This window comes from Impatiens glandulifera, chromosome 1 (assembly GCF_907164915.1).
Source record: "Impatiens glandulifera chromosome 1, dImpGla2.1, whole genome shotgun sequence".
NCBI lineage: Eukaryota > Viridiplantae > Streptophyta > Magnoliopsida > Ericales > Balsaminaceae > Impatiens > Impatiens glandulifera.
In genome coordinates, this window is record NC_061862.1 from 53,501,383 (window position 1) to 53,645,561 (window position 144,179).

Consider the following 144,179-nt stretch of genomic DNA (forward strand, 5'->3'; position numbering starts at 1 on the left):
GTGTTGGTGGTTGTTGCCATAGAAACTCAACCCACAAAGGTTGCAAAAACTCCCCACCCCTACTTAGAACACAACCTAAAAGGAAGTTAAAGCTTAAAAATCGGGCGGCGGTTCGAGTTGAAGCACCACTCGAAGTGGTGGAGGTTGTTGCCGTAGAAACTCAACCCATAGAGGTTGCAAAAGAAGCACCACTCTTGTTTAGAACTCAGCCTAAAATAGAGTTAAATATTAAGAATTGGGTGACGGTTCAAGTAGAAACACCACCCAAAGTGGTGGAGACTTTTGACATATAAACTCAACTCGTAGAGGTTGTAGTAGCCAAAGAAGATCCAACAATAACACAACCTAATAGGATTAAAAAAACTGGCACGGCTCTTTGCTCTGCGTACATGGCATAAACTATGAAAAAATTTCCAATGTGCCCAAATTAATTAATATGATAAAATCACCGTGGAGTTAATTTTTGCAGATTTAGACTTAAGGTAACATCTTTAGAACTCTTCATAGTCTTTATAATATTTTCTTAACTCTGATTAGGATGTGTTTGTTAGTTTCTTTAGTCTAAATCTTTAATCCTTAAGTCTATAATCTGTATACTCTATGTCGATAAATCGAGATAAACTGTAATTGCGGAAACGTACCTGGATCTTGAATGCAGAACGGTTCATTAAGCCGTTCTTCGTTATTCTCTTCTTCTTGATCTTCTCTTGATCTTGAATCTGGACCTGAATCTGAATGTGGATCTTCTTGTTCTGGATCTGGACCTGGATCGGAATGTCAGATGTGGGTGGGGTTTAAGTCTTCCAACCCTATATCGATAGCCTTCTTCTTTAGTGTTCTTGAGAGATGAACATAAACCTTATTGTTCTGATGAGAGAAACAAATAGGTAGACTATTTATATGGGTTGGGGACCTAGCCCTAATATACCCATTTATTATTCGGCCCATCAACGAAATAATAAATGGTATTTCTGTTTCTACACAAATATATCCCCACATTTATTATAGATGTCTAAATAAGCCCCACAATCTTTATACTTTAATAGATCACTTTAATTGGGCTTTAATCTTTATTATGATAACAACTAATATACAATTATTAAATAATATATGTACCCAAATATTGGAAATAATTCCAACAATCTCCCACTTGGGTCATATAATATTTCCTTCAATTGTATATTATAACCTTAAGAGCTCAAAATATTGTTATCATTTCGAAATACATCTATATCAATCTCGTCCATCAATTATATCAACATAGGATTAAAACGATTTTTGTTACATTAGTTCGTAACTAAACCCTCAATAGTCACATATGTCAATACAATCAAATAACATAGATTAAACATGGGTGTGTAGTGTAGATTAACATGTAGTGTGATCTTTAACATGTCTAATACCAACTGGTCCTCCTTTATTCCTTATAGAGATCAATCTGAATAACTTTATAATCTTGATTTCTTTAAAAACTAAATCTTTAATTTCTTTAGAAACTGATTCTTTAATGTGCACATAAATTCCAAATTTTATCTATGCAAGCATCACAATACAAACTCCCACTAAAACTGTATATCATCTAAATATGCAATATCCATATGAACAATATGTTCATGAAAGACCTCAGATAGCAAATATTTAGAGAACTGGTCTGTAATTTTAGAGTTTGTCCAAATATGCTCAATAGATAAGTAAACATTATGAATTCTTTATTTTCCAAATAGTTCGACTTAGTCGAACTCATATTACTCTTAAAGTAAAAGAACTGCAAATTATTGTCACGTAATATCTTTAGTGGTCTTTCTATATCATTCATAATTTGCAACCCCGTGACAAAATTTTGCAGTCGGATTCTTTAATTGGATGCCACAAAACACCTAATAAATTCTGCCATCAACTTGAAATAATTCGAGTGTCTACTTAACACTCTTCCAAAAATTAATTCTTTAAACTAAAATGATGTGGCACGAATTTTCGACTGTTTTAGTATCCAACAAAATTCGAATCAATGTACCAAATGATCTCTATCCGATTCGATTTCACTATATGAGTATGTAATGTTTTGTTCTTAAAATATCACATTAGTTGTTTGGTTTCTTTCTTAATGATCCAAACCAGGATCCTTCAAGTATTTGTCCAACATCATAAATATTCTTAATTTCTTGATTCATATAATCTAGAGAATACATTAGACTCTTGTTTAAGGAGTCTTATGTATATATTTATTTTCAAGGCTAATCTTGAAGTACTTATAAGACTAAATTTGTCTCTAGATCTTTTAGAATATCCAATAATTAACATCTGATAAATTCTTTAGTCTAGTTTATGTTCTTTAGACCTATAAGGCATGACCTTAACTGGACAACCCCAAAAGAATTTACTAGTTGTTTTAGTTGAATCTTTATTCCATATATAAGTTGTAATTCTTAACTCTTCCTTCCAAATGAATCAATTACATGAAGATATTTCATAAATGTTTGTTTCCAAATAAAAAAGTATCTAAAGTAGTTCTTTATTTCTTCATCTTTAATATGAATTGTCAATGCCCACGCCGATGTTTCTTTCACCATCAATTGACTTTTGACAATTAACTCAACCGTACATCAACACATTTACTTTAGTAATACTGAAGTTACCATCAAATGTGTATGAGTACTGAAGTTAAATTACTCTTAGAACAAACAAAACAAACTATAATATGTATTCTTTTATGCACCACTTTCTTTAGTAATTTTCTTATAAGTGCAATATCTGCAATTCTTACAACTTCATTTCTTTATTATGTATTAAGGTATTTGCTAAGTGAACACTATTTATGTTATTTTTGTTTCAATCTTTTATTTTTCTTACACACAATTGATGTGAGTTCATATAGAGACTATGTCTCCCTTTAGACAACTACAATTCACATCAATTAACTTAAGTGTAAATAAGAAAATCCAAATTAGATGCATGAGAATACATTATTGTAACTCTGACTTTAATGCATTACTTTTGAAACAAAATAAAACATATATTATTTATGAAATCTTTATTCTAATAATACCCTTAGAAATTTTAACCATTTTAGATATAATTCTTAAAAATACAACAAATTCTAAATATGTCTTAAAAATTATATCATATAAAATGAACTTAAGATGTTGACAAAAAAATAATCCGTATAAGCAGAAGTATTAACTTGGTTAGATAACAAAACAAATGAACAACCATACTCACAAAATTTTAATAATCACATAAATTCAAAATAATGGTACGTCTCATCATAAGATACCAAACGCAACATTAATATTTAGTCTTTGGACATTAAATATTAACTTGCAAACGGTACTCTTTTGTAGTAATCAAATATTAACAATAAGTCCTGTCAAATAATTGGTTATCTTTGGATATTCCAATTATTCACATGGCCCACCGAATAATTGTTACATATTTATTACCACATGTGCATAATGTTATTCTGACCAATTATTTATCTTCCTTTGGGCCGATTAAATAACCGCATGAAATACATACACACTACCTTCTTAATTTATAAAACATATTAACCTTCACAAGAGAGCCTACTTTGGTAGGATGTTGCTTCAATTAATTGATTTAATAAATTAATAAATTATGTACATACTTTAAGTGTGTAACTCGACCAATTATTAAACTTCCTTTTGTCCGATTAATAATCGCATAGTTACAAACACAACCGTCTTAATCTTATAAAACAAATATGTTCTATAAATTAATAATTTGTACATTATTTAAATTTGCAATCCGTCCAATTATTAATCTTCCTTTGGGCCGATTAACAACCGCATAATTACAAATTTAAGTGGGCCTAAAATTATACCAAATTTTGAATGTGTTATTAATACCGAAAATCTGAATGTTGTTTTATGTATCAAAATTGCATAAATTTCATATGTGTTACACAAAACAAATAATTGTGATTTTACTAATCACTCAATTATTTCTTAATATCAATCAACACAATATATACATAAAGACCGAAATATGTATATATATTCGAATGTGTAATATAACATGATTGATTATTCATCCAAATATAATAATAATAATAAACAATTAAATAATCAATTACACAGATTACCCAAAATTCTAAATTTATCAATTATTAGGTTAATTGATTTCCTTAATTCTTGATAAATAACTTAATTTAATTCTTAATAAATAAGTTATTGATATTTATTTATTCTTTAATTATAAATTATTATTATTAATAAAATAATAATCTCTTTATTCTTGTCTTTTCTTAATTTCTGAATATATTTATATAAATTGACTTTTTTTCTTAATTTCTGAATATATTCCATACATTAGTTAAGTCATAAATTAAAATTAAATAGATGTATTCATCCGTTTTTATACTAATTCATTAAATATATTACAAACATAATGTAATCAATATTTATAAAATATTATAAACATGATAACTATTTTTCTTTACTTAATTCTCAAATCATAACCTATATTATAGGTATATATTAAAATTCCAGAATTTCATTTTATATTTTATTTATTCTTAATTATATATAAATGTATTAATACAATAACAATTATTTCAGAAATAAATATTACTTCAATCTTTAACTAATTAAAATATTATTATTATTATTTTAATTCCTTAATTTAATTATAATAATTAATTATTATTCCAAAACTAATTCCTTAATTCCTTACATACTTATATAATTAGAATGATAATAAATTATTATTCTAAAATTCAAATTTCCTTAATTAATTCGTACTCAAAATATATATATATATATATATATATATATATATATATATATATATAACCGAAATATATATAATATATTTATTAATATCTCTTTAATTATCTAATTAATAATAAATAGATATTAATTTGACCAATTCTTTAAAAAAATAAATTCAACTTCTTTACCAGACTTAAATTCAGGTTATTAATTTGAATTATTATTTTTAAATTAATAATTAAATCCAATTCTTGAAATAAAACTTTTCCATCTTCTTTATTCTTTATGATTCTAAAACCGTTTATTCTTTATGATTTCTGAAAAATCATTTAGATGTCTAGAGTCTTTAATTCTTTACTATAACATATACATCAAAATAATTTATTGTTTATAATTCAGTAAATAAAAACATATTAGATCAAGAACATTTATAAATGTCTATTCATATTCTTTAATTAATAACAATTATATAACCTCAAATCAAATATATATATATATATATATATATATATATATATATATAATAGAATTAACTTATTCTTAATTATCTCACATTTTGTTTTATACATAATATTTAGTCTTATTTGACCCTAACTGTAAGTGAGAAACAAAAATAAAGCAAAATTAAACCTGTTCAACTTCCTTATCCTTAAAATGAACATTCAATTCAATTTATTCAATTTCCTTATTCTGAATCTGTTTATTCAATGGGAATATACATAAAATTTAATTGTTATTCATAATCTTGTTAACCAAATTCAACAATCTATCTTTATCCTTATTAAATCTCAATAAATCGACATAGAGAGGCTCTGATACCACTTGTTAGTTTCTTTAGTCTAAATCTTTAATCCTTAAGTCTATAATCTGTATACTCTATGTCGATAAATCGAGATAAACTGTAATTGCGGAAACGTACCTGGATCTTGAATGCAGAACGGTTCATTAAGCCGTTCTTCGTTATTCTCTTCTTCTTGATCTTCTCTTAATCTTGAATCTGGACTTGAATCTGAATGTGGATCTTTTTGTTCTGGATCTGAACCTGGATCGGAATGTCAGATGTGGGTGGGGTTTAAGTCTTCCAACCCTATATCGATAGCCTTCTTCTTTAGTGTTCTTGAGAGATGAACATAAATCTTATTGTTCTGATGAGAGAAACAAATAGGTAGGCTATTTATATGGGTTGGGGACCTAGCTAATATACCCATTTATTATTCGGCCCATCAACGAAATAATAAATGGTATTTCTGTTTCTACACAAATATATCCCCACATTTATTATAGATGTCTAAATAAGCCCCATAATCTTTATACTTTAATAGATCACTTTAATTGAGCTTTAATCTTTATTATGATAACAACTAATATACAATTATTAAATAATATATGTACCCAAATATTAGAAATAATTCCAACAGTGTTTTCTTCATTTGTCTTTGTAGTGAAGTTTTATTCAAGAGCGATCAAGTCACGCTAAATAGAGGACACGTGCTTTCACTGAAAAGTCAAACATATATGGAATCTGGAATAGTTGATGTCTGACCCTAATGATCAATTACCGCACAAAGAAAACTTCCATCATCTTGAGAATTTGTTTCTCTGCATCTACATATGTAAGATTTTTTTATATGATTATTATTTTTTTAATATAATGTTCATCTGCAGAGTACACATCTTTTTCGAGATTGTTTTTCCATTATAATTAAAGAAGAAATGAAATTATTTCATTTATCATCTGAAGACTTAAAGAAGGCTGATCTTGTAAGTAACCTCTCCAATATTTTAGAACATTCTCATTTTTTGGCTACCTAACCATATGATATCTTAAATAAAATGCTCATGTTTTACAAATTATGTTCCATATTTTAAAATATTCTCATTATTATGTATATTGCATCAACATAAAAAAATCCAAATAATTAACAATCTCCCATTGCCCGAAGATTTACTATGGGAGGAACAATATAAAACATCTAAAGCCTTTGTAATAATCTGAATTTCTCTATCTAAAAGTGTTTATATTTCACATTTATGTTTATATTTATTTTTGCATTGGTAAAACAGAAAAATACTTTTGTTGAATAAATAAAGAGTGTTGACTCAAGAATATTCGCGAAGCTCCTTCTCGGTTTGAAAAGTCATTCCAACATTAGGGATTTGAACATCATGATTTGAACTTCAGAATCCATGAAACTGCAGAATAAGAGAGAAATTGTATTAACAAAAAAGACTAATGAATAAAAATTACACCATTCATTCCGAACATGTCCATGCTATGAACGAAATGATCCCGAACATGACCATGCTAGGGACAATAGTCCCCCAACATTTCCATATTGGGGAAGAATAATACCAAACATGACAATTTCGTCCCAATCAGCTTTAACCCGATTTGATCATTTCCAACCAAATTTTGGAAAAAAAAACCTTCATTCCAACATAGTCAAATGAATTTTATATTAAAGTATATATTTCAATTTAAAATTTAGTGTTAAAATGAATTTCATAGTTCTGAAAATATTTTCTGAATATGTGTCTAGGTTAAAATAAAAAATAAAAAATATTATTAATGAGATGTTATTTTAAAATATAACTTAATAAGACATATATTTTAAAAGATGTTAAATTCAACTTCAGCTCATTTAAGTATATTTTAACTTACAGACTTTACATATCTTATAAGAAAATTGACTTTTGCACATAACATGCTCTATAGTATGACTAATGCGGTCTTTTAGTAATTGGTTTAATAAAGAATAGGTTAATTAAATATGTTAAAATAAGAAACAAAATAATTTCAGTCCTAAACCAGCCTTGTTTCACGTTCACTTTCCCAAACTAACCTAGTTTGTTCATTCATTCCCAAACTAACCTAGTTTACTATTCAAATTTTTTATTTATTTATTTATTTATTTATTTATTTTACATTTAAAATTTATTATATATAAAGTTTATATTTTGATATATATTTTAAAATATTATTTATATAAACTAAATTATTTATATTTTGATATATATTTTAAATTATTATTTTTATAAATTAAATTATTTATATTTTGATATATAATTTAAATATAATTATTTTTTATAAATTTGATTATTTGTATTTTAATAAATATATATATATATATATATATATATATATTTACATTTCAATTATAAATATTAAATAATTCTAATAAATAATTGTTAGATACTAATAAATTTAAAATATTTTAACCATAACAATATAATAATTAAATATTCGCGTTTTTAAATTTATCAATTATTTATTAAATATAATAAAAAGATTACCATATTTCTAAGGTTAAAATATTAATTAAAAATATTATTATATTTAATAAATAATTTATAAATTTAAAAACGTTTTAAGGAATATATAATTATTATATTATTATAGTTAAAATATTTTAAATTTATTAGTATTTATCAATTATTTATTAGAATGTTAAAGAAAATATTTATTATATATATAAATAATAATTAAAATGTAAATATATATATATATATAAATTAAAATATAAATAATTAAATTTATAAAAAATAATCAAATTTAAATTATATATCAAAATATAAATAATTAAATTTATAAAAATAATAATTTAAAATATATATCAAAATATAAATAATTTAATTTATAAAAATAATAATTTAAATTATATATCAAAATATAAATAATTTAATTTTATATATAATAAATTTTAAATGTAAAATGACTGAGTTTGAATAATAAACTAAGTTAGTTTGGGAATGAATGAATAAACTAGGTTAGTTTGGGAAAGTAAACGCAAAACAAGGTTACTTTAGGAGATCATCCCCTAAACCAAACCAATACCTAATGATTTCAAAAGAAAATATGTTTAAAATCAATTATCTAAGAGATCAGGGTAATACGATATGTAATGAGAATTTCTTAGTTTAAATGAATCCAGTTAGTTTTCTAAAATTTAAATTTTTAAGAATTTATATCATCTCACATAAATTCGTCCAAACATGTTTTTTTTGCTCAGTGTTTTTACTTGGTTTATAGTTGACAGTTAGCCCCATTTGATTTGAATGTGAAGTAAAGTCCCAAATCCTTAAAAAAGTCATTTTAATAAAGTTTTGATACATCGAATGTTAGAAATTGTGAGTTCGGTTGGATTGAGTCGACAACTTCAAATACGGATTATTTTCTGGTGGATATTTGACTCAAAATGTACCGTAAGACTTTCAGTGATCGCAGTCAACCGGTGTGTTTACTCCACAACGCTATTATTATGACGATATGAAAGATCTCTTCTGAAAAATCGGTGAAAACAGTCGGTGAACTCATTGATCTTTCTTGAGGATCTTCGAGCTCGTTAATGCTAAATTTTATGTTATGTGTTTCGGATGTATTTGGTGACAAAGTGAACAATAGTATTTTTATATATTTTGGTCGTTAGGCTTAAATAACTAAGGTTTTTAATTGAATTTAAATAGTTATAGATAGTGAGAAGAAGAAATATAATAACTAAAACTTATTTGTATAGTTAGAAACATGCAAAGTTCTTAGTGAACATTGAACTTAAATTTTTGATCTAATAGACAAAAATTTCAACTTTAGATCCCAACTGACTTAATGATCAAAAGTAGTTTAATTAGGAAGACAAAATTAACAAAAGCTTACAAATATAACAAGAACATCATCAAACAAAACATCACAGTCATAAATATATGGCACTAATATTTAAAAAGTATAGTTTTCCTAAGAAATAAGGTCCACATTAATCTAAATACCCTTGTCCTTATCAAGTTTAACATCTCTATTGAAGTACCCATCTATCAAAAGATGGTTATATTGAGCCCCACCTGATCCTCTAACAACTATAATTCAAATATTTTTTATATTCTAAGAATCTTAACATCCAATTAGATCTTAGATTTGGACTTACTCCTCTTCACCCAAAGGAGAGTGATCAAGAAATGTACTTTCAATGGTAATAACTAAGAACTTAAAACTGTGACATTGACAAACTATTTACATAATTATTGTTCTCAGTTCCATTGCAAAATAAGCCAAATTGTCAATAATTTATAAAACAACAAATTGTTAAGAAAAGGAAAAAATAAAAATTGTACTAAGTCGACTGTAAACTGACACCATGTAAATAACATTTTTCCTTCAATCAGTCATTTTTCTTTTCTCAAATTAAATAGTCTACGACATACTATTATATTAGAACCTATTTGTTTGCTGCAATATTTGGGACGATGAATTAGACTGAGAAACCAATCGATCTGAGCTCAAGGACGGCCTTATTGGAAGGTGGTTGGTATTCATGGGGTTGACAAGACCATGTGTAACAACTGTTTCTTTACGGGTATTCTGATTAGTTGTCTCGGAATTGGTTTGTTCCATAAGCAAGCGCACCTGCCCCAAAATAGTTCTATGTCAACACAATTACAACAATGATACATCATTATCAAGAACAAAAATTAATGATAATATAAGTCTTCTCACCGCATCAAGACGACTTTGGTGGGCCTCGCTTGGAGTCTGCAAGGAAATTAGGAAGTTACAAATCAATCTTCTTATTAACAAACATCTATATGGGTTGTTTTGTTATCAACATTTTGACCATGATGATGCAGAAAAATCTACAATATGTTATGATTTGTTAATAATCTGATCATGATCCAAAAACTATTCTCTAAATACACTATAATTTGGATCTTGATTTAGAAAATAATTTGTATACCAAATGAAGTAACTAAAATCACACTATGATCTGCAACATGATCCAGAAAAATCATACACTAAACGAAAAAATCACTTTCAATTCTAACTTTAGAGATTTTCTATGGAATCGTGATCGTGGGTATACAAAAAACATACTCTACCAAACGAAGCAAAAATTAACTCCTATACGAAAGGAAAAAAAAGTACCTTCCACTGGAATAGTGATTGTGACAAATATATTTATTTTTGAGAAAAATGACTTGCGTTATAATAAAAATAAGTCGCACAAAGGAAAAAAAATGGAAGAAAGCAAAACAAAGCATTGCTTCTACGAGAGTGAAATATTAGTTTTCAAATAGGCTGAACAAAAAAAAATTGAAGAAATTTTAGTATAAGGTCCTAACCAGTTTTTATTTCATTTTACTTCTTTTACCTTTTATTAAGTCTTGTACTAAAATGTACTATATCCACAAACTACTTAAGCATATGATTGCATCTCTGTGGTTCTTGGATTTAAAGTAAATAAGCTATAAATATGGAATATGCTTACATGAGTTGTCTTAGATTTCTTCTCTTCACTTGAATAACCAGGAATATTCAAGTTCCAGTTTTTTTCTGCAAAAGATTACAATGAGTTAGATGAAGGGATATATATGTTAAGCAAACCCAGCAGGGGAATATAATCAGAGGAAAGAAGAATCATTTTGCTGTTTCCAGAATCGAAAAAATAAGCAAAATGTTTTGGGTAAATTGAATACAGGGGATATACTAAATAGTAGTTTGAACAGTCTTAGATTTATGATAAACTGCACTCACTGACAGTTAGAGAAGTAGTATTTCAAAAAAATAATAGAATCATCAAAGAAAATAAAAGGCGGGCAACAATCAATTTTCATGGATACAGATAAGAAGAAACAGATCAAATTGAAGATAAATGACATATATATGATTTTTAATGATTGTTTGGAAAGAATCGAACGTTCTAGTAATCTTCTAGACAAGTTAATAAGTAATCTTCTGAACAAATTAAGAAAACTCTAGCATATAAGAAACAAGGCTTATGGAAGAGATTAAAGTGAATCACTTTGTAGAATAGTTTTTTTCAATCAAAAGAAGCATAAATATCTATTGAAAAGTGTGTGAAATCTATTAAATTAGAAATGGAAGAATTACAGACCTAAATGCAACAATACATCCTTGGCCTCCAGGGTTGAGGAGTTCCGATGCTTTGCCAAATTGCAAGAAAATGTAGTTACCTGCCAATAGGTGTGATAAGATTTACCCAGTTAGAATATAATCATGTTTTGATGACTTCAAGAGGATTATGATTTTTTTTGGAAATTAAAGGAGAACTAGCATGACTTCTATATCCCTTAAACAGCATTCCATTTTTATAAGTTGAATCATATTGTTATCTTCATACTCATCATCTTATATTTTCTTACAACTTCCCCAAAACAATAATATAGTATCTTATTCTTACTACATCAATATGCACAAGAAAATGTCTAGGCCAATATCATGCGAAAGCAAGTATTAAGACAAGTTTCCTTCAACAAGAGCCCAAACACATTATAAGAATATCTAAAAAGCCAGAAAGCCTCACGGAGTCAATGAACTCATCAGCAAGCTCCAATAGATAATCTTCAAGATCAGGATCCAGCGTTGCCTGAGGATCAATCTGAATTTCCAACAAGAATTATTTATCAATTAAATAACTAACATCAATTAGTCAATAACATCATAATGCTCCAATTAAAACAAATATGGAGCATCAAACTAATTATTGCATTTTGAGGAAACTTTTATAAAAAGGAATGACAATTCAGTAAGAGGGAAAGTACTTCCTGGAGGGATTACAAAATCTCAAGCAAAAGATTACAGTTCATATTTTAAATCACATATAAAGTACAACCCACAAAGCTACCCCATTTGGAAACACTTATTGTTTAGACACGTTCTAGGTACAAAATGTTTGGAAACTAAATATAGTAAGAGAGACCTAAGAAAAAGAAATGTGTGATCACCTCTTTCTATAATATTCTTACACTGGTTATCTGGCTCAACCTTAATCAAACAATGATGAAGAATGATGTTCCTAATGACTGGAACAATGTTAAAGGATGGATGATTACGAGTACAAAGGGAAAAAACTTGTTTTCCACGCTATACAAATGTTCGTTTGCAGCTTGTGTTTATGAAATCTGGAAGGAGAGAAATGCAAAAGTTTTTTGTTCCAGACCTAGAAATGAGGAGCAGTGTGGAAGGAGATTCAAGAATGTGCAATTACTCAAAGTGGAATATGGAATAAAGTTGCCAACTCCACTAAAAAAATTGTTACTTTACATGGAATGGGGGTATCGACGCTTCAAAAATGTTGCTTAACCAGTTTTGTTGCATAAGTTTTAATTTCTCTAGTGTTTTCTTTTTCGTATTAATTGAGAAATGTAACTAGTTAGTAATTGTTTTTATTTATTTGTTCACAACCTTTCTTTCCTCGTCCTTTCCTAAAAAAAAAAACATTTTTTTGTAGAAGCTGGAATCGGATCCAGATACAAAAACAGAAACAATAAGAATTTCCAAATAATTTAGATGTTAGAAATGACCTGGGAAACCAAATCCTGAATCTTTCTCTTTCCAAGAAACTGATTACTTGCTTCATTTCCCTGACTTGAACTCCCTCCAGGAGTTGTTGCCCCAGAAGCAGTAGCATCAGGCTGGGACCCTGTCAAACTTAGAGTCTTCTGAACAGCAGGCATGGTCATCCTAGGTGACTGCTGCTGTTGTTGATTCAAAATCTGTTGCTGTGGATGCTGCTGTTGTTGTTGCTGATGGATCTGCGATTGCATCTGCTGCTGCTGTACAAGCTGGGAGAACTGCTGTGGATTCAAATTCATGGCATTTTGTTGCACTTGAGGAGATGCAGCAGAAAGTTGTTGCTGAAGAACGGCCTGTTGTTGCCTCTGCAGATTGTATGAAGGAGAGTTAGGAGCAGACATTCCTGAGAATTGTTTTAACCACTGTTGTTGTGCTAGTGAGTTTGGCATCATAGCCGATTGTCCATTCTGAGCCAATGCAGTTAGCTGGGGGGTCATAAACGATGTTCTTGAAATGCCTTGAGCTTGTAGTTTCTGAAATGTATAAAAGTGATTTTCCAAAAAAACATCATATACCCAAAAGATGAAATGAATTCAACTTCAACATAAATATATGTACTTTGAGACCAGGGTTTTTCCCTGGAGGAGGCAAACATAGTCCAAACATAAGGATCTAAGCTGCATTTATGAACAAAATTGAAAGATATTCGCTACACAGGAGGAATTAAGTGTAAGAACAAGCACACAATGTAGATTGAACAAACTTTGATAGGATTGGTAATAACTAGAACATGTTTCACATATGTGAGGTTTAGATTGAATTTATAAATAGAAACCCTAAATTATATTTTCAAATGAGCCTATCTGGTTCATTAAATTCTATCCTCACCTCTAAAGAAATCATTAAGTCGCTTTGTATTCTCGTTTCTTACTTATTTTCTAGAGTAATCCAATTCTCAACTCACCATCTACAAAAATCAACTCAACACGCTCCTATAAACCAACGAAGCCGGTAATATCAATGCGATGAAAAAAAATCAAATTAGAAAAGGTTTGATGAAAAAATTCAATGCGATGAAAAAATTTGATGACCGAAAAGGAAAATTCATTGCGATAAAAAATTTGATGATCGAAAAGGTTTCAAATTATTAAATACGAGAAGGTTTACGTAAGGAATTCAAATTTCACAGTACTGTGTGTCTAATTCTTTTGTAATAGAAGAAGATACAGTAATTCTTTCTGGAAGCAGAAGTTTGATGTTCATACCGTTCTTCAGAGAAATCCTGAGAAACCTACCAGAAAGTCATGGACTAGCTCGGCCAGACTAGGGTTTCATCAAGGAATCAAGTCGGATATGTAGGATTTATATAACAGCCAACTCTTTGTAAAAACATTTACCACTAAAGGAAAAAATGCAGTAAATTTTTAAGTCTAATGAGACAATGATCCAATATGGCATGTGTCTTCAGGGTTTTCTAAAGTCAAATCCGACGGTCAGAAAATGAGCAGAAGTGATCCATGAGTTTAGAAAGATGCCGGTAAGAATGCAACACGTGGAAAGAAGACAGTAAAAGAAATAACAATGTTAGGTGGGAGAATTACAGAGACGGGAAAAGTAATAAAAATATAAATAAATCATGTCTGTAACAAGATAAGCAATCGTAATCTTGACTGTGAACTCTCATCATTAATGCGCTAGAACTCTCATTATTAATGCGCTAGAACTCTCTATATCTTCTATCAAGATCCTCTTCATAATATACATTCATCGCATTAACTCGTCATCAATTTATTTCCCCTTATAGGTGACCTTCTATTATGGAACACTGGTGGGCAAATAATGGGTGATGAAAATGTTGCTTGACATTTTATGCAGTTCTTTGTTCTTGGAAATTTACACCATGCAAGTTATTATATTTACGAAAAATAATGGTTGACATTTATAACTGACTTCCTAATGTAAAGCACATAAGTTATTACAGGCAAAGCACTCAAAACGTAGCTTGGGGCTACAGGAGATCATAGAAAAGCATAAGGAAGAAACAGGGTGGTAAACCAACCCATCAAAATGCATAACCACCAAAATCATCTGAGCTCCCAGCCTATTTGAGCTTTCGATAACACTATACATTTCCCTAAAATTAAAAAAAAAGTGAAATTACACTAATAAATTAATACCTGATTTGCAGTGAGTGGACTTTGTTGTGATAACTGCTGTCTCATTTGACCCTGAATCCTTTGTTGAGGATAAGGTAGGGTTCCATTTGGTCTAATTTGAGAGCTCAAGTTGAGAGGATTCATCATCCCAATTGCTTGCAATTGTTGCCCAGATGAATTGCCAGGAAGGAATTGAGACCCTTGTACTAACCCAGCTTTTTGTCTCGGCTGCAACAATAAAAGTACATAACTTAATTGTATAGAAGTTCTCATGAAAACAGTATATAACGCGAAACAACTGTTAACGTTCAATTCAAAATAGCTCCTCTAACAAAACAATTCTTACCGAAGTCAGGAGTTGAGACTGCAAATTCAGCTGAGCTTGAGCTTGAGCTGCAGCTGGTCCGGATAACATGGGCAACTGACTGTTTTGTCCTACCAAACCCGATCGCCCCAAATTACCTGCATTCATTTGTTGTTGCTGGTTCTGCTGTTGTTGAATTTGCTGCTGTTGCGATAATGAATTCCCCCCAAAATTCATCTGCCCGTATATCCCAGCTTGCTGTCTCAAAGTACCCATTCCAGCAAACTGTTGTTGTTGCTGTTGCTGTTGTTGCTGTTGCTGTTGTTGCTGTTGTTGCTGTTGCTGCTGTTGCTGCTGTTGCTGCTGTTGCTGTTGTTGCTGCATCTGATTCATTCTAGACAATGAAGGTGACCTCTGAATGTTTGGCTGAATTTGGAAATTCGAGGTCGTCAACAAATTGTTTTGCTGTTGCATCTGAAATTGATGTTGCTGTTGCTGTTGTAGCAATTGCTGTGACTGCTGCTGTTGTTGGGGCTTTTGCTGATAATCCAAACCGACAGTAGATGATGTAATCAATTGTTGTTGTTGCTGTTGTTGCTGTTGTTGCTGTTGCTGGGATGGCGTTGATGGAACTTGAGGTGGGAGAGATGGCGATGAGATTTGCGGCACATCGTTCGCGGGCGATTGAGATATATTCGAACGTGATGAAACAGCGGTCATGGCCACGTTATTAGGGTTTGCTTGATTTTGAGACATGGTTTCAATCGAATTGGTGGGTTGGATAGGATTCGGCGCTGGCGATGCGTTGTTCTCCGCCATTGTTACCTTAATTAATCTTCCTAGCGCACAACAAATTGAGTAGTAAAACTAACAGATGATCATCAAGAACTCGATCGACTAGTATATCGCGGCTGGCTGATTCAGTGGTGAGTTCGATCGAGCGATCGATCGATCGGTGAGAGAATCTCCGAGTCCCCCTCACCCCACCTAAATTGTTGGGACTACGGCTACGAGAATAGATGATGAATGATCCAAGACGGGGGGTTTTTATAGATCACGGTCGGAAACATTCAACACTTGGTCAAAACATTGTTTTCATGGTTTTTAAAGTGTTTAATTATTTTTAAAATAAGAAAATAAAATTTAATAACAATTTATTATATATTTAAATGTTTCAAATATAAAATATCATCAATTAAGATTTGCTAATGTTTGATTTCATTTAATGTTTGAAACAATTAATATTTATAATTTGCATATATAAATAAACTTGACATTATGATCATTGGATCAAACGTAGAAAAAGACTTTATCAACTTTCTTTTTTTTTTTTTTTTTAATATCTTGGCCAAGCGAATTGGATTAGGTTTTCCAAGAAGCCTTTATTCATTAACATAATAAATTCCTTTTATCGATCTTAAATAGTCAAATATCTGATATCGAAAAATCACAATAAATATGAATTCTTTGTAAAAGTAATAATAATAAACTATAAATACTTGCATGGGTGTCCTTTGAGTTTAATATGTAGTGGCTCATTTGTTTGTATGGACGTATTTGTACTCTATTTCATCAAGGTAATAGTAATCGAGTTCGGAGTGTTACACACTTGATCATAGTCGGCTCACTATTATCGTCGATATATGTCTTTCAAACTCAAAAGAAATATTTGAGGTTATCGGAAAATGAGAAACAATGTATTAAACGGGAAAGATCTCTTATTATTATTAGAAGGTTGTGAATGAATATAGTATATGTTTGGTATCGACTTGATTACTTTATAATAAAAAAAACTCGCATAGGACCGCCTTACCAAAAAAAAAGGAAAAAAGATATTCGATTTATGATTAATAATCCTGTAAAGCCAAAGATGTTGCATTCAAGCTCAAACTTCCTTCATGCAAGCATGTTTTTTCTTGGATTAGTCATTAATTCTATATTTTTAATTTATTGATTTTTGTAAGAGTAAGAAATGGAGTACTAACTTGACACCCCACTTCCATTCAAAGTACTTTCAATAGGAATCGAACTCGTGATATTTTAATCTCTTAGGTCAACTATTTCTACTAGATCACCTTTGAAGGATCGGTGAGAATGAGAATTTAGAAAAAAAATTCTTTAGATGTACACTAAAGTATCATAATTTGAATCACTTCGTCTCTTTTTTATATTCTACTTTTTTTATATTCTATATATTTGCTATTTATATTATCTCCACAACAATTAGCCAAATTAGTATTTACAATTCTTAATTATGTTTAAGAATATTATTAAAAACCTTAGATATTGTGTTATATCATTACCATATTATTATAGTAATTTTTTATACATATAATTTAGTGTCTTTAGAATAGACGTGACATATCTAATAGAGGAAGAGACTCAAATTACTCAATGCAATATTTTTCTAGTTCCACTTAATTTTTAACATGGTATCAGAGCGAGTTTGTTCTTGAAGATGTTGATTCACAATATTTTGATGTCTCTGTAATTATCGAAATAGTAATGGTCGGAGAGTTTTAATATCTAATAAATTCTGCAATATTAGAGAAGGTTAATGAAATTGTAACTCGGTTGAGACACATTATTTTATGCACTTATGTTGGGCTTTATATAATATGTTTTGATATTTTCTTTCGAATATTATAGTTTCGAAAATTTATTGCAGTTGTTATTTTTTGTCATGGCTCTCTACCTCATTATTTAGTCAAGAAACAATCATCACCATGTTGGTTGTTGGAGAGTTTTGTGCCTCATTATTTAATCAAGAATCAATCATGTCGTTGGTCGTTGTCGTTGGTCGTTGCGCCGTCTCTCAACCTCACTTTTTTTTCTCAAACTCTTTTGATATTATGTCGTAGTTGTTGCGACCTCTCTTTTGTTAATTGCACAAATAAATCGACATCAACAATATCTCGCCGTCAAATTAGTGATCTTATGTTGCATCTACCTATTCAAATGTCTATTTTATTATGGACATTCTTATTTTGGATTATGTGTAACACTGAGAAGTTACTTGGCTGAAAGGAGACATCATCAATTTTTAAAATAGAGAAATGATTAAGGCATGCCACGTTAGATGTAGAGAGAAAAAATAAAAATAAACAAAATTGCTAAAAAAAAACTTTCTTGTTCGCTGCAATTCATCCCGTCCGTAGATTTCTCTTTTTCAACGCAAAAGTGTTTCTCTCAACGTGACTCTTCTTTCTAGCTCTTTTGAAACAAAACAGTACGAAATTACTCCATATTTGTACCTTCGAGTCCTGATCCAATTTCGTGAAGAGAAATAAAACTCTCATTGTCGTCGAAAATTTTTATATTCTTAAGGACAAAGCCCTAGTTTATTTTTTTTGGAAAACGGTTTAACACCATTTCATTAAAAGACCCAAAAGTGGGAGGGGTAAATAATCAAAACTAGACAAACCCTAATTTTAATTGTAAGATGACAAACAAAAGACCCAAAAGTTTCTGAATGGTGGCAGTCAAATCACATTACAAAACACAAATTATAATGAACAAAGACTACAATCTAGCTATCCCAACCTATATTGTCTCCATATCCACCTTTTGATCATATTGTCTTCTTCCACATCCCATTATTCTTGCGTTCTTCATGAAGGGAGATTGAATTGAAGCTGATGATGATGTTTGTCTACTCTTATTGTTTAATCTTCCTCTATATGAACTCGTACTAACATAATAAAATGTATTCTTCTTCAGGATTTCAGGGCTTTTGTCACTACTTTTCTCAATTTCAGTTTTACGTGTTTGAGGATCAACAACCTTGGTTTCCTCGGTATTTTTCTTCTCTATTGTATCTTTGATTTCATCTTCTGCCTCTTCATCTTCATTGTCTTTAGGTTTATCTTCTTCAGTATCCCCTATTTCATCAGTTTCGTTGATTTCTTCATTATTTAATTCTACCTTACTTTCTTCCTCTACATCATTACTTTCTTCCTTCTCTGATTCTTCCTTGATTTCTTCCTCTGTATTTTTTCCTCGCTGATTTTCTTTAACTTCCCCAATATTCTCTTTGATTCTTGATTCTTCCGTTTCATTTTTCTGCTTTTCTTCTTCTTGGGCTTTTAGGATTTTATTCTCTTCCTCAACTGCTTTTTCACATTTAGTACTAGCATGTTGAAAAGTATCACAGAAAACACACCTGTTTGGCCTCCATTCATATGAGATTTCCATGATTGTAGACTTTCCTTTCCTGTCAACTACCGTCATGTTCTTTGGCAGCGTACTTCGAGGATGCACTTCCATGCTTATTCTAGCAAAGGTAAGTTGTTCTACTCCTTCTGTAATTGGGTCCATGTATAATGGTTTTCCCAATAAACTTGTAAAGTGACTTAAAGCTTCTGCATTGTACATGTGTGTTGGGATGTTCCAAAGCTTAAACCATATCTAGGCTGTTTCTTTTGGTTTGCTTAGCAGGTTTAATTTTTCAGACCATCTCTCCAGCTTCATACAATTTGATCCAATATAAGTTTATTTTTATATTATAGTTTGTTTCTTTCATAGTATTTAAATCATTATATGAACAAGAAAATCGATAACATATATGAAAATAATGCTTTGTTTTTAATATGAACTGGTTTATAAAAATATGAGGTAACGCATTTCAAATGTACCTACTCTTCACCAAGTAACTGGAATTAGAAAGAAGATAGGAGCCATGATTTCTTATGTGACAATCTATCTTTAAAATCCTAAAACAAAACAGCAACATCATTGCTCTTCCTTCATAACTTTCTAAAATTAGTCATAGCTTGAGAATTGGTTTTTGTTAAGACTCACTCATACTACAATCTTGTTTGTAATGAATATGACATTAGTATGATATGTTATTATTATATGGATGGTTCTTTCATGCTTCGGCCTTATCATATTTTGCAACATTGCTTATAATTATGGATACAGTTTCAAAGAAAATAAGAGAACATATAATGGAGTAATGCAATACATGCGTGAGATGACATGTATTCTCTCATTTTTTTCTTTTCATGTAAGCACTAAACATTTAATCTAAAACATCATAGACTAGTGAAGTTAATATCAATCACGTCAATTATGATTCGATTTGAGATAGTTAATGTGATCAAAATCATTAATTACTAAAAAGATAGCAAATAATAGACATGACAGTAGGAAGGTAAACTAGAAAGGTGTAGATCTTGAAAATTTTAGTGCTTTAAGAAGATAAAAACTTGTCCATGTGGAGTGTTTTTAAGACGGAGAGAAGATGGGACAAGTCTGGTCATGTCGAGCCAAACTAGTAGCAACATCTTTTTGAAGGACTTGATTTAAAGAAATCTGTCTCATATAAGTCGACAATCGAATTGCTATATGGATTATTTTACAAGCATTGAAATGATAGTTTGAGCATTAAAGACAATTCATTTATAGCAGTTTTGTCTTCTGATAGGATCAGCTTAATCAATAGAGACGGGGTCTGGTGATTGATGAAGGCTTATGAAAAACTGTTTGAAAGAAATCTTGTTAGGGATTTAATTCACTTTCTATTCTACGCAAACCCTTGTAAACACTTGAAACAGAATTAAGTGCGGAAATGTTTACTTAGGTTTGAAGCTTAAGATGAAGAATGAGAGGATGCCAGAAATGAAAAGACACAGCAGTTTGTTTATGGATGTTCGGAGCAAACTCTCCTACGTCACCTTTCTTCCAACCACCGGAAGGATTCACTATGATATGATTTGAATCAAATATAGTTTGCACACACTTAGCTCACTGTTGAACAGAACACACTCTGTTCAACTTACAAGATGAAGAATATCAATTAGCTAAAGGATGTTTTTGATTCTAACTCTTTCTTGATTAACACACAGTATACTCAGGAAAGCAGCTAACAATTTCAAAGTTCAAAAGATTAATTTCCCTCTCTTGATTCAGGCTTGTTCGCTCTAAGTTCTAGATGTTCTTCCGTTGTCCTTAAGAATCTTTAAATATGAACAGGTACCAACGGTCGAATCTTCATAATGATACGTGGAACTCTTCCATTGGAACGCCTCCATAGTACACAGCAGACTCTGAATACAAGGATCGTGGCCGTACACAACATGTAGTGCGCCGAATATTCTTCAGAGATATACCTGCAAAACAAGTAGTGGGAAGGATATTCGCTTACGTGTCATTAGTTAATTGGTTGCATCTGGTTGTCGTACTGATCTTCACTAGAAAGTGGAGCAAGAGTAGCGTACAACTATAGCACGTGGGTAGGCGGGTGCTAGCTTCAAGCAATCTGTTTAAGCATAGCATTAGACGTATTTCAATTAGACGACCTTGTCTAATGAAATCAAGCGTCCCCGTCTAATAACAGAATCCATTAGACCACCTAGTCTAATGAGATTAGACTTACGTCTAATTACAATCACTTCAGACTAATCTGAAGGAGTTAGACTGCACGTCTAATTACAGTTCTACTTCAGACTAGTCTGAAGGAGTTAGACTACACGTCTAACTTTCACAATTCATTAGACTACACGTCTAACTCCATGAGTTAGACTGCATGTCTAATTACGGTTCCATTAGACTGCACGTCTAACTCCACGAGTTAGACTGCACGTCTAATTACTGATCTATTAAACTGCATGTCTAACTCCACGAGTTAGACTGCACGTCTAATTACGGATCCATTAGACTGCACGTCTAACTCCACGAGTTAGACTGCACGTCTAACTCCACGAGTTAGACTGCCGTCTAATTACGAATTCATTAGACTGCACGTCTAACTCCACGAGTTAGACTGCATGTCTAATACCATGCATCTAATACCAAATCGGTCTAACGAGCCTCATTAGAACCAAGTCTTATAAAATCTGATTTCGATACACCTGCATCAAAAACAGTTAGACGCATATATAATCCATTCATCATCAAAATTCAATAGTCAAACTATTTCAACACTTAGTCAAAATAATTTGACCCAACAATTTCCCCATTTTTGATGATGATATTAAAAACCTGCATATACGACAGCTTAAATATTTATCATATAAATAAACTCCTGTTTATCCACAGCATGCATCATTCAGAAAATTAACTTCATAAACACAAAATACCATTAACAAGTAAAGCATATATTCAAGAATGTTTACAGAGGAAACAAACAAAACATTTTCCAAAAATAGCATAATAAGTTCAAAACAAGAACAACATCAACATAAATTTTCTTCCTCTTCTTCTTCTTCCTTTATCATTTTTCTGGAAAGGATAGTCTTCAACCTAAGAAGTCTCTAAGACTGCGGTTAGAGGAGGGTTGGAGACATCTCTTTTCCTTTTCTTACACTTGAGCCTCTTCACCCTAAAAACATATTCAACAACCTTCTGGTTGTTCAGAGTTTTGGAAGGAAGATGATAACTTTTACCGGGTTCATTGAGAAGGAAGCAGAGGAAAGCGCCAAGAGGACCGTCAAATCCAAAGATAGTCTTCCGGGCGCAGATCATTCTGACAAGGTTTCTGAAGAGGAAGCTTGTCTAGTTGACGGGCACACCTTTAGTGATAGCCACCATAATCTCAAAAACTTTAGTACAATACTTGTAAGAAGATTCTTTGGAGAGAAGAGATTTTGAGATGATGTCGCTAAGAAGAGCAAATTCATCTTTCAGGAAGCTTTTCTTCCCGTGAATAATCATATGGGGAGAATCAGAGAATACTTTCATCATTGTGAACATAATTTCAGGAGGAGAGGGTGAAAACTCATGAATACCTACATTGGGAAGTTGGAAGAACATACCGAACGAACTTTCGGAGATACAAATCATCTTGTCCATACCAATCCCAGCAATAATTTTGTCCTGATAGAAACCGGCTATTTCGAAGAATTCACGAACCAACTGTTCATGATAGATATGATGAGGGGTGAGGAACTTTCGCAGCCTGAAGCTTTCAATGACTCCAACATTTTGTGCATTCTAGGAGATTTCAATGTGCATACAGATCTGAAATCCACTTGAAGAGATTTTGGAGAGAAGAAAGACATTTCGTCTATGTGAACAAGAACTAGACAATTCAAATTCTAGAGAGAGACACGGATTTTGAAGTACTCAGCCATTTGAGTAATATCACACATTAAATATTAAAACCTATAGTGTAGTTAATATGCAATGATCATATCTACCGTCAAAAATTCAGAAATCTGTTCCCAAGGGATGCAACATTTAATATTAACCATGAAAACGCACAGTTAATACTAAATGTACAGACTAAAGTTATCATAAATATTAGTAATTCTTTATGTATTGAGAGACATGTGTCTTCAATCCTTTTGAGGAATGACTGATTTGATTTTTGGCGGGAATAAGTACATGAGCAGATACATAATCAAAAGACAGTTGTCCGAATGGCTAGAAGATGAAAGGTCCAATTACACGAGTAGTTAGACGTTTATTCTCCTTTTCACATTTTCAACTTCTATTTGGAAATCCATCTATTAGACGTATACGTCTAATTATGCAGGAACACCACGTGCACCACGTGTGTCTATTTAGACGTGAGCAACCACTTGCTCATGACGTAAGAACGTCTAACATCTATTAGACGTATGCGTCTAACCACGCAGGTTAACAAACCAAGACAAATATTCCAAAGGAAGATTAAACTGCTAGAGTAGACGTACGTCTAAGTAGTTGTGTTTTTCAAACCCCTAATCTTTAGGACGTATTAAGACCTCTGTTTTTCATGTCTGTTCAGTTACGTTTTGAACAATACGTTCCCCCTCAATTTATGCACATAATCACATCAATAAAGATCAACAAGACCTAAAATGTTTCTAAAATAAGAGAACTTAGCTTCGGGCAAAGGCTTCGTGAAGATGTCTGCCATTTGTTGATCTGTGGGAACATATTCAAGACGAATCTGCTTCTGATTGACGTGTTCTCGGATAAAATGATGCCTGATTTCAATATTCTTTGTCCGAGAATGCAGAACTGGATTGTAAGTGATTGCGATAGCACTAGTGTTGTCGTAGAAAATTGGAGATTCTTCAGCCTCAATCCCATAGTCCCTGAGCTGTTGTTGAATCTACAAGAGCTGAGAGCAACAACTACCAGCTGCAAGATACTCTGCTTCTGCTGTAGACGTGGCAACTGACGTCTGCTTCTTGCTGAACCATGAGATTAAATGATCTCCAAGGAACTGACAAGTTTCACTCGTACTTTTTCTATCAATTTTGCACCCTGCATAATCTGCATCTAAGAAACTGGTCAAATTGAAACTGGAATCCTTCGGATACCATAGTCCCACATTTTGAGTTCCCTTTAAGTATTTAAGAATACGTTTAGCAGAAGTAAAGTGAGAAAGTTTAGGATTGTCCTGAAATCTGCCACAAACTCCAACGACAAACTGAATGTTTGGCCTGCTAGCAGTCACATATAGCAAGGATCCGATGAGTCCTCTATATGCTGTTACATCGACTCTTTGGCCACCTTCATCTTTATCCAGATTACTAGAGGAGCTCATTGGAGTAGCTGCAGCAGAACAGTTCTCCATTCCAAACTTCTTTAGCATTTCTTTGGTGTATTTGGCATGATTGATGAGGGTCCCTTCTTCTAACTGACGGACTTGAAGCCCAAGGAAGAATGTTAATTCTCCAATCATGCTCATTTCAAATCTGTCCTGCATCAGCTTAGAAAATTTCTCACATAGTTTGGGGTTAGTTGAACCGAAAATAATGTCATCAACATATATTTGAACAAGTAGAATATGAGAGTCTTTAGTGAATCTAAACAAGGTTTTATCCACAGTTCTAATAACAAAATCATGATCAAACAAAAATTCAGTTAAAGTGTCATACCAAGCTCTAGGAGCTTGTTTCAGACCATACAATGCTTTATCAAGCTTATAAACATGATTAGGTAACACATGATCTACAAACCCAGGGGGTTGCTCAACATATACTTCTTCACTCAATTTCCTATTTAAAAATGCACTTTTTACATCCATTTGAAAGACCTTAAAGTTCTTAAATGATGCATATGCTAGGAAGATTCTAATTGCCTCAAGTCTTGCTACAGGTGCAAAAGACTCATCAAAATCGATACCTTCCTCCTGTCTGTATCCTTGAGAACTAAACGAGCTTTGTTTCTAATGACTAAATCATCTTCACTGAACTTATTTCTAAAGACCCATCTTGTTCAAATAACTGACTTATCAGTTGGTCTAGGGATAAGATGCCACACTTTATTTCTCACAAATTGGTTTAACTTCTCTTGCATAACATTGATCCAATCTGGATCAACTACAGGTTCACCAATTTTCTTGGGTTCAATCTGAGAAATAAATGCAGAATTGGCCATTTCATTCATCAGTTGACGTCTTGTCCTTCGAGGAGAGAGGGAATTTCCGATGATCAATTTTGGTGGATGATTTCTGTTCCATCTGAAGTTGGATCTAAGGGGGTTGGTCGTCTGAACGGGTGACTCCGCGACATCTAAACTCTCAACATCTTGTTGAACAGGATTTTGTACGTCTGGTTGAACCTCAACCGGATCAGCCACTGGATCAGACAAGGCAATCCGCTTGTCCACATTTTCTTCTTCTTCACTCACAGACTCAAGACTTGTCGCTTTTAGTCTGTTAGCAAGATCAATGGGTTCAATGGATTTGCTCTCAACAGGCTCATCATAAACTACATGGAGGGATTCCTCAACTGTCTGTGTTCTTTTGTTGTATATTATGTAAGCCTTGCTTACTGACGAATATCCCAACATGAATCCCTCATCTGCTTTAACATCAAAAGCGGTCAGATAAACCTTTCTATTGTTATGAATAAAACATTTACACCCAAATATCTTAAAATAAGAAACTGTGAGAATTCTCCCATAATACAGTTCATAGGGAGTTTTATCAAAACGTTTGTTGATTATTGACCGATTTTGTGTATAGTAAGTTGTGCTTATAGCTTCTGCCCAGAACCTTTGAGGCACGTCTGATTCAGCTAGCATAGATCTCGCGACTTCCTTCAGAGTCCTCACTCTTCTCTCAGCAATGCCGTTTTGCTGTAGAGTTCTGGCGCTAGACAACTTGTGCCTAATTACAGTCTCCTCGAGATAAGATGATAGGTATCTGTTAGTGAACTTAGTTCCCTGATCACTTCTAATGCATGTAATATTCAACGATTTCTGATTCTGAATTCTTTTAAATATTTTAATCAAGTTTTCAGCAGTTTTATCATTTGATGGCAAAAATGCAACCCATGTAAATCGAGAAAAATCATCAATAACAATTAGGGCAAAATCTCATTCCTCCTAAACTTTTTACAGGAATTGGACCAAACAGATCCATATGTAACAGTTCTAGGCAACGGCTGGATTGAGATTTCCCTTTACTTTTGAACGATGATCTGCCATGTTTACCTAATTGGCAAGCAGGACATACCTTGTCCTTAGCAAACTGTAATTTAGGTAATCCCATAACTAAGTTGTTTGAACAGATGTTGTTAATGGTTTTGAAATTCAGATGATTTAACCTTTTATGCCATAACTATTTCTGGTCATTTTTGGCAATCATGCACATAGGATCAGGAGATTCTTTTTGCCAATTCATTTTGTATGAGTTTCCTACGCTACTACCTATTAACAAAGTATTTCCGTCTTGGTCTTTAACTAGACATGCATGAGTCTGAAAATCTACTGACAAACCATTATCGCATAACTGACTAATACTAATCAAGTTATAGCACAGATTGTCTACAAGTAGCACGTCATTAATGGTTAGGTTACCATGTATAATCTTACCCTTACCCATGGTCTTACCCTTCTTGTTGTCACCAAAGGTAATCTTAGGTCCAGAGCAATCTATTATATCAGTAAGAAGCCGTTTGTTTCCTATCATATGCTTGGAACATCCGTTATCAAGATACCATACAGATTCCTCCAGCCCATCGTTTATTTGTACCTACATAGATAAATATTTACAATCTTTTGGTACCCACTTTTAATTAGGTCCTCGGTCAATCAGTCCCTTAGGAATCCATATTTGAGTTATTCTGATGGATTTCCCATTTTGTGTTGTGATTAATGCGTATGTTTTTGACTTGGTAGATGACTTTCTGCTAGCCACTGATCCCTTAGCTTTTGAAGAAGACTTTCTTTTAAAACTCCTTGACTTTGAGTCAGGTTTTAGATTGCTAGACTTGTTGGCTGCTTCTAACTTATTTTTCATCCAGCTAACAGTCGGCAGAACATGAGTTATTTCATTTTTGAAAGCTACTTCTTCGTGAATAAGATCAGATTCACTATCAGTCAAACTCCCTTTAACAAATTTTATTGGCTTAAGTTTGTCATTTGCTAAGTTTGACGTTTTGTAGGACAGGTTAGGATCATTGCTGTCAAATCCTAGACCGGATCTAGATCCAGCAGGTTTTAACATCCTGATCTGATGTTTGACAGCATCTCCGGACCTTGTCCATGCACTAACAACATAGTTTAACCTCTTGTTTTCAGATGAAATAATTTGAATCTGTTCTCTGAGCATCTCATTCTCAGATGAGATCTCTGCTATGTTTTCGTCAAAAATATTTTATTCAGATTCTTTGTTAGAAGAAAGAACAGTTTATTCATATTTTACTTTCATTTCGTAAAAAGAATTAGTTAACTTTTTGTACTCAATGGCCATTTCATTGAGTGCATAAGTTAACTCTTCGTTTGTAAATTCTGGGATAGAGACATCTTTTACCTTGGATTGGTCATCTACCATCAAACATGTAACAACTTCAGTCTCTCTTTCAGCAGGAGACTCCTCTGAGTCGCTATCAGCCCATTTGTATTTGTTTTCAACACACATCAAAACTTTCTGATCCTTCTTTGCTTGAACGTTTCTACCATAGATCTGAGTAAGTTTATCCAATATCTCTTTAGCAGATGAACATGACTTGATTTCATAGAAAACGTTCATGTTGATTGACCGATACAAAATGTTCCTAGCAACATTATCCAGGTTGTTGGTCATCTTGTCTTCAGTAGTCCACTCACTTCTTGGCTTCGAAATCTTTATGGGGCCATCTGTAATGACGCTCCACATATCACAATCAAAAAACAGCCAAGTGAGCTTGCATTCTCATCATCCAATATTCACAGTTATCTCTTGACAGAATAGGAATCTCATTGATGATAGACATGATTCAGGATCTTTGAGTTTGTGAATAGAAAACCTTGATTTGATACCAATTGATAGGATCGGCTTAATCAATAGAGACGGGGGTCTGGAGATTGATGAAGGCTTATGAAAAACTGTTTGAAAGAAATCTTTTTAGGGATTTAATTCACTTTATATTCTACGCAAACCCTTGTAAACACTTGAAACAGAATCAAGTGCGAAAATGTTTACTTAGGTTTGAAGCTTAAGATGAAGAATGAAAGGATGACAAAAATGAAAAGACACAACAGTTTGTTTATGGATGTTTGGAGCAAACTCTCCTACGTCACCCTTTCTTCCAACCACCGGAAGAATTCACTATGTTATGATTTGAATCAAATATAGTTTGCACACACTTAGCTCACTGTTGAACAGAACACACTCTGTTCAACTTACAAGATGAAGAATATCACTTAGATAAAGGATGTTTTTGATTCTAACTCTTTCTTGATTAACACACAGTATACTCAGGAAAGCAACTAACGATTTCAAAGTTCAAAAGATTAATTTCCCTCTCTTGATTCAGGCTTGTTCGCTCTAAGTTCTAACTGTTCTTCCGTTGTCCTTAAGAATCTTTAAATATGAACAGGTACCAACGGTCGAATCTTCATAATGATACGTGGCACTCTTCCATTGGAACGCCTTCATAGTACACAGCAGACTCTGAATACAAGGATCGTGGCCGTACACAACAGGTAGTGCGCCGAATATTCTTCAGAGATATACCTGCAAAACAAGTAGTGGGAAGGATATTCGCTTACGTGTCATTAGTTAATTGGTTGCATCTGGCTGTCGTACTGATCTTTACTAGAATGTGGAGCAGGAGTAGCGTACAGCTATAGCACGTGGGCAGGCGGGTGCTAGCTTCAAGCAATCTGCTTAAGCATAGCATTAGACGTATTTCAATTAGACGACCTCGTCTAATAAAATCAAGCGTCCCCGTCTAATAACAGAATCCATTAGACCACCAGGTCTAATGGGATTAGACTTACGTCTAATTACAATCACTTCAGACTAATCTGAAGGAGTTAGACTGCACGTCTAACTTTCTCTTTCCATTAGACTGCACGTCTAATTACGGTTCTACTTCAGACTAGTCTGAAGGAGTTAGACTACACGTCTAACTTTCACAATTCATTAGACTATACGTCTAACTCCATGAGTTAGACTGCATGTCTAATTACGGTTCCATTAGACTACACGTCTAACTCCACGAGTTAGACTGCACGTCTAACTCCACGAGTTAGACTGCACGTCTAACTCCACGAGTTAGACTGCACGTCTAACTCCACGAGTTAGACTGCACGTCTAACTCCACGAGTTAGACTGCACGTCTAAATCCACGAGTTAGACTGCACGTCTAATTACCGATCCATTAGACTGCACGTCTAACTCCACGAGTTAGACTGCACGTCTAACTCCACGAGTTAGACTGCACGTCTAATTACGGATCCATTAGACTGCACGTCTAACTCCACGAGTTAGACTACACGTCTAACTCCACGAGTTAGACTGCACGTCTAACTCCACGAGTTAGACTACACGTCTAATTACAAATCCATTAGATTGCACGTCTAACTCCACGAGTTAGACTGCATGTCTAATACCATGCATATAATACCAAATAGGTCTAATGAGCCTCATTAAAACCAAGTCTTATAAAATCTGATTTCGATACACGTGCATAAAAAGCAGTTAGACGCATATATAATCCATTCATCATCAAAATTCCAATAGTCAAACTATTTCAACACTTAGTCAAAATAATTTGACCCAACATCTTCTCAACTTTCTCAAATACTTGATTGAAACTCCATTGTATGAACATTGTGATAGTAATTGACTTTTTTGTAATATCGCATTTGTATAATACATTTTGAGAAATGGTTTGTAAGCACTAAAAATTTACATCCCAATTTATAATATTAAAATAATTATTTTTAAATAAATAAGATCAAAATAATTAACCACATTGCCAAAAACCTTTTTAAAAGAATTAATTATATTTAATTAATGTGTTAATTAATCAAAATAATTAAGAATTAAGGGCAAAATAAAAAATTAAAATTATTTGGGATTAATGTTGTACCCATAATGTCTCAAAATAATTTTAGAAAAATTAAAGGACAAAAATAAATAATTAAGAGTGAATTTTAAAAAATGTACAAAATAAAAATGTATTTGCCATATATATTTTAAATCCTAAAAGAATTATTTATTTTAATCCTAAAAATGTACAAAATAAAAATGGTAAATATTTTCCATATATATTTTAATATTTTGTGTATTTTAAAAGATTAAAATTAAATCCAAAATGATGAAAAAAATCAATTTCAAACAAACCCTTAAGGTTTTAAAATAAAAATTAAATCTGTAATTGGGTGTAGCCGATAACAACTAAATCCAATGCAGTAGGAACCACGTCCATCGGATGAACGCTCAATTTCATCCAACGCGCTCCGCGTAGCCCATTGTAGCAGAAGGAAGCGCGTGCCGAGGAGCACTGAATCAACTAACGAGACGTCAACCCCAAAGCCAAAAACGCCCATACGCCAACGACGCTTGACAAAGTGCGGATGGAACACCAGAATAGTCACGAAACGACGTCGTTTCATCCTCCGGTCTTCTTCTTCATCGCGACGCCGCGAGGATAAGCATGAAGAGTACAAATCAATTTTGGCTTTTTGGAGCTTAGCCATTTGTTGATGGTTTTAACTAATTCAAAAGCCAGAATGATCACCCTACAATGATGATCATTCTCCCTACAACCGTAGGTCTCGTCACTAGTTACTCCAACGAGTAGACTAAAGAGCAACAAAAATACATTAAATGTATTTTGGTTGTAGGCTCCCCCAACTGACTTAAGAGTAGTATAAATACCGTCCTCAAATTATTCCGTAGACAACTAACCAAAACAACCCTCTTAAATCGAAGAAATTCAAAATCCGCTTTTAAAGCTTGAAGCTTCGGATTTTTCAAAATTTCTGTTTAAGGCTTGGAAGCTCGGATCTGTGCATCCAGAAAGCTTCCATAAAGATCACGGAGTGTTCTTCAATCCTTGGTAACGTTCCAATCATCCTTAAATTCATATTCATAGTTTGAATTTGAAATTTTATATTTCAAATTTCAGAAGCTTGTATGTTTACTATTTATGTGTTTATGATTGAATATTGATCTTAGGATCATTTAGAAACTATCTGGATATGATAGGATCGATGAATCAATCAAATAAACAAAAACACAAATTTGAATTTCAAAAAATCAAAAAAATGGGTTCGCTGTTCTTGGGTTAATTCGATCTAATCATAGCCCAGAAAGCTTCCCAACATGATTGTAATGATGTTGGGAAATCATTTGGATCATGTTTGATTCATCCCGATCATGTTTGATCAAAATCAAAATTTTCAAAATAAAATAAAAAAATTGATTTCTTGAATTGGTCAAAACGAATAGGTAGTGTTCTTGTTTTGATAACAATCAAATATATGTGTTATAAGGAAGCTATTGAACTTCTTTCATTTTAAAACAACTTTAAAATCAAAAACCCAATTTTTGATCAAAAACTGTTTTGAACAAATTGATCATCATCCAAGTTGATTCATACCTTGAAATGATGAACAATATATTCCTGAGAGATTGTGAAACTATCCAAGTTCTTAGATCAAAAAATTAGAGCTAAAAAATAAATTAAAAAAATCAGATCCTTGTGTTATTGAGAATCGAGGCTTGTGAGCCTAAGACCGAGAGATATGACAAAGAGTCCTCGGTCCAGACCGAGACAATGACCGATAAAATAATCCAGGACCGAGACATAAAGCCGGTGTTCTTGAGTTAGGACCAAGAAATATGATCGATGTTCATGAGCCAGGACTAAGAAATTCAACCGAGTATTCTCATCTAGGACCGAGACTCCTAGGAACCGCGACCGAGAATCCTAAACCTGGGACCGAGATTTCTGAGACCAAGGCCCTAGGAACTAAGCCCAAAGCTAACCCTAGACCAAGAGGTTTATATAACTCGACCGAGAAAACTAGCCCCATGCTAATCCAAGACCGATAGGTTTTTATACATAGACTAGTAAGATCAGCTAAGGACCGAGCATCCTTAGCATCTCGATCGAGAGACTCTAGTACTCAGACCGAGAGCTCCCGAGCCCAAAACGAGAGTCTCTAGATCCCGATCGATAAAATCGAACCCAATCACTAGGACTCCGGTCCTAAGGCTCGTTTGATTCCAATTTTTTCAAAATCCAAAATTATTTTTATAATTTTGGGACTTCAAATCATTTTCTAAAAATCCCGAAAAATTAGAAATGCATTTTAAATATTTTGAGATATTTCCACAAAATATTTCAACAAGGGTTTGTTTGGTGTTTATTTCTAAATCCTAATGTCTTTAAAAATGAATGATATTCTTTAGGTATTCCACCCTACTTATCATTCACAATAGGTACCATCGTTTAAATATCGATGTTTCAATATTTTAAATAACACTAAAACCTAGAAGCATGACTAGACCTAGAAGAATAATTGGTTAAAAATTCAAAACGTTGTATAACCAATTTTTAAAAGCCAACTTTATAAGTAGTGACTGTCTTTGGACGGGTACGGAGGATGAAGCGTGAAAACCCTTTCCCGACTATCACCAAACTTCAAACTAAAAACGAAACTCTAGTATAAAATACGTTTGTACACGTATACATTTTTATTGATTTTTCTAAAATCAATTGGCGACATTATCTTCAAATAAATAATCTTTTCTTAAACTAATTATGTTTAATTAATTTAGACTGGATTTCAAATCAAATCGTCATTTGATTATAACAAATCCCTAAATTATTAAAATTTGAAAATTAATTATTTTATATAATTAATTTTAAAAGCTTCCAGTTACTATCAAAATGTTTAAAAATAATATTTTATTTTATAAAGATGTCTGACATGAAAACCAAAGTTGAGCCCATCGAACTTTGAGATACCCCGGGTTCCCCCGTATTTCCATATGTCCTCCAAACATGTGCTAAGCTACGAACCAGGGATCTTCCTAGGGGTTACATCTTTTTGGCGACTCTATAAGTGACTTAAAATATTTTACTCAAAAATATAAACTTGGCTTTTAAAATGTTTGTATCACGTTTTCACACTTAATAAACTTGTCTAACAAGGTACAACACTTTAAAAGACGCATATGTTTTATCCCTATTTAAAGTTTTTATCATTTATGTGTAAATGGTACATCACCCTCTTCTTGCAAAGAAGTACTCAACTGGGATCGGTACTTCTATACTTACGTTCAAAGATTTTCAATGTGGAATGACAAACTTGTTACAAACCGAGTGATGTTGCGAAAGGAAAAACTAAGAAGCAGGGATCGACCCATCCTTTGGCGATGAGTCGTTCGATAGGACGCAGGCATTGTGAAGGTTGGGGTAAATTCCCAATGGAGTTGATATTCCCTAGTTTATGGCGGGGATTTACCCTTTCCACTATTAGTGAATGAGACTCTCTTACACATTCTACCCTTAGAATAAAAAATATGGTTACTATCACCAAGTCGTTTGTTTATCGTGCCTAGACAACCAAAAGACCTTGTCAATACAACCCTTATGTGGCTATTATATATGTATTATGTGTATACATGTGTAGTCTAAGTGAGATTTTTTAGCATGTTCCTTCCCTTCAAAACAGACGCATGTTTGTAAATGTTTCGAATTTCCAATCACAGGCGATATCCATGCTAACGGATGTCGATTGATCCCATGGGTTGAAAACTTCTATGAAAACGAGTGGAACCATGGGATTTACAGACTAACCCCCATCATGAAGTTTACAAACTTTAAGATAAACATCACCTTTATGATGCAAATGCAAAGAAGGTAGGTCCATACAAGACAAGTTTATTATATGGGAGAAAGGGCCATGTGCCCAACCATAGAAGAATTTCGAGCTATCCTTATGATGGACAACAACAATGTTATACACCTAAAACCAAGTATAGAATACATGTCTCTGAGGAAGCTCTTGCAAGAGGAATACAAATATACCAAAATAACATCCGAAACAATCCTCAAAAACAATGTCATTGACTTCTAGAAATGGACAAAAATGGAAATTAGGAATGGACAAGTCCCTCTAACTATGGGATCCTCCTTGATAACAATGATAGTCTTTCTGGCTCATTTCTTCATAGCCCCGGTAGATGATAATCCATCTTCCAAAATCCTGAAAGTAGTATACCTCATGCGTAGGGAAAACAAAGACCCCTTAGGTATCATTTTGGATGAAACTCTAATGAGTTTGAACAACTCGTTCTTAACCTCTTCTATGAGAAAAAGAGGTCCACTCTAGTTCTTTACATCTGGTTGCTTGACAAGCTTGGGCACCTACCACCAGTATGTCCTAGAGACGTATCATCTCCCTCTCTTCAATATCAAAGAATGAATAAAGCTTCGCCTAGACCACTCGTAGAAAGTGACGACGAAGTCAGGGATTTGCTCCCATGTACCCCATTAAGAGAATGACATACACGATGGACGACATACCCATGATCATGCTTATGGGTTTAGAATGGATTACGTTCTATTACACTCACAACCTCTACAAACAGTTTGGTCGTGATTTTATGTCCCTTTACATGGGAAACGTCGTCGTTATAAACATGTCAATCGATCACAAGACTCATATGAGATACCTCGAGAAATGGCACAATGCTTCTCAAATGGGTATTCTAAAAGAGAAAAAGAATTACCTCACCGTCATTCTATAAGAATACGAGAGGTCCAAGAAGGACGAAGAGGAGGAAGTTTATAGTGCAGGAATAGGCTACAATAGAACTACTAGTCTATAATCACAATTTTTTTCTCTTTTAGACTTTCTTTGTAAAATATGAACAAGAGAGTCTTATCTGTAACAAACTTTGCGAGTATGTTTATATAGAACTCTATGTTTGTTTAATCAAATCACAAAAAGAGATGATCATTATTTAAGATTCATTTATATGCATATGCATTGCATTTGTACTTTGATACATCTGCAAACCCTCACATCTTTCTCTTCACAACAGTCCACGACTTTGACAAGCCAACACGACCTCAAGAAAAAAAGATCTAAATAACGGACGTTTTGTATGCCAGTAGATGGCCGATGAACCCTCCGTACCTGAATCGGTCTCAACGACCGAGTTTAGAGAAATGAAGGGAACTCTACAACATGTAACGGAGCAACTCGCGTTGATCAAGCTTCTTTAGCTAATCAGCAAATTCCATCTACATCTCAGAAGATCCCTAATTCTCCTCGTTTTCATAGCCAGACAATTCATGTTATGTTCACTCCCATTAACCCTCGCCCCCTGGTCAAAAAGCTTAAGAAGAAGTCTCTTTATGAAAAATCCGAAAAAGATATCGACCAAACTACACGAGTACAATATGAGGAAGTAATTAACCCCTTGGTTTCACAGGAAAAACAAATTCCAACAGCTGATCAACCACCACTAACATAATATGAATGCCAAATGGCTCAAGTTCAATCAATATAGGTAAAAATGCAAGCTCAGCTAAACAAGATAGCTAAAGGAAAAAACACTAAAGAACATCATGACTGGAAAGACTCTATAAAAACTACCGAATGAGCAATTATTCTGGTAGGCGTCAAAATTCCATCTCTCTCTAAGTACATAGGAAAAAGCGATCCATCTGTCTTTTTCAAAATGTATTATTCCGCAATGACCCATTGCGACTCAGAGAACCAATTGTTCTCCATTTATTCCCTTAGTATCTTGATGATGCTTCTCTGCGCTGGTATCGCCAGCAAAAGATAGTATATCTATAGAGCATAGAAGAACTAACTGTTTTTAATGCATCTCAACCTCGAACGACCAGAAAAGAGGTTGAAGAAGATCAAACAAGGGGAAATTGAGAAATTCTTTGTGTTTATCGAATGATGGAAAGCTGTTGCCGAGGAAATCGATTCCCTTCTGAGATATTCTATTGGACTCGTCGTCAAAACTTTTCAAACAATGAAAAAATTGCTAAAACCTGGCATTAACCTTGATGATGCTACCGAGAACGAAGAAAAATAGGGAAAAGAAATCAAACCTATCGCACCTTAATTTGTTTCCCAAGAAAGGAAAATACACAAGTGCATTAGGTAACTACTGTCTGGCAGGAGCAATCACGTAAAAGGCATGCCTAAGTAAGTTTCTAATGCCCAAAGTAGATGCAATTACTCATACCAAGAGCACACCTCCATAGGCTCCTAAACCTCCTAGAGTCTTTGACGGCCTATGGATGCCTTTAAGTCAAGTGATGAAGATCCTTCAAGAAAAGGATCTCGTCAAACCACTTTCTCTAAGAATAGACAAACATTTCTTGGGAAAGTATGAGAATGCTTGTTGTGACTATCACCAAGAAAAAATCCACACTACCGACAGTTGCAGCACACTCAAACACCTGTTCCAAGACTTGATCGATCAAAACGTGATCATCAAGCCAAAAATAGCAAGAATCCGTTACTAGATCATAAGGTCAACATGCTTACCACTAATGAAGCATCTTTTGACTACAATGTGTTATTAGACCTGATCCATAAAACTGAACTAGAGAACAATATGATCGATCCCTGGCCCAAAAAGAAGTCTAAAGCCTTCTCCGGAGAGACTTATGAATGGTGGAAGTCAAACACGACTGCCTACATCTATGCCCTAATTGATATTGCAACTAAGCGTGGTGGAACAGATTTTCAACCTAGTTTCAAAACCACACTAGCCAATGTTCCATCTACCTCTCAGCTTCCTCTTGGAACTAGAAGGGAGGATGAGCCTAGATCTCTTAACCTATGAGATAATTTCCTCAATCAATTGAATAGGACAAATGCTAATATTTATATTTGGGAAATCCTTATATAATCTATCGAGCATAGAAAAAGTCATCAATGAGTTAAGAAAGGCTAACGTCTTTGTCAACACTATCCTTGAAGAGCTAGTAGGGATCATATCCGCTAGCTCGCAACATAACATGATTGGCTTCGAAGACAAGGATCTTCCCTCAGCCGAAACAAATCATGATAAAGCCCTCTACATTTCTGTACAAATGGAGGAAAAGATTGTTCCAATGGGCTTGATAGAAAATGGATCTACTCTCAAAATATATCCTTGGAGGACTCTTAAGAATATAGGTGTATCCCGAGACAAGATCATTTCATCTGACCTGTGTATCAAAGGTTTCGACAGCTCTCGTTGCGAAATAATGGGTTGTTTTAAGTGCACCATCCAAGTAGTCGGCATCCCATTCCAGATTGACTTTTGTGTCATCAAAATGAAGCCTTCCTATAACTTGATCTTAGGAAGACCATGGCTTCATCAAACCAAGATTTTAGCCTCCACCTTACACCAAAAGCTCAAGTTCATCACCAACGACCAAGTTATCACAGTCAATGGTGTGATAGACACCACAACGGTCATAGGGTCTACTCATAGTGACACCCTTGAAGTTGAACTAAGTGGGTTCGAGATATGTCCAATCCTTTCCGAAGGAAATGAATTGACTATTGGAACGACGCCATTCAAAACTTGGCTTGGATTCTCAGAAAAGTTGCTCTATCTCTAGAATCTAACTCTCTCGGTCCTCAATAAATCGACTCCCTTTCATCCATCGATACTGTGATCGATAAAAATATAACTCTTTCTCCTCTTATGTGTAAAGAGTTTTTAAATACAATACATTGTAAGAAACTCATGAATAATGATCTTGTTGGATCATCTTTACTTACATGTAATAAATCTCTCGATATAATAAACGAAGTAGATTTCGAATCTATGAGTAAAAATGATATATCCTTTTACTCTAACTTGAACTTCGAAACCAAACACTTCTTAGAAACTGAGGATGAGATTGTCTCCATCGCGGAAAAGACAATCGAAATCAATCTAAACACGGCCAATGATCCTCAAATCGTACTAATTGACCAAAGTTTAAACCCCCAAGAATGTTTGGAGATTGTTGAGTTGCTGAAAGCCAACAAAGACGACTTTGCCTAGTCATAAAAAGACATGCTAGGCATCGATTCAAATATCACATGACATCATATTCCTCTATATCCTGACGCTAAGCCTGTGAAGCAAAAGCTTAGACAGATGAAAGAGGAAGTCGTGAATAAAATCCGGGAAGAAGTCCGAAAGCAACTCGAAATTGGATTTCTCGAGGTAGTGGAATATCCTACCTGGATTGCCAATGTAGTCCCTATCTTGAAGAAAGACGGAAGATTACGTGTGTGTGTGAAGATTGTTGGGATCTGAACAAGGCCAGCCCTAAATACAATTTCCCACTACCACACATCGATATAATGGTCGATCATGCCGCCGATCATGAATTGTTATTATTCATGGACGGATTCTCAAGATACAACTAAATCCTGATCGTCCCACAAGACTGGGAAAAGACCATGTTTATAATAGAAGTATGAACCTTCTTATATAGATTCATGTCTTTCAGTCTTAAGAACACATGAGTTACCTACCAAAGGGCAGCCACTATAATCCTTCACGACATGATCCACAAAGAAGTGGAAGTATATGTTGAAGGCATGATTGTCAAATCAAATGACCGAGAAGGACATGTCTTAAACCTTAGAAAATTCTTACAACGAATCAGGAAATATCAGCTATGACTCAACCCGAACAAATACACCTTTAGAGTCACAACTGATAAAATTCTAGGCTTCTTAATCACACAAAGGGGAATCGAAGTTGATCCCTCTAAGATTGAAGCAATCACGGTTATGCCGATCCTTCAAAACGAAAGAGAGGTCCGTGGATTTTTGGGTATAATCCAATTAATTAGCCAATTCATTAATAAGTTTTCTATGACATGTGATTCGTTGTGTAAGTTGCTGAAGAAAGATCAAAAATTCGTATTTGATGAAGATTGTCAACTAGCCTTTGACATAATTAAGGATTACATAAAATCTCCTCTCAAACTCATGTCGCCTCGAGCCGATAATCCTCTTATCCTATACCTTACTGTGACAGACACAGTTATAGGAATCCTGTTGGCTTAAGAAAACGAGGATAAACTCGAAACGGATGTGTACTACATTAGTAAATGAATGATTGAGTGTGAACTTAATTACACTCCAACTAAGAAAATCTGTTGGGCCTTAGCATTGGTCACCAAAAGGTTGAGACACTACATGCAAGCCCACCCCATCAAGTTGGTATCATGACTAGACCCGATCATTTTCTTGTTCCAACAAACTCTTTTATCACCAAGATTAGACAAATGGATGATGTTATCCAAATACGACATAGTCTATACGGTACAAAAGTGTATCAAATGAAGCGTTGTTGCGGACTTCCTTGCTAACTAACCCATCATTGTTGAGTCAGAAGATGAACTCTAATTTCCCGACGATATAATTATGAGTATAACATCAGACACATGGAAATTGATGTTTGAGAGAGCTTCCGGAAAGCGAGGATACAGAATTGGGATTTTGTTAATTGACCTAAAAGGGACGTACAACCCAATATCTATAAAACTCAAATATCTCGTCACCAATAACGAGAACAAATACGATACATGCCTCTCAAGTTTCAAGTTGGCATATGAAAAAGGTGCAATCAAACTAGACATCATTGGTGACTCTAACCTGGTTATATCCCAAGTCAATGGCACGTGAGAAGTGAAAGGGGAAAATTTTAAATCCTACCACACCCACTTGACCAACCTCATGAGCATACTCGATCAAGTATTATTTTTTCACGCTCCAAGAAGCCAAAATTGCTTTGTGGATGCCCTAGCTACTTTAGCAGTCATGACTTAAATTCCCGAAGGAATCAAAGTCAAACCTTTGAAAATTCGACAAAAACAACGACCTGCTTTTGAATCGAGAGTAGTCACTTCTTGTGAGAATGTTGTTAAACCCTAGTATGATACTCTCTAAAAGTACATTGATTATGGAGAATACCTTTCTCATTTCCGAGTTAAGGAACAACGGGCATTGCGTCAGTATTCCATCAACTAGGCTTTCATTGCTAATAGGCTTTACCGTCGATCTTTTGATGGATAAAACATGATCTGCATAGATACTCCTAAATCCAAGAGGATCATGGAAGAAGTACATGTAGGGATATGTAACCCACACACGAATGGAATGGCTTTAGCCAAGAAAATACTTCGTCTAGGATATTATTGACAAAAACTCGAAAAAGAATGTGAGTTATGTAAGGAGTTTTCATTATTACCAAATCTCTGCTAATCTAAAGTATACATCGGCCTCACTCCTTTACAACATGACACCCCCTGACCCTTTTCCACATGGGGCATCGACATAATCGGGAAGATATATTCCCACGCATCAAATGGAAACGAGTTCATACTTGTTGATATAGACTACTTCACCAAATGGGTTGAAGTAGCCTCTTATAAAGTCTTGAAATCATCTCAAGTGGCAATGTTCATCCGGACTAGCACCATCGCTAGATATGGAGTTCCTCAAACCCTAATTTCAGACAATGGTCGACACTTCCAACGAAATGTGTTGTCATTGCTCGATGAATTCAAGATCAGTCACCAAAAATCATCGCCCTACAGACCCCAAACCAATGGTATGGTCAAAATGGAAAACAAAAACATGACTAGGATCATCGAGAAGATGATCAGCATGTATAAAGACTAGAACGTGAAGCTTCCATATGCCTTATGGGGATATCGTACAACTGCTCAAACTTCGACGGATGAAACTCCTTGCTCTCTAGTTTACGGTATGGACGTCATACAACCCATCGAAATCGAGATTCCAACTCTAAGAGTGCTCTTAGAGATTCACATCATAGAAGAAGACTATGTCAAATCTTGATATGACCAATTGGCGTTTAATGGAGGACTAAAGGTTAAATGCTTTGTGAAACCTAGAAACCTCAAAGAAGGTGATCTAGTTCTCAAATGAAATCGGGAACTCCTAGATCTAGGGGCAAGTTTGGACCAGAATGGAAAGGACCCTTCTTACTTAAAAAAATCCTCTCTAGATGAGTTGTTCGCCTATCTAATCTAAAAGGTGAAGAGTTCATTGCGTCAATCAATCTTGATACACTTAGAATATATTTTGTATAATATCAAGCATCATAGAACGGTTTAAAGCTCGACCTTAAAAGAAACATATCTCAACAAAATTCAATCTCAAGTTTTGTATAACTTGCAATATGGACAAAGGACTCAAGGTCCAAACAACGGAGACCTAATTCTTCTCTTGTAGAAAAATAAACCGAGAAGTTATGTAGGCCACCCGCATGTTTGTGGGCCCGGTTTCAAATATATAAATAAAACCCCCCAACCCTTTCTCAAGATAAAGAAAATCTTTTGAGAAAGGAATAAAACCTTGATCTCATCTTAGAGTCGATGTTTCAGATTTTAGGAAACAAGTAGGGGGAAATGCAAGAGCATTGCTTCCTTTCGAGTGATATTCTCAAACAAAACGAGGATTTCACAATAAACCCAATTCAAAACATATCGTTTATGAGCACTTTTTCGTTTGTAGACGGTTATCTTGAGAGCAACCCCCTATCGAAGGTTTTTGAAGAAAAAGAATTGGAATGAAACCCATAAAAGCGAGGCCTAGAACCCCAAATTGGGAAACGACACATCATCACTACTTTTATTAGGGAGGGAGAGGTTTGAAATTCATGCTTTGGTAAGAAAATCCAAAAAAATGAAATGTCAAAAAGAGAACCAAAATAAAACTCTAAAAATCTCTAAAAACATTGAAAAATGTTCTTATGTTGGTTGAGGTATTAAAATCATCATTCATACTCACTCAGACTCTAGTCTTGATTGCTACTATAAGAGTAGAATGTATCGATTTACCAGATACACCCCGGGAACCCAAAAAGAAAATTCTCAAGTGGTTGAGATATCGAAATCACCATTCGCGGCCTACCCATGATCTTAATCTTGATTGCTATGACAAAGGCATGGATGTACCGATTCTACCAGATGCACCCGCGACCCAACAAAAAATAGAAAATGGTATATGAAAACCCAAAGCAGAAAGTCGAAAGCCTCTCCCAAATATTTTTGCGATTAGTTGAACTTTCAAGAAATTTGGTTCAAGGAAAAGCAACCAAAAATATGTTGCACTCTTTTATCAAAAGGTCAAAATATTAACTGTCTTTCTCGAGGGTTATGATCATGGATAATTGTTTGTACACGAGATCAAATATATAGCCAATATCTCGAAAATAGGGAAAACATATCTTATTCTTTGTTGAAAAAAATCATCATAAATGACAAAAAAATATATTCAAACCCTATCCCCGAATACATTTTGAATCTGAAAGCGTCATGATTCCAAAGGATTAAGGTTCATTCCAATCTTGAAACAAAATAGATAAACAAGGATAAAAACTAGTGAAACAAAAAAAATATTTCTTCATCTAAAAGCATGAGTAATTTATCCATAAATAAAGCTAGAAACCTTCGACTGACAGATTTTAAATAGCTGCGAAGGACAGTTTGAAAAATAAAAGGAAACAAGAATTTTGTTGAAATATTCCCTTAAAATGCATCGAGCCAAAACCGATACTGCAAAAGCAAAATAAGCAAAATCGAGTCTCCTAAACCCTTTATGTTGATATGTACGTGAGATTGTTTGTACACAATCCCGTTTAAACCCTAATTGTAGTTAGATCTCAAAAACCTTATTTGTTGATAGGTGCGAGAAATCGTTCGTACACAATTCCTTCGATAAACCTTATTTATCGATAGGTCGAGACATCATTTGTATATGTTTCTGTCTAGAAACCCTATTTATTGATCGGTGCGAGAAATTGTTCATACACGATTCTGTCGGTAAACCCTATTTATCGATAGGTCGAAACATCATTTGTATATGGTTCTGTTAATAAACCCTATTTGTCAATAGCTCAAGACATTATTTGTACATGAGTCCGTTAGAAACTCTATTTGTCAATAGGTCGAGACATCATTTATATATGATTCCATCAAGAATCCCTATTTGTTGATAGGTAGGAGAAATCATTCATACACGATTCCGTTAGAACCCTTATCTGTTGATATGTGTGAGAAATCGTTTGTACACGATTTCGTCATAAAACCCTATTTGTTGATAGGTACAAGAAATCTTTCGTACATGATTCTGTCAAGAAGCCTTATTTGTTGATAGGTACGAGAAATCGTTCATACACGATTCCGTTAGAAACTCTATTTATTGATAGGTGCGAGAAATCATTTGTAAACGATTCCGTCCATAAACCTTATTTGTCAATAGGTCGAGACATCATTTGTATATGATTCTGTTAAAAACTATATCTGTTGATAGGTACGAGAAATCGTTTGTACATGATTCCTTCATAAGCTTTGTTTGTCAACTAGCATGGACACCATTTGTACATGATTCCAGTAGAAACCCTATATGTTGATATGTGCGAGACATTGTTCATACACGATTTCGTCAATAAACTATATTTGTTAATATATCGAGACATCGTTTATATACGATTCTGCCAACAAACCCTATCACATGATATGTACTCCCTCTCGCAACATCAATACAATCAAAAGATTATCGACCCAGCTTTATCTTTTGATAAATCTTTTAAGGCGTCGTTCGGATTCGAGTTTTTGAAATAACCCAAACTAATTATTAAAAACATTCGTACGGTACTAATTTAATATTAAAAAAATTATTTTTATTTTTCCCCCATTTACCCTTTCTCTTTCTTTCCCATTCTCCGGTACATTCATTCATTATACAGTTTTTCTTCTCTTCCTTTTCCATTCCCCAATTTTTCATCTGACGTTTCTCACTCTATGTATCATTCATTACAATTTTCTAGATTCATCTAAAGTCTCTCCCTCTTTTCATTCATTTTTAACACTATTACCTTCCATTTTCATTCAATACTCTTTACTGAAGATCTTGCTGGCTCATGACTTTTCAATAGCTTAAGGCTGCAACTGACGTCTCTCTATATTTTCATTCATTTTCATCTGCCGTATCTTCAGCTTTCGTTTTCATAAAATCTACTTAATTAATGATAAAGGTTTATAAATTACTTTACCTTGTATTGAAGGTTTTACTCACCACAATCTTTCGTCTTTCATCCTTTTCTACCATACGTTTCTAATTGAAGATTTAATCACTAATCATTTCTTCTTTCATCTGTTTCAAATTACAAACAGGTTAAAATGAAGAATTAAGGGTTTCTAAATGTTTCTTTATATGCGGTTCTTCTTGAGATAAAACCCCCTTTGATGAATGAAAACACATGATCGGGTCTGTTGGGATTTTGAAATTAAAATATTTCTTTTATGTTGAAATAAATTATATTTTGTGTACTGTTTATATTAAAATTAAATAATTCTAAAAATTTAAAAACAAAACTAATTGCTCAAATTTTACGATAGATTCATTGTATATTTTTCATTAATATATTTGTTGAATATATTTGTTGATATTCATTATTTAGATAAACTGCATTATTATTATTTTTGTTTAGGTTAAATATGAACTATTTCATTGTTTGTATTAAGATGTCACTTTGGAAACCATCAGGTGTTAAAAAATCAAACCTTGCAATGTGGGATTCATCTCCAGAAAAGGCTACATTTTTCTTAAAATATTATGTATGGAGAAAAAAAATGTTAGTTGGACAGTCATGGCCAACCAATCTAACGTACAAGGTCTTGATTAAGGTATTTTGGGATAAATATATGTTATATCATACAAAAGAGTAATTCAAGAACCACTTTCGTACTAAAAAAATCTTTGGTCTAAATTACGATGGGCTACACTCCAAACTTGCCTAAGATGGGATCCGATACGGAATATGATTGATGCGAGCGATAGTTGGTGGGATTATGTTCGGGTAATTATTTTTGGATTAAACATTTCTTGGATATGTAATTTTTTATATTTTAATATTTTTGGTATTTCTTTCTAGGAAAATAAAAAAAGTTTTGTATCAATATAAAGGAAAGACAATTCTAGACTATGCTTTGTTGGAACGTCTTTTTTATGGTGACCGTGCAAATGGTAATTATATGCGCTCTCCTTTTGAACCTCTTCCATTTACATCTATTGTCGAAGAGGGATCAGGTGACTCCGATAAGTCATTAGAAAATCAATTCATTGACCCTCAAGACGGAATTCGTGTTGAAGCAACAGAACTATTTTCATGTCTAGTGGTAAAAAAAAAGGCAATGTGTTCATCTAGGAGGAGTAATAACCAAAAAAGATCCCCAATAAAAAGACTTGAAAAAGTATTTGTACATCTCCTAGATAGGAATAAAAAAATGCAACAACAATCGTTGCCACAATATTGCCGGCCAGATTCCGATTCAATGTCCTCTCCTTCAATAATTTCACCTACTCCAATAAAAAAATGTTTAGATATTCTACTTGGACAACTATGCCTTCAACGTGGGTCTAAAACCTTCAATCACATATCTCATTTTTTTGCAGTGAATTCTAATTTTATTGAAACTTTCTTAGAGTTTAAAAATAATGAACAAAGATGGAGTTGGATCAAGCACGAGCTTAAAGTTGCAAATATTGTTCACTCAACTTACGCACAAAATCACTCAAACATTGGACTTGATGACCTGAATTTTCCACCAACTCAACATTGATTTCATAGTTCTCTCTTGTAGTTTTTGAAACTTATGACTTATTTTTGTGATATATGTTCTAATTATACTTTTGTATTTATAAACTATAATATCATTTTTATTTTTGTGATGACCTTTATTAGTGTAAAGTTAAGGTGTATGCTTATTTTATTAAATGAAGATGAGTTACTTTAAGCAGTATTTTATGTTATGTTAGAGTATGATTATTTGAAATTGATTTATAAAAAATTAATGATGATATATTAAATGACTAATAAAATTAAATAAATAAAAACTCAATTCACAAGTTATTTATTCATCAAATATATACGTATAATACATATTTTTAATACATATTTTTAATCATGTTTTTATCTTCATGATAATATTCTTTTACCCAAATAATAACATTAGTTTGCCCAATTTATTTTTTAGTACAGACATCACCTTATTTTATTAACAAATAACAAATAAGTACATACATCATTGAATCCCATGAACAAGCAACAATAAGGACATACATCATTTTATCTTATGGACCAAAAGTACATAATAATTGAGATAATATGTACATTTAAAATGTTATCCAATGTAAGTGCATACATTGTTTAATCCTATGGACCAAAAGTACATAATAATTTAGATAAGAGAAATGATTAGGTGAGGGAATTTGGTGAGGGAATTTGGTGAGGGAATGACTTGGCATAATCTTATTCGCTGAAAAAATCAAATAATTTCTCTCTTTCCTCCTACTTTTACACCTTCCAACCAATGAAGGTGATGCCAAGTCATTCCCTCACAAAATTCCCTCTCTCTATCACTCCTCTTTAGATAATATGTATATTTAAAATTTTATCCAATGGATAAACAATAACAAGTACATACATTGTTTTATCTTATGGACAAATTAAAAACAATAATTGAGTTTTTACATATAAAAAAACATAAATTCGTCTATCTTTTATAGCCATATTTTCCTCTACACAAATCATAACACATCTCTCTCTTCTTTGTTGAGTTTTTTTTTCAGGTCTTTTTTTAATTATTAGTATTTCTGAGTTGTTTTACAAAATTAGAAAAAATGAACAATTTAGATGAAATTGACACGAATACTTTATCTGATGATGATTTTGTAAAATATTTGGTCACAATTTATTTTACAACGTTTGCGGAATATTATTTACTAAATGAGCAAGTTCAACATTTACCTAAAGATCCTTCCACTCGTAGTGTTGAAATTGTACAAGTCTTAATGAATAATGATAGTTCATGTTTTCGCACTATAAAAATGAATTGTGAATTTGTTAGACGAGTGATAAATCATTGTGTAACACATTACAATTTAGTTGGTGGACGTAAAATTTCAATTGAAGAGGAAGTATTAATCACTTTAGTATTTTTGTCCATGGTGGAAGTATGGTAGCGTTGGGCATCTTTTTTTTTGTCATTCGAAGTCTACGATGTCTAAAATAGTATCAAAAGTATTAAAATCATTAATACAACTATACACAAATGAGATGCAACCCATTGATTAAACACAAGTACATGTTAAGTTCATCACAACTAACAATCAAAAATTATTTAAGGTAAGTATTTTTTTTATTTTCCACGTTTAATAATATTAGGTCCTTTGTTTTATATATTATTAATAAAAAATCATTTCATGTCTTATCTTTAATAGAATTGTATTGGTGCTATTGATGGCACTCATGTACGAGTACATCCTGAGGCAAGTGAGTCACTAATTTGGCGTGGTCGAACTGGTTATATAACTACAAACGTCATAGCGGATATGTGACCAGAATATGTTATTTACATATTTTGTCGTTGGTGTTGAGGGTTCTATGCACGATTCATCGGTCCTTAACAAAATTCAAAATAATCTAATATATGGATTTTCGTATCCAATACCAAGTATATTATTCACTTCATTGTTTTAATTTTGAAATAAAATATGCAACAAAACTTATGTATTATTTTGGTAGGTAAATATTACCTAGTTAATGTAGGCTATAAAAACATGGATGATTACATGGGACCATATCGTTGTACTCATATCACCCGCATCAATTTTCATCACAACAACAACAATCATATAATGCAAAAGAGGCGTTCAATAAACAACACTCGTCCATCAGATATGTGATTGAGAGAACTTTTGGGATTTGGAAAAACAAATGGCACATAATATTTTATTCGGGTTCTCTTCGAGGATTATTAATGCAACTGAGGATTACATAATTTTATCCGAAGAAATTCTCATTAATTTTGATAGACATCGAAATAAAGGAATATTGACGATAGAATCTCACACAGAGGACATCTCGAAGGGGGAGAGTAGTAAGCGTAAAGGTACTCCGCCTAACTGGGACTACTAATGACCATACATTGAAGACGAGGAAGATGAAAGGTATATTGAAGCAATTACCATGAATATTTTTCGAGATGAAATTACCACACAAATTTATTGTTGCATTAATGAATCTTAACATTTACTATTTTGTTTTATAATATTATTCTTGTACAATCAAAAATAAAATAAATAAATAAAGTGCTAATAATAAAATTTTGTTTGATTTTAAATTTATTTATACGAATTTATTCAATAAAATAAATAAAATTGAGATGCATTTCTTTTTTTTTCTCTGTAGTCGGGAAGTCCCATCTTAGAGATAAGGTTGTCTGTGACCAAAGAATGATAAAATAATTAATAAACTAATTATAATATTATTTTTTATTAAACTAATCAATACAGTAAAATATAAAACAAACTAGGCCTTTGTAAAAAAAATAAATGAAATGAAAAGAATATATTTTTATTAAAATATTTAGTATGTAAAATATAAATTTAAAATTAAAAGGGTATTTTAGTCTTTTGGAAATTATTTTAAGTGATATGATTAATAAGAAGTAATTGATTTGAAAATTGATTTTGTGGAGATTAAATTAAAAATCTTACAAGAACAAGGCCTAAGCCTTATCTATCCCAAGCATAAACGATCGTTTATACACAATCTTCCCCAACCGAAACCCTGTTACCCAAACAGGTAATCCATACCCTATCACTTGAATAGGTATGTTGAAACCCTGTTACCTAAACAGGTAATCCAAATTCTATTACTCAATAGGTCCTTAAATAAACCTTATAGCTCGAATAGGTCTTCTAAACCCTATTACTCGCATAGGTACTCAAACAAACCTTATTTCTTGATAGGTATCCGGTTAAACCTACTTTTCAATATGTACATATCCCAAGTCATAAAATTAGTAAGCCTTGTTTGTCAACAAGCACAGCAAGCATTCGTACATGATCCCGATCAAACTCTATCACTCGATCAGTATCTCCAATTTCCAATATGTACATACCCTGTTATTTAAACAAGTATCTCCAATTTCCATCTTTCTTGGTAAGTAGTAAGCCTTATTTATCAACAAGTACAGCGATCATTCGTACATGATCCTCATCAAACCTTATCCCTCGATAGGTAATCAAACCTTATTATTTAAACAAGTATCTCCAATTTCCATATCTCTTGGTAAGTAGTAAGCCTTGTTATTTAACAAGCACGATGATCATTTATACATGATCCATTCTAAACTTCAAACCCTATCACTCGATAGGTCCTCGAACAAAACCCATCACTCGATAAGTAACCAAATCCCATCTCTTGATTGCACACTCAAGAAAATCCAATCTCTTGATAGGTACTCAGACAGAACCCTATCATTCTAATAGGTTTCCCAAACCCTATCTCTCGATAGGTACTTAAGCCTTGTTTTTTGACAAGCACATGGATTATTTGTTTATAATCATGTTCAAATCCTATCTTCGGATGGATAATCTCCCAAGGTTACGTTCCAATTCCTATCTCATGGTAGGTACCCAATGAAGTTACTATTCTTTGATATTCTTTTGTTATTGGTTTCGTTCGAAATCCTATCTCACGATAGGTACCCCAATAATGTTATGTTTCACAAGTCTTGATACAAAAGTCTATATGTGCGTAGCACCATGATCATTCCTAACCTCACCTACGAGTCATCTTCACGGAAAGTTTATTAACTTCCGCAATAAACATGAAAAATACCATGATTATATATTTATGATCACCCCTAAGATGTTACTTGTTAGTAACCCACATGAAACGTTATTAAAACTTTTATGTTTCCTGCATATCCCTTAGCATAAATCCTTAGCCATTTATACATGGCTAAAACATGAATCATTTGTTGATGTTTATGCCAGATAGGAATTTATATTTCAAATACCTATGATTACCCTTACTTCATGGATTTTACGGATGCTTTGTCAAGTTTTGTAAAAACAGGTTTTCAAGAATCATCCTTGTCAGGATTAAGACATCAAAGAAAGGATTTCCCTAAATTAATGTTAGGAAGTACCTCGACAATTGCTACACACAGCATCAGCAAGTCACTCCAACGACAACACACTACAAGCTCCATCTTTCCTAACTCTCTCGTGATAAATTGGACTAGATAATTTAGTGTTAGATGTCAGGCTCGAATTAGTGTTTTTAAAAACCGGCTTGTTGTATTCAAACTCGATTCGAAAGGGACACTCTATAAACACTAAAAATTTACATCCCAATTTATAATAATAAAATAATTATATTGAAATATTTTTAAATAAATAAGATCAAAATAATTAACCCCATGGCCAAAAACCTATTTAAAACAATTACTTATGATTAAATAATGTGTTAATTAATCAAATTAATTAAGAGTTGAGACTAAAATAATAAATAAATTATTTGGGATAAATGTTGTACCCATAATGTCTCAAAATAATTTTAGAAAATTAAAGGACAAAAATAAATAATTAAGAGTGAATTTTTTATCCAATTCACCTAAAAGAATTATTTATTTAAATCCTAAAAATATACCAAAAAAATATATAAAATTGATAAAAATATTTTCATATTTATTTTAATATTTTGTGTATTTAAAAAGATCAAAATTAAAGCCAAAAGGGTGAAAGAAAAATCAATTTCAAACAAACCCTTAAGGTTTTAAAATAAAATTTTAATTTGTAATCAGGTAGCTAAAAACAGCTTAATTCAGTGTAGTAGGAACCGCGTTCATCGGATGGACGCTCAAATCTCATCCAACGCGCTAGAGCGCTCAACGTAGCTCGTTGTAGCAGAAGGAAACGCGTACCGAAAAGTAGGTGTGAGCATTGGGTGGATTAATCTGAAATCCAATCCAATCCGAATTCTAAATACTAAATCGGATTGGATATTTCAGATTGGATTGAGATCGGATCAGATTGGATTAGGATTATCCAAATTATTCAGACTATCTAAATAAAAATATATTTTTTTAATTTATTTTTCTTTAAATAAAATTTCATCTCAATATAATATATATTTTACTTATCATCACTTTGACAATGGTATTTATTTTTATTTTTTTATAATTATATTTTTTTTAAATTCAAATTTAATAATAATAAAAAAAATCGAATTTAAAAAAAAATGTTGACTAATTTCAAGTTGATATATATAAATATTTTTTAGTTTGGATTATCCAAACCATTTTCAATCCAATTCGTATTCGATCCGTATTAATTAGTAAAATGGTTTGGATTACGGATTGGATAAATTTAGTTTAGATTTAATACGGATCGAACAAAACGGATTGGTTTTACCCATTTGCTCACCCCTACCGAAAAGTACCGAATAAACTAACGGGACGTCAACCCTGTTAGCTGAAAATTCCCAAATGCTAACAGCATTGGACGGAACGTAGACGGAATGATAGAATAAGCACGAAACGACATTGTTTCATCCTTCGGTCTTCTTCTTCATTGCGCGCTTCATAAGCCTCGAGGATAAGAATGAAGAACACAAATCAATTTTGGCTTTTTGGAACTCATACAATTATGGATGGTTTTGACTGATTCATAAGCCATAATGATCAACCTATGATGGTGATCATTCTCCCTACAACTGTAGGCATCGTCACTACCTACTCCGGTGAGTTGACTAATGAACAGCCAAAATACATTAAATGTATTTTGGCTGATTCAAGCCACTATGCTCTTCCAACCAACTTAGGAGTAGTATAAATACCCTCCTCAAGTCATTCTGAAGACAACCAACCAACACAACCCTTTTAAATCGAAAAAATTCAAAATACGCCATTAAAGCTTGAAGCTTTCGGATTTTTCAAAATTTCTATTTAAGGCTTGGAAGCTCGGATCTCCATATCCATAAAACTTCCATAAGGATCAAGGAGTGTTCTTCAATCCTTGGTAAGGTTCATATCATCCTAAAATTCATATTCACAATTTGAATTTGAAATTTTTATATTTCAAATTTCAGAAGCTTTTATGCTTGTTGTTTATGTGTTTTTATGATTATATATTGATACTATGATCATTTAGAAACTATCTGGATAGGATAGAATCGATGAATCGATCTAATAAACAAAAACCCAAATTTGAATTTTAAAAAATCCAAAAAACAGGTTTAATGTTCTTGGGTTAATTCGATCGAATCACAGATCAGAAAGTTTCCCAACATAATTGTAATGATGTTGGGAAATCATTTGGATCATGTTTGATCCATCCCGATCATGTTTGATCAAAATCATTTTTTTCAAAATAAAATGAAATTTTTTATTTCTTGAATTGGTCAAAACGAACAGTCAGTGTTCTTGTTTTGATACCAATAAAATATATGTGTTATAAGGAAACTATTGGATAGCTCATTTCACTTCAAAATAGTTTTAAAATCAAAAACTCAATTTTTGATAAAAATTGTTTCGAACAAATTGATCATCATTTAGGTTGATTCATACCTTGAGATGATGATCAACATGTTCCTAGGAGTTTTGTGAAGCTACTCAATCTCTTAGATCAAAGAATCAAAGCTAAAAAAATGAATTTAAAAAAATCAGATCCTTTTGTTCTTGTGGACCGATGCCTGTGAGCCTACGACCGAGAATCCTCGGACCGGACCGAGACCAAGGACCAATAAAAAATAAACCAGGACTGAAATCTAAAACCAGTATTTTTGAGTTATGACCGAGACTTATGACCGATGTTCTTGAGCTATGACCGAGAGATACGACCAAGGATTCTCACCTAGGACCAATAGAATTCGAACCTATGACTGAAAGGTCTGACCTGAGGCCGAGACTCCAAAGACCTACAATCGAGAAATCTAAACCTAGGACCGAGAATCTTAGACATTGGACTGAGACTCCCGAGAACAAGGACCGAGGAGCCTAAAGCTAACCCAAAACTAAGAGGTTTATACACCTCGACCGAGAAACCTAGCCCATGCATGTCTAGGACCGATTAGTTTTTATACCTAGACCGGTAAGATCAGCTAAGGATCAAGCATCCTTAGCATCTCGACCGAGTGACTCTGGTACTCAAACTGTAAGCTCCCGAGCCTAGACCGAGGAGGGTCTTTAGACTCCGATCGACAAAAATGGACTCAAGCACTAGGACTCCAATCATAAGGCCTATTTGGGTTCACTTTTTAAAATCTAAAATTATTTTTTTAATTATGTGACTCCAAATCATTTTTTAAAAATCTCGAAAAAATAGAAAATGCATTTTAAATATTTTGGAATATTTCCAAAAAAATATTTCTTTTTTTTGGAATAAAAAATGGGACAACGGGATTGAGTATGTAACCCGCAAACAGACTTAACCATTTAACCAGACGCAGAACTTTCCGTCTGACGGGCTCGAACCTAGGAACTTAGGGTTAGTATCCACATCTTATTGCCGATAGGCTAGAAGAGGGGATTTCCACAAAAATATTTCAGCAAGGGCTTGTTTGGTATTTATTTCTAAACCTTAATGCCTTTAAAAATGATTGATATTCTTTAGGTATTACACCCTAGTTATTATCTGCAACAGGTACCAACATTTAAATATTGATGTTTCAATATTTTAAATAACGCTAAAACATAGAAACATGACTAGGTCCAAAAGAATAATTGGTTAAAAACTCAAAACGTTATACAACCAATTTTTAAAAGCCAATTTTATAAGTATAGACCGTCTTCAGACAGGTACGGAGGATGAAGCATGAAATCTCTTTCCCAAGTATCACCAAACTTTGAATCAAAAATGAAACTCTAGTATAAAATACGTTTGTACACATATACATTTTTATTGATTTTTTCTAAAATCAATTGACGACTCTATCTTCAAATAAATAGTATTTTCTTAAATTAATTGTGTTTAATTAATTTAAATCGGATTTCGAATCAAATCGTCATTTGATTATAACAAATCCCCATATTATTAAAATTTGAATAAAATTAATTATTTTTACATAATTAATTTTAAAAATTGTTAGGTACTATTAAAAATCTTTAAAAGTAATGTTTTACTTTATAAAGTTGTCTGACACGCAAACCAAGGTTGAAACCATCGAACCTCGAGTCACTCCGGTCCCCCTATATAGTTGCGTGTCCTCTTAACACGTGCTAAGCAACGGACTAGGGATCTTCCCATGGGGTTACATGGTTAAAAGTGTTATAATCATTTCAAATACGACTTTTCATTACGACTTTTCATGCTTATAAAATGAAATATATGCCGGAATTACGACTTTTAATTCTTGATAATTGAAATATATGCAGTTAATTATCATATAAAATTATTTACACCTTAATGTAAAACCATTTTATAAAGCTATAATTCGATTTACTAACGTGCTTAAAAAATAAAAGATAATAAATAAAGTTGTTAAAATCATTTAGAATACACTACAACAAAAAACACTTTTGGCAACGCTTAAAAAGGCTTCTGCCAACCCTTAAAAGCGTCGCTAAAAATATTACCGACACTTATTCTTGCGTCGCCAGAAGCAGGGTGGGCGTAAGTTATAACGACGCTTAAATAAGCGTCGGTAACATTAATTTAAGCGTTGCTAAAAGTCTATTTCATTTTTCACCATTCTTTTTATTATAATATTAATTTTTTTTTACAATTTATCTGAATATTTATAAAATTAAATTAATAATCAAAAAAAATTAATTTATACTAATTATTGACATTTTTAATTATAACAAAATTAATATAAATTTTTACAACAAAACTATCTCATAAAATACAAATTATTTGAATTCTTCTAACAACTTCTCTACATGCATCTATCTACAACTTTCTAACTGGTTTTTAGTTAAATCAGATTGCTTGAAGTTGCAGTTAAGTTCAGAAAGCTGGAAAAACAAACAAAACATAATTAATAATAAAAAAATAAAAGATCTCCACAGTTGGTACCAAACTTTGAAAGAGATAGACAAGTCTTCCCACCTTCACATCAACGACCTCTGAAACAATTTTCTTTTGACCTGCAACCACATCTGTCAAACACAAATTTCATTAAACTTTTATACAAATAACAGCAAAATAGTCATTAAGTCATTTAAGATTCGTAAAAGCATTGAACCTTTTTCAGCCATTCCATTCTGTACTTTTGCAATCACATTCTCAACTTCATCATCTGACTTAAGCATAACTGTAAGAAAAAACATATTTGGCTTGACAAATAGGAAAACTTATTGTTTGATGACAAAGAAATCATAACAGTTATGTATCAATTGATGTATCATCCTCCTTAGTTGAGGAGTCAATCAAAGAGGCAGTCAATGAGTTAATCAATTCATTCTGAAAAGGAGGAATCTGCTTTGGCTCAACAACCACCTCTAAACACATAAAGAGAAAACTATTGACCACTTCTAAATAGCAAGTAGCATTACTCGGGTATTGAGAATCCAGTGACATCCAAAGAAATAAGTTTTTGAGGTTTTATATGATTAGGGAGTTCAAGTGGGAATCAACCTGAGACCATTGGTCTCCAAGATAACACCCATTGCCACTTGAGCTTCCCTAGAGGGTTCATAAGTATTTTAAATTTGGGGAAAGAATTTTTAGAGCCAATTCAACAAAACAGTGAAAAGAATTAAAAATAACCTGATTTTTATTACTCATAGCTCCAAAAAAATGAGTTAGTGAGACTCCTCAAGACAGTTATGAAAGGCAGCAAAACAGCTGGATCTTTAGAGGCTGGCTCACCCTGCTGTTAATGAAAAACAGTTATCAAGAGAAAAATATATAATGGACTTTGTAGCTACAAGAATTGAGGTATTAAATCTTTTACCTACAGCACCTCCAATAGTAGGTCTTCACATTCACCAGGTGAAGAAGATACAAATTCAACACAGGTCTACCAATCAGAGAATAATAATTTAGTTATATTTCCTACTTTGAAATACCATATAATAATAACCTACATAAATGCAAACAATAAATTCTATGCAACAACTTTTGTCAAGACTCTGCATGTTGAATATGATATTCATGGCGCCTTTTCAAAAGAATGCTAGCCAATATTTTAACATCTTTTACATGTAAGAGTTGTCCATCCACTCCTTTGACAAAAGAAAGGATGTTTAGCTGTAAAGTGAAGGGAGAGGCGGGGGAACACAAGTTTGTTAACAAAGATCTCAATTATAAAAAAAAATAGATGCTCAAGCACAACAGTAATACAAGTGTACAACAAGCAAAAGAAATTAAGAACCTTTGACAACTTACTAGTGCAAAAGAAGGAAGGTTAGAGCAAAGCCAACAATGAAATGCATGATCTGATTCTTTTTAGATTTTTCAAACCTGAAAAGAATGGGATGTGGTTACTAAATATTGTAGTAAAGTCATGCAACTCTCTATGGTATAGGCACAAAGTACCAAAAACTATAACGGAGAGGAAAAGATCATACAATGGCCTGGAATATGTATAAGATGAACAAAAAAAGTACTATAAAATCAGTTAAAGACCTTTCTCCAATTGTTTCTGGCAGTAGAAGATTATTGCGTGAGCAGCCCAGAACAGATGTAAAAAACGAGAAAAGCACATTTCTATCAGATAGTAACAATGCTTTAAATTCAACCATTAAGCTTAGCAGTTCTCCGAGAAAGTGACTCCATTTTCCACTTTTACCTGTCATAGTTTTAACAAAGAATGATGAATTATATAAGATACTGCAGCTCGCACATCCTGAAAGAAGATAATAATATGCATAAATTTGGATAAAAAGGAAAAGATTATATTCTTGTCATTAATACAAAATCATTTAATGTACACTTGGAATGAAAATCTTCAACCAAAAAGATGTATAACCTGAATATCACTAGACAGAAGAATAAGCAGCGAACCAGAAGTTGGACAAGTAAACTTTAATCTGATTGAGAACAAAGAAACAGGAAAGAGCGAAGGCTTTCCAGTTGGACAGTTAATGGAAAACCTGTCCCAAGAAAGATGAACCATAGATAAGAAAGCAAAGTTAGTGAATACACAAAACAGAATACAGAATAAGTAGCAGCAACCCTGATACTATGTATATAAGGAATTGGACAACTGTACTCTATGTTCTGCATATACTTCTCATACAAAATACAAGGAATGTAACTTAAACTTTAGCAAATAAAGCTTTTCTAAATATTGTGTCCCAAAATTATTTTTGCTGATAAATGAAAGCACAAAAGTATTTAGTAAAGGGTAATGATAAACAAGATAGAAAAGACAATAAATACTCAAAAGCATGAACAAAATAAACAATATCAAAAATGTCAAATTAGATGGCAATAAAAAGGGATGACATTAAAACAAACCTTCTTCAGTGAAAAATCTAGATAAAAATCTGCCTTGGGAATTCTTGAATTTTGTGACTATAAAGTTTAGATGTTTATGGAAAACATGTTTTGACTTAGATGAAGAGAAAAAGACAGAAATCCTGTGAACACAGCCAACCCTGCTCATCATCCTGAAATTCCATGTTTTGCAGTGATTATTAATTGTAAATAGATGTGGGTTGTTCCAAAGATGATGAGAACAGAAAATAAATAAACAAAAAACTACAAACCTTGTAGGAACCTGATGAAACCGTAGTAAAAAATTTCTCCAGCAACCTCCAGAACAAGGCAAGCAATATCTCAGCATTGAGTTGTCTCAAATTGGCACCAATATTGACTTGAAAAGTTGCTCCAAAAATATATTGCAGTATCCATTCATAATTATTATGCTTGTCTATTAATGGAAGTGTCAGAAGTTAAAAGAATAAAAAAAATGTAATAAGAGAAATAAAAAGTATCAAGGGCTTCCAGTATCATAATTCCATCTAAAAACATGATCTAAGCTTATAACTTCTTATCGGCCCAGAAGCATTCTAAAATCCAAATAATGGAGAAACTACATTGATTGGAAGAGACAAATGATGAACTTTATCTCTGTCAAATGAAGGAACTTCATAATATAACAAAATTAAGCCAGAACTTAACACCAAAAATCAGGTATGACAGAAAGGGAAAAAAACTAATTTGTAATTGAAAGGAAACAAAATAAAAAGATACCAATCTTCTGCTCCATGGATGAATCCAATAAGACCAAGAAAAATAATGTTTTCAACAAGCCACGGCATATGTTTTGCTGGATCCAATGAGACTGTTTCTGCAAACCTTCTTAGAGTATCCTTGTTCAATTTCTGTAACAAACCGAAGAGGAATTCGTTATGAACTCATAATAAACTCTCCAGAGATTCAGATCAAATAATATTATACAATTCAACTGTAGATATCATAAAGTTTGTGCCTAATATATACAACTTCAATGGTGGATTATCAATTCTAATGCTATTAAGCTACTAACAAGCAGAGTAAGCCATAAATGTGTCAATGGAATGATTAAATTATTCACAAATAACAATAGAGTTCAATTTCCGTAATAAACAGAAGAAGAAATCGTTATGAAATCATAATAAACTATCCAGAGATTCAGATCAAACATTATCATGCTTCAATTGAACTGTAGAGATAGAGAAACCAGGAATAAACTGACCTTCCAAAGTAGTAACGTGATAAAGTGGACCGTGAAGACTGCTGATGTCAGAGCGGCCGAAACCTTCAGCTTGACCGGCGAGAGCTCGGAGAGAAGAATCGACGTTCACATAAGGCAGAGATGGAGAATCCATTTTAGATTTAGCTTCTTCCATTCTTTGATCTTGGCCTTATGCTTATCGGTTAGGGTTTTAGCATCATTAAGGATAGCTCCCGTTATCGACTCTGTAACGAACTATTAGGATAGAAAATGACAAAAGGCTTGGAATTGGGCTTTTTTATATACCTATACAGAATAATTCTTAATTTTAAAAAATAAATAAGTTAATTTTTATTCTTAAATATATATAATGTTTAATTAATTTATTTTTAGTTTATATTATTTTTTATTTTACATTAATTAAATTTAAATAATAATTAAATAAAAAAAAATTAATAATATTATAAAAAATTAAAAAATATGTCATATAAAAAATAATAATAAAATTTTATGATTAATAAATTTTAAGTCAAATTTAATTTTAAAAATATTAAAATAGTGAAATAAAATATTTTTAAAGTTTAAAAATAAAACATAACAAATATTAAAATTTAGAATAGTTAAATTGTAAGGTTATTAAAAAAGTTTGTATATAAAGAAAAAATAAAGGTGGTTGTAGAGGTATAAAGGTTGGCAAAAGTTTATTTCTTTTAATTTTTACCCACGCTTAATATGCGTTGGCATATAAGCGTCATCGAAAGTCCTTTTTTGTTGTAGTGATACTTGATTTAATATTCAAATATGATTTTAAATGCTTGAAAATTTAAATATATGCATGAAATATAACTTTTAATGTTTTTGAAATAAAATATATATACAACAAATTGTCATGTAAAACTATTTACACATTCATGTAAACCATTTACACCTTCATGTAAAACCATTTACACATATTTGTAAATCTTTTTACACAACTTCATTTAAAGATTCTAACAATTTTTTATTTGTTTATTTCATTTGTGATATATTTTATTTAAAATGCTTGTTCTAATGTTCAAATACGACTTTAAATGCTGGTAAAATGAAATATATACAATAAATACGATTTTTAATGTTTTTAAAATGAAATATATATATACAACAAATTGTCATGTAAAACTATTTATTATAATGTAAAACCATGTAAAAAAATAAAAAATGATAATAAAAGTTGTTATAATCCATGTTCTCAAATCTTCAAAACACTAAATGAATGATAAATGGTCATTTACTATTCTTCAAACAAACAAAATACATTAGAGAATTTGCAAAACCATACACAAAAGACAGCAATGCAACTTTCTTCGTCTTCATCATAATCTCCTCATCTTTATGTTTAATGAGAATCTCCCTATACGAATGCACCTTCTCCGTTGCTTTTCGTAATGGCCTAATTCCCATTAAACTGCTTCTTTTGTTTGATTCACTACCATCATTCTTTCTTCGCTTGAAACCATCAAACTTGAATCATCTTCTTGTTGGGAAAAACGTATATTTTATTCCGTACTTGATTGAAAAACTTAGGAGCAAATAAAGCACAAGTAAAAGCGGAAATAAATAACACAATGCACACACGGAATTTTTACGTGGATAACCTCCTTAAAACAAGGAGTAAAAACCACGGGACTTTACGTCCAGTTCAAGCTTCACTAAAATCAGAGTTGGGAATACAATCAAGGTATAACAACCTTTAATACCGCAAAAAGATAAAAGGGCATACCCAAAAAGATACAGCTTTTTTTGGTCCCAAACAAGTCAAATAAAAACTTAAATTAGGAAGAACCTTTAAGCCCCAGAAAGAACTCCGTTTGAATCTCCGACGTGAGTTTGATGAACCTGCGTGACTGTAGGCGAAAGTCTGCTACAAGAATTTCTCTTCCTTCCTCTCTTTTAATTTTTTTTTTGACTTCTGCTTCTTAATGACGGCTGCCGCTCTTTTTATACTAGAGCAATTAGGTTATAACATAACCCTTTAAATATTATAATACCCTTAATGAATTAAAAGTGAACTTGAACTCCATTGGGCCTTTTTCATAGTTGGGAGCCCAAATTAAACCCAACAAACTCCCCCCTCACAACTATGGGAAAGATGTTGTCAACCCGGCGGTTGAACAACAAAACTTGAACTTGTTTAGTGGTAGTGCCTTAGTCATCATATCGGCGCCATTATCGTCTGTATGAACCTTTTCTAAAATCAACAACTTTTCATCTAACGCATCCCGTATCCAATGATACCTCACATCAATATGTTTAGATCTAGAATGAAATGTTGAATTTTTCGCTAGATGAATAGCGCTTTGACTATCGCAGAGAAGCACATACCTTTCTTGCACAATATCAAGTTCAAATAATAACTTCTTAACCCAAATCAGCTCCTTACAAGCTTCCGTAGCTGCAATAAGCTCAGCCTCCGCGGTTGACAATGCAACACACTTCTGTAGTCTCGATTGCCAAGAAATAGCTCCCCCTCCAAAATTAATTAAATAACCTGAAGTGGATTTTCTTGAATCAGCATCACCTGCCATATCGGAGTCGGTATAACCAACTAAATTTGGATTCTCATTTCCAAGGCAAAGTTTCATACTTGATGTGCCTCTAAGATATCTCAATATCCATTTCACCGCTTCCCAATGTTCTTTACCCGGATTTGAAAGAAACCTGCTGACAGTACCAACAGCATAAGCTAAATCTGGTCTCGTGCTAACCATAACATACATAAGACTACCAACAGCTGAACTATAGGGAACATTCTTCATATATTCCTTCTCATCATCATTTGAAGGACTATATTCGGAGCTCAATTTAAAATGAGCCGCTAAAGGTGTGCCGACACTTTTAGCATTCTCCATATTGAATCTTTGTAACACTTTCTCAATATATTTTCTTGAGACAACCATAACATTTTCATCTTTCTGTCACGACTGATTCTAATTCCAAGAATCTGCTTTGCTTGTCCAAGATCCTTCATTGCAAAGGATTTCCCTAGGTCTTGTTTCAACATATCAATTCTCGCAGCACTTTGACCAACAATAAGCATGTCATCAACATAAAGTAACAGAATAACAAAATCATAAAGAGAGAATTTTTGCACAAACACACAATGATCGGAAGTAGTCTTTTTATATCCGTGCTGCTTCATAAATAACTCAAACTTCTTGTACCATTGTCGTGGAGCTTGATTCAATCCATACAAACTCTTATTCAACTTGCAAACACAATTCTCTTTACCCTTGACCTCAAAACCATCAGGTTGATCCATATAAATCTCTTCCTCTAAATCACCGTGAAGAAAGGCCGTCTTCACGTCCATCTGTTCAACTTCCAAATCAAGACTAGCTGCCAAACTCAATATAGTTCTGATTGAAGTCATCTTAACAACAGGAGAGAAAATTTCGTCAAAGTCAATTTCCTTTCTTTGACTAAACCCTTTGACAACCAAACGAGCTTTGTATCGTGGAGCTGAAGTATGATCATCTTGCTTCAGTCTATATACCCACCTGTTCTTCAAAGCTTTCTTTCCTTTTGGTAATTCTACCAACTCAAAAGTATGATTATCATGTAGAGATTGCATCTCATCTTTCATAGCATCAACCCATTTATGCTTGGATTCACTATCCATAGCTTCTTCATATGACTCTGGCTCTCCCCCATCGGTCACTAAAACATATTCATTAATAGAATATTTCGTAGAAGGTTGTCTATCTCTTGTTGATCTTCTAGATGGAATTGTAGATAATTCCTCCTGCTCGTTACTAATATTCTCCACTTGAACGTCATGTTCATCTTGAGAATCATCCTGTTGCAACTGATTTTCTGTTGAATTAGGTGATTCAGATAATTGAACTGGATCTGAATCTATCCAATCACCTTTTTCCTTCAACTCACTATTTTTAGCTTTATCAATGTTTTCAATAGTCTCATCTTCATAAAAGATGACATCACGACTTCTGACAAGCTTCTTTGCAACTGGATCGTATAATCTGTAACCAAATTCATCTTGGCCATAACCCAAAAAAATGCATTCTCGACTTTTTACATCCAACTTTGATCTTTCATCCTTTGGAATATGAACAGAGCACCTGCATCCAAATACTCGTAAATGATCATACGAAATATTTTTACGAGTCCATACCTTATTTGGAACTTCACCGTCCAAAGCAACTGTAGGACTCAAATTAATAACATGTACTACAGTGAGTAATGTTTCACCCCAAAACGTTTGAGACAACTTTGCTTCTGAAAGCAAACATCTGATCCTCTCAACAATTATTCTGTTCATCCTTTCTGCAAGACCATTCAACTGAGGAGTCTTTGGAGGTGTTTTCTGATGTCTGATCCCTTGTTGTCTGCAATATGCATCAAATGGACCACAATATTCACCACCATTATCACTACGAATACACTTGATCTTCTTCCCGGTCTCTCTTTCAACAAGAGCATGGAACTCTTTGAACTTGTCTAAAACCTCGTCTTTAGACTTTAAAACATATACCCAAAGCTTCCTGGAATGATCATCAATAAATGTTACAAAATAAAGAGCACCACTAATAGTTCGTACCTTTAAAGGACCACAAACGTCTGAATGCACCAGCTCTAAGACTTTTGACTTTCTTGAAGGAAGATTATGCTTGAACGATACTCTAGTTTGTTTTCCAGCAACACAATGAGAACATTTCTCCAAATCGGTCTCACTCAAACCAGAAATAGCATTTTTCTTAACCAACAGATTCAATCCCTTTTCACTAATGTGACCTATCTGTGCCATAATTTAGAAGCATCTTTACTCCGTACAACATTCACACTATCCTTGCATATCGAAGTTTGCATCAAATATAAATTAGAATATTTCTCTCCTCGAGCTATAATCAAGTTACCTTTAGAAAGTTTCCATTTTCCAGAACCAAAACTACTCGTGAAACCATCATCATCAAGTTTTCCAGTTGATATCAAATTCAGCCTAATATCTGGAGCATGTCGAACATCCTTAAGTAGTAATTTTGACCCATTACCAGAATCCAAGCAAACGTCACCAATACCAATAACCTTACTTAAGCCGTCATTACCCATCTTCAATACTCCAAAATCACCTGAAGTATAAGACGTAAAATAGTCTTTCCTTGGCGTAACATGCAAGGAAGCTCCGGTGTCAAACACCCAACTCGACTCATTACATACAAGGTTAATTGTATTATCATCGTGGACAGTTACAAGATCATTTGAAGTCGCTATTGACACGCGATCTTCACCAGCATCTTTATTTTGATTAGATCCGCTCATTTCGCGTTTCAACTTAAAGCAGTCTTTCTTAATGTGCCCCCTTTTACCGCAATAATAACATTCAGTTGACTTGTACTTGGATTTGGACTTACTTCGACTCTTATGTCTCGCATTGTCTTTTCCACCCACGTTCATCTGTCTCCCCCTATTTTCAGTAACCAACACATTTGAATTTATCGAAGACCCTTGAGATTTTCTTCTTAATTCCTCATTCATGACGCCACCTTTGGCCATCTGTAGAGTTACTGCACCATTAGCAACAGAATTACAAAGAGAAACCTTAAACGTTTCCCACGAATCGGGTAGAGTAGTCAATAACCAAAGTCCTTGAACATCATCTTCAAACTTAATTCCCATGCCTGACATCTGATCAAGAACACCTTGAAACTCATTTAAATGATCAGCCATAGAAGCACTATCATTATATCTTAAATGAATCAATTTCTGAAGCAAGAATAATTTATTACTTCCAGTCTTTGAAGCATATAAATTTTCAAGTTTATTCCATAAAGATTGTGCATTTGTCTCATGTTGGATGTGGTTGTAAACATTCTCTTCAACAAACTGACGAATAAAACCACATACCTGTTCATGCTCAAAATTCCATTCCTCGTCAGATTTGGATGCAGGTTTCTCACTACCAAAAACGGGTAAGTGTAAAGCCTTAACAAATAACAAATCCTTCATCTTTCCTTTCCAAATTTGATAATTTGAACCATTGAGCAAAATCATCCTACTTGTGTTTATCTCCATAATTCAATCAAGTCATAAACAGCTAACCAAGCTCTGATACCACTTGTTGGGAAAAACGTATATTTTATTCCCTACTTGATTGAAAAACTTAGGAGCAAATAAAGCACAAGTAAAAGCGGAAATAAATAACACAATGCACACACGGAATTTTTACGTGGAAAACCTCCTTAAAACAAGGAGTAAAAACCACGGGACTTTACGTCCAGTTCAAGCTTCACTAAAATTAGAGTTGGGAATACAATCAAGGTATAACAACCTTTAATACCGCAAAAAGATAAAAGGGCATACCCAAAAAGATACAACTTTTTTTGGTCCCAAACAAGTCAAATAAAAACTTAAATTAGGAAGAACCTTTAAGCCCTAGAAAGAACTCTGTTTGAATCTCCGACGTGAGTTTGATGAACCTGCGTGACTGTAGGCGAAAGTCTGCTACAAGAATTTCTCTTCCTTCCTCTCTTTTAATTTTTTTTTTTTGACTTCTGCTTCTTAATGACGGCTGCCGCTCTTTTTATACTAGAGCAGTTAGGTTATAACATAACCCTTTAAATATTATAATACCCTTAATGAATTAAAAGTGAACTTGAACTCCATTGGGCCTTTTTCATAATTGGGAGTCCAAATAAAACCCAACACTTCTTCTATTTCTTCATACATTGGACAGTTGTTAACCATAGTAATACATTCTTCTTCATCATCATCTTCTTTTAAATCTTCTTCCTACTCTTTGGATTTAAACCTAGCAGATGATTGTCTTTTCAAGCAACGTCTTCCAAACCATAAAAATATGTAATAAGACTGAAATCATAGATGATAAGTTTATAAGAATAAAAAAAGACAAACTTTTTGTTTTTAAGTATCTTCATAATTGTTTTAGCAAGTAAAGAACACATAGATTTAGTTATTAATGAATTTATAATCAACAAAGAAAAGAAAGAAAAACAAATGCTTGGCAAAAAAAAGACTTAAATTGGCTCCTCCCTCTTAGTGGGGGCGCCCTACTAATTTGAGGCTTTTGATTCTCTCTTTTTTTTTTCACCACATTTATTCACTACTATGGTTGTTTCCTCTTTCACAGACTTTTATGTAAAAGAAACAGAGAATTTTAATGTTTGTTCATAGTGAAAATAGCAGATTAAAGATGTCTCCATTTTACATTACCTTAGAGTTGTTGGCTCTTTAATTCTATGATGATTGTCTATTTCTTCTTCTCTTAATTATAATCAAGAAATAGATTTAACCTTAATTTCCGGATTTGTGTTTAATCACAGTATTTTTGCAAGCAATCTCGTGATCTAACGTTTTCAGCTGCCAATCAATCAAAACAAAATGTATAATTATTATTATTCATTATGAAGAAGTTGATTGTTTACTTTCTTTATTTACCTTGTCCTTCCCTAGATTAAGCTCCCACAAAATCAATTAATCAAATTTTGTTCATCATCATCAATAACTTGTCATTTTACTTAAAATGAAATTTAAGAAACAAGTGGTCGCTAACATGATATTGTTGGTCAATGTTAGGTTTCAATTCTGCATTTAGGAAAAACAGTTCACTTAAACGTATGTATTTGTACAACTAGCTCACTTAGACGTATGTACTAATAAAAGGTCATTTAAACATACGTATTATCAAAAATTGGATCATTTAGCCTCTTTTAATAAACCACAGTTAATTTTATTTTTTAATTTATATATTTTTTAATTAAATATTAATATATTTTCTCAATCCTTCTTTTTCATTAATTAAACAAGTTAAATTTATTTCATTCTTAAATTTTTATTATTTGTATAGTTTTTTTTTCAAATTTTTTTTTCAGTTTTTATTTTCATAATTCTCAAATTCTCATTTTTGAATGAAATTTAATAATTTATTTATGAATTTTATGTTTTACTGTAATATTTTTTTCTAAGAAACATTGTTTTGTCTAATATTTTTTTCTTTTGTTTGTTGTTTGAGGAATGGGTTGATATTATTATCCAATTATTAATTATTAATTAATTTATTTTTGTGTTGAAGGATTTTTATTCTTGAAAGAATAAGTAATTATTATATCCAACCATTGAGGATAAATAATTTTAAAAAAATTAATAATCAATGTTAATATAAAAAAAAAACATAAAAAAGAAGAAGAAATTTAAAGTTAAAATAATTAATGATAAATGCTGATATATATAAAATAACAATAATAGATACTCATATAGAAATAATAAAAATTTATGAAAAAGATAAAAATAGATAGTTCATTCATTAATGAAAAAGAAGTAAAGAGAAAATATATTAATATTTAATTAATAAATATATAAATAAAAAAAATAAAAAATAATTATGATTTACTAAAAGAGGTTAAATGAGTCAATTTTTTGATAGTATGTATGTTTAAATGACATTTTATTAGTACATACGTCTAGGTGAGCTAGTTGTACAAGTACATACGTCCAAGTGAGTTTTTTTTTAGTATTCAACCATTAGTGGTTCTTGCCCGATTAAATCTAGTGAAACCAGATTAAAACTTGTCGTTAACAAATATATATATATATATATATATATATATATATATATATATATATATATATATATATATATTAATTAGGAAGAAAGACATTTATATTATATAAACAAACAACTCACTAACTTTATTTCTTGACATTCTATCAAACATCTTGCGTGTTATCTATATAATTTTTTGTCTCAAAATTTGTTATGCTGATTCTCAAATGAGAGAGAAACGTAAAGTTTTAAAAGAAATACGAAATAAAACGTAAACCTTGAAAAAATAACACTAAAATGAGAATAAATATGAAACGAGAGTGATTAAAACGTATTATTTTTGCTTAACGAGAGCTTTAGTTGAGGTGTTTTGGTTGAAGAAAGGAAGAGAGCTCGCGATCAAACGGGAGACCAGAAGAAGAAGAAACAAATAAATGTGATCGAGCGTACACTAGTAAAAAATGATTTTTAAGAAAAAGTTAAATGAATATTACCGAGAGTTGAATCCAATTGTTCTCGGTAATAATATTTATTACTGAGGGCGGATGAATGATCTCGGTAATATTTCAACTATCACCGAAGGAGAAATAATGCTCTCGGCGATAAAAATATTCCCAAGAGCGGAAGAATTCTCTCAGAAATAAAAATATTCCCAAAAACGGAAGAATGCTCTCGGGAATAGTTCTTAATAGTTGTGCATATTCTACTAGTGGTAGAGAGATGATGCGAGATTAATTGAGAACTGTGAGAGTGGGGAACATTTTTCATTGAATTTGTTTTCTCTATCTCATCCGACGTGGCTTGCACGTGGCATGTCACATCAGATTCGTTGTCTTTTATTGCCCGCCAGTCGCTACCCATATCATTCCTTTTCGAAATATAGTCTTTAATCTCTAGTTGTATAATTCTTCATAATTTTTAGATTAATGGAGGAAGATAACATATATTGTAGTTATTTATTATTCCCATACTATTTCGGATTTGTTATCCAAACAATACACGATTGATGAGATAGAAAATGGATGATGATCACCTATGAAAGACATAATCCAAGTCACCACTATTATAACTATTTATCATGAAATTAAACCATGGATTATCCATTTTTATTTATGATGTGTCCGATGAGAAATCAGTGGATTTTTGAGCTAGATTATGATACTAATGAGAATATCTTAGTGGAATTCTCGACACATAATATGATATTGAATTAAAACAAATCCTCCTTGAGGGAGGTCCTAGAATTAGATATTAAAGTGTGGCCTAATTTGCATGAGATCACACCACTTTCGTATACTTTCTACCTCAATCCTTCCACATCTATCAATGTTGTTAGTTGAAGAAGTTAAATGATCTACTAAAGGGTTATATGCAAGAGGAAAACTTGTCTCGATGTCAAGAAAAGGTTATTCCAATTATATTTTATCAATGATTTAAAATATTATTTTATTTTTAAAACGACTTAACGTTATTTTATTAAAAATCTCAAAGGAAAAAAACATAAATGAGTTCATGAATTAAGTCAAAACAAACATTTACCTTAATTTTAAGTGACATAAACGACAACAATGAATAACGGGATAAAACAAGAAAACAACAACCACAACTACATGAAAATTAATCCATTTTTAAAATATTTAAACTAGTGACTTCCTCATAAGAAATGCTTCATCTTTGACAAATCAACCAATTCCTTTTGCAAATAGGAATTTGCCTCCATGTTCGAATAAATAAGTTTCCATAAAAAATTACATCCCTCCAAACTTGCTTAATATCATTGAGAACTTTATAAAAATCTCTTGCATTACACTTCATCCAAATGTGATAAACAATATTGGCAAAGAAACACTTAAAGACATTTGAAGAAAAGTCTTTACCTTTTGCCTTGATGAGAGGAACATCTTTAATATTAATCCATTCTCTTGGAAAACTAAGAAGACCCATGGATGTGGAAACTTATCCCAAAGCATAGAAGTAAATGGGCAGGCCCCAAGAATATGATTTATGGTTTCCTCATTTCCCACACATAAAAGACAACTTGAATCCGGAATATTCATGTACAAGATTTCTTTTTACCAAAAACTTAAAAAACACTGGAACACAACTACAAGATGAATTAGTGTCTAAGAATGATTTTTGAAGGCCACACCAAATGAGGCCATGGTACCGACACCCCTCTAGCACGAACAACATTCCATACTAACCTCGAGGAAAACATGCATTCACATTCAACACCCAAACTCGAGAAAGATTATTGTTTTGAACATTTATGGAATAAATGATGGTGTGAAGAGAGATGTCATTAAGTCAATATTGGGAACTCTTGGTTGTGACATATATTGTTTTAATGAGACTAAATTTGAAGGATTGGTTAAAATATTTATATAATTGTTGGTTGTGCGGGTTATAAGACTCTTTATTGTATAAGGGTGTCTTGTGCGATTCTTGTGACTTTATAAAAAAATATATATTATGATAAGTCGTATTTGTTGTTATAAAAATGTGGAATCAGCGACTTATTTTTGCATTGTCAATGGTGGTTTGTTTCTGGAGTCGTTTGTGGAGTATGACTGAGGTTCATTAATTAGGTTACTTGAGTGATTGAGTAGTTGTTGTGAAATTTGGATTGAGACGACTGATATGCATTAATACATATTTGGGTTACCATCCCGATTATTTTATTGTTAACTATAATTAGTTAAAAATAAATCATTAAACCTTCAATGATCGCAGTCGTCAAAGTGTATCATTCATAATGTTATTTTTATAACGTTTTCTAATATATGTTTCCAAAAGCTAGTGGAGTTGGTCGGGCGTTATTCATTCTTCTTAAGGATCTACGAGCTCGATGATCTTTTAGGTAATATGTTTGTATTATTTTTCATGTTTGGTGACTTTTATTTTCTCATGTCATTCTTTATAGCTGGAACGATTCTTATCGTTTTTAATATAATCAACTATTTAAATATATATATATATAGTTATTTATTTTATTTATTCATAATATTATTAAAAATATTAGATATTTTGATATATCAATATCATGTTATTATTATAGTTATTTCCTTATATGCATAATTTCATCTCATTTTATTTGATGGTTAGAATCGAATGGAAAGTTAATCGATGGTAATTCGCAAGATTTTTTGCGAAGGAGAATAGAGATGTCTCGTATATTACCTATAATAAGTGAAAGTATCAGCATAATTTTATAGAATCAGACCGAATGCTATATATGAAGAACATAAACCAAAAAAGAACAAGAAGACTTATGATATGAAATAACCTAACCTGAGTAATTCGGCAATATTTGGATTTCTACCAAAATGCCTTTATTAATGAATGGATTATTCATTCCCAACCAAATGCCTCAGTTCTCTCTTCATCCCCGACCAGTAAAATTCGAATTTGTTGGTCGGGTAAATATTACAGATAAGGGTGTCGGTTCAATTTAATTTTGGAAGGGTCATTGGTGACTTTTCTAAAAGTTGAAGGGGCAATTTGTTTCAAAAACTAGCTTGAGAGCTAAAAGTGAGCGATCGAAATAATTAGAGGACCGTTCAGTTAATTTGCCCTAATTTTTATATTTTAATTTGTAATAAAAAAAATAAGTAGTTTTAAATGTTGATATTCATTATCGGACCTATAAACAAGCTATTCAATTAATCGACTAAACATTCACATTCAAATATTCATCATATTCTTGGTTATACTTTATTGTTTGTCTTTATTGTTTTTCAAAGATGCTTGTCATAATGGCATAAGTGAAATTGTTTAAAGTGCATTCTTGGTTATCAAGTTTTTGCAGAAAGAGTTTAGTTTTCAATTTCAATGTTTTTTATTTCTTTTCATGTTTTTGTTGATATAGTTTCAAATTTGAATACTTAAAAAGTTATATATTGAATTACTTATTTATTCTTTGTCAAATATATTAAACCTTTAATTTTTAAACTGATTTTGAGATCAACTGTTTTTTTTATTCTTTGAAAAGTAATAAACATAATTAAAAATTTTATTGAAACTCTAAAATCTCAAATTTTATGATTATAAAATGAACTACTATTTTAGTTTTTAATTAACTCTTAAGCTATTCCGATTTTTTAAGATTATAAAATATTTCAATTTTACGATTTTATTTTATAATTATAATTCCTTTCAATATTATTTATTTTTTTAAATTGATTTTATATTTAATTATATATAAAAAAATAATAATAATATATATCTAATGTATTGTCTTAATATAAACTCTTACAATTTCAATAAAAAAACTGTCAATTTTATATAATTCTGATAATATGTAATTCATTAAACTATTACAACCATAAATAATTCAAGTTAAATTAATATGATTTACTAAATTAAACTATTCATATAACCAATATTTAAGTAAAGTAAAAAAATGAAGAGAAGGTATAGTTTAATTATCTAAATACTAATTTTAATCAAAGAAATTCCTTCCTCAAAGAAAATATTTATCTAAATACCAGAAATGCAAAAGGACAATTAATGTAGCATAACCTGATGCCCTAAAAGGGCATATTGTGTTATAGAGTTTTCAATTGACCATTTTGTAAAAAAAAACTAAAAAATTATATAGCTTTGCTTTAAAATCTCAAGAAAAAATGAGGGCTTAAACCCAATCAGGATGACCAGCTAAATTATTGTGAGGATTGGCTATTGTTGTGTGTTGAGGTGGTGGTGGTGGTGTTGGCTGATGGTACATACCGGGGAACTGCATGTGAGACTGTTGTGCTACAGCAGCAGCAGCCGAGCCAAACGATGAGTGTCCAGTGTGCGGCTGCAAATAAGCACCATGAACCGATTGTCCTGCCATGTTGTTGTAGTAGTAAGATTGTTGCATACACATCAGTTCCCTAGGGTTCTGAATCCACATTTCAGATCCTTCACCTTGCTGTCATTTCAAATCACAACAAAAATAAAGTTGAGATACCATATCAAGATGGAGGGGTGAAGAAACCCCCAATAAATTAAGGACTAAGTTCTGGTTTTAAATGTGATCTTATCCAAATTCACAATAAGATGAGATATTTGACCAAAAAGTGTGTTTGTAAATGGAAATTGGCTTCATTTTGACAGAAGATTATGTTTAGTGTACATCTGAAAACACATTGTTGTGTATCCAGACATGGATCCAGATGGGATCACATTTTAGAAACTAAATTTAGTCTTAGTCTGAGAAGAAATTGCAAGATGTTTTTACCTGGGGATTGGGAACATAGAGATTTAGTTCTTTATATTTCAGAAAAAGCGTTCAAACTAAGTTTTGTTTTTAAAGGTGAGCTCATCCTCATATGAGATATCTGATAAAAAAAAAATGTGCTTCTAAACGGAAATTAATGTCTTCATTTTGCAAGAAAAAATCTCGATAATATTGGCTTCATTTGAAAACACATTATTTTGTATCCAAACATGGATACAGATAGGATCACATTTTAGAAACTGAATTTAAGTCTTAAGATAGTGATCAAAGCAGAAATTGAAAGATGTTTCCCTGGGAATTGGAAACATAGAAATTTAGGTCTTTAAGGTCTTTAAATTTCAGAAATGAATACTCGCATTGACTAAGTTTTGTTTTTAAACGTGATCTCATCTAAATTCACATTCATATGAGGTGTTTTTAAATGGAAATTGGCTTCATTTTGCCATAGAAATTCTGTTTAGAAACGTATAGACCTCATTTGAAAACACATTCTTTTGTATCTAGATGTTGGATGTTGATCCAGATGGGATCACATTTTAGAAACTGAATTTAGTCTTAAAACAGTTATCAAAGCAGAAATTGCAAGGTGTACCTGGGGATTGGGAACATATTTCAGACAAGAAGACTCGTCCTGGCCTGTTGCAGTCGGATGATTAGCATAGTTCCCAAAACCCGTAATAGGGTTGGCAGCCGAAACGGGCTTAAACTGCTGAATTCCATACTTAAAAGAATCCGCACCTACATGAGAAGAACTACCTCCTGGCATCAACATATAACTGTTGCCATTTGAAGGCTGAGAAGGAGGGTATGAGGTAGGATTATTCGAAAATCCAGGAATGGTCATATGTGGTGATGAAACATAGACGGGTGAAAGAAACTGTCGGTATGGCATAAGATTCGCGTAGTGAACTTGTGGGTACATCTGAGCTAATAATGGTTGTTGCCTTACCATCAATGATGGAGTTGATGCCTAAAATTAATAAAACAAAAGAATAAGAAAATTATTAGCATTATATCATTACAATGCAAAAGAACATTACTTCTTTGAGGAACTAAGGGCTAGATAACATTCTTCCTTTCTATTTTCATGTTTAGATTAAATCATGTTTTCCATTTAAGAATGTTTCCTTGAGTTTTTTTACCAGTTAGGGTAAATTTTCATATTCATTAATAAAATTTAAGCACTTTTGGTAATACCTCCTGGTGAGGTGAGACATTGTCCTCCATTGCTGGTCTATAGTAAGGAATACCATATCCAGTGTTTGCATCATAGTATACCTGCAGGCCAGCCTCATCAAAATTTAAGATCACAAAACTGCAGATTTTTTTTTCTATGGGTGTTTCCTTTTTCTACACAATACAATAATAAATTTACTTACCGGAAAAGTTGGTAAGTTGGAAAAAGAATCTTGTGGGTTCTGTGAAATGAACCTAGATGATTCATTATCTTGTTCATGACTTAAATCATCAATATTTTTGGCTGCAGGAATGACAATGGAGGAAGGATCCTCCTCTGCTGTAGATGCTGTTGAAACGCTGATTCACAAAGATAACATGATGAAGTATCAGTTCTCTAAAAGATATTAATGAAGTTTTTCCTTTAAAAATAATATGGAACTATTTATAGCGAAAGTATCAGTAACAAGCAAGCATACCAAGGCAAGGGGTCCACCACTTCAGCAGAAGCTTCTTCTTCTTCAATTTCGACACTTTGTGAATCAGAAACGAAGGCATTGGAAAACTCTATATCTTGCCCAAAGCTTCCAAATATCAGTTGTGTATGGTTTTTGGAAACTTGGATGTGATCAGCAAAAACAACATAACTATTTTCATTTGTCTTATCTTGAAACTGATCCAGCTCCTTCTCTACAGTCTTCAAGTTATCAGTAGTAACAGATGGACTAGATTTTGATGGTGTTCCAATAATCCCAGGACCATTTGGGCTTGATTTCTGGCCTGACTTCGGCTTCCATTCCTTGATGGACTGGGGAGTAGCTGTGTATCAAAAGTCCAATCTTCATTGTGTGGAACAATACCAACATGGCCAACTAGAATTTATAAGGAGACGCCAAAAATGTGTTTCATATGCTTTGGTATTTATTCAATGCCAAAAAGGGAGTTAAAACATGAAACACAACATGTGGGATATGAGCAGTAGCGATATCCATCAAAAACCTTGTTATATTTAGCCTATTTACACAAAAGGTGGGCATGTTCAACAAAATTACGAGACATAATGTAACTGAAGTAAAAATAGAATTATGAAATACTAGTAATGGAGGTTGTAGTATGCTCTTAGCCTCTCATGTGATTTGGTGGGGTTCCTTGTGCAAACTAAGGGCTTAATTGATTGTTATTTCAAAATAGTCTGCTTTTTTGTCTTATTTGGGTCAAATGACCAAAATATCCTTAATATTTAAAACAAGACCTACCACTTGTAATGGAAACATGTAAATGAATTCTTCATGTAAGCTGAAACAATAATTTACCTTCATTTTTCAAGGTCTTGTTAGCCGAACCTCCTGATACTACAGTTTCAGGTACAGAAGTTTGACTTGAAGGATCAGTGGTGTCGGTGGATGCACTCAATGAAATGTCTTTGATTGCTGACGGTTTGCCAGAATTTTCTGAAAGCTGACTTCGAACACCTACCACACCAACATTAGAAGCTACACTGGATTCAGGGCACGGAACATGAACTGGATCAAAAGAAGATGGATATATTCCGACTTCAGAGTTGTTTGACACTTTAGTTGTTGAATCAAGGCTGGAGTCAACTGGCTTCTTCACTTCAACACGAGCTGAAGATGCCTGAACTGGACCACAGTTTTCCTTTGGCAATTCTTTTCCAGCAATGACAGTTGAACTTGTCACCTTAGGTGGTCTAGTTATTGGAGCAGCTGATGAAACTTGTGTTAGAGAAGGAAAATGTCCACCAGGCAGCTTTTGATTGTTAAAACTCCCAGCCAAGCTGCTGAAAAGCACATACAGTGAATATATAAGAGCATAACAAAGTGAATAGTGTCAAATGAAAACTAGTATCGAAAAAAAGAAACTCATTTAGGCCTAGTTTGATGAAAAGTTATTTGAAATCCAAATCTCTTATCCCATCATTAACTAAAATACTAAAACACATTTGCTTTATTTTAGTCATTTAATCTAAATAATCCATTTTTTCATCAAACAAGCTTTTCTTTTTCAAAATAAAACCAAACAAGGTCTTAATCATTTGGGGCAAACATAATTTCAGAAGAGACTAATTCAACATGACTCAATAAGAGACCAATTCAACATGACTTAATAAGAGACCAATTCAACATGACTCTATAGTTGACCAGATGATATCTTCAAGACTTTGGTATGGACATTGTTTGTATTATTACAAAGGGATTATATTGTTTCATCATAGAAGAAAACCATGGTCATAAAAAAAAATCTCGAAAAAAATGGTGAGAAAAACATTTTAATTAAATTGTGGTTTGACAAGGATAAACGTAAAAAAGAAAAAGCATACCCCTTCTCAGAAACCCGTGACCTGATATGTGCACCAGAGGCATTGGGTAAAAGGGGCTTCGGCTCTCCACTTAACTTTGGATATGCTAAACTGTCGTTCATTACCCGAAATTCTCTGTTCACACCTGAACTAGTAAGAACACAACAATTAACAAACAGAGGAAAGTTCTGTGTGGCTACTTCCAAGATACTCCCTACTGAAGAAATTGCTTCCACAAAATAATGGTAGAAGCTTACTCATTATAGAATCAAAATAACATAAATCCATAGAAACAACATATCTAGTAACTATTAAGAAAACAGAATTACCAGCCGAGGTAGTTCCAGTATAGCCGCCTCTTTGATTGTTTCGATCAGGATAAGCATTAGCCTTCATGCCAGGGCCTGCATGACCATTATGTCTACTGGCATCTACGAAATTCTTGTAAGCTCCACCTGTATTCTGAGGCAATAATCAAGAAAAACACAAAGGTTCATTCAATACAATAGAGTTATAATGTCCTGTCAACTACTGGATTGTTTAATGAAATTTTTTAAGTGTTTTCTCTAGAGGAACACTTGGAGCTTGTTTCTGAAAAAAAAAACTTATTTGGGATTATCCCCATGGACACAATTTAAAAGACATAACCACCCTAAACCCTAAACAGACTTAAGCAAAAAGAATTAAGTAGAAACTGTATAAAAGAAACTAATGAAAACAGGCTTTAGATATCTTACCTCCTTCTTTTTGTCCTTTTTTCTCTTAACCTCATGAAAAGGATCTACGAAAAGAAGAAAATAACACGATTCAGATAAATAGACACCATTGTTTGTTATGGAAGATACAAAAGGGTGCAAAGCAAGAACATAAAGGGACAGAGATAACATCGTAACAGTAATACAACAAAAACAATTATAAAAACAAGAATAAGAATATCTATTCTTTTGGTAAAATGTCTCCATTCATAAAAGATATGCATACGGATTATGGAGAATTCCTTCTCTTTCCCTTTCATTCTCGGGATATAGGCCCTTCTATTCCCACCTCACAACAAAGCTAACAGCAAAAGGGCATAGTAAAGAGTTTCCATAAGAACCTTGAAGAATCTAGGAACAGAAAGTTATTCAATCTTGTAGACATTGATTTACCAAATTGCACAGTTCAATCTAGTATATAAGATTCCCAATCAAAAGAATATTGACCCATCAAGGAAACACAAACAAAAACCTCGATAACATCGATACAAATTTAAGACTATTTCCCAATTCAATCACGTGAAAATTGGAATGAAACATTAAAACTTAAACATAAAACAATTCAAACTATGAAAAAAGTCCCAATCTTTGAAAAAGAAAGTGAAGAGAAGAGAAAGTCACCCTGGTTTAAGAGCTTCTGTGTAGTCTCATTAGGATCCATGTTACATTCTTTAAGAGCTGCATATATCTCAGCATCGGAATGATTACCCACAATTTCCTTGATAGATTGAATGGTTTTCCGAACACGAACAGAGAGAAGTTGAGCCCCCCCTTCGTTTCTCACGCCAGCAACCACCATCTCCGACCAAAAAGTAGAACAAAGATGAACAGAAAAGGACAGAGAGTATAAAATAATAAAAACCCACCAACAGTTAGACGAGAATGAAGGTGGTCAGAATCGATACAAAGCAAAGTGAAAAGCTTTTCGTTTTTCAGAGATGATAAAGCAGACCCAACACCCAACAGAAGCAGTAGCAGCAAAAGAAGAAGAACAAGAAGAAGAGCGAAAGAGAAGACTTGGAGCGAGGGTTTTGAAATGGGTTTACCCTCTTCTCTCTCTCTCTGTGTGTGTTTTCTCTTTCTCTTTCGAAGTGAGGCTGCCTCCTAAATCATATGCGATTTCTTTTCAAATTCCTTTGTAATAATAATAACGGGGGTCGCCAATTCTTCTTCTTGTAGTAGTTGACCTTTCCGTGGACTCTCTTTGTAATTTACTATTTTTTATTTTAAATAATTATTAACAAAACTCCCATGGTTAGGTTTAGGTTATTTTAATAAATTATTCCCTCATCAAATCAACTTATTTCAATTATTAACCAAAACTTTAAATATTCTTAATTTTTTTTTTAAATAAAATTATTTTTATATGTTAAAACTTAATATTTTATAATTTTAATGAGAATAAGGCATTATTTCGTTTAAATAATTTAAAGAAAAATAATAAATAACGCGGGAAAATTGAAAGAAGGAATGAGAAAGAAGATGATACATAATTGGTTGAAATAATAAAATAATTTATCTCTCCTCACACTTTTTTATAATCAATATGAAGTCATCCTCGTTCTCTTCCCTAATTTCTCTCACTTAAATTAAAATATTATTTATTTTTATTTTTTATTTTATAATTATATATTAATAATATCTAAAGAATTTTACTAAGAAAATTTTATTTACTTTAAATCATTATAAAACATAATTTTTTAAATAATTCAATACCTAGATTTAGAGGTGAGTAGAGAGTTTTTTAAATTAATATTTTATAAAAAAAAAATTAAATAATATTAATATATAATAATAAAATAATAAATAATAATTTAAAATATAATATATTTTTTAGTATTTTAAATAATGAATTGAGTTGAGTGATAAATGAAAAATTAAGTGAAATAATTTTTAACTATATGTATCTCGTGCATTAATATAATATAAAAACCGTGAAAAAAATATTACGATAAAAATATTATAGCATTTTAAATTTTATTATTAACCATTTTAAATTTATATATGAGTCAACCCACAATCCGACACAAGTATCCATTTACTCTCACATATATATCCAAATTAACTACAGCTCTCGCAATCCGGACACTTTAAAAATTAAACATCGACCTTTCCGTGGACTCTCTTTGTAATCTACTATTTTTTATTTTAAATAATTATAAACAAAACTCTCATTGTTAGGTTTAGGTTATTTTAATAAATTATTCTCTCATCAAATCAACTTATTTTAATTATTAACCAAAACTTTAAATATTCTTAATTTTTTTTAAATAAAATTATTTTTATATGTTAAAACTTAATATTTTATAATTTTAATAAGAATAAGGCATTGTTCCGTTGAAATTATTTAAATAATTTAAAGAGAAATAATAAATAACGCGGGAAATTGAAAGAGAGAATGAGAAAGAAGATGGTGCTTTATTGGTTGAAATAATAAAATAATTTATCTCTCCTCACACTTTTTTATAGTCAATATGAAGTCATCATCGATCTTTCTTATTCTCTTCCCTAGTTTCTCTCCCCTAAATTAAAATATTAAAATATTATTTATTTTTAATTTTTATTTTATAATTATATATTAATAATATCTAAATATTTTTACTAAGAAAAATTTATTTACTTAAAATCACTATAAAACATAATTTTTTAAATAATTCAATACCTAGATTTAGAAGTGAGTAGAGAGTTTTTTAAATTTATATTTTATAAAAAAAAACTTAAATAATATTAATATATAATAATAAAATAATAAATAATAATTTAAAATATAATATATAATATATTTTTAGTATTTTAAAAAATGAATTGAGTTAAGTGATAAACAAAAAATTAAGTGAAATAATTTTTAATTGTGTATCCAGTGCATTTACACAAATAATAATATAAAAAATCGTGAAAAAAATATTAAGCATCTACCTTTCTGTGACTCTCTTTGTAATCTACTGTTTTTTTATTTTAAATAATTATAAACAAAACTCTCATTGTTAGGTTTAGGTTATTTTAATAAATTATTCTCTCATCAAATCAACTTATTTCAATTATTAATCAAAATTTTAAATGTTCTTAATTTTTTTTTTAAATAAAATTATTTTTATATGTTAAAACTTAATATTTTATAATTTTAATGAGAATAAGGCATTGTTCCGTTGAAATTATTTAAATAATTTAAAGAGAAATAATAAATAACGCGGGAAATTGAAAGAGAGAATGAGAAAGCAGATGTTGCTTGATTGGTTGAAATAATAAAATAATTTATCTCTCCTCACACTTTTTTATAATCAATATGAAGTCATCATTTTTCTTTCTTATTCTCTTACCTAAATTAAAATATTAAAATATTATTTATTTTTATTTTTTATTTTATAATTATATATTAATAATATCTAATGATTTTTACTAAAAAAATTTTTTTTACTTAAAATCGCTATAAAAAATACTTTTTTAAATAATTCAATACCTAGATTTATAGGTGAGCAGAGAGTTTTTTAAATTAATATTTTATAAAAAAAACTTAAATAATAATAATATATAATAATAAAGTAATAAATAATAATTTAAAATATAATATATTTTTAATATTTTAAATAATGAATTGAGTTAAGTGATAAATGAGAAATTAAGTGATATAATTTTTAACTATATGTATTCCGTGCATTTACACAAGTAATAATATAAAAACCGTAAAAAAAATATTACGATAAAAATATTATATCATTTTAAATTTTATTATTAACCGTTTTAAATTTATGGGCGAGTCAACCCACAATCCGACCCAAGTATCCATTTACTCTCACATATATATATCCAAATTAACTACAGCTCTCGATCCGGCAATCCGGACACTTTAAAAATTAAGCATCATTATATATATATATATATATATATATATATATTAGTTAGTTAAAAATTTGACTTATATTGTTAAAATGTCCCGCGTTCATCAAATTTGGTGTTGAATTTAAAATATAAAATGTTATTAGCCTAGTTGGTTAAAAGGTTTTGCTAGGTTGCAAGTTCGACCCATATCTATGCATTTTTAATTTTATTTTTAACCGTTTGAAGTTTATGGACGGGTCAACCACAAACCGACCCAAATATCCATTTACTCTCACATATATATCCAAATTAATCACAACTCTCGACCCGGCAGAACATTTTAAAAATTAAGCATCATTATATATATATATATATTAGTTAGTTAAAAAGTTGAACTTATATTGTTAAAATGTTCCGCGTTTATCAAATTTGGTGTTGAATTTAAATTATAAAGTGTTATTAGCTTTGTTGGTTAAAGAGTTTTACTTATTTTATTAGGTTGCAAGTTCGAACCATACCTATAGCATTTTTAATTTTATTTTTAACTGTTTTATGTTTATGAGCGGGTCAATCCGACTCAAGTATCCATTACTCTCACATATATATATCCAAATTAACCACAGTTCTCGACCCGGCAATTCGGACACTTTAAAAATTAAACATCGTTCAGGCCCGGACCTGCTTTGTAATAAGTGAGGCAATTGCCTCAGGCCCAAATATTTTTGGGGCACAAAAATCTTCAAAAAAAAAATTATAATGATATGTTCATAGGCTTATTTTTAAAAAGTCCATAAATAATAATTGATAACCTATCAATGATAAGCTCTAACTTAATTTGTAACTAAAAAATAAAAATAAAAAACACTATCTTACTTGGAGAAAAGAATCGCATGATTCCCATTTATCAACAAAATCAAGGAAAAAGAAAAAAAATAAGAACAAGCATTCTGGAAAAATAAACACTTCTCCCAAACCCCAAGCCCGTCGTTGATCCTCTAGCTTGCCGGAATCGGAGCAGAAAACTCGGTCGTCTCCTTCCCCGAACTCTTGGGCCTTTTTCGCTCGTTCCAGCCTTGTTTCTCGGCACTACGCCACTGCCCACTAGAGTTCTTCCTCCGATTTCGGTGAGATTTTGGTTCGATTTACTTGAAAATTTTTTGTTGTTGAGGACTTGTCTGGTGAAATGATGGATTCACAATCTGTATCTTGCATTATTGTATAGCGGAAGTGCAACATTGTGGTTAATCATAGATTCATAGAATGATGGTTAATCTATAAATTTTTAATGCAGATTAGCATTTAGAGTTTTTTCAAACATGCCTCCTATAAGAAAATAATTGTCTGGGGCAAAAAAAAATAAAAAAATAAAAGGAAGATGCTTTAATTCAAAACCAAGTAGGAAGTCTTAATAAGTATTTCACAAGCGATCAAATAGTAGAGCAAAAAGAGAATAAAAAAAGAGCGATTAATGTGCTGAATTATTTGAAAACAATGGATGATTGTTATCCAAATTTCTATATCGCATATCGAGTTTTGGTGACTATACCAGTTACTGTTGCATCTGCGGAAAGGAGTTTTTCCAAATTGATGTTGATTAAAACTTATCTTCGATCAACTATGTCGCAAGAAAGACTAAATGAGTTAGCTATATTATCTATCGAGAAAAAAATTATTGAGAAAGTTGATTATGCAAACTTGATCAATACTTTCGCTTCAAAAAATGCGAGACAAGTAATATTTAAGTGATTATGTACTAGTTCGGAACATGAATTTTATATTTTGTTTGGATCTTCTTTGTTTTTTTAGTATTTACTTATGACATTGTTTTGATAATATTTTATTTCTAGAATTCATGTTATAAATACTATTATATTTAAATTGATAAAAAATATATGTATGAATATTAAGTTTTGAGGGCACCAAATTTTGTGCTCACCTCAGGCCTCGAAATCTCAGGTCCGACACTAGCATCGTTATATATATATATATTATTTAAATAATTACAAGTTAACCAGATCTTTAAAGTTATTTTTTAATTTAAAAAATATAAATAATTATATAATATAAATCATTATTGATTTGATTTACTAATGATGAGATTAAATCACATATCAAACAATTCCTTTAGAGTTGGTTTTCAGACATGTCCAAAACATTCAAATGCAGTTTATTATTATTATTATTAAAAAATTCTCTCATATAATAATAATTAAAGACTAACTTTTTAAAATGAGGTATATACCAATTTAATGTGTAACGTCAACTATGTGCATTTGTAGTCATCCACATCCACGTTTAATATTACAGCTTCAATTTCACAAATATAAAAACAATATATATATTATAGCTTCTAATATATAACATTAATGGTTGTCTTTCACAATATAAATATAATAAAAGAGATAAGATCATATGCTACTATTTGAGAGTATTCTCTCCGTTCCTCTGGAGAGGGGTATTATAGTAATAATTTTTTTATTACTATAAAACCCCTCCCCTTGTGAGGAGGAACTGAAGAAAAACCCTCAAATAGTAGCAGAAGATCACAGTATAATAAAAGTAGGATTTTATACATGCACACGTGGTTTATAATATTGGTTTATTATATAATGGAATTAAATATTAGGTATCGAAAATAGATAATCTAGTATGTGTCAAAAATATATTCTAACTTATTAGATTTTGTTTTTTTGTTTATAAGCAACCAAATAAGTTAAATATTTAATTTTGCAAATAAATTATAAGGTATAGATAATCAAACATACTTGGAGATTTAGGAAATAAGTCGAATATTTTAAAACAAATAATAAAGATAAATTTATTAAATTAAATGTATCACATACTAAGAACAATATATATATAATATGATACTTAATTTTTCAAAGTGTCTAGATTGTCGGGTCGAAAGCTGTGATTAATTTGCATATATATGTGAGAGTAAATAGATACTTATGTCAGATTTTGGGTTGACCCGCCCATAAACTTAAAACGATTATGTATTTTTCGAACTTGCAACTTACCAAAAACTGGTTTGCCGAGAGATAATAGGCCGATAACAATTAAAAATGATTAAAAAATATAAATCAAATATTTAATTGACTAAAGTGTGAGGTCAAAATACTAAATATTACAAAATATGAATTAAATATTTGATAGACTAAAGTGAAAGTGTAAGGTCACGAGATTAGAAGTTTATTGGAAAAAAATATGTGATGAGATATGTGAGAAAATGAGTTATTTTATCAAAGTGAATAAAATGTGAAATGAGAGTGTTTTATTTTTTATTTTAATATATTATTCGTGATTTATTAATAATTTTAAATATTAATATATATTATTATATTTTTCTTTTAATTTATTTTGTTTATGTTTTTATTCATGTGTATCTCCTCTAATTTTCTTAAATAAATTAATATATACTATCAAACGTATTTAAGGGGTCTACTTGAGGACTAATAAGCATGGGGCTTATATAACTTTCTTATTTAATTCTTTCTAATTTTTTTTATATATATATACTATTTAAATTTTAAAATGAACAAAAAAAAAATTATGTTAGCATCTATAAGCTTGAGAGAAACATGTTTCTTTTTAATCTTTTTAAGTGGTTTATGAGTATGATAATTTTATGTTTACTATAAAACAAATCATTAGCATCTTAGCTCTTGACGAATAAATTTGAGCAAATAACTTGAAAGGTGTATTAGACTCTTAGTCGAGAAAGAAATCCGACGAATCGTTGATAGTCGGTTAGTTAATATTGAAAGCTCACATGTTGTTGTTGCGCTCAAACACAACAAAAGAACTCCTATAAATATGGAGGGTACATTGATTCGATAGTTTGGAATGATAAAAGGTATGTGGAATCATGATTTTTTAGTTAGGTCGGTAATGATGAGGGATTTATTGTTCGATGAGGAACTCAATTAGGACTGGAGAACGGTTAGGTTAGAGTTAGGGTGCATCATTCTGATCCACAAAGTCAGTACCCTAAATCTATTTGTGTTGATAACGGGACACATTTATATAAATTGATGGTGTGACATGAACATCCTATTGTCGGTCTCCTTAACCGGGATCCTTTTCATCATAAAATCAGCCTGTGTCGAAGTCGCAAAATTCATTTAGGCTAATGAAAGAGTCAGTGATAACCTCATTTTACGTTGATCAGATCTATATGGCTAGCCTTGCGGATGTTGAAAGGCTAATTGTTGAGATGACAATTTTTAGTAGATTTGATATGATCGGGAGGGAGGTTAAGTAGGTTGAGGCTTGATTAAATGAGTCAACAAATTCTCGTGAGACTGATATTGAGTATTCGTATTCACACCCATCGAGTTGTGAGCATCCTTTAATATTCTTGTGAGACTGATATTGATAATCCGTCTTCACACCCATCAGGTTGTGATGCATCCCCGAATGTCGAAAAAATGGAGAGCAAGAAGGTGGTGGTGGTGTATCAAGAGTTGAGTTCATCAACTTCCCGTCTTATTTCAGATTTGTTGTCCAAGAAAGAAATGATTGAGGAGGTAAAAAATAAATTATGCTCACCTGTAGAAAATATAATCATATTATAACACTTTATCTTGAGATTAATATTCTTTAATTGTCAGTTTTCATTTATGGTGTGTTAGATGAGGAATTAGTGGTTCTAAGCCAAATTATGATATCAACGAGAATGTCCAAATAGAATCTTGATACATAATATAACAATGAATGAAAACAAATCCCCCATGGAGGAAGTCTTTGAATTAGAGACCGAAGTGTGGCCTAATGTGCATGAGATTACACCCCGTATACTTTCTACCCAAGTCATTCTTCATCGAAAAACTACAAACATTGTTAGTTAAAAAAACTAAATGATCTATCACAAGGTTATACTCAAGTATGAAAGCAAGTTTCGAGGTTGAGAAAGAGTTATTCCGACTAAATTTGATCAATGATTGAAAATATTATTGCTTAAAACATTTATAGGGTAGACGATGGTGTGAAGAGAGCTGTTATTAAGACACTTATGGGAACCCTTGGTTGTAACATATATTATTTTAGTGAGACTAAAATTCAGAAGATGGATTACTGGATCATTATATATCTATGTAATTGACGGTTGTGTGGTTGGGGGTTCTTGATTTTATATGGGCATTGAGTGGAATTCGAGTGGCATGGAATGAGAAAACATGTATGAGAAAATGTATATTAGTTATACTTAATTCACGTTCAATTAAGAAATCGGGATGATAATTTCTGATGGTTAATTTATGCGGTCTTTGGGTCGGTTTTTCATAATTTAAATAAAGTTCTTTAATAAGATGGATAATGTGGCTAGTCTTTAGGACTTACCAATTATTTTTGCGGAAGACATGAACGAAGTTAGATCCCTATCTAAAGGAAAACGGGTCAATATGCCCAATAGCCTAATATGCGAGTTCTTAAAGACAATTGAAGGCCTTAAACTTTTCGACTTGCCTTTAGAGATATAATGTTAATGGGGGTCACGTTATTTCATGTATCGAAAAATTCATAATTAATGAATCAATTTTTCAAGGGTCTAATATATTTCAAAAAGTTCTTCTATGGAGTTGTTTAGATCACCGACATATCTTGATAGAACATTAAGTGATGGTGAGAACATGTTGATCACTTAGATTCGAAAACAAATGGTTGATCAAGAAAAAACATTATACCGCGTGTGAAATTATGGTGGGTGAGTCAGACATCGGTTAATTCTCCGTCGAGTAACCTCTTTGTGAACTTAAAGAATCTTGGTAAGTTTCTCAAAAGTTGGTTCGTGAGGGATCGTGTTATATTTTGTGCTAAAATCAATAACTTATGTAATGAAATTAATGTCATTGATGGGGATGAGGAGATTCGTGAACTCTCCTTTGATGATGTTAGTTATTGCATTCACATTGTTAGTAAGTTACTTGATATGTGTAAGTAGAAAGAAATCGGGGCACGTTGGCGTAGTAGTGCTATATAGTTAAGAGTTGGGGATATAAACACCAAAATTTTCTATGCATCTTCAACTCGCAAACAATAAATAATTTGATTTCGATCGAGGGAAAAGTTTATGACAGTGAACCTAAAATCTTTACTAGTATTATCAAATTCTATAAGGATTTGTTTGAGAAGTCATTTAAGGTTATACATAAATTGAATGGTATTATTTTTTATTCAATTATTACAGTTCAAAAAAATATGTTGGGGGTTCGTTTTTTCGATTGAGGAGGTTGATGAGGTCAATTAAAGAGTGCGAAAGTGATAAAGCATAAGATGAGACAAGTTTACGGTGATGTTTTTTAAGGAGTGATCTTTCCTTAAGACTAAAATTGTAGAAGCAATTGATCATTTTTATTGCTTCTAATAATTTGAAAAGAGTTGAAACTTTATTTTGATATGTCTCATTCATAAAGTTCTAGAGATTATTGATGTGGAGAACCTTAGGCCTATCAGACTTGTTTTGTCTCTCTATAAGATTATAGCATAATGTTTGGCATAAATTGCGAAGGGTGTTAGTGACATTTATATTTAGTAACCAGATGACGTTCATCAAAGAACGTCAAATCTATGATGTCATATTAATAACCAATTAATGAATTGACTCAACTAATTCAAGAGATGACAAATATGTTTTTGTTAAAATAGACATCGAAAATATTTACGATCATGTCAATTGAGAGTTTTTGTTTATGTAATGAACATAATGAAAATGAATGCGAAATGGATTGGTTGGATTAGATTTTGCCTCTCGACGGTTAAGTTTTCTGTAATTGTTAATGGGAGTTCTTAGGGATTTTTTCGAGAGCTCCTAAGGGATTAGACAAGGTGACCAACTATCTCCTTTCTTATTAATCATTATTATGGAATCCTTCTAAAAATGATAGATTTCGTAGAAAACTTGAGACTCATCTGTGGTGTGAGTTGTGGGTAAAAAATATATCATTTTTCTACATCACATTTATTTTTCGTTGATGACACGTTTTGCATGGTTCAGGCTACATATAGTAATTTTAAAAACACGTTTGTGATATTTTATGGTTATTTGATTAATATTTCGATCTTCGAGTTAATCTTAATAAGTTTGACATTCTCCAAGTCCCGAAAGGCGCTATCTCCCTTCTCCCTCTTGAGCGGAAATCATGAGCTTTGTACATCTTCTTATTCAAAAGTAACCTATATATTGAAATGTATCTGATTCAATATCTATTCAAGCACAATAAGGTATACATACTTCATTATTGGAGAAGTAATGATAGAATATGCATGTGTGCTTTATGAAGTACAAATATAAAATCTTTAAAACAATTATAAATTAAAAAAAATTAAACAAACAATTGGTATAAGTATATTATATGAAACCATGAAGGTACTAGAGAGTTTTATAAGAAGTCAAATATCACAAGTTTAATTATCACTTAAAATATTTTAAATTAAAATAAATGTCTCGTGAAAAATAATGCTAATTTTTTATATTAAAAAATAAATAAGTATATTATATAAACTAGGAAGATTTTCGTACGGGGCACACGGATAAAAATATAAATAAAATAAATTTAAGTAAAAATTAAAATAATATGTATTCATTCAATGCTTAATTTTTTTTTTAATAAATCACGAATAATATATTAAAATAAAAAGTAGAACATTTTTCATCCACATTTTATTCACTTCGGTAAAATAACTCATCTTCTCACATATTTTTTTCCAATGAACTTCTCATCTCGTGACCTCACACTTTTGTTTTGGTCAAATAAAAAATCTCAAATATTATCAATCTCTTTTTTACCCTCACTTTAGCCTTTCAATGCTCAATCGATATCTCATCTTGTGACCTTAAAACACTCAGACTAACCAACAATCTCATTCTACATTTATTTACCAATTTAAATCGGACTTATCATCTCTTGACCTTAACTTTCACTTCGGTCAAACATACATATATCATTTTTTATTTTATTTTTAACCGTTTTATGTTTATGGGCGGATCAACCCGGGCACAATCCGACCCAAGTATTCATTTACTATATATATCCAAATTAACCACATGTTCTCGACCCGACAATCCGAAAACTTTGAAATTAAACATTATATATATATTAGGTAGTTAAAAAGTTAAACTTGTATTGTTAAAAATGTTACACGTTCATCGAATTTGGTGTGAATTTAAAATATAAAGTGTTATTACCTAATTGGTTAAATGGTTGTGCTTGTTTTGTTAAGTTGCAAGTTCAAAACATATATATAGCATTTTCAATTTTATTTTTAACCGTTTTAAGTTTATGAACGGGTCAACCCACAATCTGACCCAAGTATCCATTTACTCTCACATATATATCCAAATTAACCACAGATCTCGATCCGACAATCAAACACTTTGAAATTAGGCATTGTTATATATAGAGAGAGAAATTATGTAGTTAAAAAGTTAAATTTGTATTGTTAAGAATGTCTCACGTTCATCAAATTTGATGTTAAATTTAAAATATAAAGTTTTATTAGCCTAGTTGGTTAAATTATTATACTTGTGTTTGTTAGATTGCAAATTCAAAACATATATATAACATTTTTTATTTTATTTTTAACCGTTGTAAGTTTATGGGCGGGTCAACCCACAATCCGACTCAAGTATCCATTTATATCCAAATTAACCGAAACTCTCGACTCAACAATTCAGATACTTTGAAATTAAGCATTATTATATATATATATATAACTTTAATTGTCTCACTAACGAGTAATGTCATTAGTTTAAACTTAATTGTCAAATTTATCATAAATGTATTTTATACTTATTTAATAATACAAAATAAGACTATTATAAATATGTATTTTAGGAAGTTATGATAATTCATACAAAATTAATTACTATTAAATTGAGTTAATTTAAAAAAAAATAAATAATAAATTTAACATTAAATTATACATATTAGACTTTAACAATAATATATTAATTTATTAATAATTTATTTTCTTATGTTAAATTATCATATTTTAATTCTAAGCTACCTCCCTCTTAGGAGTCATTCTTACTTAAAAACACTTATTTAAGTTATGTATTTGAAACATGTAAACTTTTATATTGAAAAAAATAATCATATTTTATGAAACTTTATAACTGAAGTGATAAAGAGTGTTTTCTAAAACACAATAAATTTAAATTAAACTGAGTTTTTATTAATTAAAATTAATTATATTTAAATAATAATTAATACACATAAGAATCTTGCTTAATTAATATTTCTTCATTGAAAAACTAAAACAATGCCAAATTAAAAAAAGAAAGAAAGTTTGAAACAAGAATGGTGAACCCTACGATCCGAATGGGAGGATCCAGTTCTATCGGACTCATCATCCCCATTTTCCGCTCAAATAATTTTCGGTTCAAACCATCTATCTATGTATCTATCTGCTGTTGTTGTATGTAGATCCAAATTCTCTCTTTCACCTCCTTTTTATTCACTGAAAATACGCGCCTTTTGAATCAGCAGGTTTTCGGCTCAGAAGTTTCTCCCTATCTTCTTTGCAACTCCTTATCTGTTACCAGTACTAGTAGCATTTTCTTTCACATTCTCTTCCTTCTACCTCAATGGACGGAGCACAGTGCAATCCTCGAACAGTGGAAGAGGTTTTCCGGGATCTCAAAGGCCGGAGGGCCGGCCTTATTAAAGCTCTTACCACGGGTATTTCTTTTCTTCCATCCCCATTTCCTTATTTTAAGAACCCACTTCGGTTTAGGAACTGAATTTGTTGCTGGGTATATTTTGTTGTAGATGTCGAAGAGTTTTATCAGCAGTGCGACCCGGGTTAGGATTTCATCTTTACATTCCTTCTTTTGCTATTCATTTGTGGGTTACTTTTGAAATGTATTTTTCTTGCATTTCTTGTTTATTTAGAAGCTTCCCAGAGGTGAAAGATTTGAGTTTTGACCACAATCATAGTGTTTCCACGTTATTTTTCATTTTTTATGTGGCCATATATAATATGGGTTCTACTTTCTAGTTTAGTTGAGAAGTCCAGATGATTTGGTCTCTATGAGTATTACTATTTAGAGGGCTTGAACATTCTCTTTTATCTTTCTAGATTATAAGTAAGTTGTTGATAAAGGATAACCTCTCTAGTACTGATTATGAAGATGCCGCCATTTTTATCTGCTCAAACAAAATGTATCAATACCCGCTTGCATCTGATTATGAATGTGTCACCAATTCTATGAGCTATATAAGGCTTTTCTTACTTGCTTACTTGCAATCTTAAATGATAAGGCTTAGCGGAGCACTTTTTTTTCTTCGAAAAAGTACAATTTTTTCATTGATTAACGATAGGAACGAAAAAGTCAGCATCTACCGTGAGAAAACCAAACAATTACAAAAACAAAGTTATGGAACTATATGTCATAAATTAATCAAAATACATCAGGAATGAAAACCATCCTAATTCCTAAGAGGGAGAGACAAAACAAACTCAAAGCTCAACTCTCTTGGCGGCACGTGCATGATCTGAACTTCCTCCCTTTCACCGTTGTAGTTCATGCAACTGTAGAATTTGTGTTTCTCTATCGAGCTTGGATTTTGCTGATTTCACTTGTATTTTCTCTCTTCGCTCTTAACTATTTCTTCAATAACTTTCTCTGTACGGCTGATTCCTCCATGGTTCATGGTCAAGGAAATCGTCATAAATAGTTTCCCTCCCTGGTGCATGCTTATCACCCACTTGTAATATTGAAGAAAGAAATACACTAGATCTTAGGAAGACGAGCAAATATCAGTCAATCTTGATCCATCTTCTGGTAATAACACTTCTATTACTAGTAGTCTTTTAAGAGCTCAAGAAAAAGAAGGCAGAAGAACTTTCATCTCTTGAATAACCTATGTACGAATTTCTTAAAAGAAAAGAAATTAGGTTCTCTAATTTAGGAGGAAGCACTCTCTCTGTGTTATTTACTTTACAATATTATAGCCTCATTTCATTGGATTCCATTTTTTACTTTACAATATTAAAATGCTTTACAATACATTATTGGATGCACATCTGATTACCTAGGTTTTGCAGCTGTGGAGAAGATACTGGCCTATTTGGAAACACTTTTGTTTCTGTATATGTAAAAGTTTTCAAATACATAAATGTTTGGAAATGAAATTTAGTGATAGACGAACACAATATCTTTTTTGATTTCTATATTTGGAAACGTTTCTAGATACAAAATCAAAACTGTTTCCATATAGAGCCTTAAAACCTTATTATATTGAGGAGGTTTAAGCTCACTTATTTGTTCAACCTTTTGAACCTAAATACTTTTTTTTCCTTTTCAATCATGTTGTGATTTTGTTAGGACTATCATTTTTTATATCATGAGACTGTTCCAATTCTAGGTTGTTAAGATTCAAATTGAGTACTTGAATGCTACTTAAACTTAGTTGGGCACCAGCCTAAAGATTTTGTAGAAGAAATATAGATGAGAAGAGAATGACTTCAGTCTTTGTAGATGAGATCAACGAGATTCCAAACTTTTCAATTCATAAGCTACCAACCTTCTCACTTACTCTACTAAATACCATGCTACCCTTGCACTACTAATATATCCTACTACTACTGTTACATTTTTTTTCTGTTGGTGGGAATCTTTGTTTTTTAGCGGTTTCGAAAAATATATCACATGACCTAAATTTTGAGCTGATTTACTGTAAATTCTCCAGCCTGTTCTCATTCCTTTCCTTCCAGAAGACATGGTTATTTGTATGCATCTTTCTCTGAGTTTCTGTACTCTGCAATGTTCCTTTCCTGTTTTAGTATTTGGGGCATTATTATGTTAGTTCTTAGGTATTCTGACTTTTCAATTGATATATGCTTGAGGACAGACAAGGAGAATTTGTGTTTGTATGGTCTCCCAAGTGAGCAATGGGAGGTTAATCTACCTGCTGAAGAGGTCCCCCCAGAGCTTCCAGAGCCTGCTTTAGGTATCAACTTTGCTAGAGATGGGATGCAGGAGAAGGATTGGTTAGCCCTAGTTGCTGTCCACAGTGATGCTTGGTTGCTCTCTGTTGCATTCTATTTTGGAGCGAGATTTGGATTCGATAAATCAGACAGGTAATATTATAGCTATTTTTATAGCATGTGGAGAAGCATACCAATTTGTGTTTGATATTTGTATAATATGAGGTATAGATTAAAATATGTCAACATTAAGGGTATAAATTAAAATTTCTAAGAATTTTAGGGGCATATTTATGTATTTTTCTGTAGATTGCATAGAAAATTATTGAAGATGAAAGAGGACCTAACATTGGCTATATTGAGACTCAAATGTCTTGTATATATTCTAACCAGAAGAAGATACACCATACAGTCCCCATCTGGAAACACTTTTGAATATTTCATTAAATTTAGTTTCAAACGTCTAAACGTTTTTTTAATAGAGAAACAAAAATAAGAAGTGTTTCCAAATGCGGTCTAAGACAAGTCTAAAGTAAATAACAAGCTAAAGGTATTCTAGCTTATATCTAATGACGCTCCAAATTTAAATTGCATTAGATATGTTGCGTATACCGGCCATATTTGTAAGTCTCACACAAACTGCAACTGCATCTAATTTTATTTGACATAAAGTTATCATATATATGTCAAATTCAATGTGTAGTAGCTGTCACAACTCTAATCCCCACTACCAAATAGGCCAATGCATAATATGACAACTTTCATGATGCATCATGAAGTAGCAAAGGTAACATTGCGAGGGAAAAAACATAGGGCTTGTTCAAAATCCAGTTATTTGAATAACCAATGGTAGTTATTTAAATAACCTTGTTTCATATTTGGCACTTCAAATTCTCTAAAATTCTATTGATGATACTTAAATTCCACCTACTATTACACAACAATTTTATTTTAAGTTTAATAGAGCAAACAGCTAATTTCTAGATTTCCAATGTTAAGTTCTGTTCATTCACTGGCCACTCGCTCTTGAGAAATTCAAATTAAGAGATTTTTACGCTATTCATTTTCTGCACTTACAGGAAGCGCCTTTTCAATATGATAAATGATCTCCCAACTGTATTTGAAGTTGTAACTGGTACTCCAAATAAGCAACATAGGGAGAAATCTTCAATCTCGAATCCCAACAGCAACAAGTCCAAGTCGAGTTCCAAGGTGGTAAGTTTAAAATCTGTGTCTGTGTTTCTTTTTCTTTTTTTAATTTTTGGTGGCTTTACAGTCATTTATTTGAACTAATAGAAGTGTTTGGGAAGGATATGTTTAGATCCAAGATCACTAGAAAAACTAAGTAAGACCAAACTCAATGGCCAATGGCTTTATTCTAAGCACTTTTTATATTTGGCTCTGGTTTAAGAAACCGCCAATAAATTTCTGGATATAAATTCAGTTACGTTTCACATGAAAAGTATGGTTGACTGGGATACAATGGAAATTATGTATCCTTTATTACCATGAAATTTGTACAGTTTGTAGATCTGTCAAAGACAAGTTTTTTAGCCCTAACCGATCCCAATCTGACCTCACTCCGGTAAGAAGAGCAATTCTATCGTCAGCGCCTTTTTAGGCGTATCTTGATCTTAATCTGGACCTGACTAAGTTCATACACAGCCCTTATCAAATGAAATTTCATCTGGATCCAAATCCAAATGAAATAACAGGATGAAATGGTGTTCCAATGAAGCCAATCATCTTATATATGTTTTTTTTCTCATTTATTTTATAACTTGTTTTTGTTTGTTTGTTTAATAACAGAGGGTATCGGAATCCCAGGTGAAAAAACCGGAGCCAAAAGATGAGGATGAGGCAGGGGAGGAAGAGGAAGATGAAGACGAGCATGGAGAGACCTTGTGTGGAGCGTGTGGGGAGAATTATGCATCGGATGAGTTTTGGATCTGTTGCGACATTTGTGAAAAATGGTTCCATGGAAAGTGCGTGAAGATCACACCAGCTAGGGCAGAGCATATCAAGCATTACAAGTGCCCATCATGCACCAACAACAAGAGACTACGCCCTTGATGAGACTGACTCAACTGCTCGTGTGTAATCTTTATTGACTGCTAATATTATCATCATCACATTATTTTTCTTCCTACGGGGTTTTAGAATTTGCTAGGGATCTTCCCTTGATAAGCTATTGGTCTCTAGGTTAGGGATTCCAGAGTGTTGGTACTTGGTGTAGTAGTTTCTGTGTTTTCTTTTATTGTCACTTCAAACTCATTAGAAACTCTCTTCATTCTCTCACATGTTGTTTTGCTCTCTCAGGCTAGTGTTGAACTCCTTCCAAGTTCTTTGATATATTATAGAGAGAGTTCATAATGCTATTTCGTTGTTATTTTGATTTTGAGTAGCCACGAGGCTAATTTGATTCGTCACCAAAAAAAGGCTGAATTTGGTGAATGATGATGATTCATCATTACAACAACTTTATTTTCATAGTTTTCATCCTAATATGTTGGATTTCTTATGTAAGGGATCTCCATTTATTTGAATAAACTAAGTTTGTGAAGATGAGAACTGACTTTTAGAGGAATCAAGGTAGAAAGGAGTCATTCACTCATGCTTCTATTGTTTAAGAAAAAATGGAGAAATTAATGAAAAAGGGACTAATAGATTTTGATGCTTTTCTTCTGAAAATACCTGGGAGATTTTATTAATTGAAAAAAATACATGATAATGAAATGAAAGGAAAAGAAGTAGATTGTCTAGATTTGCCTTGTCCTTTCACCGAGAGGAAGAATTTCATACCTAATTAGATTTTATTTGTCTCAGCAGTATCTGCAAAGCAGCCATTGTTTGAATTTGCTTCCAGATAAGAAGTTTTTCCTTGATTGTTGCAGACAATCATCGCAGCTGTTGAAGTGAAATTGGAGAAACCCCTGTCGACAATAATGAAGATGCAGTCTTCGAAATATCTCCAGGCTGGTGAAATGATTTTTTGATGTTTGTTGGTTGGGAAACTTCTCATTGACACAAGTTTTTCCAAGTCTATTAGATATTTGCAATGGTGGTAACTGGATTTATGAATAAAGTTTCATTTATCATCTTCCAAATTGTGTATATCGTGATTGCCAGTGGGACTTTACTTGTTAATGTTTCGAAAGAGTGTGTGATCCAACTTTTAAAATCCAGTTCCGGAGAAAAGTAGACGTTTCATGACAAATCGATCAAGATCGCTTGAGCAAAAGGGTAGTGGAGGAATGTTTGTGACACTGTTTCTTGTTCTTTCGCATGAGGGGCAAGTTCTTTTATTGTTGATGAAAAATTTGTTGCAAGGGGAATGCGTTTGTGTGAGATATTTTTTTGTTGTGAATTTTAAGTTTCCAAAAGTGTTAAAAAGAGTGATTTCTTTTTCAAATATGAATTTGTATGCATTTTTTTTTGTACTCAATTTACCATTTGGTGAATCTTTCAAAATAAGTGGTCAATTCTTCTTATCCCTTTAATTTGTATGTTCGAGTTGGTGACATTTTGTCCCATTTGTAATCTCTTTGATCATAAGTTGGGATGGAATAAATGAGTTAAGGTACAATGAAAAGGGTTCCACATGACTCTTCAATATTTATTTTTGAACCACCCCCAATTTCATAACAAAAGCCTCTGATGATGTCGTTTTAATTTGAATCAAGTTTTATCAGAATGGTGAGGGACCTTTTTTTAGTTCAATTTTTGTGATATTAGTGAATGTTATGAATCTCCTATTCTTGAGTTTTAGAAATTTGTGTTGAAAATGTGTAACCTTGTGTCTGGGTTGTTTGTCATCAAAGGAAAATTCAACTTTTTCAACTAGCTTCACAATCCGACTAGTTTTGAAATCCAACTATGGAGTTGGGTTTAGGTAAATTTTTTAATTTTAATTTGTTTAACTTTTTTTTTAACAAAGAAGGAAAGATTTTGACTAGGGTCGACAATTTAGGTAAGTTTCAGGTTGGCGGGTTCGGGTTGTCAGGTTAACGGGTTCAACGATTCTAACATAAACCTGACCTGTTTAATAATTCGGGTCAAAAATCTCTAACCTAAACCTGACCTGTTTATTTGTGATTGACCTGGACCTGACATGTTTGACTCGATTTACCTAACTCAACTCGAACCAAACCCGATGTAATTAATTCATATCTCTCTATTTCAAATTAAAATGACATCAATACAAAATAAAAATAAGTTAAATCACAAATTCACTTATACAAAATTTTACAAAAGAAAATGAGTGAGTGACTAAGAAAAAATAACACAAAACTCAACAAAAAAAACTTGTAAACATGTTATCGGGTCTACTTTGGATCATGTCAGGTCGACCCGATTTTAACATGTTTATTAATCAGGTTAAACTAAGGGTGAACATTGAGTGGATTAATCCGAAATTCAATCAAATCCGAATATTAAATACTAATTCGGATTGGATTGAGATTGAATCGAATTGAGTTCGGATTGAATTAAATCGGATTGGATTAGGATTATCCAAAATTATCCAAACTATCTAAATAAAAACATATTTTTCAATTTTTTTTTAAATTAAATTTCATCTTAATATAATATATATTTTACTTATCATCACTTTGACAACAATATTTTTTTTTATTATTTTTTTTTTCAGATTCAAATTTAATAATAATAAAAAATTCGAAACTTAAAAAAAAAATTGTTGATTAATTTCAAGTTGATATATCTAAATATTTTTTAGTGGATTATCCAAACCATTTTCAATCCAATCCGTATCCGATCCGTATTAATTAGTAAAATGATTTGGATTACGGATTGGATAAATTTAGTTTGGATTTAATACGGATTGGGCAAAACGGATTGGTTTTATCCATTTGCTCACCCCTAGGTTAAACGGGTCGACCTGATTTTGACCTGAACAAAAAAAATACATGACCCTAACCTGATTTTTTCGTGTTCGGTTCAAATCGTGTTTTCGTGTCGTGTTTAAAATTGCCCTCCCTAGTTTTGACTACCGAATTTCATAAAATCAGTGGTCAAAACCCTTTGTTCGTTAAAATTTGATAATTAAATTAGTAATATTAATATCGTTTTGTATAACTAATAATAAGAAGCCTTCAAAATTGTAATATTTTAAAAAAAAATTCGAAATTCCAATTGACCCAATAAGAGTCTGTTTTATTTTAATTTGCTTAACTTTTTTAATAAACGAAGGGTTTTGACTATCGAATTTTATCGTTTGTTAAAATCTAATAGTTAAATTAGTGACATTAATCTTGTTTTTGTATAATTTAATAGTAAAAAGCCCTAAATTGTGATATTTAAAAAAAATGTTTAAAATTTTAGTTAATATAATTCAATTATTGCTAAAATTTAAACTTTTCATTATCAAATGGCAATGAGCTGTTAATAACTTAATTGTGTTATTGTGAAGACAACTTGCAATGAGTTTTACTCCCACTTTCGAAAAATTTGCCTAAATTGAATAGAGCTTGAGCAGGACGAAAGAGTGGCCGGCCGGCTAAAAATACCTCTAAAGATTCTGAGCTGAATTAACTTCATTTTGAGTAACAGAGAATGGGTAATCAAAAGTTAAAGTGGACGTCAGAGGAAGAAGAAGCACTCATAGCTGGAATCGCCAAGCATGGAACCGGCAAGTGGAAGAACATACTTAGGGACCCTGATTTCGCTCCATCTCTCACACATCGCTCCAACATTGACCTCAAGGTTTCTCCCTCCTCCTGTTTCGATTCACTCACTCCGTTTGTCACTTTCATATTGTCCTATAACTTTCTTTCTTATCACTATTGTATACATTCTTAGTTTCTTCTTCTGGGTATCTTTTTCCTGTCAATAAAATTTGATTCTTGCTTTATGGGGAGCATTAATTTACACATAGCTAGAATATATTCCTATGAGTTGGCAATTCAGAGGAGTGTGTAATGTATATACACACAGAGACAGAGAGAGAAAGCAAATTGTTTCTTAAACATTGTCCACATATCTGAAATTTCATTTGCTTAATCATTTGAGGAGCTAGTAGAAGTTCTTCTTTGCTAATAGAGGTGAACCAACTGTTGTAATTTCCTTTCATATTCTTTTGGATTGTTTAATTTGTTTCTTCATTTGATGTCTGCAAAACATGGCCTGTTACATACCCATGATGAATCTCTTCTATCATTGTTTAAATCATGTTATTACCCATTCTTCCTTTTCTTTGCTATTTTAACCTGGATTTAAATTTATCTTACTGGATATGTGGAACTTCCGATAAATAAGTTAATAATAGGATATGGATTTTTAGTATATCCTTCGAGTGTTTGTTTAGTCACCCCGCCCTAATTGAAAATCTTGCTATAGGAATAATCTTTCTAGTTTCGAGTAAATGATGTTTTTGTGATTTTATCATGATGTTAGATTCATGGAAGAGCTACATAATTGTGTTAACTTACCCGTCTATAGATCTAGGATTTGTAGAAGAATGTAGATGAGATGATAGTGGCCTAAGCCTTTAAAGGAGGTAACCATATTCAGAACTATTTCATTCGAAATTACTACTGTTACAAATTGTCCCAGTTCTGTTATAACTTGTCACGCACTTGGGTCTGCCACACAATTTTCTAACACCATAACCCTCTCTACCAATATCAGCCTAATTTTACTTCTTTACGTGCTAAACTGTTAATAAACTGGTTAATTGAGTTTGTGTGTCTTTGTACTAGTGTCAATATCGAGCATAAAATAATATGTTCATCTATTCTAATTTTCTTCTTTGGTGTTTGTGCGTAGACATGAACTGTATTTTTGAAACAGTAAAGTTTTATTAATAGAATCGTCCTTGAAGGACTTCATACAATACAGATGACAATTCAAAGAAACAAGAAAATGATGAAGTCTTGACAAAACACAGGTAACTTGAAGATTGTGAATTACAAAAGCACATCAAAATCGAAACAACAAAAATGTAACGAAGATCAAAACAGAGCTCCTCAATCACCATGAAAGCCCAAAGGAAGAATTCTTGACTTACACTAACATCCAACCGTTATTTAAGTCCATAATTAACTTCGATAGACTATTTCACAATAGGTCCATTGTATTGAAAAAAGATGGGCATATAGAGAAACTTAAGAAAAAGTTTGGTCAACACTATAATGAATAATGTTTCTTTTTTAATTGAGAGAATTTTTGGTTTATAATTTGAATGATGAGTAGATTTTTTTTATGGGAATTTGGTTATTTGGAAATAATCCTAAATAAGGCATATCAAATAAGACCTAAGTTATTTTATCTTCTCATCTCTATCTAACTGAAATACATTGGCTTGTCAAATGAGTTTTGTTTTTTTGTATCTCTAGTACAAGTGAAGTTTGTCACCCTGATTGTATTTTGGATTATTATTTTTTCTGTCTAGGACAAGTGGAGAAACATGAGCATTAATCCTTGTGCACAAGGATCTAAAGACAAAGTAAAAATCACTACAACCAAACCTATTGAACCTTCTCCAGTTCCTGACATTCAGAATCCTGCTTCTACTGTGGTTTTAGTTCCTGGCAATGACATGCCTGATGAACCCTCCAAAAGTCTGCAAGAAGCTAAAAACGCCCCAAGGTTTGACTTTTTATATTGATGGTAGTTTGAGAAGATAAAATAAAATAATGATAGAAGGGAAATTATATTTTCTATATATATATTTGATATTACATCAACACTATTTATATACATTACATTCATTGAAAGATTAAAAGAATAAATGACAACACTAATGATATATAATTGGCAGACCCTTGGTAGGTGTTGACGTTTCCTTGGGAAATGAATGAGACTTTATGTTTTTTAGTCTCCTTGGAATGTAAAAGGGCATCCTTATCTTTAATAGCCTCCATATCTTTAATACCCTCCCGCAAGCGAAACGGGGCACACACCGTGAGCTTGTCACGGAGAAAAATGAACCGAGGTGATGACAATCCTTTTGTAAATATGTCAGCAATTTAATCACGAGTTGGGACATACTGAATAAGTAAAGATTTTTGAGCCACTTTCTCCCTAACAAAGTGGAAATCAATCTCAATATGTTTTGTACGAGCGTAAAACACTGGATTTGCAGAGAGAAATGTTGCGCCGATATTATCACACCACAAAGTCGGTGGATGGATTGATGAAATTCGTAATTCACTCAAAAGAGATTGAAGCCAGCAAAATTCGGCAGTGGCATGAGCTAAGGCTCGAAATTCAGATTCAGTACTTGATCGAGCAACAACATGCTGCTTTTTGGAGTTCCACGAGACGAGGTTATTACCAAGAAAGATACAATATCTTGTAGTGGATCGACGATCATCAAGACAACCTGCCCAATCAACATCAGAATAGGCCTCAAGGGTGAGGGATGCCGATGGACGAAAGACAAGCCCATGGTGTGGAGTATGATGAAGATATCGTAATATACGTTTGACCGCAACCCAATGAGTGGATGTTGGAGCGTGCATGAATTGACAAATTGACCGCAAATGCTAATTCAAGACGAGTGAGAGTTAAATATTGTAGAGCTCCCACAATACTTCTGTATAAGAAGGGATCAGAAAGGGGATCACCATCCTATCTAGAAAGTGAAGAACCAGTAGAGACGGGAGAATTAAGTGGTTTGGAGTATTGCATGTCAGCCCTAATAAGAAGGTCCTGAATATATTGTGACTGACTCAGAAAGAGCCCATCAGATGAGCGAGAAGCTTCAACACCGAGAAAATAATGGAGTTGTCCAAGGTCCTTAAGTGGGAAGCTGTCTTGTAGGCGAGAAATGATTGTAGACAGATGTGAGGTTGAGTTTCTCGTAAAGATAATGTCATCTACATACACAAGGATATATGCAGTGATTGTAGATGTATGATAGGGATAAGGAGGAGTCAGACTTAGATTCAAAGAATCCAAGCGACAAGAGTGAGGATCGTAGCGTAGAGTACCATTCACGAGGTGCTTGTTTTAGACCATATAGGGCTTTATGGAGCTGACACACGTGATTAGGGAATTCAGGATGAACAAAACCAAGAGGTTGAGTCATATATACCTCATTGTGTAATTTTCCATAAAGAAATGCGTTGCTAACATCAAGTTGGTGAATAGGCCAATTTCGTGACACAGCAAGTGGAAGAATGATCCTTATGGTTGTTGGCTTAATAACTGGACTAAAAGTCTCAACATAATCAACACCAAGTTGTTGATGAAAGCCTTTCGCCACAAGACGAGCTTTATGACGCTCAATTGAGCCATCCGCTTTTTGTTTGAGTTTGTAAACCCATTTACAACCTACAATATTTTGTCCAGAGTTAGGAGGAACTAGAGACCATGTCTGATTCTGAATAAGAGCATTATATTCGGGGGTCATGGTTGAACGCCAAGAGGGATCTTTATTGGCAGAGGAGAAGCATGTCGGCTCAGGGGTGATGGCTGTGAAAAGGGCGGAAGAAAAAGGGAGACGAGACTTGGCACGAGTGCGCATATGATGATTGGAGCAAGCAGGGGCTTTGAGAATTGGAGTATGACGTTGATTAATGATGGATGAGGGGGTAGTAGGTGGTGAAGAATATGGAGTGGGTGATGAAACATTTGAAATAGAGGGTGAACTGCTTGGGTTAGGTGAAGGTGGAAGTGATGAAGAGGGTGAACCGCTTGGGTTAGGTGAAGGTGGAGGTGATAAAGAGGGTGAACCGCTTGGGTTAGGTGAAGGTGGAGGTGATGAAGAGGGTGATGTGGTTTCAGGTGGACTAGTGTGTTCAGGTGGACTAAGGATAGTAGATGTGATATGTAATAAAGAAGGAGGATTTGTTGTTGATGATGTATATATAGGTTGTGGGTTTTGTGGGGGAGAGGATGAGTTGTAAGGAAATGTGGTTTCATAAAAAATGACATGGCGTGAAATAAACATGCGTCCGTGGGGATGTGAAAACATCGATAGCCTTTATGTGAGAGACTATAGCCCAAAAATAAGCACTTTTGGGATCGAAAGTCAAGTTTGTGCTTGATGTAAGCTCGAATAAGAGGATAACAATGACATCCAAAAGTGCGCAAAAAGTTGTAATTGAGAGTTTGATTGAACAATACTTCATAGGGAGATCGATTACCCAAGACAGGAGTATGTAATCGATTGATAAGATAGGTACCTGTGGAGAAGGCTTCATCCCAAAAATAAAGGGGCATAGATGCATGAACAAATAGAGTAAGAGATGTTTCAGTAAGATGACGAATTTTCCGCTCGGCTACCCCATTTTGCTCGCTTGTATAAGGGCATGAGAGTCTATGATGTATACTATTAAGAGAGGTAATATGTCCAAAGGTACGATATTCGTCTCCCCCATCAGTTTGTAAAGTTTTTATCTTTTTACTAAACTGGTTTTCAACTAATGCTTTAATTTGAATAAATACTGTCAACACATCAGATTTGCGTTTGAGCGGATAGAGCCAAGTAAATCGACTATAATCATCAATAAAAATAATAAAGTACTGAAAACCATTAGAGGAAAAAATTGGAGCAGGTCTCCAAACATCTAAGTGAATAAGCTCTAAAAGTGCAGAAGAGCACGTTTTGGATGATACAAAAGGAAGTTTATGAGCTTTCCCAAATTGACAAGCATCACAATATTCAGTATGCATATTACCCAACAAAGGTAACTTAAAATGAGACATAACATAAGTAGAAGTTGCAGGAGACGGGTGACCCAATCGAGAGTGCCAAACTGATGCAGTTGATCGGGAACTAATAAATGCTTGTTTGGGTGCACTCTTTGGACTGAATAGTCGATATAATCCATTATGCAAGGTTCCTCGAAGAATTTCCTTTTTCGTGACTTGATCCTTCACAACACAAAAGGTTGGATAAAATTCAAAGAATACATTATTGTCGGCTGTAAATCGAGCCACACTAAGCAAGTTCTTCGTAATCATGGGAACATGCAAAATATTTGTAAGATGCATAGATCTGTGCGTACCAGTAAATGGCGAATGTCCAATATTAGAAATATTTAGCCCATTTTAAATAGCCTCCACATCTTTAATAATGGTTATATTTTAAAAGTGTTGTCTATTTATTGGAGACTGCTGTTTGTTTTCATTAGTTGGTCTTGTGCTTTACTTATACTAATTGCTTCTTTCTTTTCAATTGCTTCTTTCTTTTCTCTAAAGTAAGATGATTTTCTTTTGATAGGATATACCTGCTTCATTTAACAGGCATAATTCAATGATATTTGAAGCACTTTCAGCATTAAACAATCCAAATGGAGTTGATATTGGTACCATTGTAAAGTATATCGAGGTTTGATCAAAATATCTATTATCTTCATTGCATAATTTGATTTAAGTAAGATGTGTTACAATTATTGTTAAAATATCTATTTCATGGACAGTAGAATAGATTAAGAACTGGGGTACAATTATTGTAGTAATAAAAAGCTCTATGTTGTGCTCGTATCTATGAAGGAAGGCTCAAGCTGGACATGATCTCTTTGGGTAACAAGAATCAACAAGCAGATGGGAAGGATGAGGGGTAGTTAAGAAAAGAAGACTGAGAGCAAGATGCCCAAGATTCAATATAGGAAGAAAAAAGATTACATCAATAAGTCTGTCTAGTAACCCAGGGTAGCTAAAGTGGTAAGAGCATTGAACTTAAGAGATTCAGGTATCAAGTTCGATTCCACTGTACACTCTATGATTGAAGTGGAAGGTCAAGGTGGTGTGATGTTGTGCTAACCTCCGCTAGGGAAAAACCCTGGTGTCCAAAAAATACAACTAATAACTCTTATTCTAGATCCTTTCATAGACAGTTTCTCTAGGCTGGATCCCATATGTAGAGATGCATTGTTAACTCCATACACAAGGTCATGCCACTCTAAAACCGATTGTTGTAATTGAACATTGGTGACTGAAATGATGTTTGAGGAAAACCCGGAAATGCTTAATAGCCAAGTATTATAACCCATACTAGTAGTCATCGGTTACACACCATACCTGTGCAACTTAGTTTATGACAAGTATATTCTCATATGTTCTAAATGTGAAATCATTTTATGACATGATAGTCTGATGTATACATTGTTTTTACTTTTAACCACATTATCGAGAAAATTCATGGTGCAACCCTATCAATTGTAGTTTTTTAAGTTACTAGAGAAATAATAGTAAAAAAAAAGTCAGTTATTTTTAACCCATGGACTTCATATTCCACCAGCCCTTAGATCTTAAGTTATGAGCATTAGTTATTTGCTTGATTTTCTATTTGCATTGGAATGTAGTTCATTTCATCATGGAAAAGAAAAGTTGTCAGCCTTTTATTTATTTATTTATTATTAATTGTTGAGGTGTATTAGGCTGAAATGTCCTTGGTCTGGGCTTAAATTATTTGAATGAAATGACCAAAATATACTATTGGACTCAGGGACTTTCTTTTAATGGCTATTGCATGTGGCCATTACATTAAAGCTTTTGGATATAACATTAACTCTATCTTCCCTCCTATTCGGTTATTCTTATTGCAGCAAAGGCATGAGGTGCCACAAAATTTCAGGAGATTACTTAGTTCAAAATTGAGGAGACTTGCTTTGCAGGGAAAACTCGAAAAGGTGACTTAGTTTATTGATTCTACGTCTTCTTGAATTTTTTCGACTTAGTTTCTCTAAATTATGTGTTTTTCTCTTCAAATCTTTTAGAGTTGAAAAGTCACATTGTGTGAACTTAGAAAGTGTAGATTTAGCCTTAAACATCGGCCGGTGGTAGAATTGCTCTTCTGACTGGAGGTGATGTCCTACAGTAAGGGCTCAAATTATTCACCTTGAAGAGACGACAAACTCTCCTAAGAGCTCCTAAGAGCTTGTATCCTATACTTGAGATTATTTCCAAATAATCTTGTATCCCATCAAACATCACTTTTTCATTTTTATCATTCAAATCATCAACTAAAATACTATTCTTTTATTTTCTTTAAAATGTTAAATACTAAAGATATTTTAGTCATTTCATTCAAAGAATCTATAAGGTGTTAGGGTTAAGGCATAGTAGAGGGTTGAGAAGGGGTGAATATTTCTTGAAGAACGAATATGCAACGTAGTCCCTGAAGTATTAGTTAGGAGATAAATATAGTAGACAAGTTAGTTAGAAATACTATTGGTAATTTGGTATTCTTGATTAATGACTTGAATAAAAATAGACGATAGTAGGCTTGGCAAGTCTTATGAATGAAATGATATTGAATTGAAAGTTATTCTTTCATCCCTGATTCCCTCTAGTTCTACCCGTAGTTCTCTCATTTACTATTTTGAATCGTAAGATAATCTAATTAAACCAGCCTACCAGGTAGCTCAAATGCAAAGAGTCTTGCCTAAGAGAGGTCTCATGTTCAATTTCCACTTAGAACGTTCTGAATAGAGGGTCGTGCTAGTTTCCTCCAGGAAATAAACCTTGGTTGTTCAAACAAAAGAAAAATCTAATTAAACCACTTTGACCTCAAACAATAACCCAAAGATTATTCAGATAACCCAAGATCAAACAAGGCCAAAGTTCATGGTAATTAAAGGTGACATGATTTTCAGTGTATCTTATCCATCCACACCTTTATTACCAAATGTATCTAAACCAGTATTCCGAAAAATCATTGATGATTTTTCAGTAAGACTTAGGTCAGATCCACATACAACACTGTTTCCAAAAGAAAAGCTGATGTGCTATAACTGCTATATTGGATGCCCTCATACAGTTACAAACCATCTTTTTTGTGACTACTAATATAAGTTTCCTGTTTAGATGCAAAACTGCAGCTACAAGATACGAAAAGAGACATCACCAGTTAAAAAGACGACACCTCCACTGAGACAGAAAGATGTTGTTAGGCCAACAAGACCTGTGCAGAGTAGTCACGGATTTGTGACTGCAGAAGAGACTTTGGAGGAAGCTGCAGTGACGACCGCCTACATGTTATCAGAAGCAGAGAACAAGTCGTTTGTTGCAGCAGAGGCAGTTAAAGAAGCCGAAAGAGTTGCAAATTTGGCGGAAAATATGAACGCCCTACTGCAACTAGCCAAAGAAATTTATGAACAATGTAAGCATTTGAAAATAAATATTTTTGTTTTTGTGGAAGGATAAATTGTTAGATAGTTCTTTTGATGATTATTGCTGCTATACTACAGGTTCACAGGGCGAAATGGTTCTCTTGAACCATCCAGTTTCAGATCGTATGTAAAAGCACTCTTCCCAAATTAGTTTTAGTTTCAGATTATGGAGAGTTTTTCAAGTTTTACTTCAAACTCGGAACCCTTTTTTTTGCGATTGGATCTAGTTCTCGAGAAGGCAAACAACCAAAGCTTGAATGTGTTTAAACTTGTTTGTTTATATAATTATTAACATTATACATGATGTTGTATGCGGTTTGATTATTGCAAGATAGTTTGGTTTTTAGTTTCTTAAATATAAAGTTTTGCTCATTTCAGAAGCTGGGCAGATATTGTTATAATTTGTAGATTAACGAGATCAGAAATATCCAATGACCCTTTCGTTCAACTTTGGGCGTTCTTACTGAGAATCGAGTTAAAACATTTGGTATGTCGTAAAACAGAAAAAAAAATTGTGGCAATTTGTAGTTTAAGGAGTTTAGATACAATGACCCCTCCGTTCAAGTTTTGGCGTTCTTACTGGGAATTGAATCTAAGACATTTGCTTTATCCGAAAACATGAAAAATGAAATTATGGCAAACGATTTGATTGGATCTAGCATACTGAAATTTATTTTCCCCCAAAATGGCTGGAATTCTTCAATCCTCCCTCTATCTTTGCATTGCTTTTTTTGTAGGCACATCTTCCATTGGTTACCTTTTAGTATTTTCTACTCAACCAGCACTTTTCATTTTTGGCTTCTTTTCATATTTGTTTACCTTAAAACAGCTAACCTTTTTTACTTCAAGTTCAAAAGGTACTCTAATTTTTAACTTTTTTTTTCTACAATAATAAAAGAATAATTTATTTAGATAGGAAGATTAATACAGGCCAGATAGCTCCTGCAATGTTTGTTTTAATTCATGTTAGAATGTGGGATTCCCAATTTACAGTCAATGTTGTTTTGGTTGGAAGGTTTTACAGAATTGATGAGGGAATTTAAATTCATAGTCATAACCATTCACCATGAAACAAAACACACCCTTTAGTTAATTCCTTTTCTCCAACAAGAACACATCGGGCTTGTTTAATTTAGTTTAACGAGATTTAACCAAAGCAACACCCTTACGGAGTTGAAGATGGAATTAGAGCCTCGAGTTTGAAGTAGAAATGTCGATAAAATTCATTAAAAACACTTTTTTTTGTCATGCTTAGATAATAATTTAGATAGACATATTTAGAATTGTGTTTTTTTATGATTTTTTTGTGGGTCCTTGGTTTCAAAAAATATTTTCATATAAACATCTTTTTCTCAAATCATTTAATTCATCATAAATATTAAAGTTCTTACTTTTTTTTACAACATTTTAAACATAAAATACTAACAGTATTTAAATTATATTTGTACCTCTGAATAATGTTCTAACTAGGTGTACTTAACATCATATATATAAATGAATAATTTATCAATAAAAACACAACCTCAAATATAAATATAATAAACATTGTTTTCTTATATTATAATACATATCAGGCAAAGAATAAATGTGGACTTTGATTACCACCATGTGGTCCTATGGATTGATAGGAACATTTATATCCCTTATGACCACATTATTAATTACTAGTTTACAATAATAAAACATGGATTCAATTAATTTCTTTCTCAAACCCCCATTTTTAAATGTATTTTCCTAAATTGTTTTTCTTAGACAACTGTATGGTGTACAAATGTACAATTATATATCCTTAAATTTTGATGACAACGTCGGTGGTCAACTTTATTTATTGAAGCCATCAAATGAATAAACAATGTATACCTACAATATAAAAATGAATGAGATCCAATACAATCCATACGTACATGTAGGATATTCTTAATTGCAATGTTTAGTTTCTTCGAATTGAAATCGGATTGATGGCTGTGATCAAGTCGGGTCATGATATAAACACAACATCTTCACTTGAGATGATTTTTAACGCGAATCATCGATACAAGAAGTATTAAAATGAAAATAAGAAAAGAAATGAGACATAATTTGGGTGCAAATTCAATTATGTTGTCTACTCAATCATGGATATTTTCCGGCTAATGCGGTGGTTAATTTCCATCATTAGCATCCTCATCAAGTTAATGTATCAGGTGTATATATGGTTTGAAAATTTATTGAGGATTTTACTAAATTTTTAGTTTGAAACTTGGTTTTTCACAATAATAATAATAATTGGCCAAATTGTCGAGTTAGGACTTCTTAGTGGAATAAATTGAGATTTCGGACCTCTTATTTTAAAATTTACAATTTAGGACTCCTTATATACAAAACGAGGTAATGTCTCAACGGTTTCAAACACCGTTAAATTATTATTTATGTGAAATTTATAAATTTATAAATAAAAAATTTATGTCACTAATTTAACTATTTAATTTGAGTGAATTCGAGTTTTGAATTATCGATTTTTTGATATTTTATTTATGTATATGATAAATTAACGGTATTTGATACTGTTAAAATAAAATTTTGCTTGGTATAATTTTAGTAGTTTACATTTTCAAATAAAATTTTGTTTGGTATAATTTTAGTAGTTTACATTTTTTAGAATTTAACATATTTTTTTTTTAGAATTAAAGGAGAACTAACATGACACTCCAAAATCATGATCCACCGCTTAAACTCAAAACGTTTTCAGATGAAATTGAATTTATGATATTTTGGTCTCTTAAGTCACTCTTACCACTAGACTACCTTAATGGGTAATTTTTATTGTTATATTCCTTCCATTGATAATTTTTTTTTAACACTTCTCATTTTGATCTATTTTTTTTTTAAAAAAAGGTCAACTATCATTAAATATAAGAGTGAAAAAAAATTCAATAGAAGACAATTGAAGAGAGGACAAAAAGAAAACAGAACAAAAAACAAAAATAAAAGGCAAAATAAGGGGATAGCTGCCAATAAGGTCAAAAAATTTCCCATCCTGTATAAAACCTCTATTTCGAAATAGTGGCAAACACATGAACATAAACTCTTTTAATCTTTTGGTGTCATAACTCCTCTCTTGAAAGATTTTTTTTTTTTTTTTTTAAATCGTCCACCATCAAATAAGGAAAATGTACTTAAATCATTACCCAAAAAAAAAATCAAATTATAAATCAAGGAAAACATGATAATTTGACTTAAAAAAAAACATTAATAAAAGAATTAGATTTAAATGACAGAAAATTGGAGTACCACACAAAAATGGTCTAAAACCATAAGAATCCATTAATTAATTAATTAATTTAGGCTGACCAAAGCCAAGAAAAGTCTTGTTCTAGCTTTGAACTGTTTGGTATTTTGCAACAAGTTAAATTAAAACCCAACTCAGTGAGTCCTGTTATTCTCCTCCCCTGTATTCTCTCTCTAAAAAAAACATTAATTTGTAAGTAGCTTCTGCAGATTGAGAATGGAGAATTTCAGATCCAAGTCATGTAAGGATGGGGGAGGGGGTGGTGGTGGTGGTATGATGCAGATGGAAAGCCACTATGGCGGTGGAGGCGGAAGCAGAGGCATGCATGACTTGATGAGAAGCTACAGCACGTCTCATGCATCATCATCATCATCATCTGTTCCACCGTCAAAATTGGGGAAAGAATTGAAGATCAAGAAAATCAAGAACCCTAATTATGAGAAGAACAGTAATAGTAGTACTAGTACTGTTGCAGGATCCAAGAACTGGGGATTGAATGACCCAGAATTACAGAGGATGAAAAGGGTTGCTAGCTATAAGGTGTATGCATTGGAAGGAAAGATGAAAGGATCATTCAGGAAGAGTTTCAGATGGATCAAACACACCTGCAATCATGTTGTTTATGGATGGTGGTGATCATCAATTATCATCATCATCATCATTGCTGTTCGAGTCTTGTCTTTGCTCTTTAATCTTGCTCTTGCATGTGTAGATGATGATGGATGGTATAAGATCCTATTTAGGATCTCTCACTTTTACTTGTTTGTATTTGGATAATTTTACTTGTACCTTTTCAAGCTATAATTTTCTGGATCATCAAAGTGGAGAATCAAGTTTCGTTTACCTGTCTGTCTGTCTTTAGGTCTAAATGCCATTTTTTTTGTTCAAGGAACAGCTAATAGGAATGGGAATTATGGGATCATGTTTGAAAATGGGATAACCAACAATAGAGCAAAGAGATCTACAAACTGTGAATAAATCCAGACATATTACATTCGAAATTGGGATATAGCTAGACTTCATGAAAAGATCTATATGTGAAACTATATAGGATCACATTTGATGCCATTATGTAAACTCAACTTAGTTTCAAATTCAAATAATCCTAAAATGAAACCTACAATAGAATTGTTCCTCAAAGAACATTAATGTCATTGGTGGGTCTCATTTGAAATTGGCATGAATATAGATGTATCAAGTCATCAACACCTTCAATCTTCATTTATTGACACTATTATAGATGAAGTGATTTGCTGCATCATTTATAGATGATTATTTGTTTGTTCCTCTTATCAGATTTAGCCATTACTTTTACTAAAACAAAATTGGCATTTTATGGGAGTGTAAACATTGAATTGCAAACAATCACAAGACATCCACCAGCATTAACCTCCTAATGCTAAAACAACATAAAGTTTCAAATGTATTCAAGAACACTGACTACAGAATAACACCAGTGAACCATCCAGAAATCTCATAATCGAAATCACAACTTTAATTCACAACACCTAGAATGTCGTTGGGAAATTTAGTTGTAATCCACAGCATGTAATTGAATCACAACACAAATTAAACAGCGATCAATAAAGGGAAACCGATAAAAAAAGAAAAGAATTTGTGACACCACCAGAACTTCCAAGATTTTGTAGGCTGTCAAACTCTGTAAAACAATACTCCCTCTTTCCATTTGATTCGCAGGGCACAATAGAACATGATAAGAGTTTAGACTTGGCCTCAATTCTCATGGAAGATAAAATGTGTACCATCAGTTGAAGACTACTGTTTAATAATGCAGTCTCTCATCCTTGTTGAAGTGCAGGCTTTCAATCCCCTTGAGAGACGTGTCAAGATTCTTTATGCTGACTTCGTTTCTGCTGTAAGATCCAGGCTTGTTGTCTGAAGACACAACCGGCGAATTTCTTTGTGCTATACTTGTTGAGATTTTCCTCAGATTAGAGTCAAAGTCAATTCCAGGAAGGATTCCTGTATCATGACTGCTGGACACAGCTGGCCGCCTGGAAAACCCACTTGACACCATAGCATTGACACTCGATAACTGCGAAGGATAACCATCAATTAAGAAAATAAAAATAAAGCCTATTTGAAAACTAATATTTTGTGACAAGCCCATTGAAAATCACCAATGTGAGAAATATTGGAAGGTATTTTCTTTCGTTTGGTATGAAATTGATTTTAGGATCATCAATCATGTGATCCAGATTGCAATGTAATTTCTTGTTTCATTTTGATAATAAATATCATTGATGAAATGGTGTTTCCAAATGAAGCCAACACAAACCTTCACATGAAGATTCTCTTTTAATTTTACTTTTTTAATGAACAAAGAAAACTAGACATAATAATATATAGACAATGAATGAATAATACCGCTGGATCTTTGGTTGAGCTTGATTCGTTAGCAACTTGACCTTTCTGTTTAGATAAGCTTCCAGAATTTACAAGAATTCCACTGGTGTTTCGAACATTCGATGGATTTGCAGAGGACCATCCAGCTCCCCCCTTACCATCTTCACCACCTAAAAGTTAAAAATACAGCCAGCTGAGACCAGAACAAAATGAATAACCTATTTTATTACAATTAAAGTCCTAAGCTGTAAACTAAAGAAAATCTCATTTGTCAAAAAGAGGGATGCTACTTGCTTCCCATTTGCATTCCCATTAAAACTACATTAAACACAAAGATAGCTGGTAAATATACCATCATTCCAATTCTCACATAATAACCACCTCATCTATACACATTCGAATTCTCAGATTACTGTCCACACATTTGAAATAATATATTTTAATGTTTTACATATAAAAGGATCTATGAAATGAACTAAAGGAACATTTACCAGATTGCCTATCCATATTAGCAATTGCATGAGGCACTCCTGAGCTTGTACCAGCAGCCTGTTCAACAAAACAATTTATTTCCACATATTATATTATATTATGAAATTACAAACAATGGACAGAGCATTACGACTTGCAAGGAACTTTACACTACTTACGAGAGCACGAGAAGGTGGTGTAGCAAGCTGTGACTGTTGATACTTCAAAATGGTCCAATCAAACACATAATCAAACTGAAAGCCTATAAAACAAGCAGTCACGTTAGAACAATTTAAAAAAGGACATGGAACATATTTTTGAAATACTTTCTGAACTGGATTTGGGTTTGGAGCTGGGTTTGGACAAGCAAACGCTATCAAATTTATGAATATATGTGTCTAATTAAGTTATGTTTCAGAACACTATCTCATCAAAAATTCAAAATCAACATTTGAATGAGATACATAACAAAAACAAAATGTTTCCAAGGAATTTCATAGACATTTTCTCGTCCAAACACAACTCCAGGTCCAAAAAGTGTTTCTGAAAGAGGCAAACCGAGTAATGAGTAATAGTAACGAGATAGAAAGGATATAGGGAGAATAAGGGAGAAGCAGATAGACAAAGTAAGAAGGCCAATTAGTCAAACAATAATAAGAGAGAAATCAGAGTGTACAATAGTACTAAATTTAACCTAGCCTAATATGGAAACAGTTGAAGGTAATATGACCCTTTCAACAACTAACTATGAGATAATTAAGGAATCTACTAGCTGCCAATAATTAAGGAAATCTACTAACTATGAGTTATTTAAGGAATATGTTATATTCTGAGTAGTCAATGTGTGTACACATGGTGGTGGGACACTACATTTCATCTCCGTGAGAAGCCTCCTTGACTGTCTTATTGTCTGCCTTTGGGTTTTTGTCAGTTGAATTTGCCTCCATCATAGCATGAATCTGTTTTTAATTCTTCATAATGCCTTCAATCAGATAGGCTTGGTAGACCTACATTTGTGTCCCTTAAAATATTTTTCATCACCTATAACAAAGGCCTTTTCTGGTCTGGCTTGATATTCTTCCCATGTATTTGATTATTGGGTTTCAGTATTTGTTGTGGTTCCTTTTTCTTCCTTGTCATTCGCCCATGGTGGTTTAAAATTTCCCCCTTTAATCCTGCTAACAGGTTTCACAATGGATTAGACAAGCTGGTTGCGATAATTTTAGTCTTTCTGCAGGTGTCTTGCATAACTTTTTCTTATACGCAAGCTAATGTTATCGCTTGATCCAGTGTTGTGGGCTGTGTAATGTATCATGACAAGAGAACCCTCAATCCCATCAACTTCAAAATATAATCCTTTAATTTCCCGACTTGATTTACTATGTGAAACTGGACTACAACATCACAATGCCCCTTTTCTTGGAAAGTAGTCATGATAAGAAATCTGGCCAAAAATAATAAATCTTCCCATGGAATAGCTGGTGAACCACAGGTCTGCCGCTCCATCAAGATAGCAAGCCTTGTCATTGTCATCGATATGGTGGTTTTTGAAAAATCGGGTTGCTTAGTCACCCTACCTCGTGGGTTCATGCCATCGGATCGTGCAAATTCCATCTTGGGTGTTTTCGTCGTTGACCCCAAATAGCTTCTGTTGGCATTATCGGTATTGTTTTTGTGATTTGGGGGATTCGGCAAAATTCCATGGTAAATACTTGGTCTTTCTTGAGTGGCAGGGATCGGAATCTCGTTTCTCAGATTGCCCCTTGTCCCCCTTCTTGTGAGGAATACGACGTCTTTCCTTTCAGACTGGTGTTTTCATTAGAACCTTCTGCAAACTTATGTTTCAACAAGAATCCCGAGGTTTTATTCCAGTCAGCTATGTTCTTCGAGAGTTCTGAGAAATCGGATGACTGCTTTAATTGATCTTTCTCAATTGCTTTAAACCTTTGTGAATTCTCATATGTTTGCTTCTTCTGATCCTTTTCCATTGAGTCGATCCAAGATTTTTTGTATGGCATCTTCAGGCGCCATAAGGAAAGAATAGGATTTATTTGATACCAGATGTCATGAACCAAGTAACGTGTAACGAGTAATAGTGACGAGGCAGAAAGAATAAGGGAGACGAGAAGCATGAGGATCGAAGCAGACAGACTAATTAAGGTAGGCCTAATAGCCAAACAATAATAAGAGAGAATCAGACTGTACAATTGTACTAAACTTAACCCAACCTAATATGAAAACTGGTGAAGGTTATATAACCCTTTCAACGAGTATGACATGATTAAGGAATCTACTAACTACCAATAGCTAAAATTATACTAACCAACAATTAAGGAGATCTCCTAACTATGAGCTATTTGAGGAATCTTTCATATTCTAATGAGCAAAATGTGAGATGTGTATAACAAGGTGAACGGTTCATGTTGGTAAAGCAAGAGCTACTGACTTGGCTATTAAAATTTGTACAAGTCACCAAGATTTCAACTACTCAATAGTTCGTGATTCATTGCAATTTGTTTCTTACATGCATGGTTTTAATGATATAAGCAAGTCACACTTTGGCACGTTCTTTTCATTAATTTGTCTGTTCAGGAAGTTTGTTCAACCTGCTCGTCTAAATTCATGTAATACCTCTGATTCATTCTTCTGTATAATATTTGTTTGTTTTCAGGAAAAAAAATACATATAATTTGAAATTCTGTAAGGATTGCTCGAGTGATTCGTACCTTCACGGATAAAAAGGTCTCGAAAGATTCTCTTTAGATAAGCATAGTCAGGTTTATCATCAAACCTCAGAGAACGACAATAGTGGAAATATGATGCAAATTCTGTTGGATAGCCTCGACACAATGCCTGGATGAAAAGTTGACCAAGTTCTATATAAGTTAATCATGCAATGGAAAATAACGAAAGAACAGTAAATCTCTAAAAGCATAAATTTTACCTCAATTGTCGTAGATGCTTTCTTTTCACTAATCTTATCGTACTTCTGCTTCTTGTTTCCCGCTTTTAGCCCTTGCCAAGGGAGGCTACAAATATATCCATTTGTAAGTGATGAGCATGAAAATGGGAAATAAAATGAACTGAAAAAATAAAATTAAGGAAACAACATACCTTCCTTTTAAGAAATACATAAAAACAAATCCAAGAGATTCGAGATCATCCCTTCTACTTTGTTCTGTGCGGTAAAAAGAGAAAAATTGTAAAAGAGCATCACAAAGGGTAAATGACCTGCAGAAAAGAGACAAAGTAAATATATACCGATTCCACGGTGGGTATTAACACTAGCATATCTTGCTGTGCCAGTCAAATTCTTGTTTTCCCTGGAACATGAAATATCGTCAGCAACGCACCTAAAAAACAAAAAACTAACTTCTTAGGAAAAGTAAAATGGGGAGACCTGTAAGGAATGTGCTGCTGTGTATAAGAGTCTTTGTATTTCTTAGCCAAACCAAAGTCTATAGAATAAACCTGCGCAGTTCAAATATATAGACCATTGAACAAGAGAAATACAAAATAAAATATTTGAATCGAACACCAACTTCCAACAACAAAAAAAACCTGATTTGCACGTCGTCCTAAGCCCATAAGAAAATTGTCCGGCTTAATATCTCGATGAAGGAATGTTTTTGAATGAACAAACTCAACACGATTCAACTGCGTGAAAAAAATGATATCCAAGAGACAGTTGAGCTGATGGAGCCCACATAAATGCGAAAAAATAAATAAATAAAGGAAAGAAAATGTGCCATTTGATCTGCAAGCATAAGGACAGTCTTCAGTGACATTTTCCGGCTGCAAAAGTTGAACAAATCTTCAAGACTAGGCCCAAGCAAATCCATGACAAGAACATTATAGTCCCCTTCAACTCCAAACCATTTTAGATTTGGAATTCCAGCTGCAAAAATTAAAGGTAAAAAGGTACATACTGATGAGTATCACAGTAAAGAAGAAAAGAAACTTGAACTTGGAAGAATCAATAAACTCATTACTTCCTCCTTGTAGTATTTTATACAGCTTCGATTCATAAAGCAGTTGAGGATGCTTGGTCTTCACATTCTCCTGCCATTTTGATTAAGCAAAACATAAACATGGGTTATTATTATGAATGTATCTTTCTTCTTAATGAAAATTATCAAGCAACATTGTTGGGCCTTGTTTGATCTAGGGTTATTAAAAATTTGGTTATTTGGGTAGAAAGACACTATGGATTTATTTATTTTATTAAATAAAGAGTATTTTGGTTGATTACATGAATGGCTTATGATGAGTAGATTGTTGATTAGATAGTGGGTAATTTAGAATTAATCTCAAATAACCCAAGTCAAAGAAGGCCTGGCTTTCTCCCTTATTCTTTTCTACTCATTCTATCTATCTTCTCACAACCATTCTACACCAAGTCACTAACTAAGTAGACAATTAGGCAAGTTTCAGAACAAAAAGTTTTCACAAATTGATAAGTGAGCCCCAGTTCTTGTTAAGCAATAACAAGTTTGATAAGAACAGAAAAGCAAGATTAGAACACACTTACAAGCTTAATTGCAACTTTCTCATTTGTCTGGATATTAGAACCTGAAAAAAATTAAACACAAGATCATTAAAAACAGCACAATACTCAAAACTGAATGACTTTAAATCACAAACAGTAATTCAAACAACAACAAACCTATGTGGATCTCTCCAAATGAACCACTCCCGATCTTCTTTCCCAATCGAAATTTATAACCAATACGAGGCTCCATCTAAAAAGCACCCAAAATCAGCAGGAAACTGTGGCTATCATATGCATCAATTTCTCACTAACAGCACACATAAAGCAGAAAGATCGATGATTTATCTCGATCGGAGACTAAACCAATAAGGGTCTCAAAGAAAACGAATGAAGAAACCTGGGGATGAAGGGAAGATAGAGATTGCCGTAAGAAATCAAAACGAATGTATCTAAAGACGAAAGATAAAACAAAATAGATCTTTAGAGTGAAATTGTCAGTACGTATACTTTTAACGGAGAGATTTAGGTTTAAGAAGAAGAAGAATCTGGAAGCAAAATCAAGCCACCGTTTTGATTCTATCCAATCGAGCCGAAGAAGTAAAGCAAAGCAAAGCAAAGCTAAAGAACACCTAACCCACAAGGCACACTTTATAATTAACGTAGTATAATTCACGGAACAGTTTCCCAAACTAACTTTGTTTGGCGTTCACTTTCCCAAACTAACCTAGTTTACTATTCAAACTCATTTTTTTTTTAATTTTTTTTTTTATTTTTTACATTTCAAATTTATTATATATATATATAGATATATATATTTAAATTATTATTTATATAAACTAAATTATTTATATTTTGATATATATTTTAAATTATTATTTTTATAAATTTAATTATTTATATTTTGATTTATAATTTAAATTATTATTTTTATAAATTTAATTATTTATATTTTAATATAAATATTTAATGGTTCATTAACTTAAACATATTTTTAGGAAGACAACACAATAAAAATTGATAAAATTATTATTATTAAATTATATAAAAGTTGTCAAAATTATTTTAATAAAAAACAATCCAATAAATATAAATAATAATTTGAATGAAAAGTTGTCAAAATTATTTTAATAAAAGATAACCCAATAAATATAAATAATAATTTGAATAGTAAAAAAAATAAATTTATGGGGATGAAAATCATATGCCACGTGTGTATATATATATATGTAAATCTATATATATATAATAAATTTGAAATGTAAATATATATATATATATATATATATATTAAAATGTAAATAATTAAATTTATAAAAAAATAATTTAAATTATATATCAAAATATAAATAATCAAATTTATAAAAATAATAATTTAAAATATATATCAAAATATAAATAATTTAGTTTATATAAATAATAATTTAAATATATATATATATATATATATAATAAATTTGAAATATAAAAAAAAATTAAAAAATAAAAAATAAAAAATAAAAAATAAAAAATAAAAAATAAAAAACTGAGTTTAAATAGTAAACTAAGTTAGTTTGGGAATAAATGAACAAACTAGGTTAGTTTGGGAAAGTGAACGCCAAACAAGGTTAGTTTGGGAAACTGTTCATAATTCACGGGCTCGTTTGACCTTATTAATAAGGGCCTTATTATAAATCTTTTCACTTTTATTACCGGACATGCTTTTGCTTTAATTTCTCATTCATAACAAAATATTTAAGATCTTTGTTTTATGCATTGAATTATTTGATTTGTAGGTTATTTTACCCTTTATTTTAATTTTGAATATATAATAATTAGGGTTTAAAGTAAGAAGGAGAAATTATTTTTATATTTTAATAAAGTCAAGCTAGGAATTTCAAATGGAAGAAATTCATAAATCCGCCGTTAAAGATTCAAGCTTTCGAATTTTTTGAAATCTTTGACCTTATGGATTTATTAGTTTTAGATTTGTTTAGAGAGACTATTTATAACTTCCCGAAGTCGGTTGGATGGCTCAAGTGGATTGAATCAGCCAAAATTCAATTATGGTATTTTATCCCTATTGATGTAGGGAAAATAATCATCGAAGTAGGATGATCATTTTAGCTTTTGAATTAGTCGATTTGGTTGACTATCGGCTGTATTTCAAATTAGAAAATCAAAGGAGTGGACTTCATCCTTAATTATCCCTCCGGCGTCGCAAAGAGGAAGATGATCGAGGCGTGAAACGACGTCATTTCGGGCGAGAACGCAAACGTGGAGCAGTCCGTTAGCGTTTCGTCCATGTTTGAGCCATTCTGTTGCGTTCTAACTGATAGAGCTAACGCTCGGTTAGCTAATCAGGTGCAACGTAGGGGCGCATTCCCTATGTTGCAGCGAGCTACGCAGACGCATCTAGAGTGTTGAATGACAATTCAACGCTCATCTGATAATCATGGTGTTGGATGTAATTGTTTTTCACAATTTCGGCCACACATGATCACTAATTTATTTATTTCAAAGCTTAAGGGTTTGTCTGTAATTGATTTTTCTTTCACCCTTTTGACTTTAATTTTGATCTTTTTAAATACACAAAATATTAAATAGTTAATTGATTGAGAATAAATAATTGTTTATATGAAAATAAATAATTATTAATAAAGTAGTAACAAAAAATGTGAGATTAACCGAAAATTGATTATTGCAGTTGGAGAGTATATAAGGAAAATAATATAATTTACAAAATATTCGGTTGAGGAATTGATTATGGTAGGTGGAGGGTATATAAGAAAGAAATCATGATATGCAGAAAATACATTAGACAATATTAAAAAATTATCTCAAAATCAACTTCTCTTTATTTTTTTCATTCTCCCTCAATTGTATTCACCATAGCAGTTAGGGTTCTATCTCTTTCACATTAATTCTTATCTACTCTTCGTTCTTAATTATAATTCTCTTGTTCGTTACTTTAAAATATACACCTAGTTCAAGTTTAAGGTATATATCATTGATATCAGAGCAACATTTTTGGAAATATGGTGGAAACACGTATCGACATGGAGCTTAATGAAATTCGCAGCCGTAATCAAGCGCAGAACGAACGACTGATGGCTCAAGAGGCCCGATTTGAAAGGATGCAAACTATAATAGCTTCAATGAGTGATGCGATCAACCGACTAAGTTCAACAATTGGGAATAATCAAGAACCATAAAATGAAGGTCCAAACCTCCGAGGTGATAATCAGCATGATCGTAGACGAGACAAAAATGTCAAATATCGAAAAGTTCATAACGAGGAAAGGTATCAATCTCCAACTAGACTGTCGAAGATAGATTTTACAAAGTTTAATGTTGAAGAAGTGGATGATTAGATTTACGAAGTCGAGTAAATCCAATCATCCACTTATTTATCGTTAAACTTTGAAAAATCTATATTCGATAGTTTAGTTGGAGATTGATACATTTTCTTGTTATGAACTTTTTGATATCTGAAATCTTCGTATCGTCTACGTTCACGCTGATTATCACCTTGGAGGTTTGGACCTTCATTTCGTGGTTCTTGATTATTCCCAGTTGTTGAACTTAGTCGGTTAATCACATCACACATTGAAGCCATTATAACTTTCATCCTTTCAAATCGGCCTCTTGAGCCATGAGTCGTTCGTCCTGCATTTGATTACGGCTGTAAATTTCATTTAGTTCCCCGTCGATACGTGTTTCCACCAAATTTCCAAAACGTTGATATGTTACCAATGATATAACTTAAACTTGAATTATGTATATATATTAAAGTAAATGAACAAGATAATTATAATTAAAAACGAAGAGTAGATAAGAATTAATGGGGAAAAGATAAAATCCTAACTACTAAGGTGAATACAATTGGGGGAGAACGAAGAAGATGGAGAGAAGTTCATCTTGAGAGAATTCTCGAATAATATCTTATGTGTTTTATGCAGATCAGAATCTCTTCCTTATATAGCCTCCACATACCATAATCAATTCCTTAGCCGAATATTCTGTAGATTTTTTTTTTACTTATATACTCTTCAGCTGCCATAATCAATTTCCCGTCAATCTCACATTTGGCTACTACCTTATTAATAATTATTTATTTTCATATAAATAATTATTTATTCTCAATCAGTTAACTATTCCATATTTTGGCTAACTTCCTTATTAATAACGGTTACGTTTACCCCTCAACTTATTTTAGGGTTAAGAAACATAACCCTAATAATCCCTCCTAACAAAATCTTCACTTAGTTTTTGTGTACTTAAATTTTTTTTGTGATCTCTTTCTTGTTGTGGATATTTTCCTTATTTATTTATTTTAATTATTATTTATATTTATTGTGGGGTTGAATTTGTGTGGATCTTATAATGATGATGAAGAGTAATTAGTAAAATTATTTATTTATATTATTTTTTGTGTAGAGTTTGATTTTTAAATTCATTTTTACAAGTGTTACTTAGTCTTCTAAATTTGTAGACAATTGGAATGATGTATTATGGTTATATGATCTTACATCCATTCGTTTTCCTTCCCAATATCCTTAAGTTGAATTTGAGGTACCCACTTAATTATGTTGGTTTAATAAGTACTATCAGTTATAATATATTTCATAAGTTTATATTGAAATTATTTTCAATATTTGAGTTCATATATTATTTAATAATTGTATATTAGTTGATAATAAAAATTAAAGTCAATTAATTTGATTTATTAAAATATAAAGTTTATGGACTTATTTAGTATTTATAATAAATATGGGGATATATTTGTGTAGAAACAAAAATACCATTTATTATTTTGTTGATAGGTCGAATAGTAAATAGGTATATTAGGGATAGATCCCCAACCCATATAGATAGCCTACCCAAGGTTGTTAAAATCTTACGAATTTACGATTTCACGTAAGGTTAACGAGTATGATTTTAAGTAACTCTTAAATAGGTAAACTTTTACGATTTTATTAGTTTGTAAATAATTTCGATTTTACGTTTAAAAAACAAATTTATATTTAAAAATTAAAAAATAAAGTTATTATTTATTCTAATAAAATTTTTAATATAATAAATTTTTTAAGTATAATTTTTTCATAGTGTTATTTAGAGGAGTGATATGGGAGGAAATTTGAGGGAGGGAATGTGGGAGAGAATAATGTGTCACTATATCAATGGTTGGAAAAATGATAAAAGGTGAGGAAAGAGAAAAGAGAGAGAAATTTTGTTATTTTTGTTATTTACTTATTATTATTTTTTAATTAATTTTATATTTAAATATATAAAATTTTAAAATTGGCTAAGTATAAAATACCTAATTATATTTAAATAATAATAATAATATCTAACTATTATTTTTTAAAATTAAACTCTTACGATTTCAAGTAAACTCTAGATTTTACGAGTTTACAACTGTCCAACAATTTTACGTAAACTCTCGATTTTGAGAGCCTTGATCCTACCTATTATGTTTATCTCATTAGACAAAAGGTAGAGGATGTTCATCTCTCAAGAACACTCAAGGGATATTGATAGAGGGTTGGAATACTTAAACCATACCCACATCATTCATTACTGATCCAAGTCTAGATTTAGAACCGTGAGATGCAAGATCGAAGAAGATTCGAAGAACAACGTAGAACAACTTAATGAATTGTTCGTTATTAAAGATTTATGTATGTTTTCGCAATTTATGTTTGGCTCAACTTATGGACATAGAGTATTAAAAATGTAGACTTAATGAATAAAAATTTAGACTAAAGTTTCTTAGGCGTATCTAGAATTTGTTATTTTTAAGAATTATATCTAAAATGGTTAAATTTGTTAAGGATATTATTAAACTAAAAATATCATAAGAAATACACCATAATATATGATTTATTTTGTTTTAAAATTAAATGCATTAAAGTTAGAGTTGCATTAATGTATTCTCATGCATCTAATTTGGATTTTCTTATCCATACTTAAGTTAATTTGATATGGATTACAATTAAGTAAAATAGACTTAGTCTCTATATGAACTCACATCATATTGTGTGTAAGAAAATAAAAAAAATTGAAATAAAAATAACATAAATAGTGTTCACTTAGCAAATACCTTAAAAGATAATAAAGTAATGAAGTTGTAGAATTACAGATGTTGTACCTAAAAGAAAATTATTAAATAAAGTTGTGCATAAAAGAGTACATATTATAGTTTTTTGTTTGTTCTAAGAGTAATTTAACTTCGGTACTTAGACACATTTGATGGTAATTTCAGTGTTATTATCTAAAATAAGTGTGTTAATGTATGGCTTAGTTAGTTGCCAAAAACCAGTTGATGGTGAAAGAAACATTGGCGCAAACAATGACAATTCATATTAAAGATGAAGAGATAAAGAATTATTTCAGATAATCTTTATTTGGAAATAAACATTTATGAAATATCTCTATATAATTAATTTATTTGGAGAGAAGAATTATGAATTAAAACTTATATATGGAATACAGTTTCAACTAAAATAATGTCCAGTCAAGGTTAGACCTTATATGTCCAAAGAAAATATACTAGACTAAATAATTGTTAGATGTTAATTGTTGGATATTCTAAAAGATCTAGAGACAAATTTAGTCTCATAAGTATTTCAAGATTAACCTTAAATATAAAAGACTTCTTCTAATGTATGCTCAAGAATATATGCATCAAGAAATTAAGTATATTTATGATGTTGGACAAATATTTAAAGGATCCTTGTTTGGATCATTAGAAAGCAACCAAACGAGTATTACAATATTTTAAGAACAAAACATTACATACTCATATAGTGAAATCGAATCGGATATAGATCATTTGATATTTTGATTCAAATTTTGTTGGATATTAAAATAGTTGGAAATTAATGCCACATAATTTTAGTTTAATTATTAGTTGAAAGAATTAATTATTGTAAGAGTGTTAAGAAGACACTCGAATTATTTCAACATGATGACAAAATTTATTAGATGTTTTGTGGTATTCAATTAAAGAATCTAACTACAAAGTTTTGTCACGGGGTTACAAATTATTAATGATATAGAAAGACCACTAAAGATATTACATGACAATAATCTACAGTTCATTTACTTTAAGAGTAATATGAGTTCGACTAAGTCGAACTATTTGGAAAATAAAGAATTCAGAATGTTTAGTTATCAATTGAGCATATTTAGACAAACTCTAAAATTACGGATCAATTATCTAAATATTTAATATCTGAGGTCTTTCATGGACATATTGTTCATATGAATATTACATATTTAGACAATATACAGTTTTAGTGTGAGTTTATATTGTGATGCTTGTATAAATATAATTTGTAATTTTGTGCACATTAAAGAATCAATTTTTAAAGAAATTAAAAATTTAGTTTTAAAGAAATCAAGATTATAAAGTTATTCAGATTGATCTTTATAATGAATAAAAGAGAACCTGTTGGTATTAGACATGTTAATTCATACTACACACCCATGTTTAATTTATGTTATTCGATTGTATTGATATATGTGACTATTGAGGGTTTAATTATGAACTAATGTAACAAAAATCACTTTAATCTTATGTTGATATAATTGATGGACGAGATTGATATAGATGTATTTGGAAATGATAACAATATTTTAAGCTCTCTTAAGGTTATAATATACAATTGAAGAAATATATATATATATATATATATATATATATATATATATATATGACCCAAGTGGGAGATTGTTGGAATTTTTTTTCATTATTTGTGTACATATATTATTTAATAATTGTATATTAGTTGTTATCATAATAAAGATTAAAACATAATTAAAGTGATTTATTAAAGTATAAAGTTTATGAGCTTTTTCAGATATCTATAATAAATATGGGAATATATTTGTATAGAAGCAGAAATATCATTTACTATTTCGTTGATGGGACGAATAGTAAATGAGTATATTAGAGCTAGGTTCACAACCCATATAAATAGTTTACCTATTATATTTCTTTCATTAGACAAAAGATAGAGGTTGTCCATCCCTCAAGAACACTCAAGGGCTATTGATAGAGGGTTGGAAGACTTAAACCCCACCCACATCATTCATTACCGATCCAGGTCCAGATCTAGAACTGGGAGATCCAAGATCAAAGAAGATTCGAAAAACAACGTAGAACGACTTAATGAATCATTCGTTATTAAAGATTCATATATGTTTCCGTAACTTATGTTTGTCTCAATTTATCGAGATAGAGTATTAAGAATGTAGACTTAAGGAATAAAGATTTAGACTAAAGATTATAACCGTTTAAGTATAAGTATGTTTATGTATTTAAAAAGTGAGATGGTGGATAAATAATTTTAATATAAATAAAGTTATGATATAACTTGTCACAAGTTTAACAAAATAAATTTACGAATAAATGAATACAATATTTAGTTTATTCAAAAATAAAGAAATACGTACAGTTGAATGAAATAAATATTAATCTTAGGAGTAATTGGATAGAGGGTTTTCTACCTAGGAATGAGAAATGTAATTAATTATGATGTTTTGTTTTATGGTAAATTTTATTTCTAATTTTTTTGGAGTTTCATAGTTTACACCTTTATGAAATTGATATGTTTCTCTTTCTTGTTTAGATTTGCATTTCTTTTCCTTCATCTTCTCAATGTTTCTTTTATAATTTTCAATAATTTTATCAATGTCTCGTGTTCAAAATGTGTTTCTTGAATTGATTTTTTTTTTTCAAAATTAGCTTATTTTCTCTAATTATGCTATCAATCCATCCATTTTTCGTGCAATTGAAAGTGCGTGAGGGCTGGTTGTCATGCTTTTTTTCTATTGTTAGGATTTGTATATCCCAAATCCGACCTGCTTGAAACAATCCGTAAAAAATCAAGAAAGAAGAATACAAGAAGACATAGATTTATAGTGGTTCACTCAAAATTAGCTACGTCCACTTTAACCGCCACCAAATTTCACTATGAAGAAGAAGAAGGAATACAGAGTATTTTGCCTCACACTTTATCTCTCTAGAATTCTATCGAACTTATGTAAACCCTTAATAATCACATATTTATAGGGTAAATATTCAAGTAATAAACCTAAATAACTATTAGTCATGTCCAAGCCCAAAACCAAATACAAACCCAATAAACTCTAATTAACAATGTATAATTTATTATAAGTGTAGGCTACATAACTCAACAATCTCCCACTTGGATACTGACTTCATCATCTCTCGATCGGTAGCAACTTTCCATCCGATGTCTTAACGAAGAAGACCAACTGAAGTTGCACACAACTTCAGTTTCTCATTTGTCACAACTTTGTCAACATATAGTTAGATTCTCACTCCCGGGAATCTTCTCAAGAGCTAATACTCCATCTTCTAAAGCTGACCGGATGAAATGATAACGAACTTGTATATGCTTCGTTCTGACATGATAAACATGATTCTTTGCCAAATGAATGTCACTCTGACTGTCGCATTGCAACACACTTCCCTCGTAGTTTTGACCCAATTCTCAAAAAAGGTTGTAACCACATCATCTCCTTAACAGCCTCTATCACAGCAACATACTCTACCTCACAACTAGAAAGAGTAACAATCTTCTGCAATTTTGAAACCAACTGATTGCAATACCTCCTAGAGTATATGTATCCTATTATGCTCTTCCTACTATCAACATCACCATCATTGTTAGCATCAACATATCCTTCCAAACTCATATTAGACTTTCGAAAACACAAAGCGAGACCCGCACTTCCTCTTAAGTATCGTAGTATCTACTTTATTACTTCCCAATGTTGTCTACCCAGGTTGCTCATGAACCTGCTAACAACTCCCACTGCATGTGTTATGTCTGGTCTTGTGCAAACCATCGCATACATAATACAACCAATGGTAGAGGCATACAGAACAATGGCCATGTAATTTTTCTTCTCCTTTGTTGAAGGCAACTGATCTTTAGATAGTCTGAAGTGACTAGCTAAGGGGTAGTAACTGGTTTTACATCTTACAAGTTGAACCTGCTAAGAATTTTCTTCACATATTCTTCTTGTGAAAGCTTGAGAACTTCTTCATCCCTAAAAATTTTCATCCCAATGATATGTTTTGCAGCACTCAAATCCTTCATTGCAAACTTTTCAGACCACTCTTTCTTGAGCTTATTAATCTCATACAAGCTTGCTCCAACAATCAACATGTCATCAACGTAGAGTAGTAGAATAATGTACGATTTATCAAACCTCCTAATATATCAGCAATGATCAGCTTCACACCTCAGAAAATTGTTACTTTTCATGAAGTTATTGAACTTTTTGTACCATTGCCATAGAGCTTGTTTCAAACTATACAGACTTATCTGAAGCTTACACATACACGTATAATAAACTCTACAAGTGTTAATTAGAGTTTATTGGGTTTATATTTGGTTTTGGGCTTGGGTCTGACAAAGAGATATTTAAGTTTATTTCCTGAATATTTACACTATAAATATGTGATTATTAAGGGTTTACAAGGTTGAAACATAATTCTAAAGAGATAAAGTGTGAGACAAAAACTTTGTATCCCTTCTTCTTCTTTATAGTGAAATCTGGTGGTGGCTGAAGTGGACGTAACTCAATTTAAGTGAACCACTATAAATTTGTGTCTTCTTGTGTTCTTATTTCTTGTGTTTTTACAGATTGTTTCAAGCAGGTTGGATTTTGGAGATACAAATCCTAACAACTGGTATTAGAGAAGTTAGACTAGATCTGAGCATTAGAAACAATGGCAGGCGAGAACAGTATAGGACATGAGATTGGAAGATTCTATGGAACAGATTATGCCTTCTAAAGAATGCAGATTGAAGATTATCTGTACAGAAAGAAGCTTCATGTTTCTTTGAGTGAGAAACTAGAGAAGATTGATGAATCTAAATGGAAACTCCTTGATAGACAGGTTTTGGGAGTTGTATGATTGATATTACTTAAGACGGTTGCTCACAATGTAGCAAAGGAGAAGACCACTATGGGTCTGATGAAAGCTCTTTCTGATATGTATGATTAACCATCTTATAATAACAAGGTACATCTAATGAAAAAACTCGTTTACTTAAGAATGGTTGATGGTACTTATGTCACTACTGATTTGAATGAATTTAATACAATTCTGAATCAATTGTTATCTGTTGAGATTGATTTTGGGATGAAGTTAGTGCCCTGATTTTGTTAGCATCTATACCAAATAGTTGTGAACATATGAGGGCAACAATTAGTAATTCATTTGGAAATGCTAAACTGAAATTTATTGAAGTTAGAGATCGTATTCTTGCTGAAGAGGTTCGTAAAATTGATTCTGGTGAAACATTCAAATATTCTGCTCTAAATGTGGAAAACAGGGGTAGTGGTAATGATAGAAATTTCAACCGAAGTAAGAACAGATCTATATCGAGAAGTATGAGGAGTCAATCCAAGTCTGGGCGGACATTTGAGTGCATGAATTGTGGTAAACAGGGTCATTTAAAGAGGAACTACAAAGCACCGAAGAGAAACGGTGATGATAAAAATGATGTAGCCAACGTTATTACAGAATCAGTCACTGATGTGTTATTTATGTCTGTTGATAACCCGATAAATTCATGGGTTTTGGACTCGGGAGCGTCTTTCCACACCACTGCCCACAAAGAGTTAATGGAGAATTATGTGGTTGGAAACTGTGGGAAAGTTTATCTCGCAGATGGTGAGCCATTGGATATTGTTGGCATGGGGACATCAAATTGAAGATGGTAAATGGTTCTGTTTGGATGATTAATAAGGTGAGACACATTCCAGGTTTAATGCGCAATCTAATTTCTGTTACACAACTTGATGAAGAAGGTCACAATTTCAGTTGTGGAAATGGTGCGTGAAAGGTGACTAAAGGAGCAATTGTTATTGCTCGAGGTCACAAAACTGGAACGTTATACAAGACTTCAACTTACAGAGAAATAGTTGTTGCTGTAATTGATGAATCGAAGAACAGTGAGCTATGGCATTTCAGGTTGGGCCATATGAGCGAAAAAGAGATGAAAATTCTTTTGAAGAATGGACAGATTCTAGAACTAAAGTTTGTTGAACAAAAGTTATGTGAAAACTCCATTCTTAGAAAACAGAAACGGGTGAGTTTCTTAAAGATTAGGAATGAGTTTAAGAAAGAAAGGCTAGAGTTGGTACACACTGATATGTGGGGACCTGCACCTATTTTTTCTATTGACGGATCATAATACTACGTGACGTTTATAGATGATTCGACAAGAAAGGTATGAGTATATTTCATGAAGCACAAGTCTAAAGTATTTTCTATTTTAAAGAAATGGAAGGCTTTAGTTGAAAATGAAACAAATTAGAAAGTTATGTGCTTGAGATCCGACAACGGAGGTGAATATATCAATTCAGATTTCAAAGAGTATTGTGCTGTGAATGAGATCAGTATGGTGAAGACTATTCCCCGAATGCCTCAAGAGAATGGAGTAGCTGGACGAATGAATTAAACATTGAACGAACGTGCTAGGAGCATGAGATTACATGTAAGGCTACATAAAACCTTCTAGGTAGAAGCTATAAATACTACTGCCTACTTGATAAACAGGGGACCTTCTATTCCTCTTGAATTCAGAATTCCCGAAGAAGCCTAGAGCAATAAAAAGGTAAACCTTTCTTATTTGAAAGTGTTTGGTTGTTTATCATATGTTCATATTAATGAATGTGATAGGAGCAAGCTTGATCCAAAGTTTAATAAATGTTTTTCATTGGTTATAGTGATATCGAGTTTGGTTATCGTTTCTGGGATAATCAAAATTGGAAGATCATTCGTAGTAGAAATGTCATCTTCAATGAACAGGTTCTCTACAATGATTGTGTTGGGAAGACATCAAATGGTGATTCCAACTTAGAAGAGATTGGTACAATCGATTTGAGAGAATTTTCAGCTGGATATATACTGACTGTCAAAGAAGAACAATGTGTTGTTGAAGATGAAATCGTTGAGAACGTGGCTCTAGAGGTAAATCATCAAACACCGGTTATACAGTTGAGAAGATCGTCAAGAAATCGAAAACTAGTTGAGAGATGGTCTCCATCTATGAACTATATCTTGTTGACAGATAGAGGTGAACCTGAATGCTATGAGAAAGCAATACAATCTGATGAATCAGTGAGTTTGCGATAAATGATGAGATGGACTTTTTGACGTTGAATCATATTTGGGAGCTCACTAAGCTACCAAAGGGAAAGATGACAATCAGAACTATTTTGAGTTTGGTTGTGAAAGAAGACCTTCATCTTCAACAAATGGATGTCAAACCTGCTTTTCTTCATGGTGATTTAGATGAAGAGATTTATATGCGACAATCAGAAGGATTTGAAATCAAAGGAAAAGATGAGCTTGTGTGTAAGCTTTAGAAGAGTATGTATGGTTTGAAACAAACTTCAAGGCAATGGTACAAGAAGTTCGATAACTTCATGAAAAGTAATAATTTTCTGAGGTGTGAAGCTGATCATTGCTGCTATATCAAGAGGTTTGATAAATCGTACATTATTCTACTACTCTACGTTGATGACATGTTGATTGCTGGAGCAAGCTTGTATGAGATTAACAAGCTCAAGAAAGAGTTATTTGAAAAGTTTGCAATGAAGGATTTGGGTGCTACAAAACAAATCCTTGGGATGAGAAATTTTAAGGATGAAGAAGTTCTCAAGCTTTCACAAGAAGAATATGTGAAGAAAGTTCTAGCTGGCTTAACTTGTATGATGCGAAACCAGTTACTACCCCCTTATCTAGTTACTTCAGACTATCTAAAAATCAGTCGCCTTCAACATAGGTGGAGAAAAATTACATGGTCACTGTTCCGTATGTCTCTACCATTGGTTGTATTATGTATGCGATGGTTTACAGAAGACCAGACATTGTACATGTAGTGGGAGTTGTTAGCAGATTCATGAGCAACCTGGGTAGACAACATTGAGAAGCAGTAAAGTGGATACTACGATACTTAAGAAGAAGTACAAGTCTCATTTTGTGTTTTCAAAAGTCTAATATGGATTTGGAAGGATATGTTGATGCTGACAATGGTGGTGATGTTGATAGTAGGAAGAGCACAAGAGTGTACATTTATACTCTGGGAGATACTGCAATCAGTTTGGTTTCAAAATTATAGAAGATTGTTGCTCTTTCAAGTTATGAGGCAGAGTATGTTGCTGTGATAGAGGTTGTTAATGAGATGATCTGGTTACAACCTTTTTTGCGAGAATTAGGTTAAGACTACGAGGGAAGTGTGTTGCGATGCGACAATCAGAGTGTCATTCATTTGGCAAAGAATTCGTTTTATCATGGCATGACGAAGCATATACAGGTTCGTTATCATTTCATCCGGTTAGCTTTAGAAGATGGAGTATTAGCTCTTGAGAAGATTCCCAGGAGTGAGAATCCAACTAATATGTTGACGAAAGCTGTGACAAATGAGAAACTGAAGTTGTGTGCAACTTCAGTTGGTCTTTTTCGTTAAGACATCGGATGAAAAACCTCCATCGATCGAGAGATGATGAAGTTAGTCTCCAAGTGGGAGATTGTTGAGTTATGGAACCTACACTTATAATAAACTCTACAAATATTAATTAGAGTTTATTGGGTTTGTATTTAGTTTTGGGCTTGTGCCTGACCAAGAGTTATTTAGGTTTATTATCTGAATGTTTACACTATAAATATGTGATTATTAAGGGTTTACAAGGTTGAGACATAATTCTAGAGAGATAAAGTGTAAGGCAAAAGCTCTGTATTCCTTCTTCTTCTTTTTCATAGTGAAATCTGGTGGTGGCTTAAGTGGACGTAGCTCAATTTGAGTGAACTACTATAAATTTGTGTCTTCTTGTGTTCTTCTTTCTTGCATTTTTACAGATGGTTTCAAATAGGTCGGATTTGGGAGATACAAATCCTAACAATTCTTACATATTAATTTGTGTAAATAATTTATTACGATGAGTACAAACTAGATTAAGAGCCAACCGTGAAATGGCCAAACAAAGAATGAGAGGAGTGTAGATCCCTATTCGGTCTCAAATATTTTTTTTACCAAATTCTGAACTACTCCCTGTTCCACTCTAATAAACAAGGTCGATTAAATAATAATAATAATAATAATAATAATAAGGTAGTAAGGCACGTGCTACTCCTCCAAATAAACCCTTTCACGGCCTAAAAAAAGGAGACATGATCCTCTGCTACCAATGTAGCGTGCTCCCTCTGTTCCCTCTCACAAGGAGAGGGGCAATGCTGTAAATAAACGAAAACCTTTTCTTTTACTTACAATATTGCCCCTCTCCTTGTGAGAGGGAACAGAGGGAGCACGCTACATTGGTAGCAGAAGATCCCAGGTGCAAAAAAAGTCTCTCATTTTCTCGTTTTTTCATTTCTCCTATATGCATCCAATCTTCGGTTGAGACCGATTCGGCCATTTCTCGTGATGCTCCTCCAATTAAGATTGATTTTGTTGAGTAATTCTTTTTACCAAAATAAATTTTAAATCTAGCAATGGGATAACGGAATGAACATGACCTTATTACAGACCGTTCGATTGTAACGGAGAGCGACGACAAAATTGATCTCAATCGAAGATTGAATGCATCTAGGAGAAATGACAAAACGAGAAAGTTGAGAGATTTCTATGCCATTGAAATGTTTATTTGGAAGAATATTGTGTGCCTTATTTTTATTATTATTTAAAACGACATTGTTTAATTAAAGTGGAATAGAAAGTAGTTCACAATTTGGTATAGAAGATTTTAGCCAATGTATATACACATAAATAAATAAATAAATAAATAAATTAACAAATAAAAATGGAAAGTTTAACCCATAGTCCTCAGGTCTTTCTAAAACCCTTTATTTACTATATTCTTTTCATTTATTTAATGAAAACATAACAAAATTGTAAGAAGAAATACCTTAATTCTATTTCATAGGCTGATATCATCTTATTTTTTTTTTATATTTCTTTACAAGTTGACCCAAATCAAAAAATATAATTTCTTGATTGATGTGATCCTTTGGACCTATATCAAAGTTTTTAAATTATATAAATACTAAACTTTAAAATCCTAAAAACCATTTTCCTAGTGATATCAAGATCTCACTGTATCAGGATATCTTAGTTGTTGGGCCTTTGAGTCCAGTCCAATCAGGCATTCAATTAAACAAGTAAAACTTAAGAATGCTACTCATTCTATCACTTTTAGAGAGAACATTTTGCAAAGAAGAAGAAGAAACAGAAAAGAAGAAACAAAGGAAGAAGAAAAGAAGGAGGCAATAGATCTCTTACATTTCCACCTTTAGGTTCCAATTTCTTGTTATCTTATATCTAGACTAGCTTGAGTCTGAATGAAATTGGTTTTCTCTGTTTGTATACCTCAACTTTGGGTTTAAATTTGAAAAGAACATTTGTATCCGTTTCTTGTTTATAGTGAAATTTGTCGGTTGGCCCCATGGTTTTTTACCCTCTAGGTTGAGAGTTTTCCACGTAAATCTGGTGTTGTTTTGTTATGTGCTTGATCTGCTATTTTAGATTTGGATAACCTGTGCATTTACCCATCTCACATTGCTAGATTACAGTATAAAAGTAATATTCGTTTCAAAATTCCCAACATTAGGAATGACAATGGGGACGAGGAATGCATTTACCATCCCCGCCCCATTCGTTTTTTTGGTTTCGGGGAATCCCGGGGACACCGTTAATAAAATATTTAAAAATAAAAAATTATAAATTATAAAAAAAGATTATATAAACAAATTTTTTAATATAATATATATTATAATATATTAAAATTTTATATGATTATATAGAAATAAACTTACTACTCTTATAAAATATAGTGAATAAATAAATATATTCGTGATTTAATATATTTAATTATGTTTATAGTATTCAGAGCAGAATTGGGGCGGGTCGGGGCAGGTCAGGGCGGGAGACACAAATATCATCCCCGCTCCATCCCCGTTCGGTTTCGGAGAAAAACTGTCCCAAACAGGGTAATTTGGTTCGGTTTTTGCGGGGAGGTTTCAAATTGTCATCCCTAAATGAGAGAAATGATAAAGATGAAGCGAGAGAAGAGAGAAAAAATTTTGTTATTTTTAGGTGTGCCACACCATTCTCTTTTATTTTCTCTCTCAAATATTTTTCTATAATTTATATATAATGAGATATAAAAAATTAATTAAGAGATATAAAAAGTTAATTAAAAGATATAAAAATTAAATATAATATATATATATATATAATGAGAGATAAAAATATTTAAATAAAATAAAGAGAAAAATTAGTTATTATTATTGATTTTATAAGTTAAGAATATTTAGAAAAACTTGGTCTATATTCTCTGTCTTAATTATTTTTTTATTATTTTTTATTTTTTTCTCCTATAATATATATAAGAATAATAATATATTGTTTTTATATTTTATTTCTCATTATTATATATATATATATATATATTTATAATTTTATTTCTTTTAAATATATTTTATCTTTTAATAATAAAAGAGAATATATATAATGAGATAAAAAATTAATTAAGAGATATAAAAAATTAAATATAATATATATATATAGCGAGAGAGAAAATATTTATATAAATTAAAAAGAAAAATTAATTATGATTATTGATTTTATAAGCTAACTGTATTTATAAAATATATATTTATAAAATATATATATATATATATATTTAAGAAGATAAATAATTATGAAAGAGAATTTAATTATTATTATTTATAAAAACTTTATATATATATATATATATATATAATATTATATATTTATTTATTTTAAATCTAAATATAATAAGACTATATTATATATATATATATATATATATATATATATATATATATATAATTAAAAAGATAAATAATTATGAAAGAGAATTTAATTATTATTATTTATAAAAACTTTATATATATATATATATATAATATTATATATTTATTTATTTTATATCTAAATATTTATATATCTTCTTAATTATATATATATATAATAAAAATTTTATATATACAAAATTCTTATAAATATAATTATTTTATATGTATTATATTATTTTTCATCATTAATTTATATACAAATATATCTTTTTTTTGGAAAATAAAATAAAACTACAAATTAAATATGTATTCTGCAAACACACTTAACCATTTAATTAGACACATAATTTGCTGGATCATCTTATTTATTATCATATATAATAATTGTTTTTAATAGTATAAATAATTTGTTAATTAATATAAAGATTAACTAATTGATAATAAATATTAAATACAAAATATATATATATATATATATACAGAAAATTATTTTATTTGAACGATCTTGAGTGGTTTAATATTCAGAGACCATAGTAGTGCGCCAACCTGGGTCTTTGTTGGCATGAGTGAAGCAAGTGGGTTCAATCTCACTGAGAAGGGCATGTGCCTTGGCCTTGAATCAAGTAAGCATGGGTGAGTAGACATACTAGAGGGTGCCACTGGGTTTGGGACAATTCACATTTCATGCTTAAGACCACAATATGAGGATTGATAGTTGGTTTGACGAGGTCAGGAGATGAGATTCGATCGGGTGGTTGTCGGTCGAGGGATAAAGAGATATATATGAAAAAGTGTGAGTCACAAGATGATGATTGATGGTTGGTTTGATGAGGTGTGTGAGATCATGAGATGAGATTCGATCGGGTGGTTTGTTGGTTGAGGGATAAAGAGACATATGAAAAAATGTGAGTCACAAGAGATCGACTAAGATTGGTAGGTGACTGTTCGAGGGGATAAAAGAGACATATGAAAACGTGTGAGTCATAAGATGAGGATTGATGATTGGTTTGAGGAGAAATAAGAGGTGTGTGAAAGTGTGTGAGGTCATGAGATGATATTGAAATTTAGTGTGGGGTGGTTGCCTCATGAGAGGAGATTTAGTGGGTGGTATTGCCAAAGTGAGGGTAAATATAAAAAGTCATTAACAAATTAGATATTAGTGGTTAAAAATATATGAATGAGTTGTTGATTAACCGAGTATATAAATTAGATGTTGATTAAGAGATAAGATTCGATCGGGTGTTTTGTCAGTCGAGGGATAAAAAAGTGTGAGTCATAAGAGATCGACTAAGATTGGTAGGTGGTTTGGCGATGGGATAAAAGAGCCATATGAAAATGTGTGAGTCACGTGATGATGATTTTTGGTTGGTTTGACGAGGGATAGGTGTGTGAAAATGTAAGGGTAAATATAAAAAGTCCTTAACAAATTAAATATTAGTGGTTAAAAATATATGAATGAGGTGTTGATTGACCGAGTATATGAATTAGATGTTGATCAGGAGATGAGATTCGATCGGGTGGTTTGTCGGTCGAGGGATAAAAAATGTGAGTAATAAGAGATCGACTAAGATTGGTAGGTGGTTTGTCGATGGGATAAAAGATGCATAAGAAAACGTGTGAGTCATGATATGAGGATTGATGGTTGATTTGACTAGTGATAGGTGTGTGAAAGTGTGTGAAGTCATGAGATGAGATTCGATTGAGATTTAGTGGGTGGTTTGCCGAAGTGAGGTTAATATAAAAGGTCTTTAACAAATTAAATATTAGTGGTTAAAAATATATGAATGAGATGTTGATTGACCGAGTATATGAATTAGTTGTCGATTGAGATTGGTTGTTGATTTATTGAAGTGGGATAAGAGGTCGACTAAGATTGATGAGTGATTTGCTGACGAGATAAAGAGTCATATGAAAAAGTGTGAGTCACAAAAGGTCTCAATAAAATTAAATTGATATTTATTTTCTGAAATTGACTTTAATTTGTTAATATCGTGATTATATAAAAAAAAACATTAAACACATTCCTTCAGTTAATTCATTATTTAAGTTTGATTATTTGTTCCATTTAATAGCTCATTTGTGTGTAACGTTTTGTCTTTAGTATAGGTATTAATATCAATGGTTTATATTAATTTCAGTTATATCACAATTATTCTACTTAATTAAATTAAGTGTTTATGTTTTCTTGTTTTCTAAATTTGTATAGTTGTAGTATTTTTCATTTGCTGCAATCTTTTCATCTTTGATTATAATAAGTCCCTCATATATTTTTTTCATACTTCATTGTTCATCACATTTTTGCATTCGCACAATAGTGTGAATATTTGAATATATTAATTCTTATATATTAACTTGAGTAGATAATTTATTAAGATTAGTACAAACTAGATTAAGTGACAATTGTGACATGTTTAAACAAGAACAAACAAAGAATGAGAGGAATTTCATTTGTTTTTTCATACTTCATTATTCATCACATTCTTGACAGAACATTCTTGGCACAACAGTGTGAATATTTGAATATATTAATTCTTACATATTAATTTGTGTATGATAATTTATTAAGATTAGTACAAACTAAATTAAGAGACAACTGCGACATGGTCAAACAGACATGGTCAAACAAGAACAAACTAAGAATGAGAGTAGTGTAGACCCTATTCAGTCTCAAATCTTTTGTACCAAATCCTGAACCATTCCCTATTCCACTCTAATAAATGAGGTCATTTAAATAATAATAAAAATAAGGCACATGCTACTTCTCCCAATAAACCCTTTCACGACCTAAAAAAAAGTCTCTCATTTGTCATTTCTCCTATATGCATTTAATGTTCGGTTGAGACTGATTCAGCCATTTCTCGTGTTGCTCTTCCAAATAAGATTGATTTTGTTGAGTAATTTTTTTTACTAAAATCAATCTTAAATTAAGCAATGGGTTAACGGAATGAACATGACCTTATTACAAGCAGTTCGATTGCGAGAGCGGCGACAAAATCGGTGTCAACCGAAGATTAATTACATCTAGGAGAAATGACAAAACAAAAAAGTGAGAAATTTTGAGGCCTTGAAATGTTTATTTAGAGGAATATTATGTGCCTTATTTTTTTTTTATAACAACCTTGTTTTATTAAAGTGGAACAGAAAGCGGTTCAGAATTTGGTAGAGAAGATTTTAGCCTGTATATACATATAAATAAATAAACAAATAAAAATGGAAAGTTTAACCTATAGCCCTAGCCCTAGGTCTTTCTAAAACCCTTTATTTACTGTATTCTTTTCATTAATCTTATTATAAAAGTTATTTATTTATTTTTTCCATACAAGATTATTTTAATAATGTATAATTTTTTTATGTGGGATTAAGAAAAAATACCTTAATTCTGTTTTATCTTTACAAGTTGAACCAAATCAATAAATATATTTTCCTTATTGATGTGATCCTTTGGACATATATCAAAAATTTTAAATTATATATATACTAAACTTTAATATTTAATAAATTTAAGTTCAAATTTGTTTTCATATATATATATATATAATAATGCTTATAATAAGATTTTAAAGATTTCCTAGTGTATTCACAATAATTCATTCTCTCTTCTAAAATAATAAAAAGTCTCTCTCAAATTAATTATTCCTTCTTCTCTTTTAATTAATTTTTTATTATTTTTATTTTCTCTCTTATACAATATATAATAATAATATAACTATTTTTTATATTTTATCTCTCATTATATATATATATATATATATATATATAATATAATTTAAAAAATAATATATATAATTTATATATAATAAGAAAAAATAATTAATTAAAATATAAAAAAATTAATATATATAATGAAAGAGAAAATATTTAAATAAATTAAAAGAAAAAATTAATTATTATTATTAATTTTATAAATTAAGTGTATTTATAAAAACTTTGTTCCTACTCCTTTAAAATAATTATTCATTTCTCTTTCTTAATTATTTTTTATTTTCTCTCCCTACAATATATAATAATAAAATATTACTTTTTTTATATTTTATCTCTCATTATTTATATATATATATAAACTTTTATTTCTCTTAAATATATTTTATCTCTTAATAATATAAGATGAGATAAAAAAAAATTAATTAAAAGATAAAAAAATATATATATACATATATATTATAATGAGAGAAAAAATATTTACATAAATTAAAAAGAAAAATTAATTATTATTATTATTAATTTTATAAGTTAAGTGTATTTATAAAAACTTTGTCTATATATAAATATAGTCTTATTATATTTATATATAAAAATAAATAATATATTATTATATATCTATATATATATATATTTATATATTATAAATGATAAATAATAATAACTAAATTCTCTTTCTAATTATTTTTTTCTAATCATATAAAATATATATTTTTTTAAATTTATATATATATATATAACAACATTATATATATTATATTATTTTTCATCATTAATTTTATATAAATATATTTTATCTATTTTGGGGAAAAATAAAATGAAATAACGGTATGTAACCCGCTAACACATAAGAGATCAACTAAGATTGGTAGGTGGTTTGTCGATGGGATTAAAGATACATAAGAAAACGTGTGAGTCACGATATGAGGATTGATGGTTAATTTGATTAGGGATAGGTGTGTGAAAGTGTGTGAAGTCATGAGATGAGATTCGATCGAGATTTAGTGGGTGGTTTGCCGAAGTGATGTTAATATAAAAAGTCTTTAACAAATTAAATATTAGTGGTTAAAAATATATGAATGAGATGTTAATTGACCGAGTATATGAATTAGTTGTCGATTGAGATTGGTTGTTGATTTATTGAAGTAAGATAAGAGGTCGACTAAGATTGATGGGTGGTTTGCTGACGAGATAAAGAGTCGTATGAAAAAGTGTGAGTCATAAAAGGTCTCAATAAAATTGGTAAGTGGTTTGCCGGTGGATAAAGAGACATATGAAAAAGTGTGAGTCACAAAAATATGGTTGATTGGGAGGGATTGGTGATTGGTTTGACGGGGAATAAAATGTGTGTAAAAATGTGTGACGTCGATTAGAGAAAAATGAATGACACAACTTTAAATAAATCTCTAGATGATCTATCGTGTAACTATATAAATAAATGGTGTAATTGATTTGATTCTTACTAAGAAGAAATTTAAAAAAAATATTTTTTTTAAACTCATAAATTATTTTTTATTTTTTTAAAGATATTTGATGAATTTAAAAATATATGTGAACATACAAATTTTGATTGAATTTAACTTTTCCGAATTAAATCTAATTTTAAAATAATTAAATTTTAAATAATATTTATTTTATCTAAAATTATTTATAAAAAAATAATATTTTGTCTATATTATTTTCTGTACATAGTAACCATAATTGTGATAAAATATTAATTTTTAAATATATGCTAGTCTAGATATATTTTTTTTAATTACTAAGAAGCTCAATTTAAAAATAATTATTTATTAATAAAAGAAAGTTGTATTTGATTAAAGACAAAATACAACTTAACACATAAAAGAAACCATTACTAATTACCAATGATAAAATAGATAATCCATTAATATCTATAGTCTTGTTCTCTTTGGGTTTTTTAAAAAACTCACTCTAAATCAATTTTCTAATCAATCACTTCTCAACAATCACATCACTTATTTCATTAATCAATATACTAAAATACCTTTTATTTTAAATTATTATTTTTTATTTTATTCATATATATCAATACCTCTTTAAGTCTTTTTACCAAAAATAATTATCACTTCCTCAAAATCATCACCAATCATTACCTTTTTCCCTCTCCAGGTTTTTTCAAAAACCCCAATCGAACAAGACCTATCATAAACCACAAAACATAATCTCCTTCCGTTTTATTTCAATATCCGTAAGACATGACAACACTTTACAAACAAACTCTGATTTCTTCCCTACACACACAACTTACATGCATAATCATGGTTTGGATCAATTCAAACAGACAAATTTGTCTAAGCCCTAACGACGGCCTTGCAAACCAGAGGGCGTTCCATCTCCATTGAAAGCTTAAGAACCTCAGACAAATCACTAGCTTCATCCTCGACAGGCATCCATTTGAAGTTCTGAAGCATCTGTCCAAGCCAGAGTTGAACAGTTGCCAAACCCAAAGCTTTCCCAGGACAAACCCTCCTTCCGGCGCCGAAGGGAGCCAACCTTAGATCAGAACCCATGATGCTAACTTCCTCCTCAAGAAACCTCTCCGGCCTGAACACACCGGCGTCAGCCCACACCTTCTCATCGTGGGTTATAGCCCACATGTTGACCATGGCAGTAGTTCCGGCAGGGATAAAGTGACCGCCGGCGAGTTTGGTGTCGTGAATTGCCAGCCTTGCCCATGAGAGCAGAGGACCCGGAGGATGCATTCTGAGTGTCTCTTTGACAATAGCCTGGAGGTATGGTAGGTTTTGGATGTCCTGGTCGGTTATCGGTCGGTTTAGGGCGTCGATTTAGGGCGTCGATTTCGGCCTGAGCTTTGGATTGTATGTCGGGATGAAGGACCATTCTTGCGAGAATCCATTCAAGGAGAATGGCAACTGTGTCTGTTCCTCTGAAAATCATTTCCTGAAATAAATAAAATTGAAATCACTTGTCGTTCCAATAATGAGATTAATTAATTCTTAAAAGAGAAAGAGAAGAGAAAGAGACCCAAAGAACAGCAATCATGTCAGAGTCACTGAGCTTGTTCTCATTCTCCAAATCAAGCAAAACATCAACGAAATCACCGGAGGAGCTTTCGACGACGACGGTGGTTAAAGCAGCAGCACCGTCATCATTCATACGCTTCATCTTATGATCATCAATGATCTTACCAACAAAAACATTCACCCTATCAACCAAAGCCTTGCATCTCTTCCTCACACCTTGAAGATCCATCCAACCCAGAAGTGGAAAATGATCACTCCAGTTAAAGATACCCAACAGTTCATAACCTTCACTAACAAGGCTTTCAAGCTGAGCAGACTCGGCTTTGTTTTGATCAAACTCATAAGATTTCCCAAACACAGTCATCATCACATTGTTTAACGATCCAAAATGCAAGATGCTTTTGATTCCAACACGACCATCTGCAGCCATCGAACTCTTCACCTGATTAACCATCTTAAGCCCAGCCTCAGCGCGAAACTCACCCGCAGCCAGCGTTGATACGTCTAGGACTGAACAGATAAGTCGCTGAAATCCTTCTCAGATTTCTCTAGTACTCACCGAACGGAGCGAACCCCATCGCCCGATGAAAAAGAAGCTCGTAAGCAGATTCTTTCACCGGACGGTCGGTGAAGACGGAGCTACTGAGGATTTCTTTCGCCGTTTCGGGTTCGGACGAGATAATAAAACGGGTGAAACCGATAGAAAACGCCATAAGCTGGGTGGCCTTTAAGCTTTCAGACAGCTTAGCCAGGGCACGATGAGTAAGAGAGCCAGTGAAAGTGAAAACAAGTCCTAATAAAGGTAACCCAGATGGGCCAGGTATGGCGGATCCCTGTTGGGACCCTAGTCGGCTTTTGGAAAGAGCCCATGCTATAAGAAGAGAAACGAAACGACGGCAAAGAGAGAAGCAAAGAGGATGAAATCAAAGGTGAGTAAAGAAGTGTACCCGGCCAAGGGACCGAAGAGGGAGAGAATTTCAGGAGTCATTCTTCTGTTATGGAAACTATAGAGAGTGTGGAGAAAATGATCAGAGAGGACAGCGGTTAAATGGGAGAGGGGATGGTAGGGGCGGAGCAAGGATGAAAAATTACCTGGGGCTGACTTCAACTTACATCTCAGAATTAACTTTCTATGTTTCGCTTTTTTTTCAATAAAATTTCCACGATTATTAGAAGATGAAAACCCGTCATGCCCTCTCAATGCACACGCTTGCAAAGTAAGACACCGAGTGCTTTCAATAATTGTTGTAATCCGTAATCTGTTATTTTGTTTTTCATCTGAAGACTGTGCATTTAGTATTTTGTCAATATGACAAGGATATTCATTAGATTATCAATATATTCAACTGCCCTATTATGTGGTGAAATATTATATCTTATATGCATAACAAAAGAGCATCTATCCTCATCATTAACTCGCTTTCAATATTTGAATTCATCTATTGTAAATGTAGGTTTTGGGGTTGCTTATGTTAAAACAAGAAACATGGAAAACAAAAAGCAGCATCTTTCAAAGGAGAGTATTCTAACCAAGTAAATTTCTTAAACCAATGACTTTGGAACCGTCGATTTTGATTTCCAAATTTGGTCGGCGGGTACTCATCCTTAATAGGTTGATATGACTACATTTTGATATAAGCTCGTCTAATTTCATCCATTTGATTAAAAGGATATTTCCATATCGGAATACGTAATGTTGGATCAAGTTTAAGACAACTTACATCAACATCAATTCTAAGAGATTTGTTAAGTTTTGAGTAGAGATATCAAATTCTTTATTTTAACTTGTTTATTAATATTAATTTATATTTTCTTATAAATTTTTAAAATAGTTTAAAATTAAGAAATATAAAACACTGTTATTATTTTAATTTTTATATTTTACCTTTATAAATAGTTTGTATTATTAATTATATTGAAATAAATAAAAAATAATGTATAATTATTATATAAATATAATTTTAAAATAAATAATATTATTATATGATTTACAAAATTTTATATATAATTTTTTATACATTATTATAAAATTTAATAAGTT

At 31.9% G+C, this 144,179-nt stretch overlaps 6 protein-coding genes, 1 long non-coding RNA gene and 1 pseudogene across 16 annotated transcripts; 3 read left to right on the forward strand and 5 right to left on the reverse strand.

Annotated features, from left to right (window-relative positions):
* Positions 1–9,692: 9,692 nt before the first annotated feature.
* LOC124936671 (transcription initiation factor TFIID subunit 12b) lies at positions 9,693–16,511 on the reverse strand. The gene is made up of 8 exons (XM_047477191.1): positions 15,535–16,511; positions 15,210–15,416; positions 13,041–13,565; positions 12,041–12,115; positions 11,612–11,690; positions 10,985–11,049; positions 10,216–10,251; positions 9,693–10,125 (listed from the first exon to the last, which is right to left on the reverse strand). The coding sequence occupies exons 1-8, from the start codon at positions 16,309–16,311 to the stop codon at positions 9,931–9,933; spliced, it is 1,959 nt and encodes a 652-aa protein (XP_047333147.1). The 5' UTR covers positions 16,312–16,511; the 3' UTR covers positions 9,693–9,930.
* Positions 16,512–55,338: 38,827 nt separating this feature from the next.
* Positions 55,339–59,378, reverse strand: LOC124921702. Of its 5 annotated transcripts, none has more exons than XR_007097708.1 (12): positions 59,150–59,378; positions 58,666–58,796; positions 58,179–58,224; positions 57,928–58,079; positions 57,437–57,560; positions 57,094–57,256; positions 56,854–56,928; positions 56,420–56,485; positions 56,233–56,338; positions 55,709–55,777; positions 55,573–55,622; positions 55,340–55,478 (listed from the first exon to the last, which is right to left on the reverse strand). It is a non-coding gene; the product is annotated as an uncharacterized LOC124921702 (long non-coding RNA). The 5 variants fall into 5 exon arrangements; XR_007097705.1 differs by having other exon boundaries at positions 58,179–58,342; XR_007097707.1 differs by having other exon boundaries at positions 55,339–55,478; positions 56,233–56,335; positions 58,179–58,796.
* Positions 59,379–72,139: 12,761 nt separating this feature from the next.
* LOC124937112 lies at positions 72,140–78,287 on the reverse strand. 3 transcript variants are annotated; one of them, XM_047477631.1, is made up of 11 exons: positions 77,779–78,287; positions 77,140–77,183; positions 76,732–76,864; positions 76,424–76,547; positions 75,399–75,883; positions 74,565–74,904; positions 74,289–74,445; positions 74,107–74,187; positions 73,648–73,879; positions 73,502–73,545; positions 72,140–72,600 (listed from the first exon to the last, which is right to left on the reverse strand). In XM_047477631.1, exons 1-11 carry the CDS (start codon positions 77,954–77,956, stop codon positions 72,319–72,321), a joined length of 2,100 nt encoding a protein of 699 aa, XP_047333587.1. In that variant the 5' UTR covers positions 77,957–78,287; the 3' UTR covers positions 72,140–72,318. The 3 variants fall into 3 exon arrangements, with proteins under 3 accessions (XP_047333587.1, XP_047333586.1, XP_047333585.1); XM_047477630.1 differs by having other exon boundaries at positions 73,502–73,879; positions 75,399–75,880; positions 77,779–78,285; XM_047477629.1 differs by having other exon boundaries at positions 73,502–73,879; positions 77,779–78,285.
* A 12,112-nt stretch (positions 78,288–90,399) lies between these two features.
* LOC124937207 (PHD finger protein ALFIN-LIKE 4-like) lies at positions 90,400–96,243 on the forward strand. Of its 3 annotated transcripts, XM_047477636.1 has the most exons (6): positions 90,401–90,653; positions 90,744–90,776; positions 92,829–93,057; positions 93,984–94,119; positions 94,714–94,997; positions 95,799–96,243. In XM_047477636.1, exons 1-5 carry the CDS (start codon positions 90,560–90,562, stop codon positions 94,975–94,977), a joined length of 756 nt encoding a protein of 251 aa, XP_047333592.1. In that variant the 5' UTR covers positions 90,401–90,559; the 3' UTR covers positions 94,978–94,997; positions 95,799–96,243. The 3 variants fall into 3 exon arrangements, with proteins under 3 accessions (XP_047333593.1, XP_047333592.1, XP_047333591.1); XM_047477637.1 differs by lacking the exon at positions 95,799–96,243 and having other exon boundaries at positions 90,400–90,653; positions 93,984–94,116; positions 94,714–95,282; XM_047477635.1 differs by lacking the exon at positions 95,799–96,243 and having other exon boundaries at positions 90,402–90,653; positions 94,714–95,282.
* A 2,146-nt stretch (positions 96,244–98,389) lies between these two features.
* Positions 98,390–107,359, forward strand: LOC124937276 (telomere repeat-binding factor 4). Its single transcript, XM_047477640.1, has 6 exons — positions 98,390–98,625; positions 100,313–100,509; positions 104,116–104,200; positions 105,420–105,503; positions 106,681–106,975; positions 107,064–107,359. The coding sequence occupies exons 1-6, from the start codon at positions 98,476–98,478 to the stop codon at positions 107,114–107,116; spliced, it is 864 nt and encodes a 287-aa protein (XP_047333596.1). The 5' UTR covers positions 98,390–98,475; the 3' UTR covers positions 107,117–107,359.
* A 3,049-nt stretch (positions 107,360–110,408) lies between these two features.
* Positions 110,409–111,102, forward strand: LOC124937318. The gene has a single exon (XM_047477644.1). It carries the CDS (start codon positions 110,470–110,472, stop codon positions 110,887–110,889), a length of 420 nt encoding a protein of 139 aa, XP_047333600.1. The 5' UTR covers positions 110,409–110,469; the 3' UTR covers positions 110,890–111,102.
* Positions 111,103–111,661: 559 nt separating this feature from the next.
* Positions 111,662–118,224, reverse strand: LOC124937292 (casein kinase 1-like protein 2). 2 transcript variants are annotated; one of them, XM_047477641.1, is made up of 15 exons: positions 118,091–118,224; positions 117,758–117,980; positions 117,623–117,663; positions 117,084–117,153; positions 116,841–116,989; positions 116,653–116,748; positions 116,492–116,562; positions 116,353–116,414; positions 116,206–116,269; positions 116,036–116,120; positions 115,818–115,944; positions 113,271–113,353; positions 113,112–113,169; positions 112,642–112,790; positions 111,662–112,309 (listed from the first exon to the last, which is right to left on the reverse strand). In XM_047477641.1, exons 2-15 carry the CDS (start codon positions 117,831–117,833, stop codon positions 112,037–112,039), a joined length of 1,404 nt encoding a protein of 467 aa, XP_047333597.1. In that variant the 5' UTR covers positions 117,834–117,980; positions 118,091–118,224; the 3' UTR covers positions 111,662–112,036. The 2 variants fall into 2 exon arrangements, with proteins under 2 accessions (XP_047333597.1, XP_047333599.1); XM_047477643.1 differs by having other exon boundaries at positions 118,085–118,099.
* A 23,221-nt stretch (positions 118,225–141,445) lies between these two features.
* Positions 141,446–144,179, reverse strand: part of LOC124928097 — a 6,447-nt pseudogene continuing 3,713 nt past the window's right edge.

Excerpts from the sequence above, each read along its gene's own strand:
- LOC124937112 (XM_047477629.1), bottom strand. The coding sequence starts at position 77,956 with ATGGTGGTTGCTGGCGTGAGAAACGAAGGGGGGGCTCAACTTCTCTCT. Across the intron at positions 74,188-74,288 it reads CCAACTTACCAACTTTTCCG|GTATACTATGATGCAAACAC; the intron begins GTAAGTAAATTT and ends GCTGGCCTGCAG. Across the intron at positions 73,880-74,106 it reads ATGTCTCACCTCACCAGGAG|GCATCAACTCCATCATTGAT; the intron begins GTATTACCAAAA and ends TATTAATTTTAG.
- LOC124937292 (XM_047477641.1), bottom strand. The coding sequence starts at position 117,833 with ATGGAGCCTCGTATTGGTTATAAATTTCGATTGGGAAAGAAGATCGGG. Across the intron at positions 116,415-116,491 it reads CAGCAGCACATTCCTTACAG|GGAAAACAAGAATTTGACTG; the intron begins GTCTCCCCATTT and ends TTCATGTTCCAG. Across the intron at positions 115,945-116,035 it reads AAGCATCTACGACAATTGAG|GCATTGTGTCGAGGCTATCC; the intron begins GTAAAATTTATG and ends CTTTTCATCCAG.
- LOC124937207 (XM_047477636.1), top strand. The coding sequence starts at position 90,560 with ATGGACGGAGCACAGTGCAATCCTCGAACAGTGGAAGAGGTTTTCCGG. Across the intron at positions 93,058-93,983 it reads GGATTCGATAAATCAGACAG|GAAGCGCCTTTTCAATATGA; the intron begins GTAATATTATAG and ends CTGCACTTACAG. Across the intron at positions 94,120-94,713 it reads CCAAGTCGAGTTCCAAGGTG|AGGGTATCGGAATCCCAGGT; the intron begins GTAAGTTTAAAA and ends GTTTAATAACAG.
- LOC124937276 (XM_047477640.1), top strand. The coding sequence starts at position 98,476 with ATGGGTAATCAAAAGTTAAAGTGGACGTCAGAGGAAGAAGAAGCACTC. Across the intron at positions 98,626-100,312 it reads GCTCCAACATTGACCTCAAG|GACAAGTGGAGAAACATGAG; the intron begins GTTTCTCCCTCC and ends TTTTCTGTCTAG. Across the intron at positions 105,504-106,680 it reads TGCAGGGAAAACTCGAAAAG|ATGCAAAACTGCAGCTACAA; the intron begins GTGACTTAGTTT and ends TTTCCTGTTTAG.
- LOC124937318 (XM_047477644.1), top strand. The coding sequence starts at position 110,470 with ATGGAGAATTTCAGATCCAAGTCATGTAAGGATGGGGGAGGGGGTGGT.
- LOC124936671 (XM_047477191.1), bottom strand. The coding sequence starts at position 16,311 with ATGGCGGAGAACAACGCATCGCCAGCGCCGAATCCTATCCAACCCACC. Across the intron at positions 11,050-11,611 it reads GGATGTATTGTTGCATTTAG|AAAAAAACTGGAACTTGAAT; the intron begins GTCTGTAATTCT and ends AATCTTTTGCAG. Across the intron at positions 10,252-10,984 it reads AGAAATCTAAGACAACTCAT|ACTCCAAGCGAGGCCCACCA; the intron begins GTAAGCATATTC and ends ATTTCCTTGCAG.